The following is a 111,936-nucleotide window of genomic DNA, read 5'->3' on the forward strand; positions in this document are numbered from 1 at the left end:
TACTACTAGACATTAAAACGGAGAGAGAATGAGAATTAATTCATGTATCCATTTGTAACTTCTCGAAAAACAAGTAGTCCCTTGTAAATAAATGAAATAATATAAAGGCAGTCAGTATTGCTGATAACTATAATCTGTTAATCATTATTCAGATAATGTGTCTTCTATAGTTGTAGAGAATAGAGAACAGGTAATGAAAGAAAATAAGATGTTCCTTGTTTGTTTTCTTGAATACCCATGTCAGGTTTCAATCAAACAAGTACTTTGGAGCTCTCGTCTTCCTCGGGATTTTGACAGCAAAACTCATGCAGTGAAACGCACATGTGACCGTGGCCATCACATTTAAGATGGAAAAGTGGAGGAATAAGATCGCTTCTCTAGGATTCATCTGGAAGTCTTCTTACTGTTGAAGTGAGACCCAAGTGTGGGGTTTGGTAGTAGAATAAGCATGTGCAATTGCATTATACAATGTCTAATATCTCTGGTTGATAGTAAAACTATGCTCCAGAGTGATTAAAAGTTACAGATTTTTTCTTGAGAATGTATATTTTATGTTGATTCTATATGATGAAAGATTTATGATCTCTTATATGAATTTAATTTTTTACCGAGGATGCAATATGTGTAGTTGTCTCTCGTTGTTAAGACGGCAATATTTTTGAAGTAGGTCCAATAAACAAGCCTAAAGAACCGAGTTTCATGCATTCAGACTTGGCTAACCGAGGAACATAACAAGCACAAACACACCCGACGTTTGCACACGAATAAGCATGAAACTGGTTACATATGTCCTTCATCTGTATGAAATTTCATACGCAATTTTAATAATGACAAAAAATGTTCATGATTAATACAAAAAGAAACTTTTTGTAGGGACATAAAAGCAAACCACAAAAAAAAAGATTTGAGGATTCGATAAACATAAAATTTGTCGGTTCGTATATGCATATCGTTATAACCAATATACCCCTATAAGTAGTAAAAAAGTGTCTTTGTTTTTTTGTCCCGCTCATAGTATTATCTCATTATCTCAAAAATATTTCAGTATCTCAAAAACTTTATCTCATACTTATGTTTTAGCATTATCTCGTACATCCATCTATTATCTCAGTATGTCATAAATATTTTATTATCTCATAAACATTATTTCATACTTATGTTTAGGGTTATCTCATTTTCTCATAAATTTTTTGTTATCCAATAAACATACCTCGTACTTATGTTTAGCTTCAATTATAGATAAAAAAGCGACATTCTTGTTTAAGCTTAAATTAGGAGATGAAGATTTGTACACAGCAAGTGAATGACCTAATAACGCTACTAAAAGATCTTAAGACCAAGTCTATAGATCAACCACACCACCTTCTGCTTTCTCATGGCTCTGCTCTTCTACCAGCATACAGCGCATGCACAATCGGAGCCAAGGCAGCAGCAGGAACCATGGCCTTCCCTCAAATTTTCAAAAAGAAAAATGATTTTTCAAATATATATATATATATATATATATATATATATATATATATATATATATATATATATATATATATATTGTCATTTTAGCCTATATAAAAATTGTATCTTGATCCCTCTTGAAACTCTGAATCGATAGTTCAGACCCCTAATGACAAATATCCAAGTCTACACTGAAACACATGGAGGAAATTCGTCTGTGGTTCAGCTCTCCCATTAAAGGTTCTAATCCTTATCATCTGCAACTCATTCAAATGAGAAATAGATACGGGTAATGTTAGATACCAACAATGGTGTAACCTGGCTTTGTGTTTTGAATTAATTTTTGCACTTCTCTTGTTAGGAAGATTAAAAAAAAAAAAAAAAAAGTTGTGAAACTTTTGCAATTAAAAGAATTTCACAGTTCAAGCTGCACATTGATGCTCAAATTGGATTTGCATAAATTGTGTTCGTGCCGGCTTAAGAAACTGTAAACTGAGTAGGTGCATGAGAACTGCAAACGTCCCATCTTACTACAGTGGAGAGGGACTGACTTCCAATTTTCAAGCATCGAACAAATTTGATGTTTGCTTCTTTGAGTTGTAATTAAATTTTCTTCGAAGCCAACGAGTCCTAAATCACAAGATTTTTTATGAATCGTTAACTCAATCCATTAACTGTTCTGCTATTCTTTATAGGCCCGCAAGCGCATGGCGACAAAAACTAGGGATTTCCTTTACTTGGAAAAACTTGATGCAATGGGCAGAGCTTAGTCATGTCTTGTGCCCACATAAATTGAATTTGACGTTACCAAGAAAGGAAAAGCCATTTTTTGAATCTCACGTTACCAAGAAAATAAAATAAATAAATTTTTTAAAAAAAAAAACTTATTTTCATATTGATGGTCTACGGTATTTTTCTCGTTTACATAATTGTGCTCTTTAAAAAAATTTAAATTTTACAACTAATGCCGTGTTACCACAATTTTCAGGCTCTGCCCCTAGTTAATCATAGAAGCCCGGCATGGAATTAACTTAAGGTTGCGTTTGAATGACATCCTTAAACATTAAGTCTTTTTTTTTTTACTAGTTTTAAAATTTTTTAAATCTGGTTTTGTTTAGACAACAAAAATGAGCTAATATAGTAAATATATTGACATTATTAAAATATGAGGCTTTCCAAGGGGAAAGGGGACAATGTTTTTGAGGCTCTTCCAAAATGAGTTGTGTCAAAATGCCAAAAATGGTGTTCTAGGACTTTTCAATCCAAAGGAGGTCAAGAATTCTATATTTTGAGGCTTATCTCTTGGTAAAAATCTGTCAAACTCACCTTACCTGATTAAAAAAATTAAAAAAAAGAAAGGGAAAAAGTATTTGTCTTCATTTGGTAAAAAGAAAGACTTTAGCAGGTGTTTAAAATTAAATTCCGAGGGTTCAAGCTCCCACTGAAATTGCAAACCAAGTGACCAAGCTGCCAGCGAGAACGGTTTCGGTGTTCCCACAGCCTTCATACAGGACAACACTTTCAATCCAAGCAGCACAGGGGAAATATGAAAAAATCGAAGGGGGTATAGTAAAACCTTATAATTTTAACGATCACTATAAAAGGAGCACCAGGCACGAAGCCTGGCATCTCAAACTCGCTCTCTCTTCTTCTTGTAGCGGTTGCAATATTTGCTTCTAATCAAGCATGGCATCAGCCGCATCCTTATTGCTTGACCCGACTTCTGCTGTTAGCTCTTTGGAAAAGAGAGTTGCAACTCGCCCACCCACCAAGAAGGCGAGCTCGGGCTCTTGGCTCCTTCACTTGATACCTGCAACATTGCGACCATATGCGGACTTGGCTCGTGTCCACAGGAGTATAGCATTTTGGCTTGTGGCTTGGCCTCAATTGTGGTATTATGTTTTCTCGTCAATTAATTGTGTTAGTTGTGTGTATGTGTGTGTGTGTGTTGCAAGCAGGGGCAGAGGTAAGTGCGGGCTGCATGGGACATATGCCCCATGGAACCTGTTATAAAACCTTGTTTTTAATGATTGGATCTAGGTAGATTTCGATCTAATTATATAAGTAAACCTCATGAGGTCGAGTCACTGCGTTGAAGCTCATTGAAAATTTGTTACCTATATATTTAATGTCCCCTAAGAAAAAAATTCTGGCTCTGCCCCTTGCTGCAACTGAATTTATACTCCACCATGTGGTTGTCTGATTTGAAAAGCTCAAATCCATATGCTTGAGGAAGGAAAAAATACATCGAAGATCGATTTCAATCTGTAGTTATTGTCAGGTTCTTATTTAAAAAATCAAAATTACCCCTCAAAAGAGAGAAAGAAGTTTGTTTAAGGAAAGTCGTTTGTTTCATACTTTCTTTTTTCTCTTTCTCTTCCTTCCAAGGGCATTTCAATTTTTTTAAAAAAAAAACAGCTTTAACTTTTATATTTGTAATTTAATCTCAATTGTGTGATTCCCATCAAAGTTTGGTATTAAGGTAACTCCTTGTTTTACATCTGTAAAGATTAATCTTCACTTGTAATTTTTGTTGGGTTTAGGAAGATGAGTTTATGGTGTGAGTTTGGTGCAGGGGAATTGCTTTGGCTACACCGCCTGGTAGGCTTCCGGATCTGAGCTTGCTGTGGATGCTTGCTTGGGTTTCCTTCTTCGAGAAAGGGTTGGCCTGCACTATCGATGACATATTCGATCGGGATCTTGATGCCAAGGTATAATTCCTTGTCTCTCGTTCCTGTTCATGCAGAATTTGTTACTATCAGAGATTAAAGAAGAGGCAATATTTCATTTCTGTAAGAATTAATTCATGCATCCATTTGTAACGTCTCGAAAATCAAGTCGTCCCTTGTGAATAAATGAAACATTAGGCGGTCTTTTTGCCGATATTTGAGTTCATTTTCTTCATCTAGTAACAGCTTGTGTGACGTTTAATTTTAACGCATATAATATTTGCTGTATCGTGTTTCTTCGAACATCCATTCTAAAGCTCCAAAGTTAACCTTCTCGTATGGCATCACAGGTGCAACGTACAAAATCAAGGCCACTCGCATGTGGACTTATCACTCCCTTCAAGGCAACACTATTTCTTGCCTTTCAAACCTTACTTTACATTGTTGTTCTCTCACTTACAAACACATTTTGGTATCTCTCTCTCTCTCTCTCTCTCTCTCTCTCTCTATATATATATATATATATATATATATATATATATATATCCTCAACTAAAAATTTCTATATTTTCTCCCTGTCTCAAAATGATTTGGGGAAGGTTACTGTAGGATTCATATGCTTTTCTACAGAAAATATGTGGTTTGATTCTCTGGAATAACTTCCCTCTTTTTTGGCAGTTTGGGTGTTGGAACTGCAATACTATTGCTGGTTTTCGCTTACCCATTGATGAAGAGAATTACATATTGGGTATGCTTCGCTTTTAATATACTAATCTTCTTTTGCTCAACTACAGTTGTTGATCATGGTGAACTTAATTGCAGCCATCAGCATTCCTAGGTCTGACGCTCAGTTGTGGAATCTTAATCGGTTGGTCAGCGGTTAAAGGGAGCTTAAGTATTGTTGACATCTTCCCATTATTCATTTCTTGTGTAATGTGGACTATGGTACATGACACTATGTACGCACAACTGGTACGTGAAATTTTCGTACTTTATGTTTACTGCAATCATAAAGTTAACATATTTTTGAAGGTCACATGAATTTGATACAACGGTTGGAAGAGTGTGATAGTGAAAAAAATCACTTTTTCTGAAGGTACTGCATTTGTATGATGATAAGCCTGAGACTGGATCCATTTAGTCAGATCTGGTGAGAAAACATGATCTAAATACAATTAATTAAACTTGCAAATGACATGCAGCTGCACTGACTGAATCGATTAAGAGTTCAAAATCCAACCAATCCCTGTTGGGATTGGTTTGTCACTACAACTTTAGGTTTTAGTAGACTCTGAATTAGATTAGGAAAGAACTAATCAGGTTGTGTCCTGTTAAAAGTGGATCTGAACTGCATTTACTGATTTACATGCATCTGGCGATCCACAAGCCAACATTTTTCCGAAGGCCCAGTAAATTTCTGAACTATAGTAAGATTTTACCGGGGACATGCATGGATGACCATGTTTAACTGTCTCTGTTGGGGCATGTGAGTGCAAAATTTGCGTACTTTTCCCGTTGTGAATCATAATTTGGAGATTTGGTAACTGCGAGCCCAATTGTATCAGGATAAGAAAGACGACGTGAAAGCTGGTGTAAAGTCCGTAGCCTTGATGTTTGGAGAATCAACAAAGAGTTGGATAAGTGGATTTGGAGTTGCCACCATTACTTTCTTCCTCCTCACTGGATACACAGCTGGCTTGGGTACGTGGTCTCTCTCTCTCTCTCTCTCTCTCTCTCTCTCTCTCTCTCACTGTGTGTGTGTTCTTATAAAAGAATCATTGTTCTTCCTGAGCAGGTTGGCCATACTATGCATTTTTGGCAGTTGCAGCTGCGCAACTAGTGTGGCAGATTTGGACCCTTGATATATCAAGACCTGAAAACTGCTTCAAAAGGTCAGTACTGCTGACAACTATAATCTATTAATCATTATTGAGATTATGTGTCTTCTATAGTTGTATAGAATAGAGAACAGGTAATGAAAGAAAATAAGATGTTTCTTGCTTGTTTTCTTGAATACCCATGTCAGGTTTGAATCAAACCAATACTTTGGAGCTTTCGTCTTCCTCGGGATTCTGACCGGAAAACTCGTGCAGTGAAAGACACAAGTGACCGTGGCCATGACTCCTTGTGCCACGTTTATGATGGAAAAGTGGAGGAATAAGATCTCTTCTCTCGGGTTCATCTGAAAGTCTTCTGACCGTTGATGTGGGACCCAAGTGTGGGGTTTAGTAGAATAAGCATGTACTTGCGTTATACAATGTCTAATATCTCTCGTTGATAGTAAAACTATGTGCCAGTGTGATTAGAAGTAACACATTTTTTTTCTTGAGAAAGTATATTTTGTGTTGGCTACGTATGATGATTGGTTTGTGATGTCTTATACGAATGCACTCAGATTTTTTCTTGAGAAAGTATATTTTGTGTTGACTATGTATGATGAATGGTTTATGAGATCTTATATGAATGCACCCTTTTACCGACGAAGCAATATGTGCAGTTGTCTATCGTTGTTAAGACAGGCAATATTTTTGAAGCGGGGTCGATGAACAATCCTAAAGAACTGAGTTTCATGCATTCAATTTTGGCTTCCCTCCTATGTCACGATAAGCTGACATCAAGTGCATAAAGGACCGACTGAAAGTGAGTTTAGCTTGAATGTGGTGTAAAATATATTGGTTCAGAGAAAAATTGTGCAGTAAAACTTGAACTGCGATCTCCCTGACACAATCTCAAGCTAGTCTGTAGTGGAATTTGAATTTTATATTCCCTTTTAAAAAGAGCACATTGCCGATTTGCTCTAGATCAGCTACATCATATGACGTGCTGAAATATGCGAATCTTCTTGCTTTTTCTGTCACAAAGCCCACAGCATCACACGAGACGTTGCTCTTCAATGAAACACATTATGTAGTCATGCGCAACGACTTCGTTCAGTAACAAGTAGATCTTATATCGATATCAATATTCCCTTCGTTCTTGGAGCCTACTTTAGGTGTCATTTTGTACAAGAGAGCAGGTGCTATCAGTATCAATGGCCAAAGGGACTACAGCTTTAAGCTGTGTCATCGCTATCGATCTGTATCCATCTGAAACCGCCGGAGAGAAGCCCATACAACTGGCTTTGCTCCTTTTTCTAATTTTTGTTACTGTTAAATTGATCTTATGTCTTTAAATGGAAAAGGAAAAGAGTAGGACAATTCGTCGTCGTTCACTACAGCCGGATCAATTGTCCGAATCCATTTTAATAGCAGGAGCGTAACAAGCACGTATACACACACGACATTTGCACACAGAAGCTATTCATTTGGACCATCAGAGATCCAACACAGAGAATGGCGGCTCCGCAGGAATACAAGTTGATTCTCAGCGATTCTGTAGAAGGGAAGCCAAAACAGGTTCCCAGCACAAGACTCTTTTTCACCCAGTGCCTGAAAGTCGTGCATAACAATGCATCGCGGCTGCAAACCCAAGCACGTCCAGAAACAGACCTACTTAAGTCGGGTCAACCAACCAACTAGAACTACTGGTAGAACCTGAACACGGACAAATAAGAGTGCCGTCCAGCCGGCCAAGTGTTCAGGACTCGGAATCAATTAGCCGTGAACCTGGTAAATAAAAGCTACGACTAATCCTAGCTTGCCTATCAAAAAACAGAAAACCTCGATTCCTTTGAAGAGATTAGCTAAAGAAGTGTTGCCTTCTTTGTACACACATCAATCCTACTAATTGCACTACAACCTTTTCCCTTGACGAGGCATGCAACCTTGTGGACGAAAGCCACCATTCATCAGAGATAATCCCACGTAATATACAGACGATGCAGAGTTTCCCCTTCAAAACCCAACTATGCATGCAATCGTGCACACGTTTAAGGGATGCACGAAATCAACAAAAACGCGTCACGGTGTTCTGTTTTACGATTTATCTATTTAATGGTGATATACCGGTTCGTTCCGTGCTTGGCCCAGTGATCCTTGAGATCCACTGGCAGAGACAAGTCTTGGCCCTCGGCTGCGAGCTTGTTGAGCAATTTGTTGAAGGCGCTGCCGCTCATCTTTCGGCCGCTCATGCGGGCGTGCCTCTTGTTAGGCATTACGGGCAGCGGGTACATGGATATGGTGGTCGTGCAGCACGCAGACTGCCAGCCTCCATTGCCCCACTTGTAGCACTGCTGGAAGGAGCCAGTGCAGGAGCAGACGGGGATCGGCATTGTTGTGTCATCGAACGTCACTTGGTTCAGTCCCAAGTCTTGATCCTTCCACTCGTGCTTGGTCACTGAGAGCTGCTTGTTGAGATCCTCGCCTGTTGCCTGCCGCCTGGATTTCCTTGCCCTTGGCATTCTGGGGCTACTTACTGTTTTGCTTTCTTTCCGTGGTCGCTTCATACGCCTGGGTTTTACGTTGAGAACCTGGTCTGATACTGCAATTGGAAAGGCGTCGGCAGCCGAGTTATCTCTCGGGTGATAGGCCATGTCTGCATGCAAGTGCTTACTGCCTGGACGCGGATTGGCGCCATGAGTGCTTGAGGGGCAGGGCATGCCATTCTCCCTTGCATACTCGAGAGCCGAAATGGCTGCATCACGTTCCATGATAGCTGCATTCCTCTCAGCAAAGGCAGCATCCCGTTGCATGTAAGCCAGGTCCCTCTCGGCCAGTGCAGACTTCTTCTCGTTCACAGCTGCATCCCTCTGCTGGATTGCAGCATCTCTCTCGGCCATAATGCCCATCAACTTTATAGCTGCGTGATCCTTCATTGACTGTTGTGCTATCCACTGTCAGCCACAAACTAGAATCATCATCAATGATTCCATTGCAATTTGTTTTAGTTTTGCCAAAACATTCTCTCTCTCTCTCTCTCTCTCTCTCTCTCTTCAGGAGCACCACAATGATTACCTGATGAGAAAGCACAGGTTTGAACTGATCTGGTTTGTGCCTTCCATTTTCCCTTTGACCGCCTTCTGCCATTGTCCATTCAACTTTAGCAACAGAGAAGAGATTGAATAGCTGCTCTCATTGCCCAACTGCAACAGACAAAAGAAAGCTTCTTTACCTACAACCCAAATTCGAACTCCAAATTAGGGGATAAAGTTGTCAATTCATTTTTGCTATCTTCGTTAGAAACAAGCCCTCGACAAGGAAAGTGAATTTAAGGAAACAAGAAGGGAGAAAGTGAACCAAATCTGAGCTAATGAAACAAAGAATTCGTTAAGATAATGTTCATATCACCTGGAATAAGTTTCTCATGATCGTTGACATATGATAAATAAAGGATAACCGAATATCCAAGCAAAATTCATCCTTTATCAATCTTATAATAAGATACAAGTAATAGACGACGATAACAATCACTGTGTCACACACTTGGGAACTTATTTAAGACATTGCATACCATGTGTATGTTCTGATTTCTCTGGATGAGAAGTTATTTTCCGAACTGTTTTCCCATAGACTATAATGTGTATATAATGTAAATGTTCTCAAAATGAGAAGTATTTCTGAACTCGTTTACAGTTTAACCCCAAACTTCGCAAAAACATCCTTACCTAGGATTGCATAACATCGATTAGCCAATATACAACAGAAAGGCAAGTAAACATCCACGACAAGTTGATATGTCTTTAATTAAATGGCTCCAGGATAAGAGGTGCAATGGAGATATGAACTAGTTTTCTCGTGCATGATAAAGTATCCAACAAACTAGAAAATCCTGCTAAACCTAGAAGCAAGCACAAACAGTTCCAGAAGAAAAGAACATTTGAGTTGTCCCAATATGAACCATATCCTAACTTCTTTCCAATTTCTATAAAATAATATGATTGTCTTAACCAAATCAACTAGAAGCAGGCACAACTAGTTATAGATAACAAGAATATCTTTGAGCTGAACTAGAATGAAATTGTATCCTAATATTTTTTTCCAAATTTTCGTCAGTCTAGGTAGTTCATAGACAACAACTAGGGCATGCTCTCTCTCTCTCTCTCTCTCTCTCTTGAGAGAGAGAGAGAGAGAGAGAGAGAATGTTGTTAAGGATAACAACAGTTTTAAAGAATGATCTACCATAGAGATACAATGACTGGAAAATAAAGTCCAAATGCCACAAACTAATAAAGCCATAAGGAAAAATTCAAGCCAGAGAATAACCACCTCGGTGAAATTTGATTTCTAGATGACATAGCATGTGCTAACCAGCGGACAAGGATGACTTCTCCACCAGAATTCACAAAAAAATTGAAGCAAAAAGTAGCAACAACCCTTGAGAGCACAATGAATGTTGCAGATTAAAATCGATAACATTAGACATTTACTAATGCACTGGCATATTGTCTCCAACCATCAAAACCTCAAGCAAGCTCATCATGTCAACAACAACCTCCAATCAGTGTCATAGTAATCCCATTTGAAGTGGTGTGCACAAGTCCAGTTACTGGTTTATCCCATATAACTTGGTTCTTCCAGTCATAAGAAGGGAACTTCTGAGTCTAAGACATTACTAACGATTGGAGATTGGTAGTTAAGTAGGTTTTTTCCTCCTAGTGTAAATCAATTTACCCAAACTCACCCAATACATGGGAAAGAAGCATCTTATATTGAAGTTCGACCTGAAAAATTCTCACCATCTTCATCGGGTCCCACCCCAAGGTCTACCACTGCCAAGACAGTACACCACCCACATCTCGTATGAAACCTGTGGGTCTAGATTTTCATTCTTGCCAAAGACAACATGCAAAAATATGCTTCCCCACAGTGAGATTGAACAGCCAGAAAATGAACCACACACACACACACACACACACACATATATATATATATTAATGTATGCTCTTCGAAAGGTTGCATATGATTACATATCTAGGTCGTCTTCTTTAATTACTAGGTACATCACGACTGTAAGAAAAAACTAGACCGTAGGAACTAATGAAATAGTATTGAAAATAACACCATGAAAAGACTAGTAAACTAGTAAACCTCATAGCCCAATGAGCCTCACAAAGCAAGCAACACAAAATTAGAGAACTTGAACTTCCCTATTATATGCTAACCTTACCTTCTGAAGTAATTATTGCTACACTGTGATATAGCAACAGGCACATATAAGATCTTTGTCAAATTGAATTTTCCATAGTAGATAGTAAACAGAAAGTTCAGAAAAAGCGGAAGTTTCATAACCCTTCTATAGTATAAACCAAAAATGCAAATAGAGTATGGATACGACTCAACAATGTGGACAGTGAAGATGCAGAAAGAGAGAAATAGGCAACCATCAAACCATCCTTCATAAGGGATTCAATTGATAGATTAAAAGATGAAAACCAAAGGAAAACATGAGAAAGAACAAGAAAATGAGAAGATTATCAACACAAAAAATATAAACACTTTGAAATGTCTTAAGCAAATTGAGAGTTAAACTTTCACAAAAATCAACAACAAGTGCATTCATTTGAAGCTTTCAAAACATGACAACAACATTTTGTCCATTAACATTGTATTCTTGCTATGTATTTTTAATGCCAATCCTTAGAACTATAAGTTTGCATTCCATATTTAACAGCTCTAAGCTTAACTTAAACTTCACAGCTCACGTATGGAACCTTCCCAATGCACGGCTATTCTACAGTACTCTACTCCTCAATAGCCTTCGAACTTTCCATTCTGTCTTAGAGGCACTTTCACCTGATGCTTTTATCTCCACCCCATCATTGCAGCTACGTTACAATATGGGTGCATATATTCTTCGACAAGCTTTTTTTGCTAATAATTGCTCCAACATGTATGATGAAATATTTCCAAGGCAAACCTAAAAAGAACTGAAAAAAATCCCAGTTTCTATCACATAGAGGAGCTCATACAATCACATTCTTGAGGATAAACGCAGCCAACAAAAAACACAGTACAGATGCTTCTAAATACAAGATAACGACCGGAACAGAGTTTGTCTTTTCCTCACTCTCTCCGCCAATCGAGCTGCCATTACGTAGTCTATTTACCAAATTCTCCACATACACTGTCATCATAACGAGGAACCAAGCATCGTTACCTTTTCCCTACTTCTACTACATTCCGGTGGTCTTTCACCAAATACTCCGCAAAAGCCATCATCCTAACCCCGAAACGAGCATCAGTTACTACAGAAACACCTGATTCTAAACTCTCTACAAGAGCACTCAGCTATTAAAAGTAATTCCAGACGTTTTGTGCAAAAAGACGCACAGAAATCGCAATTACAAGGCAGCTAACAGATTATGCAACACAGAACTCCAGAAAAAGCTCGAGTCCATGGACCATCCTTCACAGCGATAGAAATTTTCTAGTGAACCCTTCAAAGAAAGCTCCAGAGAATGACAAAGAGCGAAAAAAGCGAAAACGACTAAACGATAAGCAGATCGACAGAAAGACAAGAAGATCGAACCTATCCCTAAATTTCTTGTCGGCTACCAAATCGACTAAGAAGATGCTTAGATGCAAGCAATCGTTCCGCTACTGCAGATAACGAAACGCTAAGTCAATAGAAGCAGAAGTGGAAACTTTGGGAAAGCACGTAATGTTTTTCGCTTGGAAAGGGAAATGAATCCAGATTATTCACATCAGTAACAGGGAAAATCAAAGACGAACAGGGACAAAAAAAAATTCAAAATTTCCCTCACCTGGAGAGAAAGCCACGCGATTTTTCTTCCCTCCGGGATCGTCGTCCTCTCTCTTTCTCTTTCCTTTTCTCTCTCTCTCTTACTCCCTCCCCCCATTTATAGTCCGGAGTGTGAAATGAGGCTGGTGACGGACACAGAGTCCACTAAAACGGATTTTTTCAGAAAAAGACTCTCTAATTATGTGAATTGACAATTACATGCCTCTCATCCCTATATTAACGTTTTGGTATCAATTTCCACGTTTTATGTTGCATTGAGCAAGGTTAACAGCTTATAATAGTGAAATGAGTTCAAATAACGATATTTACCTTTTCTTCACTTCATGTCATCCGATTTTTTTTCCCGTTCTAAACATACCAACATAGTTTGATTAAATTAACTTCACCAAGTAAAAGCTGATAACCAATAAAATACAGGATTGAATTTGTTAGTAGCTATAAGATAAGCATTAATGCGTTAATAACTCAAAAAACCTTTGTTCAACCTTTTGTACACTTATTCTTATCTTTCTTTTGTTTTCCAATTTAGTTTAATCTAACCTTACAAACAGGGGTAATAATTTATACATTTCTCGAGAACAGACAGAATAAATTCTTCAAGAGATTTACAAATGTCATGAGGCAAGATTTTGCTCAGGTGGTAAAAATTTCATTTTAAAATTCATTCATGATTTCCATCGAAAAAAATTATTCATTTACGATTTAAATACCTTTAAGGAGCATAGGGTAGTTAATCAAGTTAGGGGTTTGTTTAAAATAGGCCACTAATTCGATTTCAGAATGTGAGGACATTGGATATAGCATATCTATTTGATACTAAATTCAATCCAAATCTAAATATAATTCAAATCAGATGTTATTTCTTAAATTTGAATCTCATCTCAATTCTTAAACGATAGTAACTTTTTTTTATATATATATCCATTTTTCTATAACGATTCAATTGAACATTGAATCCAAATGGTGCTTAGTGACATCCTTATTTTTTGATATTGATTTGCTTCAAATATCTGAGATCTTTCGTTTCTAATATGCACAGTGCAATCGTTCCATTAAATCTTTTATCTCTCACTTGCTCACTCTCTCTCTCTCTCTCTCTTTGATTTAATGTTCTCCCTTTAACTTATCATTAATTGGTTTTTATGTCAAACTAGATACTTAATAACCTCAAGTTGGATACTCAATACCATCGATCTCTTTAGATATAAAAAAATCATTCAAAGACATGCAAAAATACTCCCCAAGGGGTTTGACACAATGGTTGGGGCGGGGAGTTCTCATTTCGAATTTGTTTGACATAAATCCTTTATGCCCCAAACAAGGGGTCACTGATGTGCAAGGTGAAGCATGGCATGGGTGGTATCTTAAAGCACCAAAAGCATGCTTTATATCTTAGGAGAATAAGTGGTTGGTGGGTGTTTCGGCTTTCTTCTGGGCAGTAGAAAACCCTAATGATTTAGAAACACATGAAAACTGGACTTAGCCTTTTTCTAATACATGGTCATTTTTATCAGTTATCAATTGAGCACATCGGTTGAATGTTAAACTCAATCTACCTACTTCGCGCCAATTGCCTGCTTTAGAGTTATTGGATTAAAGATCTTCAATAGGAATACACAAATTACACATGCATTTTGTAATAGTGTAGTCCCAAATGAAAAGGACATGGTATCCTTATATATAAAGATCATGACTTTGGAGATACTAAGATCTAAGATCCCAATATTCCATTTTATGTTGAATCAATCAAAACCCTTGGTGTTTCAAGTTAGCAATTGATGTAGAACTTTCAATTGGCAAAGAACATTTTGATTATATTTTTGTAAATAAACATGCGAATTGTTTGTAAGTCAAAAATAAGTTTGGAGCTGGAACTATATTTGACTTGCGATCCACTCAATATGAACCACTTGCTATGACAGTCTAGACAACATTACTTTTTATCTCACTCACTCACTTTGTGGCTTAATACACTTTTTTTAATATTTACTCAAGGAAAACCACATTCAGCAAAACCCTCAAGGTCATACTCGCATGCATGCCTCTAAACTCTAACTTGTTTTGGGGTCTAGTTAGAAACACTCTTCAATTTTAAAATTAATTAGTAGCGCTTGCCACTGTTTGCAACTCAGAAAAATAACGCATTAGAACGTGACCGTGACTGTTGAATTTGAATTTCAACCCCTTGGATGTGAACCACCTTGCCGCGTGATAGTCAATATATTTGTGAAAAGGGTGAAATATTGTTGCAGCCACTCGCGTCTTTATCAATACTCTTAACCATTAATTTATGTGGATTTACTGACAATATTGTCATTTACCTCATAATAGCCATAAGAAACACACAACAAGGATATTGGAAGCAATATTTTGAAGGGTAGTGGTAAATGAGATGATTCATACCGATAGGGTGATGACTATGAGATTTGAATTTGATTGCTTTCTTTAATTGCCAGAGGGCCAGCCAATTGCACCTTCCTCTTTGGAACTAAACTTTGATGCAAATGTTATATATAATTCAGACTCAAACCGCGGACTTTCATTGCCCTAGGAAAACGTGCCTCCCCAATTTATCAACAGATAAAAAGCCCTAGCAAATTATATTTTTGCGAAATGCAAACTATAACGATAAATAACTAAAAAAGTGTGAATTTTAACTCAAGGTAAAAAGTTCACATCATTTTACTGTTAAAGGTCTTGACTTTAGTTAGATCTCTGTTGCATCAAGCTTCACGCCACATTGAGTTATTGAATTTAATCGCAAAATTTAACCACGGTAACATCGAATTAGTTAAAATCATCAAAATTGAAAGACAAACTCAGTAATTTAACCACAGTAATCACATTAACAAGAAGAATGAACAACAGTAAGAGTGTCTTGATAAACTGGCATTCCTATGATTAGAAAACACATTCGAACATACATTTAAGAAGGTTAAGTCCAAGTTTCATTACGCATTCGGCAAATAAACACACGCACAAACACACACACACATACACATGCAACAGCTCGCCAACGCTTGGCGACGAAACAAAAAGGCTTAATTTCGCGCCCAAACTCTTATGGGACCGCCCAGAACTTGGCTCACCCAGATGCTTGGCTTCCTCCTCTCCTTGACCGAGCCATCCCCACAAGAACAGACCCAGTGGGCGAGCCATTTCAGTGCACCCAATCCTCGCCGGGAAGCACACCCAAAGGACAAAATCACAAGAGAAAGCAGAGAGCGTTAAAAATCGCCGTATTCCATTATGACGCTAAGCGAAAGAGAAGGCCAAATCTCTCAAAGCCCTCGGCCAATGGGGAAACGGATAGATACTTCGAAGGAGGCATATTGGACGGCCGAGATGGAGCCAGGTGTACGGCGTAGGATGTACGAGAGGGAGGGCGCGATCCGTGTGAGGTGAGAACCAGCCAATGAGGAGTCGCCTCCCTCCTCCCCTGCTTCGTACTTAAACCCCCGTCTTCCTGATGCTCGGTGTCAGCGAATCGGAATTTCGGAGTTCGTTGTTCTCTCCGAGTCGTGTTCGTGTCGCTTTTCGGGTTTTTGCTTTCTCCGTTGCAAATGTCTGAGGTCGAAGCTCCGGCGGTTGAGCCCGAGGCCCCGGCGGCCGAGGCTGCGGCTCCTGAGCCTGCTCCTGCTCCTGCTCCGGTGGCGGAACCGGTGGCTGATAAGCCCGTGAAGGAAAAGAAGGCCAGGGCGCCGAGGGAGAAGAAGCCCAGGGAGCCTAAGTCGGCTCCGTCTCATCCTCCTTACTTCCAGGTTTGTGCCTAATATTTGAGGTTGATCAGTTTTTCTGATTGAGATTGTGGCGTAGTGTTTTTTCAGTTGATCTTCTCTCAGCCGGCAAATTTTATGTTATTTTGATGTTTGTTCGTCTTTTTTTTCGGAGGTCGAATGATGTTTATTGTGCTTTTCTCGGTTTTCTTTATAAATGAATGGTGTTTTTTGGGACTTTTTTTTTTCTTGAATTGGCACCGACTTTGCTGAAATTCGATTGGTTTTCTGGGAGATAATGATCCGGCAAGCATCGCTGCTTATCGTGACCAATTTGTTTTTCTTTTGGTGCCATAATTTCGATCCTTTGCGAAGAAATTTCTTTCTTTGACGTGATTTTAGTCACTTTCTTCCATTTGTAGTTGTAAGGATATACAGTATGATGTTGCCTTTTGAATGTTGATCTTCTGTTATTTTTCTTCCCATCTCTGTTTGAAGCTTATCATCTTTAAATTTGTTCTTAAAATTTGGTCTATTTCTAGACCCTGTTTTAGTATTTAAAGAGCGATCGTGGTAGTAATTCTGATCTTTACTGTTTTTGTGTTTTACAGATGATCAAGGAAGCCATCACCGCTCTGCACGAGAAAAGTGGCTCGAGCGCCCACGCGATCGCCAAGTACATGGAGTCGAAGCACAAGGCAGTACTTCCAGAGAACTACAAAAAGAAGCTCGCCCTGCAACTCAAGAACGCAGCGGCCAAGGGCAAGCTCGTGAAGGTCAAGGCCTCCTTCAAGCTGGCCGAGGCTCCCAAGAAGAAGCCAGCCACCGCCCCGGCCAAGAGACTTACGAAGCCAGTCGCCGCCGCTAAGCCCAAGAAGACGACGACCAAGAAGCAGGCTCCCGCGGCGTCGGCTAAGCCGGCTAAGAAACCCCCCGCGAAGAAGGCACCTAAGAAGAAGGCCGCCGCTCCGAAGCCCAAGTCCATCAAGACCGCCAAGTCTCCGGCCCCAAAGAAGGCCAAAAAAGCCGCCTGATCGCCATAGAAAATTATAGATCTTGCATGAGTTGGATAAATTTCGACGACATCCAGAAGTTGTAACCCGGTCTTTTTGGTCTCTTGTTCTTCGACCTTGTAAATTCTCAGGTCCTTTTTTTCTCTCTTCTGTGAAAATTGAATGAGCGGTCTGATCTTTGATGTTATCACCATCCTGCCTGTGTTGTTTCTTCTTCTCTGGGTGGTGGATGCGAACTGCGTTTGTGAAAAGGGCCAAAACCGCTAGCTAACTCTAAAACGGGCCTCATGTTTCGGAGATTCTAACTGGTTTGGCTGTTTCCCGATTTCGTCAGAAAGCGCTCATCTCACATTCCAAGTTGTTTATTTTCCAATCCGGTTGGTCTTTCTATGTCAGCGGTTCAATGGTGGGAGTTGTTATCCTGTCGTTGGATCAAATGACGGGTGCGTCTTAGGGTGGGGGAGGCCGGATTCTGAAACCAGGGGCGAGAGAGGGTTCTATTTTAGCCATGGCTGGCGCTTGTGAAAATTCTGCGGAAGATTTTGGTGGTAAAACGCCTGCCTTATTAAATGTTATCTTCTTTGAACTTTCTAATGTGGAGTATTTTTGTTAGGGTGCGTTATTCCTATCCGCATAGGCAAGTTGGAGGCGGAGGACACAAATCATTTCAGTGCTTTGGCAATATTGAAATTGTTGATATGCTGGGTGGAGACAAATCGTGTCAGTGCTTTGGCAATGGAGCTAATGAAAGAAAGAGAGATATTTTTGGTTGATGAATAGGTTGTGGACAGTGTTGGAGTCAGCAATTTGGCCATCGTTTCAAATTTTAAGGGTATTTGGTACACTTTGGATTTGAGATCCATAGTTGAGATCTCAATTTCATGGGTTCAAGATCAGACAACTCATCATCCTTTCATTCAATCTTCAATCAATGGTTTTTAACTTCAGTTTGTTTAAATTGAGAATCTCTCAAACCACACTATTGTAGGTGGTTGTGGAAAAGAAAATCAAAGGGCATAACAACTGAGATTTGAACTAGTGACCCGCTGCTTAGAATCACCATGTCACTCTCTTTGGTCCTGCTGTGTCATCCTTTATTCAATTGATGAGAGATAGAGATATTTAATGTTGTCCTAGAGAAGGAGTGTTGCGTCTCTTTCTTTCATGGCTTGTTTTTCTTGTAACTATTTCTCTCTCTTCCATTATTACTTGCGTTCTTCACTTTGTAATACTGACGTCAAAACACAAAGCTAGTGTTGGATAAACATTTTAATCTCTTGAATTCATGGCGGGTTTCAAGGAACACGTCTTGTGCCAAATTTGCTCTTGAATTTGAAGCACATTGAACTTCTTCCTTGTACATGCATATGTGTATGCAAGATAGCAGAATATGTTAACACAGCACTGAATTAAGGGCAGATTAACAGATGGTGAAAAAAGAAAATCGAGAACTTTCAAAGCCTGTTCTGAATTGTAACCAATAAAATGATAAACAAGTATTGAACATTGAAAAATAAACAAGAACTTCACAGGACTTCAGAGGCAATGTCATGAAGCAGAGAACTTTGCTTCAAGACCTATGATCATGACTCTGTGACAAAAAGGTTGCGAAGTGTTACGCCTGAAGTGTTGTAGGCATCAGCTGACCTTGAGGCGATGGCCATAAATTGGGAAAGACGCGTTCAGTCTGAGCTCACCTTCTTTTCTATGCTCGATTTGCTCATGACAAACACCCCAAGGAGAATAAGAAAGGCACCAAGAAACCACTGCAGAGATCAATAGCAATCAACATCAATAAATATATATGCATGTTATTAAGAAGATTCACCCCAATAGCTCAATATCAGATGGCACACAGTTGCAAATGAATTAAAATGGGCTACCTGGGAAGATAGTGGCTCCCTGAAAAGAATAAAGCCTGATATACCGGAAGCAAGGAAGTTTGTGGCGAAGTTTGTGACAGTAGCCTGTAGTGATGACAGCAGCTTGAGGCTGTTGACATGGCAGCCCCACATGACCATGTTGCAGGATATGACCAGGCCATACTTTAAGAAGTGCCACCTCCAATGAAGCTGCAGAAAGGAATAGGAGAAAATAGTTGCTTTCAGTTGACATGATAAAAAGCACACCCGGCAACAGTGAAGAATGAATGACTTGTTGCAGATAATGACTTGCTCTAGGATGCACTGGTTCAATCGCTTCAGACCACTGTAGCCACAATCAAGTGGAATTGAAGCAGCTGAATGGATCTTAGTTTCCTCAATTCAGCAGCAAACTCGAATAGTCCACAAAAAGCACCATCTGAGAGGATAACTTACTAAAGGTTGAGGGTTGAGCAGGTCTATCGACGTCCTGCAGATGTTGATTGCTTGGTGTGCAACAGAGGTTCCATAACAGACTCAACCTCTTGTTGATGAATTCGCAAGCGTAAAATGAATTAGTTCGAAAGAGAAAATCTCCCTAGAAGCCATGAATTAGAGAGGAAGACCATGGACTGTGACCAAACGGCAGAAACATATTTTCACAGTAAGGACACTGTCTCCTTTCATCCAGTGGATATATTCAGCGATGCCAGTTTTTATAAACTTGGATCCATGCTTAGAAAATGTTCACAGAAAATAGTGAATTTATATGTCAACAATCTAATCATATTGTTTCGGGCATCGCTTTGGTGGCAGCCAATACTGTTAATCAATATCAGATTACTATTACCTGTCAGATGACTATTACAACGATTCATAAGGCTAAAAATCAGTCAATATGATCGACATGCAGATGAATTCAACAATCCCCACTATGCTAAAATTTGGGCATTTGATACAAGTTCCAGAAATCAGACAATCCATACGTCCAAATCTCGGCTTCCTCCCGCACTTTTACATAATATTAGGCACAATTTTCTGCTGCCCATCCTCTGGAGAAAACCGAAAAAACAAGAAGCTAGGGGAAAATGGCCGATCAGCAGATCAAATTCCTATAATTAGCGTTGAATTTGTACGCATACGCCGCCCTGATTAGTTGGTTTCCTCAAGCACTAGACAAACTAACGAAACATTATAAATAGTAAAACTGAACAAAATCAAAATAAAAAAGCCGGATAAAGGGAGAGAAGGGCGATGTTCTTACCGAGGAAGGGAAAGATTTGGCAGAAACAGCAGCGAGAGCAGCACAGATGCCAGCAAAGACAGCCCACGCGTACCCTCTCCTTTTTCCCTCCATTTCATCTCTGAGGAAGATCCTTGGCTTGCGATCCGCGACTCCCCCGGAAGGAACAACATCAGTACTGTGAGTGGAACAAACGGGTCAAACATTCATCGTCCTGACCCGAAACCGCGTTCCTACTTTTAAGACTGGATCCCATGTCCGATCCAGAAATAACTTGGGATAATGGGACCTATGGGGGATCTAAACCGACCATGGACATATCCTAGTCACCATTTTACGGTTAGCGAGAGATCGAGACAATCATTGACTGGTTCTATTTTATAAAATATTTAGAACATTTTATTGAAATTTCATGTATTTCAAATTACTGCACCAGTATTTTAATAATTACATAAAACTATGAACCGACCGTCTAAGTTGACCGGTTCCGAAGCGGTCGGTCAAACGTGGACTGGGGCCCGGGGAGGGGGAGTGGGTCAGGACCGAGCCCGGCCCAGAAGGTTGTTTTTTGTGAGAGAAAGAAAGCACACACGGGAACAAACACAAAAGCACAAGTAACGAAAGAGATGACTTCTTTGTTCTTTCCCGAACCGATCGCTTCGTAAAACAGAAACAGTGGCGCTTGGGGACGGGGACGCTGTCCAGCGTGGCGATCCGGGTGTTTGGTTGATTGACCAATCAGGGTGGAGAAAAAGGAGGCACACGGATTCTGTGCTTCCTTTGGCCTTTTTCCTTCCTTCCCACCAAGGAGTCTTCGGAAAAGAAGCGCCGCCTCGGCCTCTTTCCCAACCGCCGAGTATAAATAGCATCAAGGACAGACCTGGTTAAACTTTTCTCGACCTTCTCTTTGTGGGTGATTGGTGGTTGGATTCTCCGCTCCCTCTTGTCTCCCTCTCTCTCTATCCTTCTCGCAGGTAGACTCCCCCTCTTTCTGTCTCTCGCCTCCGAAGGTTCTTTGTGTAATTTTTTTCGGTCTCTTGTTGTTTTCTGTGTCTAGCTGACTCAATGGTTCTTTGATTTTGGTCATTGTTTGTTCCTCCTGTAGACTTGTTTTCTTTTTATCTTTCTTCCTATATGAACCTTGCATCTTGAACGCATGATTTTATATTGTACTTGATCTCTCCTGGAATTCGTTCTCTGTTCTTTCGTTGTGCTTGTCTCGGTTGTTTGGTATGCCTTTCCCCTTGAAATGTCTCAAATTGTTTGTTTTTTCTTTTTTAAGTTCTGATTTGTCTTGAAAAGTTTGGAGTTGGTCGGATTTTAACGCTCATCGATGTTTTCGTGAGATTTGGGACGTTTTTGAATCGAGCGGTTTTTTGGGCCTTTTTCCTTGAGTTGAATTGAATCCTTGATTGATTGTGTAGTTCTGGTCGTGATTAGGCTGCGTATCTGGCCTAAGTCAACAAGCATGTTAGCAAGCGGATGGTTTTATTTTTGTGGGGGATTTCTCCAATAAGCGGCTTTTTTTAGGGTTTCACTTTCCTTCATTATATGTTCTTTGTTCATGTTTAATTGTTTTGCGTTGTGGAACCTAATTTAATGTTTCTCTAATGCCTATGCAGGTTTTGTCTTTAAACTGCAATGGCCCGTACGAAGCAGACTGCTCGTAAGTCTACGGGAGGAAAGGCTCCTCGTAAGCAGCTTGCCACAAAGGTCTCTCTCTCTGTCTCTCTCTCTTTCACCCCTCTCCAGCCCCTTCATACTCTCCCTCTTTCTTTCTCTCTCTGCGTCTGTCTATCGGTTCAATGTGTTTGCTTTGGTCCTTACCTGCTCTTTGACGTCTTCTACAGGCTGCCAGGAAGTCTGCCCCGACCACCGGTGGAGTGAAGAAGCCCCACCGTTATCGTCCTGGAACCGTTGCTCTTCGGTATGTGCAGTCTCCACCTTTCTCTGCATTGTAGTGCACTAATTATTCGCATGTCTTGGCGTTTGTTGTGTTCTCCCTTACCTCTATTTTCCTGTTCCAGAGAAATTCGTAAGTACCAGAAGAGTACCGAGCTGCTGATCCGCAAGCTACCTTTCCAGAGGCTTGTTCGTGAGATCGCTCAAGATTTCAAGGCAAGCTGCTGATCTTTTCGTTCCGTATTTTCCTTGTTTGTTTCACAGTGGGGTTGATGTTTTTCTTATTAGAGTATCTAATTTCTTCCGTGCCCTGGCAGACCGACCTTCGTTTCCAAAGCCACGCTGTTCTCGCTCTCCAGGAAGCGGCCGAGGCGTACCTTGTGGGTCTTTTTGAGGACACCAACCTTTGCGCTATCCACGCCAAGCGTGTGACCATCATGCCGAAGGATATCCAGTTGGCTCGCCGCATCCGTGGCGAGAGGGCTTAACCCCCTTCCTTGCCTTTTATCCGTGTAGCGGCCGGAGGTTGTTTGGCGCCTCAAGCGTGGTGGTGGCTCGGTCAACCCGGAAGCTCGTTGATCTGTTTTACTGTCTTGTGTTTTTAGCTTCGTTACTATGAACTTGTTATTCAGAGTTTAGGAATTCTGGAATTCTTTTATGTTCTTCAAATGAACTTGTTAACAGCTTCGATGCACATACCTTATAACTGAATATGTTCACTGTTTGGTGTTGTTCTATTGTCAATTGTTGCGTCTTTTTGTTAAGTATGGTGAATATTCGTTACAACAATCTATCATCCGAGCGTTTCTGCGTTGTGCTGATTTTTGATGGATACAGATCGTCTTGATCGTGTCGTCCTTGACCTTATGTTTCATTGGCTGTCCTAGGCAATTTAACGGTTTGAGCGTGCTCTTTAACGGCTTGACAATGTTCAGATTCGCGCGTTTCTTTCGTTCTGGCCTTGTTTTCGCAAGTGAACTGTCGCGTGTTTTGGATTTTGCTTAGTTATTTACGACTCCGGTTTAATTTTCTTCACTTCTGACGGGCTAACCATTTCCGCGTTGTGGTGTCTTTTGCACGTTGGTCTGGGTGCTATTCCGATCAGAAGCTGTTTCTCTCGTGATCATGGCTGCCGCGGCTGTTATCTAGACTTGTGATCCGATGGTGGTGTGCAATTCATAGTCCTTTGAAACATGTTATCAATGAGTTGAAAGTTCTCTTATTGAGATGGATCTTGTCCTTTTCTCTGAAGTGTGTAGTCTGTGGTGTTGGTTCGTCGCCGGGGTTTAATCTTTGACATTTGTTTCACGCGTTGTAATAATTTTGCTTTTCTGCAACACGTTCGTGATCGTTGTGGCCCCGCAGCGAAGGGTAAGATAATGTAGTATGGGTTTTGTGCGAATGGAGGAAGAAGGTCGTAAGGCCCCTTTGGTTTGATCTTTTTGGGGGGTTTGACGTCTGTCGTCTGGCGATTTATTTCCTTTTGAACTATTTCAATTTTCTTCAAGACGTTGTGCGTAGTTTTGGAATATCGTTGCGAATGTTTGCGTGTCGTCTCCGTAAATTAGGAAATCCGATGCTTGCGGCTTTGAAGGAGGGGTGTGGTTTTGTTCTTGGTTTCTCAATAGGGTTCTACAGCTTCAAGGTTCCATGGAAGTAAATGGTTGTGGAATTTTGTTTGTTCCGCAAGGCTATGAAGGGTCATGAACACAAAAGTTCGTATATTGAATTTCTGGTGGGTCGGAAGAGAATGGTAGCGGGATGTGGTGGTCGAAGTGCCAATCGTTCACAGGCCTTATCCTGCCTGCATTGTAGTCTTAATCTTTTCTCTTCGTTCAATGAAACGCGGAAATGGGAGTATATCAATTTAAATGGACTCTGGACATAAGAATTCGATGATGGATTTCCTTTCGAATATTTACCGCAATAAAATAGTATGCTCGACTATCAATTACAGTGATTATGAGATTTTCGATCGCAAACAATAAACTTGGGTGTGACATGTTTCTTTTGCTACATTACATCGCACGGATTCCTTTGTTACACGCGTGGGGCTCCATTCCCTGTGTCCTATTACCGTAACATCATGGTTTCCTGGACTCTGGATCTTGATCCATGACCCGTAGCTTGCTTGCGTGTCTCATGACATGTTTACCGGTCAGCCCCATATCCCAGCCATTTACCTAACTCCTTTTTTGTTTTGGATATGAACCGCTTGCCTAATTATGCCAGGAATTAGTGGTGCCTTGAATTCCATATTTAACTTTGCCTGCCAAAATATTTTCATTTTCTCAACATGAATCCCGATATGTTTGAACTTTCAACTGTGATTAGTGGGGCGCCTAAATATCTGCAACGAGAAGGACATTGACACACCTCACTTATTTTGCCCTCTGTTTTCAACTGTACAATGATGCCAAAGTTAAAGGTTATGTCAAGCTTGTAGGAGGTCCTTCAATGAGTGAAGAGCTAGTCAAAAAGCCTAGCAATGGAGGTCTGACTGTGGGGTATGTATGTGCTCATAAATTCTTGGTACCAACCAAATCCATCTGTTGCTTTACATTTATCCCCTTCTCTATGCAATGCTGGAATATCTACTTGAAATTGGTGATCTAATGATGAACGCCATTGTTTTTCAAAAGAATTTTTTACTTTGCCAAAGGCTTGTCCCACATTTTTTTCCCAATAAGGAATTTGGTCTTCTGTCGTTCTTGGGGCCCTGAAATTCAGGTTATCCGGAAGCCAATTGGAATATCCAATTTGAACTCATTGCGTTGCAGTCATGAGTTCTTGAATCAAACAGTAGAAGCAGTTGCATATGGAGTACAGGCAATTCAGCTACTTTCAGCTTCTATAGATCACATTGAGCCCTCATTCATGGCTCCTCTTGTTTCTGGATGAGAGGCGCAGCCATTGACTGGACATCTAGGGGTAAAGCACTGTTTCGGTGCAGGCCGCGAGAGTGGTACCAAATCGAGGCAAAATACTAGATATGACTCCAAAACAAAATAACATGGGTCAAGGTCGGTCAGCGAGACGATGGGGGATAAGCTTCATCGTCGGGAGGGAAACAGCTCGAATCACCAGCTAAGGCCCCTAAATGACTGCTCATTGATAAACGATGTAGGAGTGCAGAGACAGCCAGGAGGTGTGCGTAGAACCAGCCACCCTTGAAAGAGTGTGTAATAGCTCACTGATCGAGCTCTCTTGCACAGAAGATGAACGGGGCTAAACTATCTGCCGAAGCTGTGCAACTGCTGCTTTCCAAAATTTCACATTTTTTTCTGAGATTTTTGATACCGTTTTATTCTCTACTGGACTGGATGAATTTCAAAGTTATACACTTACTGTAGTGCATCAACTTATTCTAAAAATTCAATGTTTTTTCAAAAGTTTGCTTTTGATCTTTCCGTGAGAAAGAAAAGGAAACCTTGTAGAGACGCAATGTTTGGACCGAGATGAAGTCGAACCGTGTTGGGGTGAACGCGGTAGGAGCTAATCAGATTTGATCAGGGGGCTGTCTGTGCCTTAATCTTTTTCTCATGCAAACATTATTTCTTGTTATTTCGCTTTCTTGCTTAAATTATAATGAAATATAGCATGTACTGTGACGTTATCTACTTAGATGAAGAAAGCACAGAACTCTGGCCTTATTGAGTTGAAAATAATTTCAAGCTCCAAGAAAAGGACAACAGCCCTGAGGGGCAAAATGTTGCTGGTCGGGTTGATGGGATTTGATATTTCGTTTTCAAACAGTTGTAGGGGTTCATCTTTTCTCCTTAAGTCCAGAAAAGAGCCGAATGTTTGAGAACTTCCTGATATATGTCAATATCAAGTTCCTCTAACGTTGGCCATCTTTTCCTTGAAACATAGGGCATCGGACACTAGCAAAAGGCAGGAGTTAATTGATTGGAACCTCCAAACGGTTGAGAAAAGTGGAGCATTTAGTTTCTTTTCTTCAAATATTCCTACAAAATTTGAGATTGTTGTGGATGTTATCTAGATTATTGTAGAGTAGTAATTCACTGTTTGATCACATACCCGCAGTAATAATATATACCTGGCCATTTGAGGAACTTCAAAGCTCATAATCTTTCTCTACATTGAAGAACCTAAAACATCTTGCTTTTGTTGAGAAACATGAGCAATCCAAGAGTTTATTCGTGAAGTGATGATCATGTTATGACAGACATCATATACAGAATCCAATTTGGAGAACCTGCATTGGAGGGAATGTTTAGCCAGATGCCTGACCAGATTCTGATTCAGATTCACTGTGCAGTATAGTTACCAAATACAGTAAAGATCTGATCTGATTATGTGTGAACGTCGAAATTCAATTATAAGAAACAGACATGTTTCCAATCTGATTACTTAAGGTCTGATTAGGCCCAATTCATCAAAGGCTAGATCTGAAGGATGAATTATGTTGCTGCACCTCCTTTATGGGTGACCCATGGATGCATGGCGTGTGCGTGTGCGCATGCGGGCGAGCATGTAATCTGTTATCCAATTCATGGCAGGCCAGGCATCATTCTCATGGACCAACCAGGTGTGAGCAGGGAAGCATAATGCCAATGATACAAAGGAGATGAATTCCAGTTCACCAAAGCCTCGAGTGTACCAGAGGTCACTATAGAAGGGTTGAAAGATGAGTATGGCCAACCCATGCCAGCAAATTGTCATCCATGAGAAGCTGACTGGAAGATTGTTCATCATGTCTCCCTTTCCCAATTCTTCCCTCATCAACACCCATCTCCCAAAAGCTTCCAAACAAAATTTACCAGCTTTTCATGAATAATAGTCTTCAACACCCACTTTTGGTTAGCACTTGCACCATCTCATTGCACTGTTCCCACATGTATATCTTATACTTGACAAAAGTTTTCAACCCTTTCTCAGCAACCCCACATCTCCTAGGTTTTTTTCCCTTTATTTGTATTATGTTCTCCTCTAGATACAAGGAAAAACAAAATGCAACTTGACTTCATTGAAAATTTGTCATTTAAATTCTGCAGTTAGAACTTATGTGCAGATGTGGGCACAAATAATTTTATGATCTGGAATTTTTAACTGGCTCTCACATGTTTTCCGCTTGACTACATATGTTATTAATCTATATGCAAGTTTGTGAAACTTTTGTGGGTGTTCAATTTAAACACTTATATGATCAAATCTGCACATCAAAAAATGTATGGCCCCAATATAAGAAGATTTATTCCTGTGTTAGAGATTTTTGAAAATGTTAAAGGGTTTATCGAAGGATTAACTGGATGATTAGTTATTGGTTCTTAGTTGGTTTAGGGTAAAAAATCGAATCTATAGAAGAAGGCAGATCAAAATCTGCTAAAACTGAAAGCCCGAGCTCAATGTGGGTGCGAAAGGGGTTGTTGCTGTACAAATATGAATTTTAAGTTTTTGAACTAGCAGTTTGATGAGAAAAGTGCAAGCATGCGACCGCGCACACACACACAGACATACTGGACTTGCAAATCTGCTAGACATTTTCCATAATTTTAAAGTAGTGGCCATTCCTGTTACCATCATGTCGATTTCAAATTGTCGTAATAAAGCAAGGGAGCTGGCTGGTGCAAGCGTGGTCCATGGGCAAAGTAATCTCAACAAAGAGATACTGGGCACAGTCCAATGTCTTGCCTTAGAAATGAATTCAGGCATTTTACAAAGTTTTTATAATGTCTTGAGACATATTATTATTATTATTATATGCTTTTGCCAATTGCCCTACCAACTTTTACACGTATTTTCATCTCCTGCTCATCATGGAATGGATGCTTGGGCCCCCCATTTCCTCTCACGTCTTTCTCATTGTTTGTGAACCTGCATATGATTCAAACCCTAGCTACTCCCCGCAAAAGCAATTATTTCCCTACTCCCGGTTAGTGGCGTCTCTTACACACACAAGCACACACATACACACATAAATGCACATATACACGTACATGCATGCAGAAACAACTCACATACATGTCATTCAAGCTGTTGCACTATAGGATTTTGTATAACAACACACTCACACACTCATATATATATATATATATATACCCCACATCATTGCACATGCAGACTTATGTAACTCAACAGCTTCAGTTTCTAAATAAAAGTTCATGCTTGTATCTAAGATTATGAAGAATAATTTTATCTCCTCTCATTTCCAAGGAGACAATATTTATTTGGTGTGTGTGTGTGTGTTTTTTTGTGAAGGGGAAAAGTACTATTGTGAAGCAACCATACCATTTGATTATAATAATAAACTGTGGTGCATCCATATAGTTCGATAATCATGGTTGTTTGAGAGGAACTTGGTTGACTCAGATAGTCTTTGGTACGTAATCATTCAACAGTTTCGCAGCATCTCTGAATATTCTGGAGCTGATTTTGGGGGCAACTGTGAGTACTTTAAAGCATAAGGCAATCGTGAACTGAAACGAAGTTTTGTTTGAGTGCATGCATCATCAGTCTTTGAAAGCAAATGAAATTGTGCAGTGTACTATGCTATAAAGATGCAATATGCCAATGGAATCCCAACATATTCGAGGAATAGAAGATAGAGGGTTCTCAAATGTTCCAAAGTCTAATCTACATACATACATAGATATTATGTATGTACACGTACATACTTTTATAATAATAGCATTTGGACCAGCACTTGGGTAGACATTTACTCACGGTCTTTTATATTCATCAACGAAACCTTCAGTGACACTCTCGACACTAACGGATCAATTCAAAGAAGCATTAGTAAAACATTTATTGATGTTTTTGTACGTTTTACTGACATTTTTTTAGTGCCAACAGAAACCTGTAAAGTGAGTTGGTGTTGGTGAGTTGTCAACGTCAAAGATTTGAAATCTTTAGGAGGACCCTCACAGGTCTGCTTCTTATTGAAGTCAATCTATCTATCTATCCAGGGCAGAGTTTTTTTATTTTTTATTTTTTGTGACATTAAATATATAGTTAATAAATTCTCAATTGGCTTTGGGGCAGTGACTCGAGTTTCATGGGGCTGCCTCTCATATATAGGTCCACCTTAGTCCCACATATAAATCGGAGCCCTCCACCTAATATCGATAAATGTATCTGCCACTGTTTTTTGTTTTTGTTTTATGAAATTTTTCTATGAAAGCGGTCCAGATGATCAGTGGCCTACAACTTATGACTATCAGACCATGCATTTATCTGCAGAAGAAGCTATGATGCAAATGTTTTGTCCTCGGGCGAATGTATGATATTATGTGGAATATATGTTTCTAAGCACAGTGAGCAGAAAGAAGCCCATAAAAGAGAGAAAATAATTCAGGAGAAACAAGTTGCACTTACATGATGCCCACCTCAATCTTTTTTTATTTGTACACCTTTTCCCTACGTATGCCGGAAGAAACGAATCCGCAATCCCGGAAAAACCTCACGGATCTTTCTTTCAGGTGTGTATAGAGACAGAAAGATAGAGAAATGGATTCTCAGAGGACCATCATGGATCGTCTCCGTTTCTTTTCCGAGGAGAGAGAGAGAGAGAGAGAGAGAGAGAGATGAACGGATCTCCTTGTTCTCGTGGGGGGAGAGAGAAAGAGAGATTCATGTTTCGAATTACGGGAGGGCCCTCATGGATCTTCCCGGTTTCTTTTCCCGAGAGAGGGAACGAGGGGAGGATGGATGTCGGGCCCAGTGGTGTTCATGAGTTTGATGATGCGGTCCGCCGCATCGGCCGACCAAGTCGCCGGCCACGTTGGCCAGGCCTCCAGTTCAACCCACGAGGGCGGGCCCCACACACTTCTCCGGCCCATTCTCCTTTCGGCTCGGCCGCCGAGTATTCGGGGATGGCTCACCAAACGATTCGTATAAGGGTCTAAAAAATTTACCGATTCAGAAAAGATATCGGGTCCCGTTTTGGCGATTTCTTGAATATTTTTGTAAATCAAGTTTGTTGGTGTTTTTAGATGTGGTTTTTTTGATGAAAAGGTGAAGCTAGCTTATCGCGTCTTTTTTATAAAGTTTTTTAATTTTATGTCACGTCCGTTTTGATCATATATTTCCTTGGAAAGTGTCATAGTTTAAGCTAAGTATAAAACGTGGCTGCCTCTCTAACGATCAATTTCTCCGGATCTTAATTAAAAATTATATGAATAGTTTCATGATTTACTGTATCTAATGCATTTGATTATGGGTTGTGAAGAAATGTGGAAGCACTAAGAATATAGTTAACAAAATTTCAATTGCTGACAAGGTAGTGACCCGAGTCTCATGGGGATGTCTTATATAAGTGAACCTACTAATTTAAATTTTCAACTACCAATTCAAGCTTTCATAGAATATGTTTCATGGAACATACTCTTCATAGAGTCCCCACGTATCTATGCCCCTGTAGATACCCCTGTAAAGGAGTATGCATACAACGCACAAAACCAACTTTATTAAATTGTTTGGCGGATTTCGATTCCCTTTTAAGTAGTTTTTTTGTTTGAACAAAAAAAATGCTCAAAATTATATTGAGAGAATTGGTAGTGTTCCACATGAAGAGTACATAACCTTTAAATGGTTTCTATAAGTCTTTTATATATAGCTATTTTGAAGTCCTTTGTCTCATATTATAACTTACTCTTCTTTACCTACATACATGAACACTTACACTAGCTCGTGTTCAAGTTTCAAAGTTGGTTTTGGTACCAACTGCAAAATCGACTTCATGATTTAGAATGTGCTCTATTAGCTACCTTAAGTTTAAAGTTAAAGAAAAGCGGAAATATGACACTTGATATATCACATAATAGAGTGTTTTTGGTTGGGGTATATATATATATAAAAGAAATCTTATGTTAGAAAGTGTTTTTAGTCCGATGTAAAGCACTGAGCGGTTGACTGGTCAAATTTCAAGTTGGCTTAAAGGTTCTAATCTTTTATATATATATATATATATATATATATATAAAATGAAGCAAAATAAATTTCATCAATCAAAAATAAATTGGAGGTTGGGTGGCGGAGGGCTTGTAGGGGTATGAGCCGCAGCTCCTTAGGTGCGACGTCGTTGTCTTGGCTCCCGGTGGGGCCACGGCCGTCCAACGCCCTACATGTCAGCGCTTCAGTCCTACGTGGATTGGCCCCATAGGGCAAAAGTAATGCTGACGTCAGCTGCTTGGAAACCCCCCCTGGCCCGTCTCCCACGCGCAATCAAGAACACCTCTCTCTCTCTCTCTCTCACTCTCTCTCTCTCTTCCTTTATATACTTCTTTTGCATTCCCGTTAACGTCATTAGCTTTCCGTTCAGACAAACTATCTCTTCTTCCACTTTCTCCTTCCTCCTCCTCCATTGTTCTCTAGCTTCTTCAAGGTAAAGTAGGTAAGCAGTAACTCTTCTGTATATCTTTCATTGATAATTTACAGCACGATCACCAATAACTTTTGTAACATGGTTAGGTTTCCTGCCGTAGAATTCACATGATCTTGTTCTATTAGTGGTTTCAGGGCTGCCATCCATGGAGGGACTCATGCTCCTCGACTCTGCCTTGATCATCACTTGAATAAACGTCCTCCTCCTCTTTGAAATTAACAATTGATTGTTTCGAGAATTCCCTTCTTTCGCTTATCTATGTCCTCTTGCTTATGTTCACGCATTACGTGCTTATTCTTTTGGTTGCCTTTGGGCATTTTGTTTGGGAAATGTTAGATACTTTAGTTATTTGCTGACGGGCTGCATACCGAAACGATTTCTATGACCAATCGATTGCTCCAAAATGCCCGATTGCGTTTTAACTTCCTTCCAGAGTAGATGATAACCCAAGTCTTCGGAACTTGTAACATTATTCATTTTATGTTTTAATCTTTTCTTTTTCCTTCAGTTTTTGCTTGGGAATAAGCGCTACCATGTACTTGATCTGAACACTTCAGAAATAGAGCACCAACCTGATTTTGTTCTTCTTCACTTTGTTTCAATCTCTTTCCCTATCTCGCTCTTCAGCATCAGGACTCAGGAGGCTTGATATGATCATCACGGATCCAGAAGTTGTCCTTGTTTGTGACCGAATGTAGGAGGAGGCAGTTTACTCTTCCAACTATATTCTCATGTTTCCAAATCACAACTTTGTTTCTTGGGATTGAAGGAGAGAGGTCAAGGGTTGTCCTCTACTGTCAAAACAAAGGTTATTCCTTTAGCGCCTGTCAAAAGTTTCCTGTTAAAAGCGAAAAGGTCATTCCATTTGTCACTGAAAGCCCAGACCAGATGCCATGAGAGTTAGTGCATGCTTCCGCCCCTTATATTTTGCTGACATGCTTGGAAATGTCAATCTGAACTTCTAATTCCTTCATAGAGAACGAAAAGGAAGAAGCAGCAACATATTCGGTGAGAAGACCTAGACTTCGGCAGTTTTTAAAGCATTATCCAGTTTCGACTGAGTTGTTTGTGTTTCTCGATTGTCTTTATTTCTCATCCTTTAATTTGCTGCGCATGCTGTCTCCTGTGAACGTCACTCTCAGTTTGTCTAGTTCTCGTGAACTGAAATAAAGGCTGCCATTGTTCCTTTTCTCTTCCTTTCCACACTACCTTGATGCCTGCTTCCATCGCCAGAGTCAAGCTCAATCACTGAAACAATAGAATAAATGGAGCATCTGTAAATGATTCCATCCATTTCAGTCCTGAAGACAAAACCATCATTACAAGCCTTCCTTGTGTCCTGTAAGTTGCTGTAGATTGGTAGAACATAAACTGGAACTCTCTGAGCTGTTTGTCTCTTTTACATTCTCTGCAGTGTCTTTAAGAGTTTGAGGACGTCTCCCTTTTCCAGATTAATAATGGTGTCCATCGGTTCGTTTCATCATTCTGAAGAGAATCTATCTGATCAACCGCACCTCAAGTCACCTCAGTTTCTCTCTCTCTCTCTCTCTCTCTCTCTCTCTCTCTCTATCTCTTTTTCTCTATATTTTGTGACAAATACTACTTGTCTGCTGTAATATTTAGCCATCAATGGCTTGCCTACAATTGGATTCTCTCTCTGTCCCTCTCTCTTCCTAATTTATTCAGATAATATTTTCACGTTTTATCGTGGTCATGATCCATAAATTCTTAGTAAATAGATTTGATTGATGGAGGCAACTCTTCAGATCATTTGGAAAACGATTTTATTCAGGAACCAATCGATTATGACATGGTGTTTGATCCTTTCCGTTATCATCAGCTCCGTGATAAATGCAGATAGATATTAAAAACTCTCAATTGAAAGGGCCTGGTTCTTTCTCTTTTTTCATTTTTGATATTAAATTGTTTTTCTCCGTCGTCACTTTTCGGAGGGTGTTAATCCGTCTGATACTTGTTGGTTGCGGTGAGGAACTCTGTGCAAATGATTTTGGTATGATACTATGATGGTTAGGGTTGAATTTGATTGCAGGAGGATGGAGACAACGGAATGTTGCGTTCCACCTGGGTTCAGATTTCACCCTACGGATGAGGAGTTGGTTGGTTATTACCTGAGGAAGAAGGTTGCAGCACAGAAGATAGAACTGGACGTAATAAAAGAGGTTGATCTCTATAGGATAGAGCCATGGGACCTGCAAGGTATCATGCTCTCTCTCTCTCCCTCCCTCTCTATAACATGCCGACGGGAGACATGAGAGTATGCAAAAACAAGTGGATTCACTCTGAGATAAGAGCAGAATAATGGGTGCAACCACGCACGAATCCTTAGAACATCCTTCAAGTAGATTCTTACTTCTTAGAGTCATCATCATCATTAAGTATCAACAGGCAAAAACAAACACACATACAAAGACGCACACACATTAGATGGGCTTCTCTCTCACACATCTTCACACACACACACATCCACATTCAAATCCACAGACACAAGCAGATGTAGTTGGTCGGACCAAGAAAGTTACTTGTTAGGCAGTAACACAGCTTTGCTTCCACTATTCCACATATTTGTAGCAGCTTCTCATTAGTACACCTGTCTGTGACCGTGAAAACAGAAAGATGCAGAACCGGAGACGAGGAACAAGCAGAGTGGTATTTTTTCAGCCACAAAGACAGAAAGTACCCAACGGGAACCAGAACCAACAGAGCGACAATTGCCGGATTTTGGAAAGCCACCGGAAGGGACAAGGCCATCTATGATAAGCTCCGGCTAATCGGGATGCGCAAGACTTTGGTGTTCTACAAGGGCCGGGCTCCCAATGGGCAGAAGACCGACTGGATCATGCATGAGTACAGGCTAGAAACAGATGAAAATGCGCCTCCGCAGGTGATCTCTCTTTCTCTCCTCTCTCCTCTCTCCCTCTGCCTCTCTCACTCTTTCAAGCTCAAAATATTAAACTTTGTTTCAGGAGGAAGGATGGGTAGTTTGCAGAGCATTCAAGAAACGGACCAACTGTCAAACAAGGAGTACTGAACCATGGGATGCGTGCTATTTTTACGAGGACCATGGTGGATTCAACAACGTTTCGGATTCTCTTGACTTTCTCCCAATCCATAGGCCACCGCCAACGTGTAAGCTAGAGCTTGAAGTTCCAAATCCGAACTACAGTCTTGCAGAGGAGTTTCTGCAGCAGCCCCATATAGATAATCCAACGATTCAGTCATTCAGCAGACCAATATTTCCATCCATGGCAGAAAATGAAGGTTCCCCGCAGCTTTGTTATGGAGGAGGAAATCAAGATATGGATAAAGGAAAAGTGACAGACTGGAGAACACTGGACAGGCTAGTAGCCTCACAGTTGAGTCAGGAAGAAAGGTATGATGGTAGAGGTGAAGTATGTGAATTTGGTATACAAGAGAACAAGGAACTAGGGTCGCTTCTTTTGGAGAGCGTGAAGGGGGTACAAGGGCATGAACTTGAACATGGGTTGCTGGATTCAGTTCATGGATGTGATGTTGGCCTCTGTGTGTTTGATAAGTGAGTGTCATCTTCTGCTCGAAGAAGGAGAAAAGATGTTGCAGGCGATGTGTATCAGTTGGTGTGTTAGTGCATAAATGGCTGCTTGGCTTTGGTTTTTGTGTAGGAAAAACGTACTAAGGTTGTATTTGATCAGAGAGTTGGTACGCAAGGAAAATGGAGAGCATGGCTTCGAAGAGATTAGATTGTATGTGCATATGCCCCATGCATGCTTAAACCTGTACGTGTATTTTACATGTGCTTCAACGACATCATAAGCTGGTTTCTGTGGAATTTACTTTCAAGTGAAAACGCTTCAAAATTGCTTATGAAGAAGATGGTGCAGAAGCGAATTTATAAAGCACCAATTACTCGATTTCCTAGTTGCTGCATGGGACCTTGGGTTGTGGTTCTTCTCAGGATTGTAGCAACTCTATGACAGGAGGAACATGTTTGGTCTTCAATTAGATTCAACATCAAAGGTTTAATTTTTTCTGCTATTTCAAAGCTCATGGGAACATATACGAGGAGTTTAGAACCAAGTTAGAGTTATGAAGATGCCAAATGTGTTCCTCTAGTTCATGCACGAGTTCGTGCTTGAACGACATCTAGAGAGAGTGACATTACGCGCCACATTTGGAATAGCAGAAAAAATTAATCATCTGTCTCCTTGCAAACAGGGCTGCTTTTTTATGGTCCCATGAGTTAGCCAATGGAAAACACGTATTATTAAAAAAATGCCTTTAAAACATTAAAAACTGGTGATCATACGAATAGAACGTGAAAAGAACTCGTTTTTTGTAAACGTAATTTTTTCATGTTTTTTGTAGTTTTTAGTCCCACATTTATATTTTCACATTTTTTGCATTTTACTCACACTTTTTACATTATACTCTTAAGATTTTCACCACCTTTCATTTTCTTGCCGAAAGATTAATTGCTTTAAAATTTGCTGAAAGTTTTTCATTTTTTCCCGTGAAAACAACTTTACTATTTTATACCTGCATAAAACCTCGCTAATTAAAACATATGCTCGAACCTTGTAGAAACCAATTGCCTTCCTTCTATTGATTAACCAAAGCATTCTAAAGTACGAGCATGCATCTCTTTAGGTTGAAGATGGATGGCATCATTCTTTTCCATTGTTTGTTCAGGCAAGTGGTGTTATGCATTAGACAGCAGATTGTGCATGCACCTAATGTATACAGATGTGCGTGTGTTTCTTTGTGTGTGTGCGAGCGTGAGAGAGAGAGAGAGAGAGAGAGAGAGAAGGAGAGAGAGAGATGCACACTAGCGTGATTCAGTATTTTCAAGTATTCTGCTCCACGCCTAGAGAGACAAAACTTATTACAGTACAGAAAAACTTTCTTTGTTTCCTCATCAAGCAAGCCTTATAACTTCTCTAAGACTCAAATATATCCTCACATGGGTATCATGCTACAGCATGCCAGTGATCTTTACCAGAATATTTCCTTTCAATTGCCCATGATGCATAAGGTCCTTCAATCTGTTCAGCCAAACGAAAAATACGGTACCATTCATCAGCCATGTGAAATGTGTGTCGTGTTTCTCACCCTCAAGCTTAACGCGCTTTATTGAGTATATAGTTCAGCCGTGCTTGATTACAGATTCACTAGAAAAACAATGCCTTTAAAATGCTACTTGGATCTGATTTGTAGTGTTCATGAATCAAAGAACTGTACTTCTTAGCAGAAAAACCTAGCTGGATAATTTCGTGAGAACATCGATGGTTAAAGAATTACACCCAAATTGTATAAGAACCCTATTTGTGTGCAATGAGTAAAGCTGGTCCTAGAATGAAACTAGATTTCCAAGCTTATTTCCCTTCCACATAAGATCTTCAAATCTTAATGTCGACATGTATATATATATATATATCAATGAAGATAGAGGTTTTGAGTCGTTATCTTACTGAAACCAATATTTTGTGCATCAAAATCATTACGTTAGTTTTATAACTGATTTAGATGTCAATTTCCGTTTTCTTTCAGCTATATTTTATGTATCTCAGATCGACGAGAATACTTTCAGATTCTAGGCCTGCCAAAGCGAAGTCAGCATTGGAGTGCTTTCAATGAGAGTCACACCTTTAATTGCACTTTATCTTTCATGCACTTAATTTGCATTAAAGATTTGGCTTTTTGAAGCCCATTCTTGACTAATCTCACAGTATCACATATTATATTTTGATCAAATTAAACGTAATATACATACAGACATATATATGCTTTCACATATATAAAACTTTCAGAATGAAGGTCAATGGTTCAGTTCCTAATGCATGTTCCTGCCCAACTCCAACTTCCTATCAACAATCAAACAGGGAATAAAACAAGTCCTGTGGAAGACATTGCATTTCAGATCTAATGAACTTGGGAGAAGGGAAAACTTCTTATGGAGAGGCAGGAACAACAAGCGAAATACTTGAGTTCGAACACAACAAAAGTGTTCGGTGTCTGAAATGACTAGAGTACTCCTGACAAGATAAGTTGACAAAAAAAATGAAATATATCTTTGAGGGGCATAACTTAGCTGATCGGATTGGTGAGCCATGATGGTTTGGTCATCTATTTGATCCTTTAGGTGTTATTTTTGTAAACTACAAATACATTATATTATAGTTCATAGGTATCTGCTTCCCACCTAAGTCCCAAAATGTCTCTAAACTACGAAAGTAGTGAAAAGGAAAAACTGTTACGGACCTTTAATCGAATAGCCACTGGTCAACTTATAAGAAATAAAAAGTGATCAAAAGGTTGGGAAAATAAGAAACACAGTCACACAAGCACTAACATGTCTCGCACACGAAGTGGCTTGCGAGGAGCCGGACACTTAAAAAAGTATGTTCGACCCCGAACTCCTCCCACGCTCTAAGAAATCAAGGACATCACAAAGGCAATTATGGGACAAACCCCATCCTACTACATTTGGATATTGTAGTAGCTTAGTGGTTACATGTCCCTGAAGAGGTTGGTACAACAGTTTAGGGTGAGAGCCGATACGTTTCAAGTGTTAGGGGTGTCAACCTTTTGTACCGCAAATGAGAGTTTATAAGTTGAAGGATAGTAGGAGCGGCATCTAAAGCACAAAAAGCATATATATATATATATATATATATATATATATATATATATATATATATATATATATATATATATTTTTGGGCTCTCCCTTGACTGGTGCCCGCTCATCCAAAAATGAGAGCAGTTAGACCCTTCGTAAGCTTGAGTTTTGCTTTTGTTATATAAATATAAAAAGACCCGTTAGGCAAGTTTATTAAAGCATGGATTTCGGATTTTAGACACGAGAGATCCATATAACCTGTTGAACTGTTCTCCTGTCTCGGCTACAAAATGACAGCATTGAAGACTTGATTCAGGGTCTTGTATTTCACGCCTTTTACATCGTGTTTTTGTTATTTTCAATAAAATAAAAAAATGCATCAGCTTTTCATTTTTATTTAATTCTTATTAATTTCCTGCCATTTTCTTGCCTTTTTACAGTAAGAAGAAAAAGACAAACTCTTGGAAACCGATGGGCGACAGGGAACAAACCAAAGCACCAAGGTGGGCAACTATTCCTTAGTGGACCTATATTTTTGGGATAATTTCAAAAAAGTGCATATTAGCCGACTCACTTGCGTCTTCTGGCCTTTTTGTTTTTGCTGCAAATATCATATCTTTTGGAATAAAACTCTTGAGCTTACCTCCCAGCGTACTCCTTTATTAGAAATCTCAGACATGAAAAATATGGCAGGGTTTAGAACTTGATATATATCTTTAACTTGACACCTTTCAAGTTTGTCATTAAAAAAAAATTAAAATAATAAAAAAATTCCTGATATTAATAAACTCTTCTTTGACTGCTTATTCGGAGGAATATACGTATTTCTGAAACAGAGGTTAAGCTGAAACTTCATAACACGCATTGTCGTCTTCTTTAATACTTATTTTTTGGCGCTCGTGGTGTTTAGGAAAGAGTATGCATACGGAATATCTTGTTAATAATCGGCGGCTAACAGAAAAACTGGCCTCCCTCAGATCACGTGCAGCTACTGGGGATTCACGTGCATGAGTGGGCCCCACCCAACTCTACGAGATGGGTGCGGACCCTGAACCGGATAAGAACCGACCCAGACTATTCATTGGATCGGGATTTTGGACCTTGACGAACCCGATTTGAATCCATTCATGCTCGTCGGCTCAGAATATCGGGTCCAAGTCGGTCGGGTCGGGCACAAAGTGCTGGCCTTCCACCCGTTCGGGACCCGACCTATCTGCTTTCTAAGCCTTGATATGGATTTGGACCACCATCATTTATCCGACCCGATTCCGCAATTATCAGTGCCATGCTACTACAGAGACGTTCCTCTCTTATCTCCCTTCCTTTTTTATGACCATTTGTTTGATGTGAAGTGATTCCCGTGACCCTTGCACTGCCTCTCCAGAGTATCAACAAGTGCAGAATTCGAGAAAAGAAGCAAAGCTTTCTCCCACTCTCCTTTTTCGTTAGGAGATTACAAAAAAAAAATACATACATATTAAAAAAAAACCATAGTAATCTATAGAAATCTACCTACAAAATGTTTGTATTAAAGCATGTGTCTAATTTGATTCATGTTGGCGCTATGTTCATGTGTCTTACGGTGGGAGAGCAAGACATCCAAATTAAAGAGTACATGGTTGCTATCGCTTACACCAATACAACTCAAAACCCCGAAAAACCCTCAAAACAAAAAAAGAGAGGGTCTTTAAGCTTTTTTCAAGCTATAAAATTAATATAGCTCACTCACCCAAAAATTAGCCATACTACTTTAGCATCCACCACCTTTATAAAGATGCATTTTATAAGCATATCTGACTCGTAAAGTAACATAGTTAAGTTCTTTGCTTTGGTTCAACTGTAGAAAAGCCAAGAGCGAAGGTATTCGCCTAAAAAGCCGAAGCTTTAAGAGGGCAACTTTAAAGTCAAAGCAAATGTAATAAATGAACCTTGAAGCACTTTTTAGGGTGTTTTTTTAATAATTTTTTGGCTGATCTCTGGATCATAATTTCTTAAAAAAAACATCACTTTTATGTAATTTTACTAATAAGAGTCGCATGAAATTTTCTCCAAAACATTCAAATAAAAGCCGTTGATCACTTAAATCCACGACTGGGATGTCAGAATACAAAATGAATTTCAATCAACCACGTCACCACACAACGGAAGAAGAAAATTAAGAAGAACAAAACCATGTATACATATGATCTTTATTGCATGTGAATCTAAAGAGATATGAGGAGTAATTTACTATCGTTTATTTGGATCTTTGTCGCCGAGTTTCCTCACTGTATGTGCACCCATATTCCCTCGCTAGCCGCGTCTTCCACCACCACAAACAGAAGATAGTACCCTGGCGGCGCCACCGCTGACGACGGCGGCGCCGATACCCATACATCATAGGCAGGACTTGAGCTCGAAGAGGCAGCCAAGGCGACTCTCCCATTCCACTGCAGCACCAACATCCTTTGGTTCATGGAATAAGAGTGTGTGTTGAAGGGAGGCGCCACCATGCTAACAGAGACAGGCACTTCCGACGGGTTCACGCCGGAAACGGAGAATTCCAAGGCGAAGTTCTGTCCGTAGGCGAGAGACGTCTGTGAGGTTGGGGATAGTATTGTTGGCCGCGACGGCGAAAAGCAATAGTCTGGCGAGAAGCGCTCGAGGCTGAGGTCCGTGGGGAAGAGGCTGGTGAAGTTGTATCTAGGGTGTGTGTTGCTGCCTCCGACCAGTACCCGGCCATCCCGCAGTAGCACCGCCGTGGAGTGGTACATTCGGGGGATAGTGGTCGGGTTCTGTAGGTCGAATCGTGAACCGGATGTTCGCCAGGTCCGGTAGATGACCGGAGAAACCACCGGCTTGCGGGCACTCTCCCAGCCGGCAGTTCCCGAAGATGCGCCATTGATTATGAGGACGTCGCCGGTCGGGAGCAGCAGCATGTCGCTCATCACCCTCGGCATCGGCATTGTCTCCATCGACCATTCCGGCGTCCTGTCTGTGACCGTTATCCGGCCGCACGTCGAAAGTGCGTCGACAAATGTACCGTCGTTGTGGGCGCGGAAAAAGGACCTTGCAGGAGCGCCGCCGCATATCAGAACTTCCACCTTGATCATTGCGGGATCGGAATTCATCACCAACGGGAGCATTACTGAAGATCCGGTGCTTGGATAGTTCCGGGATCCGCCCCCCGGCATCACCGGGAATCTCTTCACCACGGCATTTCTCCGGTAGTCGAACATTATGGATTGGTTGTTGGCGAAGACGAAGAGGTTTCCGTCCGGTAGCAAATGAACGAAAGGATAGAGATTGTCTTCCGACATGTAATTGAATGTTTCGTGAAGGAACGGGAAGTAAATCGCTCCAGGATTTGTACTGTCCTTGGGGTAGAATTCATATGTGAATTGCCGGCGACCGCCGATAATGATCTGGCGACCGTCCGGCAAAATGTGATTGGAAGCGTACCACCTCGGAGCAGCGAGGCCGTCGGCAATCTCTTGCCAATCACAATTCCAGTCGTCGCACGACTGGAACACACGGACGTTGCGCCCGCCGGTGGTCCATCCGCCGGTCTGGACGAGCTTGCCATCTGGCAAAGTGGCGCCGGAAGAGCACCAAGTATCAGTTAGAACAGTTAATGGCCGGACAGAGTTGGCGGCGACGTCGTACTCGACGGAGTGGGCCGTGCATTCGGAGGTGGCAGCGGGGTCGCAGTTTGGGAAGGAGATGTTGGAGGGGCCTCCGCTAGTGCGGTCGAAGATGGTAACCCGGTCGTTGTGGAGGAGGATCATATGCATGGCCGAGACGCCGATGCAACGCTGAAGGAGCTCCCATTGACCACCGTCGCGGCCGCCGGAGACGGCAGATTGAGGTGTCAAATTCAACTGGTGTGGGCGGCGATGATGGTGATAGTAGCGATGGGGAGTGAAGGCGGCGGAAGGTGGGAGGAAGAGCAACAGCAGCAGTGGCAGAAGCACAGCTGCTGCAGTTGTTGGTTTCTGTACTTGGTGAAGTCTGCCCATGTTTTTTATCTTGTTGCCTTCCTCTTCCTCTGGATTGGCCATCTGAGAATAATTCCTGGTATTTAAAGGGGGAAGGGATGAGTTTCTCGTGAACATGTCACAGTAGAGTCTCACATTAATTTTTAGTAAGTGATTATTTAGACATCCAATCAACTTTATTAATATTTTACAAAATGTGACGTAAAATATAAATTTAAACAGCTTATATTTTAATAAAAATTTACACATATGATACTTTATAGACAACAAATGGCTCATAAAAATTTCAACATATAATAAATGTAACTCATAATTATGCTATGCATCTCACATCTCTCTGCTGAGAAGCGAGAAGATCTATTATGTCCCTAATGTTCCGGAGCTTCTCTCCTCACTTAGGACAGTCACTTAGGACAGGGGGTGTTTGATTGCCCTTGATCTACTTTAATTTAAGATCCTAAAGAATTGAGATTCGTGGATTTAAGATCAGACATTCCCCATTTGGATTTTTAATCAAACATTTTCTTAATGTAAGAAAGTAGAGTTAGTATGTCTCAATGCAAGAAAGTAATGTGAAAATCTTAAGTAATTAAGATCTTTAGCTTGATGATTCATGGATCTTATTGTGGATCTTTTATCTTATCATCAAAATTATGCCACATTATATCCATAAAATCAGAAGTTATTAAACACACCCTTTTAGTGTCCATATATGAACCTTTTTTTTATATCAACCTTTTCATCTAATTAGCTGGGTACGTACGTAGATACTGCATTTCATACTGTCTCAAAATCTTTCTTCTGTTTTGCTTAATTTATTGTCTCTCTTTAAGAAAAGCTCACGTCAAGTTCAAGGAGGCCGAAAGATGCGCGATAGAAAAAAGTGAAAAAGATATGTCTGGCCCCAACTTGCATATATTACAATTAAGATAAAGTTCTTTCTCTCCCTCTTCTGAAAAGGTAGACGTTCTATGGAAGGTCGAGCTTGCATTACACTTCCTTCACAAATAGAAAAAGTTTGGTAGCCCTCTCTCTCTCTCTCTCTCTCTCTCTCTCTCTCTCTCTCTCTCTCTGGTTTTGGGACAAAGACAAGCTTGGAATTTGGACATATCCTCAGAGCTTTGGAGAACTAATTTGTCCAAAGTGGAAAAGATGCATGTGAATACAGGGTGACACATAGGACGGATGACCACAAATCCTTGGACGCATATTCTTGAGACTTCTTCCCTTCACTCTTAAAAGAAAAAAAAAAGTCTAAAAACTTTTTCCTTTTAGAGGTTGAGAAGTTTTGAATAGACAGACAACATGGGACTGTGCCCTACTTTTTTTGTTCTTTTCTCAATTTGGATTGATCTCTTGTTCTATTATTGTTTCATTAATGATAGTTTGACAAATAAAACAGTTTATAATTGTTTTATGAATCTGCTAAAAAATTGGAGCAAATTGATATAACAGTTTTGAAGGTTTTATATGAATCTGCTCCAATCTTTATGTCATATTCATGAAACGATTACATACTAGTTTGCCAAACGGACTCTTGGTGTTCGACATTGTCCAGAACAACTGGATCTGCTAAAGGGTAGGCCTCAGACCATTTATTTCGTGTTGGGCACCCTCTACAAAAGAAACAAGAACTTCTATGATGATGATGAAGACTGATATACGAAACATACAATTTGTAATCGACTATTTCTTGTCTATAGTTTTTTATGGCGTGATAATCATGGTTGTGGGAAATGGGTGTTGGTCTGTACTTCTGCTAAACTTAGTTGTTTGTTGCTTGTACTTTTCACTAATTTCAGCTTGTAGTTATGGTTGCCATGGATTGTCTATTAACAAATGTGTTTCTGATCGAGCCAGTTTAATGAATAAGTTGGAGTCATTTGTCGCCAATCTTTTAGTGAACCGCTGGTTTTATACCTTTTAAGAAAGGCAAATAAATGCATCGAACTGCCTAATAAGATACGTGCATGTATTAAAGAGCGATATTCGATGGTGTGCCCCCAAGCTTTTATGTCAACATGTTTCTTATGTTAAAACTGTTCTGCCAATTAAGTGATCAAACTATAAAATCATTTTAGTGGATTCCTTGAAGTGCGTAGCTTATTTAAGAAATAGAACCTTTGCAACGTATTGTATCAAGGTGTGGGAGAGGGATATCAAAGTACCAAATATCGAAAAGCTCACAATGCATTAAAATGGCATGGATAAAAAAATCATGATCTTATTTTCAAACGATGATGTGATAGAATGCATCATTTGTAATTAAATCCTTGTACCTACTACATTAGATCAAGTCAAATCATTATATCTTTTAGCCCGGAGCATATATATATGTGAGCTTATGTGTGTGTCTCATTTCTTCTAGCCTCTCATCATTATCATCATCGCCAAGTTATTCATTCTAGAAGATAATGAATTGTTCAGAAACTTGAGGGGTTAGCATAGCTGGTCAGCCTGAGTGACGTGCAGATGATGCATCCTCAGTCTCATCCCTATGATGCTACTTCTTTAGATTACAAATGGTAACATGTGTGACACTCAAGTTTAAAAGGTATATCATAGGATCATGTAGGAAACCAATTAGCAGCCCTGAACCCTGAGAGCCTGAAGAAGGAAGATGGCTTACGCCTCTCACATGCCGCCTGTTATGGGCTGTCATGATCAAGAGCCTCACTATGGTTTGAGGAAGGGGATCCTGGCATCACGAGAGATGCACATCTAGCCATGTGGAGATATATAGCTGGACAAAATGCCCACACATGCATCCCTTTTGATCCCTTTTGATGCTTTTCCGTCAATTTTTTAGGCTACTAAAGAACAAAGGCCATGTAGCTTCCTTCAGCTTCTAGGCAGCCATTTGGTCCCAAGTACCATTGTTTTCAAAAACCGTGGTCCCCAATACTCTGCAAGGTTTCAAACCACAGCCTTGAATATCAGCTTATTCTCCAATATATAATGAAATGATCACACCAAACTTATTTTACATTTTTTACAGTACAATCTTTTCTACATGCTGCAACTTTGCCACATCTTTATAATTAGAGAAAGTGTGAGACTAAAACCATGGTGAAGATCATTTATGGCTCTTGCATGTTGCAGTAAATTCGAGGCACTAAAAGTCTTCTTTCATATTGGGAACGGTTCATGAGCTTATAGTGGAAAATTTCGAGCTTTTTGTGTCGTCTAGGAAACAGATTTCTGCGATATGGAAGTCAAGAGGAAACTCATCCTTTTCAAAAGTTAGTGGCAAACTCACTCATAAGTACAATTTTGGCACACGAAAATTCTTTTTCCCGAGAGAGAGAGAGAGCTAAAAATGAATTCATTCGAACAAAACACATCCAAGAGCAATGGAAGTGATGTCTGCCCTGAGATTGACAAGTAAAACTTGAAAGTCGAACGCCTATCTTCTAAAGAAAACATTATTCCTCGTCATCCAAACATGCCACCAAAAACAACATAGCTCCAAATAAAACGCCATCTCTTGGATTTGTGGATCTCCCGTGGACCAAAGAGGAGGTCACGCGCAAAAGACTGCTCAGACATGAAAGGAGAAGGGTGATTCCATGATGCATGGAAAAGATTTACATCCATAAAATAAGTGAAATGAGTTTTCCTTGGCCTTGTTGCGTAAAACACATCGGCTTGCCAAAGAAAAACCCCAAGATTTTACGTTGACTTGGGTTTAGACCTTATTCTTACTTTCATATTGATGTTTCATGGCAATTGTCTTTATTTACATATCGGTGCTCCTTAAAAGGTTAAAAGTTTATAACTAGTGCCCCTTACCAAGAATTTTCTGGCTCCGCCCCTAAGACAAAGATTGTAGTAATCGGTTAGGATATAGGAAAAATAAAACGTTTCATGAATTTGATTTATTGGGACTCTGTAGTTAATTCTGATTCAGACATTATCTTTTAAAGCTGAACTCTCATCAGAACGGCATAATATCCAACATTTATATGTAATCAGGTTCAATCACTATTGGATCCCAGTGGGATATGGGAGTAAGGTTTGGATTTGTTTATGGAATTGATGCAATCAATAGTCAGATTCGAAATCGGGTGACTTTTCACATAATACCCGTCCATTCACATCCCTAACCAGAGAGATGCTTTCACCAAAGCCCAAACCAGTTGTATTGGTGGTTTTTGTTAAGAGAAGGAAAAGTAAGAACAACTATGAAAAAAGCAGTAACAACAGATGACGAAGCATGAGCAACATATGAAGACAAAGATTTTACATCAGGGATCACTTCCAGAACAGAGCCACAGTACAGAGTAACCAATCCCCTTTGCTATGCAAAAACATACAAACTTGAAGATAACTATGTCAAAATAATAACACCAATGAGCTAGTGCTGTTGAGCCAAAGATAGCTTGATACTTATGTAAGAAGGCAGTTGAATATCATCGTCAAGTTGTATTTTATAGTGCATAGCTGGCCTAACTCAAAAGCAAACAAGAATATTCTTTACGGTTTGTTTTTTTCTCATCTGGGTAGGATCCAAACTAAAGATATCTTAGTTAAGATGGTGTAAAGGTACCCGCTTCAAATGCTTTTTTATAATGACAAAAGATCTTGGTCCACCTGACCAAGGATTTGGATTGAATGCTTTGAAATTAAAAGTAGGCCAACACTTCAATACAGGGACTTGAAAAAAGGAAATGAAAGGAATAAACTTTTACTGCAAAGCTTTCCCTTGAAATATAACCTGCTTCTTGAAGAAAGTAATTCCAATGTTTTCTAAAACCATTAACTCAAGGTTTCTTTTTTTCTATCTGAAAGTATGAGCGAGAGATATGTGGATATTGAACAAATGAATCACAGGCTCATGGGCAAAGAGCCGGATCCGACGCAACTCAATGTAATAATGTTCAGGGCTAGATAGAATATATCTATATTTAAGAATGAAACCAGTGTATCTGGATCCATATTCAAAATGGTGCAAATCCATTTGTCATATGTCAACCTGAACCAAGTATCTGCTGGAAGCACATGCAGCCCACAGTATCTGAACCATTGTAGAAAAGCCTTGGTCACGGGCATGGCCAGCAGAAATAGGCCAAAACAACCAATGCTGTATACAATCTGATACATACACTAAAATACTACAAAAAATGGAGTAAGAAGGAAATTTCTCTTTCTCCTTGTCCTGATTATAAAGCGGGCAATATCAACTTCTAGACTTGAGTCATGTGACGATCTAAAATAGGAATATTAAACATTAAGTAAATGGATCCATGAGGTTGCTGCTTTCAGACTATGTCGTATTAGGGCACATGGAAGACCGCTGTCATGGTTGAGCTTTCTTCCTCTCTTGTAAGGTGAGACCTCCTCACTTTGCCAGATCTTATGTCTTCTTGTGCTTGGAGCCTTTGCATATGAAATAAGATTGATCGACAAGAACGAGCACTACAAGATTAAGGACACTTTAAGTTCAAGTTCCTCGAAGACCTCAGAAATGAATCCTTCTACAAATTATTCTTCTCTAGTGGAAATAGAATCTCGCAGAACATCTGACGTAGAACCAAACAGTATCAAAATATACAGATTATCCTACAAAAAAGGCCTACTTTCTACATCAAACAGCATCTCTTCAGACCAGCAGTAAGCCAAGGGCACCACCATGTCCTAGTAATCGCCTTTCCCCTACTGTATAGATTAATCGTGCTCTAAGAACAAATGAAACAACAGGAGTTGTCTGCATTTCAACTCGAAGAATGGCGCCAGTCAAACCAATCACATGAGTATGCTTATCTGAGTGCCACAATATTTGCCGAATCTAGTATCCTCAACCTTTGGTGCATGTACTTAAGGATGAGGTGTGCACTGTGCACATAGGTACAACTACCAAGAAGACCCAGGATACCTAACGCTCGAGCAGTAGTCAGCACATGGTCTTCTGCATGTTGGCTGTGAATATGACATAATAAAATCCTAAAGCTCGTGATAAAAGAAAAAGATACCCGAGTTGTGATAAAAAAATTACGTCATGCTTAGGCACAAAAATTGAACTATAGTCAACCAATCCTTCGACGAACTATATAGAATCTACAATTGCATGGTTCTACCTTAGAAAAGGAAGATATCGAACCCAGTTTATACAACTAATTTACAGCAGCAGCTCTCCCGTCTACCTATGCATTCAACCTTGCAGAAACAAGCGGCTCGCAAATGTGACTACTGTTGGTGAATGATTAGCTCAAAACGTGAATATGACTGACAACACAACAACAACAACAACCAATCTTGACGAACTATATAGAATCTACAATTGCATGGATCAACCTTAGAAAGGGAAGATATCGAACCCAGTTTATACAATTAATTGACAGCAGCAGCTCTCCTGCCTCCCTATGCATTCAACCTTGCAGAAACAAGCGGCTCGCAAATTCGACTACTGTTGGTGAATGATTAGCTTAAAACATGCATATGAATGATAACACAACGACGACAATAACCAATCTTGAATTCATGGAATATTTGGAATGACAAGGATATGCATGTTCAGATCATTAATTTGACAAAGTTATGCCATTGCTAATGGCAGTATAGCTGCGGCTACATAGTACTCCTCTAAAGTTGTTGGGAAACTATGCAAAAAGATCAATTCCCCAGAATACAGCTGGTTGATTGGTGCGAAGCTTTCGATCCATCCTCTTAATGGTGTCCATGTCTTCAGCAGATATATCAAAATCAAAGACCTCTATGTTCTCCTTCAACCTCTCAAATTTTGAAGTCTTCGGAATAACCACAGTCTTCCGCTGTATGCCCCACCGAAGGGCTAACTGAGCAGGTGTCTTATCGTAATTCTTGGCTAGATCCTGGTCACACATAGTGCATGTAATACGTTAATACTTTGCTACTATCATGAGGGTAAGGCAAAAAAAGGACTTGATGTAGACTACTCTTAGCCTGGCCCTATATCAGATAAAAATCAACTGGGGGGCAAGAAAACCAAGGAGAATAAATTTTAAAAAGTACCAAGTCAATGGAGTCTTCCATGGACAGGATGTTATATCTCAGTTAGAAAACATGCCTGTCCATGGGTTTATCCCATTGCCCATGTGCAGGGTTTCCCGCTTTTCTTCTCAGTGTTTTTTTCTTTATGGAGGAGGAAACAAAACATACCACGAGAACAGGATCTTCTAAGCAAGAAACAGAACCAAACCACTCTGTATTGGCCGCAGCGCCACCAAGAGGAGTATGAGCAGTAACACAGATCCCATGCTTTTGGCAGAATTTCACAAGATCTTCACGCTGAAAGTAGGGGTGTGTCTCTATCTGGTTGACCGAAGGTTTCACTTTTGAATAAGCAAGGCAATCCCTTGTCAAAAAGATATCAAAATTGCTGCACCAAATGTAATTTGACATGGTTATCACTTATACAACCTGAAACTATAAAAACTTAACGATGCCAAATCCTGGCTTTCTAGTTCTCCTTTACGAAGTGAAAGTTAATTTTCTATGAAATTTGAGGCTCTGAAACAGTGAAATAAAGCATCTTTGAGATAGAATGAGTTGATGTGTGCACATTGGTTCACCAGAAGCAGAAATATACATGATCCCTTCAGTTTTTAGCAACAGATGAAGTTAAAATCCTTATCCACCAGTATTTTAAATTAACCAAAATTAGTCAAACCCAACCTCACTTGCTATGCAAAAATTAAACTATGAAGGCTGGAAATTTGCATTTCTTGCAACCCAAGTTAGAGCCCCATAAATTGGACTTCTACCTGATACCAATGCTACGAACCAAACCCATGGAAACCAGTTCTTCCATTGCATGCCAGGTGGTTTCCAATGATATGGTAGTGTCTATCTCAAGCACACCATTGGCATCCAAAGCACTGTCTGTTGTTCCAACCCCTGCATTTCACATAAAAGTACGTAAGGAAAAACTTTAAAAAGGCTTATAAAACTAAGGAAAACCTTAAGCATCCAGGTGAATTTGATGCCAATGTTAGATTCTCCATGCTATTTGGCCAATCTAAGTTAGGCATTATAGATTCACCTTAACTATCAGACAGGTGAAAATCATTAATTCAACATGCATAACATTAACAACATGCAACCTATTTCTTCTCTTTATCACTTTTAATTCTAGTGAACGGCGTAGAGCAAGAAATTCCTGCACCTAATTCCATAGAAAACATTAGAGCATTATTTTCCAGGAATTTTTTTTTAAGCTTGCTTGATAGCACCCACACCACCACGTACCTGTATGTTTTGTGGCAATGGGAAAGTGGACAAGGTATAAATCTAAGTAATCTAGCTTTAGTTTCATTAAGCTGTCTTTGCATGCTTCAAGAACATGCCCATGATCCGAGTTCCAGAGCTGTCATTAGAACCAGTAGAATATTTTGTTACTCATATGATATCAAGCATGAAGAGAAACAATGTACTTAATAAGTTAAACATATAAAGGAAGAAAAGAACAGTCTCCCACCAACCTTAGTGGTTATGAAAAGGTCTTCTCTTTTGACAAGCCCTTGCTGAAAGGCAAATTCAAGTGCCTCGCCAACTTCTGCTTCATTCTTATAGTCAGCTGAAAATTGAAAGTCACAGAGCTGAAATCAAATATCATAATAATAAAGAGAATCCATCAATTTGAAAGTTGTCATCTTTCAAATGAGTTCAAAGCACAGAACAAGGACTGTTCCCATTGAAAGTCTTGTTCCCAATGTTCCCATAAATGCCAAGATTATTTTTATGGACAACCCACTACTTACAGGAAGAAAGAAAAATCTGAAGTTTGCCCAGATCTCACTGTAACTGAAGCACAGATAGAAATATTATTTACAACTGGGACTCGGGAGAGAAGATTTAAACTAAACAAAATATGGACAGTACAAAATTATATGAGGACCTATTGCCATGCAATTTTCTGAGAGAATTTTTCTTTGAAAATACCTCATTAACTTTATAATTTCAGGGAGATGTGATGGAGGTCAGCCAAATCCGTGAATCAGATATGTGGTCAAGCTCATCCACTACTCAAAACTCCTAAAATAATGGCTACTCATAGGAGTTTTCGAATCATCTAGAACAAATGTTTGCATTACCATTTTCCAACTAATTTCTTTTGCAACTAATATTTCCCCAGTTTCCTATGCTGGACCAAACAATTTGCCCCTCCTTTTTCGCCCTTGCCCTTTGTTATTTGTCTTCATATTCTTGTTCTTGTTATTTTACTTTTCTCCCCTTTTCGCCCTTGCTCAGATCTATTGCCCCAGTTCCCTTTCGCATTACCTCTCGGTCGAAGGTCCAGAGGGCTGTTGCCTTAGAGTGGAGGAGGTCCAGAGGGCTGTTGCCTTAGAGTGGAGGAGACTTTTTCCCTTTTTACTTCTTTATTTTTCCATCTAAAATATTTGGACAAGCCCACCCTCTTTGAATGTCCATGGCTTAAGTGGAATCAAGTGCTTTTGGCCGGATAGATGCATAGTGCTTTTCATTACATGTTAACAACTGATGACCTCAATAAAATGAACCACTCGTCTTACATAGCTGCCTCCCAAGAAGAATAAACCAAAGAATGGAAGAGGGGATGATGGTTTAAATTCTGAGCCTCTGGACCATATAGAACAGATTCATATTCCTGTATTCTAGTAAGAACTCAACTTATTGGTTGCATGTCATAGCACCATAGTTAGTAAAACAAATAGGTACCAATCTTTTGGTTGTTCAGGATGATGATCATCATGATTCATGATGACAACGAAAACGACATGCACCACACCGGCAAGACCAAATTTAAAGGAAGCAGGAATGGTAGTCATCAAGAGACTTTCTTGTTTATAAGGATGATACTGTGAGAAACTTATCCTTTCATCAAGATGGCCAACTTAATAGACACGGTTCATGACTTTTGACAACGATAATATTTGAGGTGATGGGCGATGGTAATGATATGTACAGCATGACAAATTAGGAGAAGAACCTCAAAATTCTCCGAAAGGAAAGTCTGTGCAAGCTCGGATTCTTGTCGTATTGATGATAAGGCAAGAACTGAGGAACTCTATCCATCAACCAAGATGACCTTAAAGACCCATCACATAGCTCAGAAAATCATAATCTGATGACTGTGACAGGTAACAATCTTTCAACATGCAGCTTGCGATGATAAAATCAAGAGATAACCCCACATTACTCTTCAATAATCTCACATAAGCTTGAAAATCGTGTATTTAGAGTATTCTGGTGATGATAATGATGGTGAAAAACTATACACAGCCGTGAAAGATGAGCAGTAAAGAAGAACAGCCGTCACTCTGCTTTTGCTGATAACAATAAATAATAATCATAGTGATGATGATGAGATGAGCACCTTCTTACATCAACTGTGAAGAAGACCCATCTCTTTATGCTGAGAATTTGGGTCTAAAGACTGGAGAATCTTTATGTTTACCTGCGCAGTCAAAATGGCGGTAGCCCAACTTGATGGCGTTGACGACGAGGTCCTTCATGGCATTTCCCTCCACACGCCACACTCCCAAACCCATTATGGGCATCTTGAATCCGCTGCTCAGAGTGATCGCCATTTTCTCTGCCAATGTTTCTTCCTTCCCCAAACGCTCGCCCGCTCTCTTTTTGTCTCCACCCACTCCTGTCATATGGAGAACCACACGACTCGGTTGGACCACAAACCGATTCGTCCCGAATTCCATTTTCCATCTTGTCTTGCACATGTCACAAACTCACTATTAATACGCCTTTGAACCCAAGTTATATAGGCACCGCTACTACTCGAGTACAAATATGAAAATACTGATATAGATGCGGTAATTTTTGAAACTATAGGTATAAAGATATGATAAGATACTTATGTGTGCAAAATGACAAAAAAGTTAAAATAAAAATAACATTTAAATAAACAAGTGATATAAATAAAAACATTATATGTTAATGAACAATAACTCTAAAAAGCAAAACAAAAATTGAGTTAGAAAAAATTAAATCAAGTAAAATTAATAGTTTGAATCAACTGGTACCAAAGCATGTCCAAGTAGCTAAACTTACCGGTAGAACAACATAGGGTACATGTACTTTACTGAAGGAACCATAACTTTGATTCAGGTTCGGCTAGATTCAATTAAACCCGTTGTTTCTGCTATCAAACTATGAATAATCGGTATTTGGATTTTGCCCAAATCATGCAACCTTGGCGGGTAATAATTAAACGTATATTAAACATATGACGTCTATAGTTTTTAGTGCAAATGACATGTTGAAGTGTTTTTTTTTATATAATTCAATCACTTATGCATTTTTATATTCTAAAACGGGTTATTTTTAGCTTGACTCGACCTAAATTTTAAATGCTTGCTATTCTTTGTCTTGAAACAAGGCATTCCATATCAAATTAAGGCAATTTGAACGAATGTAATTCAATTCTTACAGAGGAAATTGGTGTTGAAGCCTTGAATTTGTCAACTTCAGTTCATTCAGTCCGTTCACCAGCCCCAAGTAGTTGGATGTCGATAGATTTAAGTTGGTTTCACTTTCATATATTGCTTAGTCATTTCACATTTAACTGTTTTTGAATTGATAAGTGGGTATTGCCATTACATAGCTTGACAATTGACATACTGTTCTTCGGCAAATTGTTTATTATCACGTTAAATTGTGGAATTTCATCAGTGTTTGAAGGAGGTGAAAAGTTCAGTACTGAGGGGTCTTTAATCCAGGCTCGCTTTTTTGTTTTCACTTTTCCCTGTCCATGCGAAGCTTGCCCTCTGGAAATGACAGGAAATGCAGGCATATTCCCTCAAGACGCATATGCTTTCTGAAAAAGAGTGAGCCACTTTTATTGATTGTAATGAAAAGTTTGAATTTGCAACCCTTTCATGAACTATACGTTTTCCTTCCATTTTTCTGAAGCTGCAGCAACCTGTATTCTTCATATGCATGTAGTTCACCAACCAATAGACATCATTACTTAAACTGAAGCTACCACTGGCCAGAAATGTCTTCATCTTTCTTCTGTCTCCCAACTCCAAGCTCAGGCTCGCTGATAAGCACGGAAATGGCGCACAAGCATGTTTTGGAGCTAAGATCCTCGTTTTAAAATGATGAATAGCAGGAAGACGGAATGCCAAAATCAATAAAATTTCTTGAAGTTTTGATAAACTGAGAAACTATAGTATGGCATCGCATCCTGCAAGCTAATAAAGCCATATGGCGATAAAGCTATGCGGAGAGACTGATTCTCCAAAACCTGGCGAATTGGTTGTGCAGAACTTGCGGTCCATCTGCTTATATTCTTAATGGCAAAATCAAGGGCATTCATGTGCTCTCCTTCACTCTCTCAAACCGTGAAATATTGCGAACAAGGACAGCCTTCCTCTGTAAGCGCCACAGGGTGACCAACTCTGCTGTAGAGTCGTAGACTTATTGTATCTGTTGGATAGGTCCTGATTCATCAGGCAATGCATTTGCAACATCAGCAAATATATGCACAAATATGTGAAACCCAAGAAAAAAAAAATAGTGCAGGAACTCCAACTTGGCTCATTGATTTCATGGATCCATGTGAGAAAAGCAAATTAAGTAGCTAAAGTAGAGCTGATACTTGTGAACATTCACATAACCTAATGAACTTTGTTTTCTTATAACTGATGACTGAAAAGACCTTGAGAATATCGTGAGAGAAAGAGAAAGAGAGGACACGAGCAGAAGCAAATACTCTTCTATGTTGTGTATTGATTGGAATACAGCAAGTATATAGAGTACATATGATGGAGGTTACAACACAATATGACAAGATATAAAATCTATCAGATCCACAATTATAGGGGATTGACGTTGCCAATTAGATCCACAATTATAGGCTCGTCAATCATTATCCAAAACCTTCCTTAACAGTCTCCCGCAATCTGAACGGCGGTTCTATGATGTTGAGATTGTTTCTGAAAGTCGTGAATGTTGTTCCTCCAAGAGCCTTTGTCATCCCATCTGCTAGTTGCTCTTTGGTTCGAATGAAGTTCACTTGTATATCTCCCTTATTGATATGATCTCTAACGAAGTGAAAATCAATTTCAACATGTTTGGTACGAGCATGAAAGATTGGATTTGCTGCTAGGTATAAAGCACCTATATTATCGCACCATAGGACTGGTGTATCTTGTGAGGAGATCTTCAATTCCTTGAGAAGAGATTTTAACCATAATATTTCTGCAGCGGCACAGGCTAGAGATTTGTATTCAGCTTCAGTGCTGGATCGAGCTACAGTCCTTTGTTTTCTGGAGGCCCATGAGATGACATTACTTCCTAAGAGAGCAACAAAACCACCAGTCGACTTTCGGTCTTCCGGACTTCCAGCCCAGTCCGCGTCTGCATAGATGCTTAATTGCAATGAAGGCGATTGAGTCAAGCGAAGAACATAATGACTGGTGCCTTTTAAATACCGAAGTATTCTTTTAACCATTGTCCAATGAGCCACTTTGGGAGAGTGCATGAATTGACATGCACGATTTACTGCAAAAGTAATATCAGGTCGTATCAGTATAACATACTGTAATGCACCTATCACACTCCTATACAGTGTGGGATCCGAAAAGGAGGATTCTTCAACAACTGTGACATTTTTGGTAGTCACCATGGGAGACGTTGTGGGTTTGGCATTGTCCATCTTAGCTTTGCGAAGAATGCTATTAATGTAATTTTCTTGGCACAGGTATATCTCCTCGGGTTGTCGCTTGACTTCAATGCCTAGAAAATACGTGAGAGGGCCAAGATCTTTAACCGAAAAGGTGGAACCAAGCTGGGTAATGATACGAGAAATGAGAGCTGGTGCTGATCCGGTAATGATCAAATCATCAACGTAAACAAGCAGATAAAGTTGATGCCCATCACAAGAGTAAATAAATAGGGATGCATCAGATTGAGACACAACAAAACCAAGATCAGTAAGAAAGCAACTCAGGCGATGATACCATGCGCGTGGAGCCTGCTTGAGCCCATAGAGTGCTTTATCTAATTTGCAGACATAATGAGGAAAGGTGCTATCTTGAAATCCCTCAGGTTGAGCCATATAGACATCTTCAGAAAGATACCCATTAAGAAATGCATTGTCAAAATCAAGTTGTCGTAAAGACCAACCAAAGTGGGCAGCAAGAGATAGTAACACTCTGATAGTGGTGGGTTTGACAGTCGGACTAAAAGTTTCTTGATAGTCAATGCCAGCCGTTTGAAGAAAACCCCGAGCGACAAGCGAGCTTTATGTCGTGCAATGGAACCATCAGGGTGACGTTTGATCTTGTAAACCCATTTGGAACTAATGACATGGAGATTCGGCTGTGGGGGTACAAGATGCCAGGTTTTGTTTTTCTGCAATGCTGAGAACTCATTTTGCATAGCATTAAGCCAACACGATGATTGAATAGCTTCTTTAAAATTCCATGGTTCCTCTTGTGCTGTGATGGCTGAAAAAACTTTTGGTTTTGAAGAACCTGTCATAGAACGGGTTAGCATTTGATGAGATCGAGTGGGAGGATCAAGACTGGTGGTGGCAGCAACAATAGCCAAATCGAACGTAGTTGGTGTATCCAGAACAGATGGTGTCTCTGATGTAGGACTTTCAGTCTCATTGAGCGATAGACCGAGGTGTTCACGAGGTGAAGTCGTGGCTGAGGTTGTAGCCATAGGAAGAGGTAACACAGTATAGGTGGAGGCTGGCGTGGACTGTGTTGGATCACACATTGGATCAACTGGACTAGAAGGAGAGCCGTCGGTCATATTTGGCAGCCAACGAGAAACAAGTTCTGTGAAATCCGCAGAACAGTCATATCCATCTGTTTGAGTTTCATCAAAGACAACATGTCGAGATATAAGAATGCGATGATGTCTCTTGTCATAGCATAAATATCCTTTATGATGACTAGCATAACCCAAGAAAATGCATGAAGTAGTCTTGGGCTGAAATTTGGAATCATTCATAGGCGTCAATAGTAGATAGCATGTGACTCCAAAAACCTTCAAATGTGCATATTCTGGATCCTTGTGAAACAACATATAAAAGGGCGATTTGCGCTGCAACTTCAAAGTTGGTAAACGATTGATAATATAAATGGTAGTGCGAAAAGCGTAAACCCAGAAACTATATGATAATCCAGCATCATAAAGCATACTTAATCCTGTTTCGACGGTATGACGATTTTTTTGTTCAACAATTCCATTTTGTTCCGGAGTGTAAGGGCAAGAAAATTGATGCATAATTCCATGTTCATCACAGAATGCAGCTAAGACAGAGTTCACGAATTCTTTGCCATTGTCAGAATGAATGGAGCATATATGTGCATTTAACTGCTTTTCAATCAAGATCTTAAAATTCTTGAAACAATGAACAACTTCAGACTTAGCTTTCAGAGGAAACAACCATGAAAATCTAGAATAATCATCAACAATGAGTAGAAAGAACCTGAATCCCTCTCGAGAGGTGATCGGGGCAGGTCCCCATACATCCATGTGAAGCATTTCAAGAGGCCGTGAGGCTTGAAAATCAGAAGTTGGAAAAGGTTGCTTATGTGCCTTTCCCAAAAGACAAGACTGACATACTCCTTTTGGAATAGGAGAATTTATTGATACGAATCTACTGGAATTTAAAAAACCGACGATCTTCTTGTTGGCATGACCAAGACGCCGATGCCATAGTTCGAATGGTGCTGAAATTTTATTGACGCCTGCTGGAAACCAACAACTAAACGCTGCTCCCTTGGTTGAAGATGACTCCAAGTTTGACTTCATCGCCTTAATGGGATAGAGCCCATTACGCATCTTTGGTCCTTGAAGTAGAACCTTGCCCGACTGTCGATCATTAATAACAAAATCATGTGGTGAGAATTGAAAAATACAATCATTTTCAGATGTAAATTTTCCCACTGATAAAAGATTGTGAGCCATTTTGGGCACATGCAGGGCATTGTTAAGATGAAACGAAGACCCTGAAGTATTAACTAATAAATTCCCTATATGCTTAATAGAGAGACTTGAACCATTACCAATCATGATATTGTCCGATCCATCATATGTCGTCTTGTTGTGCATCATCTCATCATTGTTGACAATATGATTGGTTGCTCCTGAGTCGGGATACCAATATTCACCAGTGGATTCTTGTAGACTCATAGCAGAGAATGCACGCGGAATATCATAACATGTCCTTGCCGAGTGACCTTTCCGTCCATAATATTGACATGTGATGATGGTGCGAGGATGACTTCCATTTCCTGTATTGTTGTTGGAGTCTCCGTTTTGTGGTGGTTGAGTTTGAATATGTGGTCGATTTCCTCTTCCTTGGAATCGACCTCCTTGCCGACCTCTGAAGCCACCTCGTCCTCTTCCGCACCCTTGAAAAGTGTTGAAAGCAATCTGGTTTTCAACCTGTGGCAATGCTTGGATAGATTTGTGAGGATCGACCCTAGCTGATTTGAACATATTAAGTCTCTTCTCTTGGGTGAGCAGAAGATCAAACAATTCAGAAAACGTAATTGAGGCATTTGACGAATTAGCACTAATGAGAGTTACAAAACTTTCATATTCAATAGGCAAACCATTCATTGTGATCTGTACAAGATCGCCATCTGTTGTATCTAATCCGGCCGCGGATAGTGTATCAGCAAGAAATTTGATTCGCTCCAAGTAAGTTTGCATATCCATATTGCCTTTTTGAATGAAATGTAATTCCTTTCGCAGCAGCATTATTCTCAAAGGTGATTGAGAACTAAACGACTTTTTCAGCGTATTCCATGCCTCAAACGCTGATTTACTAGTCACGATTTGTCTGAGAACTGGTTCGGAGACGGTGGCCTTGATCCAACTTAGTGCTAATCGATCAGACCTCTTTCAAACAGTGAACTCCGGATTTACTTTACTCTTGCCATCCTTCACGATGGTTTCTGAAGGAGCGGGGAAAGTCCCATCTATGAACTGTATAAGTTCTTGAGACTCCATGACCGATTCCAACTGGGAGCTCCATAGTAAATAATTGTCTCGGTTAAGCTTAACAGAGACAAGAGCAGCGATAGCATTCCATTGAGTTGCCATAAGACTTCTAGAGAGAGAAGATGATGGTTACACAAGGAAAAAACAGAGGACGTTACCCTGTTAGTAGCTGAAAAATCAGCAACTTCTCGCTGGACTGACGCCTCAATCAGCAGATCCGATCCACAGCAGAGTCGCGCCTAAGATGAACTGACGCCTCAGCCTGGATCACTTGTATAGTTGCTGGAACAGGGGATTCCATCAAGAGTAACAGTGTGTACTCAAAAATCCGTAGCGCGTTAATGCCAAACCCAAAAAATCTGAAACTTGGAGGGAAGAAAGCCAAGAAAGAGACGATTCCGATGGATCCTTGCTCGACCCCAACCGTCGCCGGAGCTGATAACGCCGGCGACCTGAAGTTGAGGCGGAACTCTGTTTAAACTCTAGAATAGAGGATTCCGTCAGAACAAAGGCGGCCGGAAAAACGTTGATTCCGGTCGACGCCGTCGTCCGTTCCGGTTGAGCACCGGTCCGATGGAAGCGTAACTTCCAGACGAGGCTTCCTGTGCTACCTCAGATCGATTGAACGTCTGTGGAGATAGCGCCTGATTTTTGAAGCGGAAGACGGTGGTGGATCGGTCTGCCTCTTTCACTGAAGAAGATGAAAAAAACTTAGTTCTTCACCACCAAGTCACACCGTGTGACTTGTGTGTGAAAAACAAAGACACCAAGATATTTAGACAGGAAAGGGGAGACGGCAAACAGAAACACAGCAAGTGCAACTTGCTGGGTTGTAGACAGACGATAACAGAGATCCACGCTCTGATACCATGAAAAGACCTTGAGAATATCGTGAGAGAAAGAGAAAGAGAGGACACGAGCAGAAGCAAATACTATAAGCTCTTATATGTTGTGTATTGATTGGAATACAACAAATATATAGAGTACATATGATGGGAGGTTACAATACAATATGGCAAGATATAAAATCTATCAGATCCACAATTATAGGGGATTGACGTTGCCAATTAGATCCACAATTATAGGCTCGTCAATCATTATCCAAAACCTTCCTTAACAATGACAATTGACAAACGAATTATGAGCTACAGAGATGAAAAGACTAGCTTTCCATTCTTATATTCTTGAACTGCGAAATATTTTAAGGCCTTCTGTTTTTGTCACTGTCCCTGGCTGGTCACTAGTGCAGCCCTCTGACTAACAACCACAGACTAAGGAATCGCAGATCTATGTTCAAAAGTAAATGTACTCCTAGAATTAGACCAAAGCACTAAATCTATGTAGTGCAATGCAGTTAAAAAACGTTGTAGTACATTCATTGCCATGGACTCAAACACATTGGACGCTTTTACTTGGCTCGGACCTTGTTTTATTCATCAACAAAATAAGTAAATTAAATTACTCACCCCGTGTTGGCACTGGACCATCAAGAGGAGTGTGGGCGATGACGCAGGTCCCATGCTTTTAGCAGAACCTCACATAACCATCACGCTGAAGGCAAGACCACATGAATCTCCATCTCGTTCCCTGTTCACTCAGTGAAGATCCCAACTTCTGAAGCACGGCAGTCCTTCGTCAAGAAGATGCCTGAACTCTAAACTGCTTCATTAGTTACTGAACATGACTCATGAAGCCTGATATGTCACGTTCTGCATAACACGTGACCCTTTTTTTCATTAGCTCTGCGCTATGTCACACGGGTGCGGATGCGATATGGGTGAGGATACAGGGATACGAGTGCGAATACGGTAATTTTTAATTTTTTTGGATATGTGGACACGGCTACATTAAATATTATAAAAAATGTTAAGATTAAAAAAAAACATTAAATTAATAGTTCACTCTCACAATCTTGTTAGAAAATGTGTTTTATCACAAAAGTACTTAATAGTTCACTCTTACAATCTTGTTAGAAAATGTGTTTTATCACAAAACCATTAAATTAATGACTTTTATTTTTTGCCGTGTCCGCGTGTCGACACAGATACGTGGGCTATTTTGCCGTGTCTGTGTGACATAGGCTCTTCGGTTAATAACAGGGGAATCCCTTTAATTTTCTGTTTGGCTGTGCGCCTACTAAGACATGCTTCGTGGAACTTCAACAAAGTATGGGCCAATTAGATTTAATTCAGTAGCAGATGAAAATTTACCTGGTTTCAGCTGCCACTGGACTAAGGCTGCCAAATTTTCAGTCTGTAGATTCAATTGATTTATTTCAGCTTCCTGCATATTGGATACAATTTGTGGGAGGAAAAACAGAACGCTCTTGCGTTCTAAGATGTGTGGCGCTCAGAAACTGATATCATTTAGATGGGGTTGCTGAAATATTGAAACACGATTAGTAGACTTTGCATGCAATCCAACCTTGCAGTTGTGCTTTCCAGTATTTGATATAATCTAATTGCAAGGAGCTGCCACTCAACAAAAAGAAGAATTTTTAGTCTTGAAATGTATAGAATTACAAGCTGTTGAGCTTTCAAGCTTCAAAAATCCGTTCGTGTGTCGTTAATAAGACAATCTAAGAGCAGACTCTTACGAATTCATACATGTGGACCGTATTGGTAGGTGTTAGGAAAAAACGAAAGTTGCTTGCGAACATAGTCGTTACAAATGTAGTTCACCCCAAAGTTGAGTTTCTTTGATAACCTTTTAGCAACGGTAGGAATTAAACCGAAGGACGCTAGCTCTACCATTGCATGCCAAGTGGTTTCCAATGATATGGAAGTGTCTATCTAAAGCACCAAAATCTGCATCTATAACACTGCCTGGTGTTCCCACCCTTACATCTCATGAATATAAAAGAGAAAGCTGAATCTGGACCTATGAACCAATCTAGGACCGTAAGCAAAGAGAGGCACACACCTACAGGATCCCTGCTTACGCTGGTTGAGATGAGAACATGAATGTCAAAAACTTGCCTGTACGTTTGGTAGCTGTATAGTAAAGTGAACAAGGTATACAATCCAAGTAATCTAGTGTGAGTTTCTTCAAGCAGCCCTTACACGCCGCAAGAACATGTCCATTATCTGAATGCCAAAGATGTGATTTAAGACAAACAAGGAACTCGTAGCTTGAATGATCATAGTCAATTAAGCAAGAAGAAAAGCAACTATTTTTAAGTTTTAACAGGAAAGACGGACAGGAATTTTGGTGTTCCTTTCCTTTCCGTGGTTTATCATGGAAATGCATAGAATGTTACAGAAGGCTATGTCTCTTCTGTGCGTTCCCTCATATCGAAGCTAGTACAGGTTATGAAAAGGACTTCCTGTTCACAAGTCCTTGCTGAAAGGATGATTGAAGTGCCCCCGCAACGACGGCCTCATTCTTATACAATTCAAATGAAAGCCAGTCATCGAGTTACAGATCATGTTCCGAAAAGATGATTCTATAGATGAAGCCTCAACCTTCTTTTCTTTTTTTTTCTAGCTAGTCATGCTATCAGAATGCATATAGTCTAACAGGCTCAAGTCTTGAGGTTTCTCAAACACGAAAACATCTGAAATTACTAAGCGGTCGACACCTTCCATGACAATAATCATGGGTTCCTCTCACAGAAAAGGAACAGTTACATAAGAGACCCAGCACCAACTTGACAATCAAAAGAGAAAAGGGAAAAAGTTAATACGTCAAACGCATCTATGATGATTAACACTTGTAACTACTCGTGATGAACCACTAGGAAGGTCGCCGTTAATAGTTACATAGGGTTAGTAGTGAGACGGATCGTTGAGAACATTTCCACGTCTTCTACAACAAGTTCCTTTTTTAGTGTTCAACGCACAAGACAAAAGAAGTTCAAAGGAAGATGGATTAGCAGCGACTCGACATGATGGAGGCCAGCTGATTTCCCATATTTTCATTCCATAAAATGGTCCTCCTCTGACACCAAAAATGATGATATTATGGCCTCCTTTTATTGATTACAGCAGTCAAAACTCAAAAGTTCATGTCTCATGTTCTAATTTTCAAAGTTTTCAAATCTGGGACTCATGAATCCAACCACGCCAGTAGTATTCGGAGGGAAAGAGAGAATGGCGATCACTCTGAGCAGCCCATTAAGTGGTTCTATGTTATGGACAATTAGAATGAACATCTAGCATCTCTGTACCTGCACTATCGATATGATGGTAACCCAGTTTCATGCCATTAATAAGGATGAGGTCCTCCACGGCCTTCCCCTCCACGCGTCACACTCACTCCAAGACGATTATGTGCATCGTCAATCCACTGCCCGGAGTGATCGCGATTCTCTCTCCCCCCGTCACAACAAAGAGGCCATTGCTGCGACGGCCTCTTCGCTTCTCCCATACTCTGTCATAGAAAATCATAATGAAACGCTTTTTCAGGTCCGCAAAAAACAGAAATAATGAATGAAAAGCAAGCACCGGACTAAACAAGGATTAAAAAAAAAGGAAAATTTTTTCGATAAGCGACTAATAAGCGGGAAACGGAAAACCATCGGCAATAGTTCAAGCGGCGTTTTGGGGTGCCTTCTGCCCCACGGTTTAGTTTGACTCGTACAGAACTATGTTCTGTATCACGAAAAGAGTGTACCTGCAAGTTAAGTTAAACCAAGTTAAGATCTTCTCACAGCTCTAAACTTTAGAGGTAAGGAGGTTTTCACTCTCGCGCTGATAGTGGAATTAATCCTTCCACTCACAAAAAAAAAAAAACCAACCACCGGTCATAAAAGTAACGACCAAATTTTCTACTGCCATCTCTTAATTGATTTTCGATAACAATGTTTATAGTCTTCTCCTTTTAATTTAGTCATGAATTTTAATGGGTAGTCCAATGAGTTTGATTACATTATCACATGGTATCAATTTTTGAGAGCAAATGTCTTGGATTTTGACGATAGTCATTAGTTACATGTCGTTGGTCCAACTATATCAAACCGGGCTTCCACTCTTTTACATTTTTCTACCACGAAGGTGAACCTCAACTACTGAACGCGTTACAAACACTAGGAAAAGCTCCCTCAACAAGACTCTCATGCCATATGGCGGGTTTGAGTTGATGGAATGTTACTTTAAGAGACTCCATTGATGATAGGAAAGACCTTCAGGTTTGGATAGCTATGGGGATTGTTCCTGACAAGTCCCCCCATTTATTGACAGGTCAAGTTTGTCTACAAGTTGTCTTCGTAACTTCTAGTAGTAGAAAGCTGGTCGCCTTTCTGTTTATAGACTCTAAAGGATTGCGTCTTGACCAGACAGTACAGTGGTGGGAGGACATCAATGACCTACCTGAAGACACCATTCTCTGGCAGCGCTTGCGCTTGATAGTTGGCGGTTTGGACATGATTCATTAGAAGATATTGCTGATTTCTAACAACAAGCCTCGACTTAAAAGACTTCGGGTCAGGTTTGAAGAGTGTCGACCATTTCAGAGATGGCAAAGCATATATGGCAACTTCTTTCACAAAGTGCAAATTCTGCAACAACAACCTGCTCATGATATTTTGTCTCTTGTAACCCAAGCTATGTAAATTTGGTTCTTTCAGCTTTTAGTTTCATCTTGGTTTGTTTCTTTTCTGGGCTCGTCCTAGCTCCTAAGTTAGATTGATGGCCAATTTTTGTTGTATATATATTTTTTGCTATTGCAATAAAAGATTAGGGGGCCTTTCCCCTGCAGGGTTGTTGCGAAAACACTATGAAAAGCTCGATTAGCAACGCATTAGTGCCGTAGCCTACCACACAAAAGAAAGGCCATAACCTCCTCTTATGCTCCCCAACATTTACAGAGCTTATGTTGGGACCTTTTTGGTAGGTTTAGGAAAGTAGTGCAATGGATCATGACAATAACCGCAGGCTTCATAGTACATATCCTCCCTTTGAGTAGACTGCTTACCAGCCAGTTGCATTATATGCCAAAGTGCTTCTTGACACCCATCATATTTCCCTTTTATAGCTTGATACATCATTTGGGAAATAGGAAGCCCGTTGGAATTTCAAACCAGAAAATGATACCATTAAAGGCAAGTTGTGTTTTATTTGCTAAATTAAACTTTGGTAGATTGTGTTTCTTTAGATAGTATGAGGAAAACCCTTCTTCCCTCTATCTCCCCACATTAGTTACATGTTTGGCTGGTCCCCAGCTTGCAAAGTCTCTCTTATCTTGCTAGCTAGGAAGTATACTCAGCTATGGCTTTGCAGCAGCAGGGTTTCAAACCTGTTATGTTCAATCAACCAGGTGAAGATATTTCACCATTCAAACATGCCTGTCACAAAATGTCAATTGATCGTAGACTGGTATCTTGAGGGATGGGAGAAGGAAGGGTGGAGGCTTCGGCTCTAAGCCCTGACATAAGTTTCGTGCTTGCCCGGATCAACTTTGGTGAAAGACAAACTATACTCTTATGCACCATCGAAACATGCCCTCAACAGACACCAAGTAAGCGCCTTCATGCTAACAAGAACATTTTTTTTTTTTTGTGGGAGTCAATGGTATAACTGTATTTGGATGCCAATGAATATGTGCAAACATCTACATGAGCTGCTGAAATGAAAAAGATGAAAGTGGAAAAATGATAGGAATTCTACATTGCCTAAATGCAAATAAGAGCTTTAGTAATGCAATTTCTACATTGTTGAAAACGGTATACCAACAAAACCATTTTCACTGTAATATATGCTACATACCAATTAGATCAATGAAGATCTTTGAATGCAAAAACCTCGTAGACACAATTTTTTGTATGACAAACTTTTCTTAACTACCTTTATAGATTGAAGTTTTTAAAAGCTTCAATTAAAGCATATTGTTCAACTTTGAAAAACAACGTTCACAACAACTAGCTAAAAGGCATCTTTTGTTTAATAGTTATCAAACACCCCAGAGATCAGATTTATTTGATGTGGGTACAACTACTTGTTGATTACATACTATTCACTATCGATACATTTTAACATTCATAAAATTTGTTAAAGGCGTAAAGAAAAGGAAGTAACCTATAGTACACCTATAGCATTACCATTTGAACAATATATGTCTACATATTTAAGGAATGAGTAAAATTTGTCTTGGACTGAATGTCTATTTTTTTCTTTTTAAATTAAAAGGAAAACTAGGCAAGAGAGGCACCAAAAAAAAAAGAAAAGTGTATACGCGTGTACAAAATAACGTCTGAGCGCAAGCGCGAGGTACAGAGTTCAAATCGTGTCTCTGGAGATTACTCCAATCGAGTCACGCCCAGGCACTCATACTCATTGCTCGGATCGGCAACAACGCGCGCACTCTACAACGCTCTTCCCTTGGCTGCGGCTTTCGCTTCTGACCGAATTTCTCGCCGCGCAGGTTTTGTTCTTCCAATCGCACGGTCATCTTCCAACAAGAACAAGTTTCTTTGATTTCTCTTATCATTCTCGTTGAATTCCTGTTTTCTGCATTCTTTCTACACTTGGGTGGTCTATTTTCCGCGATTTTTTTTTTGTTTTTCGGCGGTCGGGATCGTTTGGTTTCTAGGGTTTTTGAGGTGGGTCTCAACAATCTTTCGTATTATCTCTCTATTTCTTGGGATTTGTATAGATTTATTATGCAAGTAGCCCTAGAACGAGATGGGTGTTGGTCTTTCTGGTGTAGATTTTCGATTTGGGGAGGGTTTCGGATGATTTAGTACGTGCGGTTGGAGGTGAGAGAGGAATCTCCCTCATTGGCGGGTCGGAAGACCGAAGCAACACCATTGAAGAGCTAGGAGAGTAGATGGTTTGAGCATGGATGGGGTTAGAATGAGAGGGTTTGGCAGTACCAAGAGGAAGGTGGAGGTGGTCGGGTTGAACGATGATTCAGAGGACGATAACGAGCCTATAGGATCGATTTTCAATCTGAAGAAGAAGAAGAGGAGAAAGAAGAAAAGAAAGGAGCTTATTGACTCGAAGAAGGTGGAGGCAACTTTTGAAGCGAGGGCGGGGGCTGCGGTGAATGAGGACGCAAACGATAGCGACGACGATGAGGGGCTAACGTTGGCTAGCTTTAGAAAGAAGTTGAAGGATCCGAAGGGGAGCAAAGCCGGTGGGAAGGATCTGGTAGAACGTCCTGGTCTGGCGAAGGGTTCTTTGCATGGGGGTCGTACTGGCGTGATTCAGTCGTGCAGTTCGTCGAAATCTATGGAGGAAGATGACGATGGTGGTGTTCAGGATGATGATGATGATGTCGGGCTTGATCAGGTTTTGATTGGAAGCTTGAAGGTTTCCCATCCTGGCGTGGGTGAGGAATCCCAAACCACATTACCTCAAACATCTGAAGAAGGAAGCTTGAGGGGTGAGGAAGGATTAAGTCAATCTGCTGAAGAAAGCATCGAAGGATCGGCTCGCATGTCAGCCAAGCGGACACGGACTTCTTCCAGGCACCGGCAGAATTTAGAGGCACCTAAGTCGACCAACAGGCCAGATGGATCTCCGGAAGACTTATTGTCTGAGTTTGTCAAGGCTCAGAGATCGCGCCCCCCTGCTATGAGGAAGGAGGAAAAGCGAACTGTATTACCTGGTCAAAACTGGGATCAAGCTACTGAAAGAATCCGGGATGGTTCATCTGATTCACTAGTTACTAAGAGACATCCTGTCCAGAAGACACACGGTGAATCTTCTACTCTTGGTGGTGTCTCACCACAGCTTTGTGATGGCTTATCGGGATTGACAAAGGAAGGATCCTACAAGCCAAATTCTAGTAACATCATGGATGATTTGTCTTCTGCCCAAGCAGTGGAATCCATCGATGCACCTACAGTTGAGTACACGGATGAAATTCATGAAGATGGAAACGGACAGCTCAATGGAAACTCAAAGAGTGAGGGGGATTCTTCACATAAGCAAGTGCGGTCCTCTCCTACATTAGGTGCTATTCACGAAAGCATCAATTCAGATAAACCATTTGACACTAAAAATGCAATTGAGGTATCTGCTGCTTCAAGTGGAAAATTGAACCGATCATATGCCTCAAGAGAAGCAAACATGAAGCCCGATGGGTATTCACATAATGAGGCTTCTGAAGACTTGCTATCATCTGTTTTCAGAAGGTCCAGGTCCGGTACGAAACAAAGGAGGGTGGTTAAATCATCAAGTGCTGGTGCCTTCACCAACCAAGTTTCAGACTGTTCATGCCCTAAATTATCATCGGTGTCAAATTACCTTGATGGGGGCAACAGTCTGGAGTTGAGCCAACCTCCTCATGAACTGATGGAGAATTTGTCTTCGACCCAAGAGACTGACAACATGCCAAGCCTACCTTTTGAAAGTACCGTGAAAGGGGTAGTATCAAACGTTGTCTCAAAGGCCACTCAGTTTGTAAATGAGTTGGTCACAATATCTCAAGCTGATAATGACAAAAATTCTGCATCTGTCACTGAGGAAAGGCACTGCAGTGCAGTAACTACTCAGCAAATTGATGAAGTTCTGGATGACAAAGATGATATAGTTGTTATGTCTAAAGATTCTGACCACATAGCTGATTCTCTTCTGCCTTCAAAGCCTGTCAATACTCCCTGTGTTGCATCTGTTGAGTGCAGAAGAAAACTACCTTGTCCCTCATCTAGTCCAGTTTCAAATGGTATTATGAAGTGTTCAACTTTAACACAAACCATCTCCTTGACTGAAATTCAGAATCCACCTGAAGAAACTATCAGGTCTGATAGTAGGAGACATGGCCTTTCAGGTGATGTTGTAGATGAAAAATACTGTTCTGAATCAGGTAACCAAGCGATCCAGAAAGTGTCTGGAACCGTTTGTTCGGAAGAAATATGTTCAGACCGTGCAGGAAAGGGGCTTCCCAAAATGGCTAAGAAGGTATCAACATCACAAAGGGTTACTCGAAAGGTTAGAAAACCCAGATATGGAGATATGACCTATGAAGGAGATAGCGATTGGGATTCTTCAGCATATCAGCGAGGGAATTCTGACAGTACTCTGGTTATGGAAGACGATGTTTTTGTGAAGACAAAAACCAAAGCTGATCTGCTGTCAACTCTGTTATTAGAAGCTCATAATGGAGGTGCAGCAGCGGTTGCAGCTGGATTAAAAGCAAAATCTCTGGTTCCAATTGAGAAAATAAAATTCAAGGAGGTCTTAAAGCGTAGAGGTGGTCTCCATGAGTATCTTGAGTGCAGGTCAGTTATTCTTTTCACAAAGATACACAAAGATTGCATTTTCATTTTGAGAATCTCTGTGACTGCCTTTTTCTTCTACTAGTGAAATCATTAATCTTTTTTGTTGGGTAAAGAACTTTTGTTTATACTTCATAGAATTATTTTTAATTTAGTCTCTTGTGGATCTGCAGTATTGGGAATTCATTAAATCTTTCAAATTCCCAGAATGATTATCCACATATTCTGGCAGCTGGGTGCTTGATTGAGGCCAGAAATTATGTAACCTAGAATTTCCAGGACTTAACTTTTTTTGTTTGCTACATATATTGTACAAAGTTGATGCCTAGATAGATGGATGGATGCTTTGCAAGTCCTAAACGTGATTTGGTTATTGCATGCAGTTGGTTGTGTTAATATGTTCACTGCAGTTGTGACTTGAAATTGCTTAGGGTTGGGGAAAAGGTTTCACTACCTGATGCATTTTCTTTATTAGATGTGATAGGAAATGACAACAATTTCGTAATATAATTTGTTTGAAAATCTTAACATGTTAAACTTCTCAACTTAAATTTAGTTTCAAATTATATTATCAATGATGTGCTTGTGATTTGTGAATCCATGTTCTTGAACAGAAGTTTGTCTTGATCCATAGACAATCACCTCAGATATATACATCCAAAGAGAAGAACAAAAATTGTTCAGAAAAGCTAGATTTTTCCTTTTTGGTATTCAGTTTATCTAAGCGGCTTCATCTTCCCTGTAGTCATTCACAGTTTACTTGTTTGTTTCTGTACCATAATGTGCATGGTTGATGAAATGAATATAGCCTCAGGATGTTGTTATAGACGAGTGCTCTTCATGCCTCAAAGATTCATAACCTTTTTGAATACAACAAACTTGCAATCATTGTGACATTGCAAATAAGATAATTAACCTCAGAATGTGGTTATAGATAGAGTGTGTTCATTCCTTAAGGATTCATAACTTTTTTGAATGCAACAACTTTGTAATCCTAGGAACATTAAGATAATTAACCTCCACCTGTGCTATGGATACAGCATTGTTCATGTCCCATTGATTCATAACCTTGTTGAATGCAACAATTTTGCAATCCTAGTGACATGGCAAATAAGATAATTACCATTGGTTTCAAAATCATCATAAATTTTTTAACAGTTCTCAGTATTCTGCACAAGCAGGTCAGTAGATGTAGTGAAATGCATCTTGTGAAACCCTGCTGTCATTTGTGTCTCTAGCACATTTTCTTTTTATTTTTCAATCTGACAAATTGGTATACAGTGTATTGACTGTCATTTATGCATAACAAGCTGAATCAAATGAATTGCTGTTGGTGGATCATTTCATTTTGGAACTCTAGATACCAAGCAGCTGAGGTCGTTAGGAGTACATTAACTGTTGGTGGGTCTAGTCATTAACAAGCTGAAGAAGTAGAATGGCTGACTGAGTTCTTCATCTGGATTGATTTTTGAAAAAGCTTTATATTTGGGATCTTGCTCTACTGCTGATGTGCTGAATGCTTGACCTTTAAACAAATTATGTGTGTGGACTTGAAGTTTCGATTTTGTTTCTGTTTAAATTTCCTGATACATGATCAACCTGTTTCTGAAAACAATTAATTTGTTTGTTTCTTAACTTATATTTTACTCCATTAGGAAATTGAGGATCCACAAATTTTGTATGAATAGCTTACATGAAAAGGCTGGTCATATACATTGATTTGCACCTACGAATTCAGAATAATTAAATAAAAGATTAGCATTCAAAGCTTGAAATGATTACAGTCTATTTTTTAGATCATAATCATGTGCTTGTTGTCATATAAACAGTTGTTTATTTTCCTGCTGCAGGAATATGATCTTGAGTCTCTGGAGTAAAGATGTATGCCGTATTCTGCCTTTATCAGACTGTGGAGTAACATCCGATCCTCTTTATGATGAACTACCACGGGCTTCCCTTATTCGAGATATATATGCTTTTTTAGATAGCTATGTAAGTTTCTTTTGAGTGATTAATGTTTTATGAAAAGCGTTTACTTGATTCAAAGGGCAGTAGTGGCAATGTGTTTACATTCTGTGCTGCATGCACACCAAAAACACAAAGAAAGAGGTGTTTTTTGTATATTTGTGTGTGTGTGTGTATTTTTTTTTTTTGGGTGTGGGTGTCTTGCAGGAGGAACGTAGGAGGGGTATAGCTCAGCTGCACTAAGTGAGGGGCCACGTGTTTTTGGGCTTTTCCACAATATCAAATCATTCCATGTTTCATCTTTGTTTATGTTTTCAGTTTTAAATGCCTAATTTCTTTATTTAACTTTTTGCTTAAATTGCACCAATGAGCTGTGTTTTGACATATTGTTTACAGGGTTACATAAACACTGGCATTGCTTCTGTAAAAGAAATTGCTAAACCAGATTGTATGCCTCAACTCAAACTTTCAAAAAGGAGTGATCTGACAGAAAATTCTGGAGGTAGAGCCATCGATACTGAGGAAGAAGTTGCATTTATTCTTGGCCAGGCTAAGCATTTTGAGAATGTAGCCAATGTAAAGTATGACACACAAATGAAAGATGGCAAGTGCATAACTGTGGGTGATGTGGAAGCTGCAGACAGCCACAAACTCCAAGTGGCTGATATAGAGTTGGAGTCATCCACTTCGAAGGAGATGGAAGAAGATAAAGCGGGACAGGTGGCAATGGATAAGTGTATATTAGGTTCAAGTGCACCATGTACTCCGGAGGTGCCTACGCATGAACAGATTGTGATGGCTAAAGACTGTGCAGTTTTGGGATTTACTTCTGGTGAGATATGCAAACTTGAAATGGATGAAAAAGAAAATGGTTTTAGTGGTTATGTGTCACCTAGGCGGACAAAAGTATCTCCTATTGATTCTGTAAGCATTGTTGATCAAAATGGAGAAGCAGATACACTTAATCCAGAGCAAGCAAAAACTTCTGATGGAACCATTTGTGATATGGATGGACATCAACGAGTTATTGTTATAGGAGCTGGGCCTGCTGGTCTGACTGCGGCTCGCCATTTGCAACGGCAAGGCTTTATGGTCAATGTTCTTGAGGCTCGGCATAGAATCGGTGGGCGAGTTCATACTGATCGATCATCACTGTCTGTTCCTGTGGATCTTGGAGCCAGCATTATAACTGGTGTAGAGGCAGATGTAGCTACTGGGCGACGACCTGACCCATCTTCACTGCTTTGTACCCAGCTTGACCTTGAATTGACAGTTCTTAATAGCGAATGCCCTCTCTATGATATTGTAACAGGTGTGAAGGTTCCATCTGCATTGGATGAATCTCTTGAAGCTGAATACAACAGCCTTTTAGATGATATGGAAGTTCTTGTTTCACAAAATGGAGAAGCAGCACTGAAGCTGTCGCTTGAAGATGGACTGGAACATTCTCTTAGGAGTCATCGTGTTGCTCGTCCGACAGGTGATGAAATTGGGTTGCACCATCTTAAAATCAGTGATGACTTAGAGAATTCTAAAATCTCCAGAAATATTCAAGCAGATGGTAGCAAAATGGCAGCTGCTTTTGAAACCACTGGAATGGAAACATATAAGCAGGATGAAGATCCATTGGATCCTCTAGAGAGAAGGGTGATGAACTGGCATTTTGCCCATCTGGAGTATGGATGTGCGGCATCACTTGACAAAGTTTCTCTTCCTTATTGGAATCAGGATGATGTTTATGGGGGATTTGGTGGGGCTCATTGCATGATTAGAGGAGGCTACAGCACCATTATGGAGTCTCTAGCAAAAGGACTAAATGTCCACCTTAATCATGTCGTTTCGGAGGTCAAGTATAGAGTAGTAGACTCTAAAGGAAGTGAAGCTAGGAGAAATGAGGTCAAAGTTCTCACTGAGAATGGTAATGAGTTTGTAGGCGATGCAGTTCTGGTTACTGTTCCTCTTGGTTGCTTAAAAGCAAATGCAATCAAGTTCTCTCCATCACTTCCGGAGTGGAAACAATTTTCAATCCAGCGTCTTGGGTTTGGAGTGCTGAATAAGGTTATATTGGAGTTTCCTGCTGTGTTTTGGGATGATTCTGTGGATTACTTTGGTGCTACTGCAGAGAAGACAGATAGTAGAGGACAATGTTTCATGTTTTGGAATGTCAGGAAAACAGTTGGTGCTCCAGTTCTGATAGCACTAGTTGTTGGTAAGGCTGCTATCGATGGCCAGAATGAAACTGCAGCTTTTCATGTGAAACATGCCATCTTGGTGCTCCGCAAGCTCTTTGGTGAGGCTGCAGTGCCTGATCCAGTTGCATCAGTGGTCACAAATTGGGGTCAGGATCCATTCAGCCAAGGGACTTACTCGTATGTTGCCATTGGGGCATCTGGGGAAGACTATGACATCTTAGCCAGGCCTGTTGAAAATTGCTTATTTTTTGCTGGAGAAGCTACATGCAAAGAGCACCCTGACACTGTTGGTGGTGCAATGCTGAGCGGTCTTCGAGAAGCAGTAAGGATTATCGATATTCTCAGGAACTCTCATGATTACGCTGCTGAAGTGGAGAAAATGGAGGCAGCACAGAGACAGTTAGATACTGAAAGGAATGAAGTGAGGGACATGATGAAGCGACTTGCTTCTAGTGAACTCTCTGCTCCTCAAATTAAGATATTGGATGGGGAACAGAAGCTACTGACAAAGGAATCCTTGTTGAAAGACATGTTTTTGACTGCAAAAAGTACTGCTGGACGCCTTTATTTGGCTAAGCAATTGTTGCAACTTCCTGTAAAGGCTCTGAAAGCATTTGCAGGAACAAAAGAAGGACTTAGTACCTTGAATTCATGGATTCTGGTAATACAAATTGTTATTTGTATGCTGGTGCTTGTGTTCAATATTAGCTTGGTGGTGATGTGATTTTTCTGCTACATGATGCAGGATTCTATGGGCAAGGACGCAACCCAACTCCTGCGTCATTGTGTACGCTTGCTTCTGCTTGTCTCCACTGATTTACTGGCTGTCCGTTTGTCTGGTATTTTCTCTCTTTGTTTGGTCTTTTTCTTTAGCTCACAGTTTAGCCTATGTAGATTCTATTGGTGCTGTGGTAGTTATGTTTGTCTTGGAATGATATTTACATGGACATGTAAGTAGATGCAATTGTGTATTCTTTAGTAAAAAGGTCACATTCTGGGATCGGTTTTCCAAGTCTCCTCCCCTTCATACGATCAAAGGATGGGGATGATGTGTATGAAAAGGAAAAATAAGAAGGGTGACAAAGGATAAGGTAAAGATGAGAGATAAAGGAAGGGGTGGAAAAGCCAGTCCTGTTCTGGGACTGGTTGAATCCATTGCCTTTATTTACTTGCACATGTTTGTGTTGAAAACTTTATTGAAATTGAAAATACCACGTTTCTTTGTATCACTTAAGATCAAGAGGAAAGAACTGACCAAAATGATAAGATTACATTTATTTATTATTTCAGGTTGTTTCTTGCATTATGAAGATCATCTTCATGGTTAGCTAGTAGGTTTTGCTTTGCTTTCATACTGGTCATGTCTGGTAATGGGTAACAAATTGCTTGTTGTTTGGTAAACTCGTGCAATGGTGCCTAAACTGACACTTGGGCTTGATAAGGGTGTCTTATTATTTAGTGATAAGTCTTGGTTGCTGTTTGGATCCATGTCATGCCAAGAATCTCTTTGTTGCTCTTCTTGTCTTTGCTGTTCTCTTTTGTGCTGTGGAGGGGGAGGGTCTTGCTTTTTTGGTGTGCTGGAGGAAGTTTCATGGGCGTGGTTCCTAAACATTCCTACATGTTATTGTTCCCATCCTTTAGCATCCCAAAAGGGAGAAGAAAACTGGTTTAGACACCCAAGAGTAACTGAAAGTGCGTTCCCCTATGCCAATCTGTACTTCCTCCACATTTTTTTGTTGTTTGTTTCAGCTGACATTCAAAAAGAAAGACATATCCTTGGCTCCTTGCACCTCGGCATCTTCATGGATGTTATGCTGGAAGAATGAGCCTAAAAAAGTAGGAACTACTAATTTATGTGGCATTGGTTTTATCTGTTTGAGAAATATGCTATATCACATAATGGTTGGTATTATATCTTCCTCGAAGAGTACAGCATGGTTGGAGCCTTGATTAGTTGATAAATGTATGTTTCAGAGACAGAAGGTTCTTCTCTTTTGATATGCATGCTACTGGTCTGCCTTCTACAGAAACTGTTGAGGCTAATCTCCCTCTCTCTCTCTTGCTTTCCAGGTATTGGGAAAACTGTAAAGGAGAAGGTTGTCTTACACAGTAGCCGTGATATTCGAGCTGTTGCTGGTCAGCTAGTTAATATGTGGATTGAAGTATTTCGAAGGGAAAAATCTGCTCATGGATGGCCCAAGTTTTCAAAGCAAACCAGTGCTTCAGATCAACCTAAGAACAAGGATTTGATAACAAAGAAGTCAATGGTGAAGGCTAAAACCGATGCCCCTGAGATGCAGGGAAATCTGGTTGTTCCTTCATCTACTGGGAGTTATTCACCTGCACATGGGAGCAAGAAAGTGGAAAGCAAACTTGTTAAGTTAGAATCAAGGGCTGAAAATTCTTCCACAAATATGGACAGCAGGGATTTGCAAGACCATGATGCTGTAATGTCAGAAGAAGAAGCTGCAGCCTTTGCTGCAGCTGAAGCAGCTCGGGCTGCTGCCCTTGCAGCTGCAGAGGTTTGTTTTGCTACAGATTTAGTCTGAAACATTGAGAATTAAATGTTGCAAACCCTACTAAAACTGGTATAACTAATTTATGCAGGCATATGCATCATCAGAAGCAAGCATGCCACGTGAGCTTCCAAAAATACCTTCATTCCATAAATTTGCCAGGCGTGAGCAATATGCACAAAGAGATGAGTTAGATCCTAATAGGAAGTGGTGGGCTGGAAGTGATGTAGGTAAACAAGATTTTACAGCAGAAATTGATTCTAGGAATTGCAAGGTTAGAAATTGGTCTGTTGACTTCTCTGCTACTTGTGGTAATCTTGAGGGGTCAAGAATGTCCACAGAAAATGCACAGCTAGGCTTTTCAAATGATGTTCATTTGAATTTTCGAGAGCATTCTGGAGAAAGTGGAGGGGTGGATAGCAGGTTGGCTAGGGCTTGGGTTCATTCAAATCGTAGTACTGGAGGGATGGACCGTCATGCAATTGACAGGTGGCAATCGCAGTCACTAGGGTCTGATATGGATTTGTACCTTTCACATGAACCTGTGATAGATGAAGGGTATCTAAGTAAGGAACTCATGAATACAAGGCCTCGTAGTGAGGTGGAAAACAGCTCTGCCTCTCAAGCAGAAGAAAGTAAAGGATTGGAAAATCAGCAAAAAGGTGCAGAGAAAATCAAGCAAGGACTTGTAGATTATATTGCTTCTTTGCTTATGCCATTGTATAAAGCAAGAAAGATTGATAAAGAGGGGTACAAGTCAATTTTGAAGAAGAGCGTGACTAAGGTGAGTTTCTTATCAATATGTGGCGTTATTTGGACAATTTTTACCATTTGAACCATCTCGATCTTGCATGCATTGAGAAGCTTTTATTTCTGTTTTGTTGCCTTTATTTATGTTTGCTAGTTGGTTTATATGTGATACTCGATAGATCTCTCCCTCTCCCTTTCGCTCTCTCTCTGAGTAAGAATTTGATAGGAACCTGTATCCAATAACACCAAATAGAAAATTAGTCTTACATTTGATTGCATCATTCATTCTTGAGGGATAGAACCAATGGATCAATGCTGGATATACACTGTGAAATAAGCAGGAGTCAAGAGGTATTTGGAAAGGTGCTACCGCACCTTAGCACGTTGCTGCACCACAAAACAGACTTACTGTATAACAAATTTCTTCATTCTTTTTCCGTGTCTTATATTGTGCACGTTGCCATTTATAGCTCTAGGAGTGGAGGAAATTTTTTACTATTTGCTAAAGTATTTTTTGTTGGTATGGGACAGGTTGCTCACAATTATTCTGTTTCTAGACATTATTTACATTCAGCCATAAGTATTTGGAAGTCTTTCCAGTATGGATGCATGCACAGTTCCTCAACTCTTATATATTGTCATTCAGGTCTATCATAGACCAAGGTGTTTGTATACTATTTTATAATTGTGAAAGGTGGTTTGGTGCTCTTCAGGTTATGGAGCAATCAACTGAAGCAGAGAAACTGTTGACTGTTTCTGAGTTTCTCGAGTTCAGGAGAAAGAATAAGGTTGGTTTTATTTATAATCTACTCAGCAGACTAGGGAAGACATTATTTGTTTTTTTGTTATATATTTTTCACTGATGTTGCAATGTTGATGAATATGATCAGTAATTTGAGAAATATGAACAAGGTTTTGGTGTCTCTATTCTAAAATGATTTCAAAATGGATTGCAGATTCGTGCATTTGTGGATAAACTGATTGAGAGACATATGGCACTTGTTCCACGTCCTAAAACTTGAATTTTCCAGAGAGCAATTTGAGTTGCACATCCTTCTCTCTGAAGCAGCTGCAGTGCCGTCCATCCTGGTGGATGAATTGGCAACAGAGTTCCAAATTGCAAGATGCACTTATTGTGAAGTCCTTTTCTGATCTCTATGTATTGAAAGGAGCAGCATGGAGAATTTGCAATTGGATCCTCCCATTCAATGGATCACATGCCAGGGAACCAAGTTTTTCAGTTGTAGATTTGCATTCTACACCAGTGATCATGTATCAGTTTCTTTGAAGGAGTATCAAGTGCAATTCAGAAGTGGTATAAGATACTGGATTATTGTGCAACAACCATCTCATCTCCTCTCTGCGCACTCTTGCCAATCCTTGAAATTTGTTGCTTGAAGAGTAGTATGGATATGGCTTGGCGTGAGGTCTGATGTTGGCCGTGATCACTCGGCCGCTTTTTTGTCTTGACTGGTTGAAGCAAGGTTGAAGTTGGCCTCTGCATCATTTGGCAGTAATTCAGCAGACGAGTTGGTCCTTTGCTTTCCCATTGATTACTTGACTTAGGCAACACATTGACCTCTTCTTTGTACAGCTCCATATTATTTCTGATCTGAAGGTTTTGTAAAATTTCTTCAATTTATAACAAAATGGCATCTTTATCTTCCTTTGAAGAGGAGGATAGCTGAAAGATGTTGGGCAGTTTGATATACAGGCAATATTTCCTGTAACTTGATTCTACTTGTGCTGGTAAAATGCAAGCCAAGTTGGAATCTTGTCTTTTTTCCCTCTCTTCTGCTGATGAGCTCAACATGCTCTTTGGCAGCCCTTTATTTGGTGGACAGTTCATTTTCAAGAGTCAAGACATTGTCTAAAGAGACCTGCCATCTTAATCTCCTCTATAGTAGTAGTCGAAGGGCAGGGACTTAGTTTTTCAATTGAAAAAGACGTTTCAGCTGATGCTGGCAGGAAATGAAATATGGCAAAGTTATTTTTTTGTAACTTAGCTCTCTCACTCTCTCCTTCATTTATTTTGTTGAGATTATTGGTGAGACAATATGCCATTGGCGTAAACATCCCTTTGTTTAGTACGCAACTATCCTCAACAGGTTTTACTGAAAGAAAGGACCCGTGCTGTTCACCTGTTGAAGCAGCGAGCTATACGGTTGGAGGTGATAAAAGTCCTCAACTGAACAAACATTTCAGCTAAAGCGGGCAATAGAAGTTGTTCCTCCTCCTCCTCTCTCTCTCCCTCTCTCTCTCTCTCTCTCAGACACACACACACACACAGACACAGACACACACACCACTATATCATGATGTTTCTCTTACCTGAGACTGATTAAAAACAACCTTCATCAGCGTGCAGGGAGAGTTTCCACAGGGTAAGAGCTTATGGCAAATCTTGAAGTCGATCATCAATCGTGATTTCCAAGGGTAGGCTTGGTTGTCTTTGCAGTATATGCCTTTATGGAGGCAGGATTCTGCGCTATGGGACTTCTGCAGAGGTGGTCTTGTGGCTATTTGGCAGATTCGACAGTCTATGGGATCTTTGGGTGCAGATTTGACAGGAAGTTTTTTGTTGCTCTACTTAACACAAGCATCCCGCTTGCAGCACATTTAAAATTTGTCACTGTGCATTAACCAACTTTGTGTCCTTCATTTATAGGGATTGCTTTACCTGAATTTGGGACATCTCATCTCCTGTCATGAGGATGGAGGAATCTATATGGTAAGCAATTCTGTCGAAGGAGTTGGGAAGTTGGCATTTCGAGTTCCTAAATTCTGCATGCATCTCTTAGTTGGGGGGCATTTAGGCAACCTTTTAGCAATTGGAATTGAAAACTCTCCCTCTAAAGCTAGTAGACTTGACCTGTTCCATATTTGTAAATTCCTCTATATACTTCTCCCTAACACCCGTTGAAAGAGGAGCTTGTTCCGACCTCCTCTTGACTCAATCTTGAAGATTGCGTTGCCCGTTTTCATAAAAATATGTTTAAGTTGTGCAGCTGCCCAGTTAGATTGCAGGCTACAGTTTCAGAAGGAAGGAAAATATAATATTAAGTTAACAGGAAGAGGGTAGATGAGGAGTGAAAACCACCGACTATTTTGGACGTGTCCAGCTTGCTGATTTGAGCTTTGCCATTACCATGTTTTGTTGGTTTCTCTTGTTGCTATGAAACTGTGTTCGGCTTCCCCCTGCTCTGCTAGAAAAGCTTCTCTGTTTCATAGAACGCTGGGAGAAGAATTAAGGATCCAATCTTTTGTTGCTGTACTTTCTACATTTTCCTTTTCAAAGAAAATTTGTAACCTGAATTTCACAAGTTTTTTTTTTTTTTCCCTCCTAGGAAGGGAGCTTCTACCATATGAAACATACACGTCCACAAACTCACACGTACATATATTCGTGTCTGTTAGAGAGGGAGAGATAGAGGTCGATTCTTAATTTGTATGGTGTAAAGCGTGTCTGTCTTAATTTAATGAAGTCTTAAATTCCTTGTTCTTGAAGTAATCGCATCTTTGCTATTTTCTATCGTGCTAAGAATGAAATATTCAAATGTATGATTTTCCGCGAGGTATGGATTTTAGGGGGCGGGGAACAGTAGTGTTCTATTGGGTTAGATTCATGGAATTGTTTCAATCTTTTAAAAACATATTATTGTTTTAGATTTTATATTTTTATTAAAGTTCATATGTTACCAAATAAAATGAAAGTGGTAGAGTGTGAAGTTCAACGATGGAAGACGCTGACAACTGCAGGAAAAGGTTTGGAATCGCACCACTCAAATACAACCAGAATCCTATTCACCTCCGGTCCGGCCCTTTTGCCTCCCAAGCTAAGCTGGGTCGGATAAGGAATCGGGTTTCCGCGTTTTGCAGACCCGAACCTGCATTCTGGACTGTTCCCGATTGATGATGAGAGTGGGAAATCATTCTGTTTCCACAAAACTCTAGTTCTGGTTGGTGCGGTTGGTTCGGACAGAGCCATCTTGACTCGGACCATTCTGCACCCAGCAAACCGTGTCGAGCACTGTTCAAGACTTTTCAGTGGACGAGGATGGGAGCTGGTTCTGTTTGGCCCACTTTTTCTTTTGAGTTGTAACTTGGGAAGGAGAGAGGGAGTGGGCCGCCCATGGCTTGTGCCTGAAAAGGTCAGAAGAGAAGTGAGCCGCCTGGGGCTTCGGCCCTTGTTCTGACAAACCGCTCCACCGGTTTCTTATGTGCGTTCGTGGGTTTTGTAGCCACTAGCGGTGCCTTTTCTTGGAACCGCACCAGCAGCCTTCCTCTTTTCCTGTTTACTTAATCTTTATACAAAATATTTCATATTATATTCATGTTATTTTAACTTTTTCTCGACACGAATCATGTGAAAAAAAAAATCAATTTGTAATAATAATTAGAAATTGTAGAGAGTGTTTGGCTGATAGAGACAGAATGTAGTTTTGTTTTTAGAATGACATCTAAAGCGCGTTAGAATGACGGTTAAAATTAGACCATATTTTTTAAAAGGCCTAAATAAGTTGAACCTTCTAAACTTTTTTTATAGCAAACGTAGTTTTGCTCTTATAAAGAATAATTTATCTTAAAGTTACATTTTCTTGAAGGTGTCATCAACACGATTCGAAAGTTATGAGGATGCCTTCGGTGTTATGTTCGCCAAATGCCTATCAAAGCTGCATATATAAGATTTGAAATCTGCAGGCTGTCAAATATTACTGCGACAAAAGATTGGAAAACTGTCGCTAAAAATACTGTGCAACAAAAGCACTATAAAAAATTTAGGATATAGATCAAGTTTTTAGTGCATTTAACCATGGTTTTTTTAATATCTAATTATTGGAGAACTCCAGTCAGAGAAGACTGATTTCAATTTTCTATGAACTTATATTATCCGTTTTAATGATGAAGGAATCTAGAAAGAGTGTGGTGAAACGAAATTGTGGACATATTAGTCACTTATGTGAAAGAACGAAACATTTAGGGCCTTCCACGCACATATGACGTCAACGGCGTCCTTTACGTAATTTAATACAAATAAAAGGTTCACGGGTATTGCTTACCCTATAAAAGGCAAAAAAGGGGTGGGCGAGAAGAGAACACAGAAAAGGGAAACCAGACGGACATCTCTGCCCAAAGAGGGGAAGGAGAGGGAAGCGAAGAGGAAGACGAGATCTAGAAGATCTAATTCGTGTTTCTGCCCTTCGTCTCTCCGCTAGTCCCTTCTCAGATCCGCAATCTCAAGGGGGGAGCGAAAATGTCGAGCTTCAGCGGAGACGAGACCGCCCCGTTCTTTGGCTTCCTCGGCGCCGCGGCCGCTCTCGTCTTCTCCTGTAAGTTTCCGGTCTATCAATCCGTCATTGGTTTTTTGATCACCGTGGATGCCGTTGTTTCTGGTCCATGATGTGATGATTCCGTGTTGTGGATTTGGATCAGGCATGGGAGCCGCGTATGGAACGGCGAAGAGCGGCGTCGGCGTGGCCTCGATGGGCGTGATGCGGCCGGAGCTCGTCATGAAATCGATCGTGCCCGTCGTCATGGCTGGAGTGCTCGGTATCTACGGTTTGATTATAGCAGTGATTATCAGCACCGGGATCAACCCTAAGGCTAAATCATACTACCTTTTCGACGGCTACGCTCACCTATCTTCTGGTCTGGCTTGTGGCCTGGCCGGTCTTTCTGCTGGGATGGCCATCGGCATAGTCGGTGATGCTGGCGTCAGGTGCTTGCTGCTGATCCTTCTCTTCTTTCGTTCATCATTTATTTATTGTTTCGGTCTGATAGGAGGTTTAGGCCTCGGATCCATTTATTGGCACCGTTTTTGTATAGTTTTCTATGGTATTTGGAACCTTTTTTTTTATGGGACTGGATGTGATCTGATTTGTTATTCATGGCGTTCCTTTTCTACTTTCCTTCGATATTGATCTGGTAATGATTGACGGTAGGGTTTTGTAAATGAAATTAACGATTTTTTGGGTTCCATTGGTTAATGACTTCAAGGTTGACGACTCAAACTGAGAATATAAATTCTTGGCTTATAGAAAGTGTGATATTTCTGTTTCTCTACTGCTTTGTGCTTGTTTTAACATAAAATTATTTCCCTTGACAGCCAAATATAGATATACTTTCGTCAGCATTGAAATATGTGGCTTTTATTTTCGGTTGTTCTTTCATTTGATCAAGCTGTCACATTTTACCCAATTGTTGGCCCCTCTCTCTCTCTCTCTCTCACACACACACACACACACATGCACGTGCACATGCACACACACACACACACGCACAGAGAAACATACACAAAGATATCAGTGCAACCAGGTATCATGGATATGTTATATTCTGTCATATAATGTGAACATTGTACAAACGACCTTCGGTTGAAGATGCAACTTCATTCTGTTGTTCTTCTAATATTGGGTGCTATACAAACATGACAAGGTTGCAAGTTAAAAATATTAAAGCCAAAATTGATGGTACAAAATTGATATAAATGCTAGACATGGCAGTGTTAAGGAGAATACTGTTAAGTGTAAAATCCTGAACACCTGTTTCTTGTTGAAAAAACTTATTTGTAGACAAAGATCCAAAAATACGTGTTTCATGTGTTATGGTCCAACATGAAACATATCATGATTCTTTGTGTACCCTGTCAGACATATAGTCATGCCCATTTTCTTAAATCCTACCCCTTTCATGGTCATGTTTTTTAGGTTTCTGTTTCTTTTATAACTTTCCCTTGCTTGATTACTTTTTGAAATACTTTAGTAATTCACTGTAGTTTCTTCTTTGATGTCTGAATGTGTGAGCTTGCATGTGTGCTTCATTGCCGATATGTGCTTCGTTTTCATTGTAGTGAGAATCTAATTTTTATGAGCATAGATGACAATCATACAGACATACATGTATCATTTCAACAAGAGTATTTGACATTGCATTGATTTCAAGCATGTGAATTAATCGTTTGGATCCTTTATTTTCTGGTACATTCTATTTTTCGTAGATATTGGTCATTGTTTGATTAGAACAGTCTTATTTAATCGGACTCTTGAAGGAGTGAAATAAGTAGTTACTGCATTCTGTCCTTTTGCAGTTTTATTTACCAAGCGTCTTCTATGATGATTTTTTACTGCACCTTTTTACAATCAGGATATAAATAAACCATGTTCCTTTACAAATCCATGAACATGCTATGAACTAGTTTGGCAATTGGCGTCACCTCCCCTAACTATTTTAGTTTGGCAATTGTCTGAAAGTACTGTTTTAATTGCAACTGTATGTGGTGCCCCATATTTTCTCCCTTTCTCTCTCTCTCTTTATCTGACACACATGTAATTTACTGCATACATTTTTCCTCATTGACACTTCCATTCCGTTGCTTTTATTTGACTTTTATGTTTAGCTTCTATGTACTTCTGGAATGTGTTCATGCAATGCTGATAAGAATTCACTGACCATTGAAATTATGTTGCAGGGCTAATGCACAGCAGCCAAAGCTGTTCGTTGGGATGATTCTCATTCTTATTTTTGCTGAAGCTCTGGCCTTGTATGGTCTCATTGTGGGCATCATCTTGTCATCTCGTGCTGGCCAATCCAGGGCAGACTAAGCATATTCAAAGATAAGCATTTTGGTTTGACTGTTCTTCATGAATCATCATTTGGTCTGAGATCAGAGACCTGTTATCCACTGTACTATCTCTAGTTTTGAATTTTTCATGTTGGAACTAGACTATTTTTTCTAGTTATAGTCTCTACGTTGTTTATTAGGGCACTAAAGGTTTTGGTTGAAATAAAGCTTGTATTGCCAACCTGCTGAATTGTAGCGGATCTTTTTTTGGTGAAGGAACAAGGTTTAACACGCTGTGAAAGCAGATTGTAATCATGTTTTTAGTTTTTACTTTGTGCTCTCTGTATCTTCTTACTAGAAAGAGCCACGAGATAGACATATTTGAATGCCATTTATGTTTGTGAGGTATAATTAAACGTAGAGAAAAGAAGCTGGAGTTCCTATGCATGTCTTTTTTGAAGGAGGTTCATGCAGTAAGTTTATCAAGGGATCTATTGGTGATTTTGTAGAAGATCTAAAATTAATCAGTTAAATGAAGACTTTTCCTATCTTCTTATGAGTAATTAGTGAATACAGGTTTTATCTATTTTTTCCTTGTTAAATATAATTAATATAGTCACTGGGCAGGAGGGGCTCGCTGAGAAAAGTTTGGAGTGACCGAACAACTACCATGGATCGTGCTTTATAAATAGCTTGTTGGATTGCATTTCTAACTAGATAGTTCAGTATCATTTGGATAATGTGATAATATGGGCTGCTCCTGTCCTTGGTTTAGCGTGTGGTAGACAAAAAGCTTGTCATATAGGGGTGGATTTGTCGACAGTTCAGTATCACTTGGATAATGTGATAATATGTGCTGCTCCTGCCCTTGGTTTAGCGTGTGGTAGACAAAAAGCTTGTCGTGTAGGGATGAATCTGTCTAATAAATCTGAAATGGAACGGTTGCAGTTCAGATAATAAAGTCTTTAACTTTTTGTAAATTGAAAGACCACTAGGACTGCCGAGTTGCCAGTTGGTGGACAATCGTTTATATGCTGACCCTCTTTATGCGCACTGGCAAGCCTGCCCAGCGTCATCCGTTGTCCCTACCTCCTAGTGAGCAACAGCTAGGTGAATTTAGTTTATTATTATTATCATATTATGATATTCGAATGCAGTTTTATAATTCTGAATGTGTTTTTGTCTTCAGATTTTTTTGTTCTTTGAATAGGTTTGCGAAAGGTTTTATTATTCAATTTAGAATGCAATTTTGTCTTGTAGGCTTTTTCTCTGTTTTGTTGCTCTAATTTTACGAAGGTGCTTAGTGTGGAAGCCCTTCGAGGAATATTAACGTAACTGGAATTGCTAATTAGTGTCAGTGTTACGAGTGTTGGCTATTTGTCAAGTTGCATATTTTTTCCTTGATAGTTTTGTTTGGAGAGCTGTATGTCATTTGCCTCTAGTAGGAATATCCATTTTAGTTCAGTTTTTTGTTGGACTTGGGGAAAATTCGGTCAGTTTATCTTTCTGAAGTGACTGCCTTTTGACAGATGCGTCAAAGAGGTGATTGGAAAAATAGTTAGCTTGGGAAGTAGATTGTTCAATTTTCATCGACTAGTCCCTTTTGTTGGGTGGAGAACCCTGGTTATGCCTTCTACTAATTCTACCTGGACACCATGAGAAAGAAACATCTCCATTTGATTTTGTGACAGCTCCTTGCTAGGGATTCAAGGAATTTTTTGAGTTCTAATTATGGGAGGGAGGTATGATACATTTACTAGTACGGCCAGCTCCCCCACTCCATTTTCAAATGAAAAGGGACTAGCACTCGTAACTACTGTTGCAAAGATGATGGGTAGGTTTTAGCGTTGAACGGACGTAACTAGAGCCTACTTGAGGTTGGTCTGAGGTGGGATTAGCAGCACCTGTGTCAGTGCCATCAAATGCTCGTTTCAAGTCAATCTATGTTGCTGTACCTTTATGTGACTTTTCAGTCTCCTATTGGTTAGTCGGACTCTCCGGAAGAACTTGTGTTCTTTTGGTTCTTCTAACTTTACTGGCACGTGGTGGAGCTCTCCGTGTTATTTTCTTGATAGGTTATGTTGCTAGATGTACAACGTGTAACTTAACGGCTCCTTCGTTAGGTTTTGCCATCAATGACAGAAGTCTGGACCGGAGACACCAGACTGTTATATCGTTAGTAACCTCCCGCTCTCGGTCTCACTCTTTGTGAGTGATCTTGACTTGAATCCTTGATTAAGATGACAACCATATCTGTGATTCGAAGGTGGCGATGGCTTAAGCTTTGAAAATTTTTTACTCAAGGACAATAGTTTTGAGCTGATAGTTAGTATGATAAATACCAAGATTGATTAGACTAATTAAATGTTCCTTCTGAATTTTTAAGCGTTGATCCCTTTGTTGGAGCACGATGGTTATATGATTGTGAAAATGTGGTTGTCGTGATTTCTTTTGTCTGTCCCCACTCCCAAAAGATTAATGTGCTGTATGGGTTTAAATTTAACTTGATGAATGTATGTCTTTTACTTAATCAATGATTGCGTGTGCGTGTGTAGGAGAATTCTATCCTACTGTGTGCCAAATGTGGTGGGATGTCTTAACATTTAAAACCATCGCTAAAAAGCACCATGGAGAGTTGCTAAAAACATCATGACATGAACCATTGCCGATCCTCATGTGACAGCTGTTTTGTAGTGACACATTTTTTACTTTGAGCCATCCATTAACATTTCGCACCGGCAGCACAAAACTCCTCTAATTAGTTGGATGAGAATAAATGTTTGGGCTTTGTTGTTGTGAGAAGTGATTGATTTTTCAAGATATTAAGATATTTGTATCTAGTTTAAAGTTGTTTAGTGTAAAACTTATTTTCTACAAAAGTACAGCTATATATATATATATATATGAATGAGCACTAGCACATCTTCCATAGCTGGCTGATTGAACGCTGATATTGAGTCTATTTCATCAGAAAGTGATTTCTCAATTCATCCGGAAAGCTAAGTTTTTATAGAAAAGTGACAACTAGGTATTTACGATGTTCAATGGGAGAAGGATTCTTTCTCTCACGCAAATAAAAGGTAAAACGGATAACATTGCCAAGTATGAATGCTTGCATGATTGAGCTGGCGTATCTGCTAAGGAAAGCTATTTGTAATCTGTACGCCAAGAAAATGTATTAGTTATGGAATTATGAATTGAAGATGCAATGCAAGGCTTCAATAATGGAGATGACTGTTGCAATGTTAAGGCAGTTTCATGTGGACAAGGTCTCAAAGGCCCAACCAGTGGGAAACCAAGGCAAGGCAGAGTCCCGTTACGACCAACCTCCGCCACCACCAGCCTCCAACTATTATTTATGCTTATTGATATCTGTTCTTTCTTTGAGGACAAGATAGTATGAAGATTTTCGTATTTACAAATGCATTTTGTACTAATAAACAACAGTTATCTTTTTGCATTGGCTAAAGATTACCTGTGGTTACGAGTTTCTTTAACTAGTTTGATGATGAAGATATTACATACATGACATACTTTCACTATATATATATATATATTAACCACAGTTAATCTTTAGCCAATGCAAAAAGATGGCTGTTAATTATTTATAGCCAAACACTTGAATGTTAGACAGATAATAAATAAGTTCAGCCCTTAATCTTTTTTAGACAGATAACGTTAGACAGCTTGCTTAATAAAAATATGTTATATAAGTACTTGTAAGACATGACCATATGGGAAAAATTTATCAATTAAGAAGTCAATATATCATTTTATTATCAATTAGCTGAGCTGGGTCGTCGGTTTAGTTTGGTCTTCCTATCCACTTGTTATTTGAAATTGATATTTTTCTCTTGCTCCTTCTAGGAATGTTTAAGAAAAAACAAGAATGTCAACGGATCATATTCCAATAAGATATACCTTTACCTCTTTCTATTTTTGAGGATATTCCAATATTTGGATTTCGAATTGGGATTAAAGCAAAGTCGTATCTGAATCCGAATCTAAAATTTGATTTTATAATTGGAATCCGATTTTAATTCATTTTTTACATTCATAGAATTCAAGTCCAAATTATTAAGTGAAACAGAATTTGACGAATTCTCATGTAAGAGCATTAGATGATATTTATTTAAAATTAAATTTGATCTGAAACTAAATTCAAATCCAAATCCAATCACATATTTATATGTATTTGTATTTGAATTCGATTGAATGTCATCTGAATCGATGATTTTCTAATCAGATATTAATTTTTTTTTCACATCAAATTCTTTTAGATCTGATTTAAATCGGATATAATGATATCTCTATTAAATAACATGGCCGGATGAATGTTGACCACCGCGCCTTACCATTACGTTACCATGAAAAAGATTAATGTGAAGAGTAGGACGATTAGGGCTGTTCCCACCTACCACTTGCGTTAGATCTGTTTCCAAATATCTTTCGTTATAACTCTGTCAAGAGCTAATCCTGTGATCAGTAAATGATGGTACCAGGTACCTTGCCAAAAGGAAGAACATATCGGAGGAAACGTCGAGGTCCAAGATATTCTTTCTTTTGGAGGGATGCTTCTGGTGTTAAGGGATTCGCACGTCTCCTCCTCCCTTTTCCGCCAAGTACATAAAATATCGTGTAAAGGCCGGCATTTGAGACATTGCGTCGTGATCAAGCGGTGACAGTTCGTTTAGGAGAGACTTGCTCTCTTCATTTTCCTCCTTCCTTTTCTTTTTCCTCTTTTTGTAAGTTGATAATTAATAGAAACAAGGCCTCTGAGGGTTCATTTGGCCATTCTATGAACGGCAACAAAGAAATTTCATGAAAGACATAGATATATTCATGAAATAATATGTTACTGTTCCTGTAGCCCAATGGCCCCTCATTGTTCATCATCCCCGGTTTATGTTGACAGATGTCTTTCTCCAACGGAACACTGTTTCATTACTATGGCCAAAAAATTAGGGAAGATTTATGAAACACCTTAACAAGTGTTTCATGCCTCAACTTTAAGGCAAACTGTTCTATTTGCCAAACATGCTCCAATTTGATCAAATCTGATTTCCAATATATTTAGGTTGTCCAAATATAAACCATGTACATTGCTAGGCAGAAATCACATTCATGTCCATTCAAAACAGGTTGCTTTCAATGTTGGCATCATACGCGCCACAAGCAAAGATTATTCTCTTCAATCATCAACTTCTTTGGATACATGCAAGGGCAGATCCAGAAATTTTTCAGGGGAGGGGCTGAATTATAATTTCAAAATTTTGATGGGAGCTGAAATATCATTTTCCAAACCTTTTATATACACAATTTTTTTAAAAAAAATTATATGTAATTTTTTTTTAAGAAAATTGAGGAGTATAATGAGTGGTTGGAACTAGGAGGGAATCCAGGCCCAGGTCCAACCATATGGGCCGCTAACACTGGAAATGGATCGGTCTCCTTAAATTGACTCGGCCTGCTGCAGAATTCATTTGAAGGTTTTTTCAGTCTCCAGACTGGCTTCTACTGTCCTCTAGCCAAAAAGTTCTGGCTCCAAGACATCACGGTTAAGCTAAATTGATAAATCATAAGGTGTCACGTTTATTTTTTTAAAAATTAAAGATACTAATTGTCATACATATTTTAAAAAGTTAATTTTATATATGGCATTATTAGTTGATCACATATCTTGTAATAGATTTACTCAATCCGCTTATCTCATATAAAAAATTGCACCCAATTAACTTTATGATGATCATAGCCACTCTATTTGCACCCTCAGCCCCCTTTTATCATTTTTATGCATTCAACTAATAGACATGAAGTAAAAATTGCTTGAGAGAAAGAAAATCATTGTAGAAAAAACAAAAATGGTGTTTCATCAATGAATCTGGAAAAAAAAGTGTTATCGTTAAGAGCAGAAAATTAATCATTGAAGAGCCCCACACGTCCCCCATTAAGGAGGTTTGGTGCAGGTGGCTGGTAGGTAGCTAGTCATTGGTTCGAACGTCATTGACATCAATCACCTTTGTTAATGAGTGGAATAGAATGCACTAGGTGGCACACAATGAGGGTTCTGCGCTGAGCATTGATGCGACCTTAGGGGGAAGAGGGTAGACCTTATCTGCCTCTCAATCGGGTGGTGCCGTGGTGGGTGAGCGGTGCTATGCATCGATGCAACCTTGGGAGTAGTGATGAAGTCAGAATTTTTTGGTTATGGGGCACTCTTATGGAAATTCTAGGAGCACAACATATATAAACAAGTAAATAATTGTAAGAAATCTATGTAAAACTAAATAAAAAATTTGTTGCTGACCTGGGGGACCCCCTTAATCGAGCGGTTGCGGTTGGTTCCCTCCCGCTCACCCAACAAGAAATGAGCATATATGCATTTGGAATCCCGATTCTGAGGCAGTTAGATGCCATCTATATAGAAGGGGTGGAGCCTTTTTAGATATATATATATATATATATATATATATAAATTTGAAGATAAGGTTGGTTTTTGGAATAACATAAAAACTTAATTCATATAAAATTGACATGCTAATGATTATAAATGAAATCTTTTTGAGGAGACAAATCCTCACTACCGGACAGAGATAAGAAGACAGAAATATTCAAATTATTTCCCCTTGTTTTACTCGTCCGAATGACAAGGTCTATATCCATGAGCGACGAAATATGCACTTGAGAATGGATTGTTTACCTTTTGGAATCTAAATAACCAACAATGAATGGAAATAGTCGATTTGATATGCTAATAATGTATAAAAAAAGACAAACCAGTTGTAAAAGATTTTCCCCCTGCATTTGTGGAGCACATAATTGAGGTTCCAGTTTATAAATAAGTTAGGACAAGGAACCGACCAAGGACCAGAGCACCCAATGGGTCTGAACTAAAGTGGCAGGTTTAGGACTCGATGTAGGGTCTTCATCTTAATGCTCTTTGCAGTTCCCCTCGCGCCACTGCTCTCCAGATATGGTAATAAATTCAATTTTTATAAAGAATAATTAGATAAAATCAAAGTATTTAGCATTGGGCAGTGGAGAAAGATAGACCAAGTGCCAGGTGATTCATGGAGAAACACTCATTTATAGCCAAAATGGCTGTGTATCAATGCCATATTGAGTCAACATTTTCTTATTCACAAGTTCAGTTGCTACCAAGTTGAGTGACTTCATGTTTTCTGCCCGAGAATCTTGCTTATCAATTTATAGCCACAAATATCGTGATATTTTCCAGAATATCGCGACATTAACAAGAGAAAATAAATAAAAACGGGAAAATGTAGGGACGTATTGAAAAAAAAAAAGTTAAAACGAATTTATGACGATTTCAATGCGATTTTTTCGTGATTTTTCTATTTCATTCTCTGTTTTTACTTTCTTTCAAATTTTTTTTCATTGTTTTATTTCCTAGTGCTTTAGGCATTTAACATAACCTCCTAACAGCAATACAATACTTATTATTTTGTCATTTCTTGTACTTTTACCTAACATTTTGATTTTTTATTTAAAAAAAACTCCAAGATATTCCTAAAAAACAACTTTGCTGATAAATACCCGAGAAAAACCTTGACGTTAAAAACCTGAGAACTATATTCATGGCTATGTGCTTGGTTAGTGACATGACAAGTGAAACAAAAATTTACTTGTTAAAAATAATTAGTTCAGAAAAAGAAAAACATATTATATATATATATATATATATAACTGCTCACTGTGATCTGTATTTCAATATGATTTGAAGCATATTTTGATCAAAAGGGTGCAATGGGCCATCGTATCTTGAGGAAAGATTATTGGAGATCCATTTTATGTGACAAAGTGGGATCAAGTATATCTTAAAGACTGTTTCATTATAAACATAGATTATGTTCTCTTGTCATCATCTCCCTTTTTCCTTTTTAATTAAAAGAGCAGTTTATAATGGCCCTAACAGCAGAATCCTTACCTAACCAATTTTATAACGACATATAAGAACTCAATTCAAATAGTTTACTTTACATAGGCTCCACAACTTGCCTTGGTGGGTCAGCCACGGGCATTCAAGTTGAAAGGTGCCAAGAAAGTTCGGTATCCAGAAATGCACGTCGCTTCCCATAAAGCTGAAGCTGTGGTGAAACTTTTCTCAGTGGCGGAAAACGAGATGTGGACCGAAACGGTTGAACATGCATGAACAGATCGATATTTTGCACAAAAAACTCAAAATGTTCGTCCTCATGTGGGGAAAAAAGAAGGGGGAAATCTTATTTCTGAACACAAATTACTAAAGAAATCTTGTGGTTTCCTCACTTGCAAGGAAAAAGATATTCCTAACTGCAATAAGCTGACAATCTTTGTCTTTTTCCACGAAGCCTTCTGGAGTCCCTGCACTTTGATTTGTATCTTTAATGTACTTTTCTTCTTCCGATTAAGCTCAAAGGAGAAGGATATAGACCTGAATTAACAACATTCAATGAAGAGAGCCGGTTCAAGTTTATCTGTTTACCTGAACTTGACACACACAAATCCCAGTTTATCCTGTTTTTTGAGTAAAATTAGCATCCAAACAGTGGGAAATACAAAGTAGCAGGACGACTAATGCAGCCAGATAGCTAAAAGTTTAAGACATGTCACTAAAAGTCTTTAGCCACAAGAGCAGTAGCAACAGTTTGTAATCAATCTTTTTAGTGACTGATAACAATTTTTAGCTATCCAACAACATCTTGCAGACATTCTTTTACAATGTTCACTTAAATTCCCAAGTTGGCATTTCTGGGCAATGAAGAGGTTCAACTTTGGCAGCCAGCAGTTTTCTTTTCCTTTTCTGATCTGATGAACCCAAAAACCCTAAATCCCCATTTTACCTGCAAAATTTCGGCGTGACCGACCCGGAGATCGTGGGTGGGCCAATGAAAGCAAGACAGGTCCATGCAAATTGGCTCAATCAGAGTGAAGCACATGAAGAAGCTGCAGCCAAGCTGAACCAAGCTCATGTGATCACAAAATCCACCCACTCAATTATGGCAGAATTGGAGGTAGAAGACAATGAATGAATGAATGAATAATTTGGATACCCAAATAATTCAGAGACACAAGGAGGATAAGGCCACTGTGGCAAAGGCACTTGGGAATCCAATCAATGATCAGAGACAGGCCATGACAAGCTCCACTGCCATCATATGGCAATGTGGGTGATTCTCAGTGGGTGTGCTCCTCCCACTTGCCTCCCTTTGTACCAAACAAAACATGCCAATAACATTAGTTTTGCTGGCTCTGGTGGCCCATCATCAGGTTACTATGTTCATGTCCAGGCCTGCAAGGTTGATGCCAATGCACTAAAAGTTTCAGAACTTGCCTATCTTATCTCATACATCTTTAAAAAATGGGACCAGAGATGAACCAATCTGCTGCTTCATCCTCATCCATCTTTGTTTGATTTGTGTTCTTTGCACGCGCACCTGCACATACAAACACACACACAACATTCACTTTTCACTTTTTAGCCCTTATATGAAGGGGTTGGGTTTGAAAATTTTGCTACCCATGTGAGAGTTTGAAGTTTGTAGGGTTTCTTTTTCTTTTTTCTTTCTTTCTTTCTTTTTTTTTTTGGCCCCCTTTGAGTTTGAGAGAGAGAGAAGCTTGGATATCACTATACTAATCTCTTACTTGTCAGATTGTGGTTGCTTTTCACTTAATTCAAACCAGAAATTTTCGTTGGCCTTTTATTATATGTTAACAAATTTCCATGCAAGATTGATAACAGATTTTGTTTTATACTTAACCAATTTTCACCATCATATATTGGGAAGACATACCCCAAAGAGGCCACATCTCTTCCCCTGATTCCTAAGGTCCATGGCGTCTAGGTAGAGACTCAAATACCTGTCAGGCATCCACCATATGCAGTTTAAAAGAGTAGCACCCACGGGAATCAAACTAACGACCAAACTTTCACCTTTTGCATTCCAGTTCGACCAGCTACGCTCGAAATGAATATGGCATTGCACATGCATTTAACAAGATGGAAAGACAACCTGTCACATCTCTTTAATTTAATGAACTTCTATACCTCTCTCTCTCACACATAAACACATATATATATATATATATAGACATAGTCACTGAACTTGATCAGGAGACAACTTCCTGGGGAGATGTAAAGATCCGTTTTCTTTTAGAAAAAATGTGGGTCCATAAAGCGACCAGACCCATATCCTGTCAAGCGCAACCCTGATTCTCGTGTCGGCCTTGGGACATGCATCACTTAGTTTCATAACGCGTATCAAAATATCAGAAACAGTTGAAGACTGTGCCCTCCATAATCTGGAGAAGGAAGATGAACACTGGATGGGGGAGAGTAGACAGTATGGTACTGTTTGGGGGGTGAAAGAAGACCTTCAATATGCAAAAGATTTCAGAAACGACAGACGGAAACTGTATGATGCAGGCGTCAGTAGGAAGTGTTGATCCATCAACTGGTATATTCCTTCTTTTATTTATATATATATATATATATATATATATATATAAGATCATGTTAATGCACATCGGCAAGCTTGTTCATTTAGGTATCAAAGCTAATCTTGCAATTTTATTTAGAACCAATGATGTTCTGCAGATGTATGAATCTTACATCATCAACAAAATTTATGACATTTCAAATAATTTTTCACAACTAAAGATTCAAGAAAGCAGCTTCATTGTTTTCCTTGTGTTGAAGTCGAGCAGAAGACGACACTTTGCAAATTTTCTTGCACTTGGGTTGTTGAATTTCCACCAACTCACAAATTTAAATTTTCACAAGGTAGAGAAGGTGACTGAACTCGTTCAAAACTATAGTACTGCCGAGAAGTTGCTGTTAGCCAAGAGCAAGCATTCGATAAAAAGAACGTTATATTCTTGAGAACAACTTGTTGAAGTTCATTATGCTTCTGTTTCATAAAACAATATTATCATGAACGTTATTAATATACTTAACAACTCCATACTTTTATGGATAACAAAAAACATAATGTTCTTTCTACCAAACAAAATTCATGTTGGGTCATATTTCTAACTTTTGGTGGCAGGCAAAGCGTATCAAACGGTGGACCGAACGCACCTACTCATTCTACTACTTAATCGGCGGCGGTCGCATCTACGCAAACACAAGCTACGTAATATGGTACTGCCATCTTGGATTTAGCCATCAACATATATATATGATATAATGAAGTCTTTCTTGTGCGTTCTATTTTCTAGTGGGAACCGATGATGTTAGGTAACAAATGGCGTATTTGCGACCGGACTTACGCATTCTGATTGTGATACTATAATTAAAAATTAAAATAAAAAACAAAAAAATGCCATCAAGTTGCGGCGAGCAACTTTAGTTGTTAATTATTTTTCTTTTATTTGGCAAAAAAAAAAGAAGAAAGAAATCAGAGAATAAAGAGAGAGAGAGAGAGCAGGTGATATGAAGATTCTACAATGGTATGAAAATTTCCCGACAAGAAGACGGATTAGTAATCCCTTCGGTTCTACCATCCACACCGTGAGGTCAAATTGGGGGACTGGAAAACGGGTCCAGGTCAACATGGGTCTTGGTGATCCGGATCCAAGTGCGACAGAAGGGCCCCTCTTTGGAAACCAAAGTCCGGCCAAGATTTGAAAATTTTCCATCGTATTAGGGAAGAATGACCCATGTAAGTTGCAATACCCTAATAAGACTTTTCAAAATCTTAGCGGTTTTCAATTGTCACAATCTTTATTGCGATCTCATCTATACATTTAATGTAAAGTTTACATTATGGTCTTCGGCCTAAAGAATATTATGCAAGTATTCCATTAATATATTGGGTCAGATTCATGAAACACTTTTGGTTCATGAATCTGCTTCAAAATTCGAAACAAATTCATAGAATACCCTTATAATGTTATTGTTGACTAATAGCCCCTAAGACATTTAAGATACTAGTAGTCTTTTTAATGTTTTTATAATTCTCGTGTTCTCTTTTTCAAAGTTTTTTTCCACTTTAATAAGGACATTTTAGTCATTACACATCCTTCAGTGCATGTTTGATAGCGGTGATTTGAAGAAAACTCTGGATCTGGGCAGGGTCAAATTTGACGCGTAACAACTGAGGCCGCATTCTCAAGAATGTGATCGTGTCGTGTCAGTTCCAAATAGAAATGTAACGTTTCCTTTTGACAAAATAAGTCCATATTGATCAGCCGGAGCGGTCAATTCCATACATTTTTATGTTGTTAGCAAAGTCTATGAGGAGAGAAATTTTTGTTCTTTGGTGCTCATCGAGGCTCCAAAAAGTCGGGGTGGGCGCTTCGTCTTGTATTGATTGTCTTAAAAAGGAACAAGGGGATTCAAAGACTTTGTTTCCTGCTATCATTTGTCTTTTCAGTACAAAACAAAGCTGGTTGTGAAAAAAAGAGAGAGAGAGAAAGTTAACATTCACCAGCAATGTTAAATGACTTTGTTTCCTGCTACCCTTTTCCTAGGGTAGCAATCCTGATCCTCGTATGAAAAGACCTGAATTTTTTTATTTTTAAATGACATTAAATTTTGACTTTTTTTTTTCCTTCGAGTTTTAATAGATTAATGAATATTAAACTCAATAAGGTTAGGTGCATCTTGTTTTGGATCTGGACCCGATAAATATCTGCAATTTTTGTCAAAGAGACAAGGAACAGCCGACAATATCCGATTTGATTTTCAAAATAACGGCTTAAATGGAGTAAAAGCAATTCTTTAATGCAAGCAATGACGTCATCCTTATCTGAACTGGATCCAAAGAGAATCCATATGGGCCATCTTTGGCCAATTGGATCGCCGTAAACTGTGAGGTGGCCGAAGAACCATAAAAGATAGTGGTGGGTCCCGCTGGGTCTTTCTTTCCTTTGTTCGGATCTGATCCTAACAAAGCCGCATCCGGATTTGAATCTTGATTAAAGAAGTTTGAATCCGAATCAGCTGACAGGGGAATCTGGATCCATCATTCGGTCGTCTCGTCGATCTTTTGGCATGTGAAAGATGCAAGCGGGTCGGATAGAGATGAGGAGAAATCGAGGTCCCAATCGGATCGTTTAGATATTTGGATCTCCCCCCGAAGTTCCTACCCCATAGCTTTGGATATTTCCACTAATTCGAAGCCTCCCATTGATGTCTGGGGTCAAGAAGTCAATGTTAAGTTGTCCCAGAGGAGTTGCGTGTCCAAGAGCTCCAACTATCCAAACATGTGGATCTCATTGCATTATAAATGGTTCCTGGATCAAGAAACCTTGAACCGGTTCCAAATCATGGTCCAGGCCCAGCTAACGTTTTTTTGACCCGGACCCGGATCTCTCACAGTTTTTCCATTTGAACCATGGCTCCCCTCCCAAAAGGAAGGGAAAATGAACCTTATATGGTCCAGACCCGGTTCAACCCAAAAGGAAGGGAATATTGGATAAAACATCGAGAATAATGGATCCGGAAGAGAACGTAAGCAAGCAAGTGGATTGGATATGATTCATATGAACCACAAAGTCATTGTCCAAAAAAATTGGCATTCGAGGGACTTGAGTATAACCACTCAGCCAATATAGTTACACATTGCATCGACAAAATTTAGTTAGAAAAAATATACAAACAGTATTTTTTGTGAATCGATACTTTTTATTTTCATAAATCACATTTTGCTGCTAAAGAGCAGGTTGAGATGTATTAGATCAGGGGCTCAAGCCCAAGAAGGGTACTATATACAATAAATCCAATGCATGGATGAATTGATATATAAATAAAATAATTATGTGGACCCATGTGGGCAACCGCCACCCCGACCTGGGCCCGTGATCGCAATTATGAAAGTGATCATGCATGACTTTAACTTGTGCTCTAATTTGAATTCAAATTAATTTGCTAGAGTTATCCCAATAAAATATTATAAACGTGAAGTTCATTTCCAAAAGCACAACAATAAATCAACTGCAAATTATGACTTTATAAAACGGAGGAATGGGCACATGAAAACCATCGTGAATTTGTAATAAACTTGAATCACAATTGAAACATGCCCAATCAATGCTTATAAAAGTCAATCTTGGTTACCTTCTTAAGCTGTACAAGACATTTCACTCTCTCAATTACACAATCTTAAGCCACACTTACTAGCACATTCTAAAAATTATATATATATATAACTTATATATATATAAAACTTACTAATAAAAAAGAAACAGAAACGAGAAAATTTTTGAGATGGGACAAGATTATATACATGGGTTTACTACAACGATCAGTATAGACTGCTGCGCCGGATTCGGATCACGGGACCCAAAGGGAATCCGAAATCCATCTCCACCGAATTCAGAGTCTCAGACCGTTGGCCCTTTACGCGCTGAGCGCCTCGCGTGGCCCCCTCCTCTCGCCCACGGCAAAGATCCAACGGTCGACGAGACCTCCAACGCGGCGCTACCGGACAACGCGGGCCGTCCGTTCCCCAGTCTCCTCTGCCCCCGGCTGCGGGCCCCACGACCCGACTCCATCCCCCCACTTATGGAGGAACGCCGAGACTCTTACCCCTCAAGGGTGTGGGACCCAGCACTCCTAAAAACCCAAATTACCACCTCAGTCCTCAAAAATTAGCTTGTATTTGGTCTTCATCATCATAATAAATGATATTTGTTGCCTTTCAATGTCGGTTTTATTAAAGCAAATGACGACAAAGCCCATTCTTTTTCACCTAATATTAACTTTCCGTCCCTAATCGAGAGAGACAATTTTGCCCTTGGATCTTACTGCTAGTCTATTGGGGGAGGAGATCCTGTAACGAAGAATGCACTTGATGAACAACAACAAGTGGCGTATCCCGGTACAAGGTCATGCTCTCTTACACATTCCCCATGAATTGATTTGGGGCATTATGGACAATTGAGAAGCTGACAGCATAGTGGGTTGGTTCGAGTTATCAGCAACACATGACATGTGGGTGTGTGCACCCGAATGTGGGCAGGCCAAGCTGACGGTTCTTCACATGCAAAAAACTATAGGCAATTCGAGATACTCGCTATATATATATATATATATATATATAGGCAAGATGGTTAGAGATGTAAGAAAAAATTATGAAAATGTCACGTGTATAAGCTAAAAATTGAAGATGAAAATATCAAATATCAAAATGAAAGGTAAAAATCACATGCAAGAGAGTAATTGCTTTTGAAAGAGCTTGTGTTTAAATTGCCAATTAAGTTTAGTAAAAAGCAGAGGGAGGAGTGCATGTGCATCACTTAACCGACATGAAGTGGGTAACGCTGAGCCGTTTCCTTCATTATGTCCGCTCATGTTGGGGAAAGAAAAAGGCTTCTAATGAGGTAAGCTCCAATCCTTTTTGAAGGAAGCACATGAAACTGCCGCAGTTTCATCTCTGAATCCACTTCTATCTAAAAACATCATAACTCTTTTGAGTTTCCAAGTCCAAGATATTCACATAAAGTTAGCAAATTGAAGGTAAATTCATGTAGAATCCTAGTAAAAGGTCTGCAACTCAACTATAAGGTGCTCGTTTAGAGAGCACTATTAAAGGGGTGTTTGATTTGTTGGCAATCTCGAAGTATCCATCCCTTCATTGTCAGTCAAACGCGGCCCCTTTCTAGGCCGTTCGAGTTTGTTGGTCCCGTTTTCTTATATAGATTTTGTTTTTTTGGGGATAAGTTAACCCAAATGATCTTATCTAACGGCAATTTTTTTTTTTCCATTTTAGTTTAGCGATTGGGTAGGTGAGGGTGCCGTACGGTTGGTGAACACCAAGGCTTCGGCTCGATGGGACCCAGTTGGACCGTCTCGAATGCGTTCCGAGGTGCTAAGTTTCTATTGGATCTGATATTATCAAAATCCAAATCCATTGATAAATTCATTTTAAAAACGCACCACCAACCCCCCCCTCCCCATCATTTGTTGTGTTTCGGTCAAAGACGCAAAAGGGCAGAGAGGGACGCGGAGTGAGATAAGCTTCCCTGGGGCATTTTAGGAAAACGAGTAAATTTTTAACGTAGTGCCAGACGTAATGAGGGGCAGGGCCCCGCCCAGACCGTCACGGGCAGCTTTCTTAGACCGCTAACGGTCAAGCGCGAGGCGTCGCCAGAGCGCGCCGAGGGCGTCGTCGCGGGGGGCGTCAGGGATCGACGGTTCGAGATTTTCGCGACGCGGCAAATCGACGCTGCTCGTTCGGTTCCTTGGGCTAAGAGCAGCGAGAGAAAGGACGGTTTGGCAAAATGCGCGCGAACAAGGTGACGTCTGATTGCACCGAAAAATCAAGTTCCCGTCATGGTGAGGCCAGGTGCTAATCAAGTTTTGTTCACATTTTTTTTTATTGTTGATGAAAAAAAGAGAGGTGGAAGTAGGGTTAAGGAGCTTGTTTTTGAAGCTGAACAGGTGGTCGAGGAGGGAGCGTTTTCGTGTAGTGATCGGGAAATGAACTGAGGGCAAGGTTAAATTTAGGATGATGAGAGGGGCTAGGGCGGGAAATGAGAGGAGTGGAGGGACGCGGGGTTGGGCCTATATAAGGAGATCGGCGCCCTCATGCAACCCTCGCCTGCCGTGAGCTTCCTTCACGAGTTACCGACCTCCTTGACGCCGTGAGTTTCGCCTTCTCCTCCCAACGGCCTCATTGCCGATTGCATCCCTCCCCTCGCCCTAAACACCGTTAGGTTTCCGTCTCTGTCCCTCTCTCCTTCCCCCCCTTCTCTCTCGATCTCTTTCTTGCCATTTTTCTGACTCCGGATTGATCTGTGAATCGTTTTCCGTTGTCTTCAGCCTTTTCTTCCGTCCGCTTGCTGTCTCTGGTTTCGGCGTCGCTTCGATCTCCGATCGGCTAGGGTTTCGACGGAGGGACCCGGCGCTCGTGCTCCTGTTCTTCGTCTTTAAACTTCCTGTTTGAGTCCGCGCTCCAGTCCTTCTTCTGACGCGCAGGTGTGGGGATTAGCGGGCGTGTCCGAGGCGGTCTAGGTTTCCTCTTTTTCTCTCCGTCTCCGCCTGCTTCTTTTGGGGGGGTAGCCGGGGCTCCGGCCTCGGCGGTTTCTAAAGCCCCCGTTTGTCTCAAGACCTGATTATAGACCGGAAGTAGTTGGGAAGAGATGCCGGCCCTGGCTTGCGTAGATGCTGCAGCACCCCTGCCTCCTGGCTACGCCTTCGCTGGGGAAAGCGCTCTTCCCACTGCTCTGCCGGAGAGTTTCGACCTCTCCGGCGTTGTCATCGATGACGATGACTCGACCGCCGTGAAAGTTACGGCGGCGATGGCGACGTCCCCGTGGTCTCCTGATCTTTCCGCATCCTTGTACAAGATCAACGGATGGGGCGCCCCCTACTTCTCCGTGAACGCCGCAGGAAACATCTCCGTCAGGCCGCACGGCGTTGCGACGATGCCGCACGCCGAGATCGATCTCATGAAGGTCGTCAGGAAGGTCACCGAGCCGAAGTCCCTCGGCGGGCTCGGACTGCAGCTGCCGCTTATCGTCCGACTGCCCGACGTGCTCAGGGACCGCCTCGAGTCGCTTCACTCGGCCTTCGAATCCGCGATCCACTCTCAGGGGTACGAGTCCCACTACCAGGGCGTCTACCCTGTCAAGTGCAACCAGGACCACTACATCGTCGAAGACATCGTCGAGTACGGCCGCCCTTTCCGGTTCGGCCTCGAGGCCGGGTCGAAGCCGGAGCTCCTCCTCGCAATGAGCGCGTTGTGCAAGGGAAACCCTGAATCGTTCCTCGTTTGCAATGGTTACAAGGATCAGGAGTACATCTCGCTCGCTTTGATGGCTAGAAGGCTCGGTCTCAACACGGTGATCGTCCTTGAGCAGGAGGAGGAACTGGATCTGGTGATTGAAGTAAGTCGAAGGATCGGCGTCAGGCCGGTGATTGGGCTGCGTGCTAAGCTCCGGACCAAGCACTCTGGCCATTTCGGGTCGACCTCCGGCGAGAAAGGCAAGTTTGGATTGACGACACTTCAGATCATTTCGGTGGTCCGGAGGCTCGAGAGGGCTGATATGCTCGACTGTCTCCAGCTGCTCCATTTCCACATCGGTTCGCAGATCCCATCCGTTGATCTCCTGAGCGACGGCGTTGGCGAGGCTGCTCAGATATACTGCGAGCTTGTTCGTCTTGGTGCCGGAATGAGGGTGCTGGACATCGGTGGCGGGCTTGGGATCGATTATGACGGGTCACGCTCGAAGATGTCGGACATGTCAGTCGGATACAACCTCGAGGAGTATGCGGCCACTGTGGTTCAGGCCGTCCGTTACGCCTGCGACAGGAAGTTCGTCAAGCATCCGGTCCTCTGCAGCGAGAGCGGGCGGGCGCTTGTCTCTCACCATTCTGTTCTCGTATTCGAGGCCGCCCCTTCTCTGCCTGTCCTGGACGGAGCGACGCCGGGGCAGCATGATTTGAGGTTCCTCATGGAAGGTCTCTCTGATGAGGCACGCTCTGACTACCGGAACCTGACAGCCGCGGCCGTTCGCGGCGACTATGACACTTGCCTGGCCTACACGGAGCAGATGAAACAGAGGTGCATCGAGGAATTCAAGGAGGGATCTCTCGGTCTCGAGCACCTCGCGGCCGTCGACGGACTTTGCGAGCTGGTTGCGAAGGTGGTGGCTCACGGTAATCCAGCAGCCGGTAGTGACTCGCCGACGATAAGGTCCTACCACGTGAATCTGTCCATCTTCAAGTCTCTGCCGGACCTCTGGGCCATCGAGCAACTGTTCCCGATCGTGCCCATCCACCGTCACTGCGATCGGCCGACTGTCAACGGTGTGCTGTCGGACTTAACGTGCGACAGCGACGGGAAGGTGGACAAGTTCATTGGAGGAGGGAGGACCCTGCCGTTGCACGAGTGCAGGAGGGGGGAGGCATACTATTTGGGGATGTTCCTGGGCGGTGCCTACCAGGAGGCGCTCGGGGGGCTGCACAACCTGTTCGGCAGCCCGAACGTGGTGCGCGTGGTGCAGAGCGACGGCCCTCACTGCTTCGCCATCACGGGCACGGTGCCCGGACAGTCGTGTGCGGACGTCCTCCGGGTGATGCAGCACGAGCCCGCCCTTATGTTCGAGGCGCTCAGGGTTCGGATCGAGGAGTGCTTCCACGGAGCTTCCGCAGCGGAGGAGGAGGAGGAAGAGAGTGTGGCCCACAGCCTTGCGTGTTCCTTCGACTCCACCCCATACCTCGTCGCCGCTGTAGGCGACGACGAATGGGTCCACTGCTGCGCTTGACTCCTCGAGCTGAAATTGCAACAGCAGCAGCAACAACAGCAAACAAGAAGAACTCTCTTCGTTTTCCTTGCCCTTTTTACCATCTGGTGGTCAATAAAGAAGGCGATAAAAGCAATCGGTGCGTCTTCGTAAACCCTGAGTCCTTTGTCCCTGGTCGTCGTCATCGTCGTCGTCGTCGTCGTCATCATCGTCTTCTTCTTAGATGAAGAAAATTTTTATGTCAGTGAATTTGTAATTGGTTCAGTCTGTTTCTTCGTGTAGATGATGGAAGGCGATGTAAAAGCGCCTCCTTTTTTTTCTTGCCTCCGTTGGAGAATTAGTACATGAAAAAAAAAACTCAGTTGTCCTTCTGTAACCTCGTGGGCAGTTTATGGCTTTCAGTTGATGGTGTATGCCTTGTCGAATGAACCCTACTGGTCCTTACGTCATTGAATATTCTACTCTGCGGTATTCGGACGTCGGAATCAATTTGGAATAACCCAGCACTCTTGTTGACCGATGCAACCGAAAAAAAAAATTAGGTGGGTGGGGTGGTGACCTGTTTAGTCATAATTTTTTTTTGTCTTCCTTTTCTGATTCTCTAGCTAGGAAATGGCCTTGGGTAACCAGCCCCCGGCTGTCGTTTTCCGAGATTGAAAGTGTGGGCTTATCTTTGACCTTATCATTAGCCGGCCGATTAGTCTATTTATTAATTGCAGACCTTGATCCTTTCTATTTCTTGCTAATGATCCCATCTTTAAGAAAAAAGGAATGGAGAAACCGAAAAATAGTAATCGTGGTTCTTGTTTCACAACAAATACCAACCAATTTCCAGGCCACCCGTCGCACGCAGACAAACACACGCACACACCGATCGAGCTAACCCTTATTCAGACGGTCGTACAAGCATGCAACTCCTCTGCATTTCCTGTTACGGATGCATGTGCTTTGTTTCAGAAGAGCTTTGCGAGCTACGCTTTTTTTTTTCCGTATCTTTTCTGCGCCGAAATTAACTTTTCACCAGATGGTGCTAAGAAGTAGTTTCTTCTTTTTGTATGTATGTGCTTTGATACTCTCTCTCTCTCTCTCTCTCTTCCTCTTTTCAGGAGAGGTCACATGTGCACAGGCGCTACCGGTGCAGGGGACTACGCGCTTAGGTCGAGAGAGAAGGAGGAACGTGGGGTGCCGGGGGGACACATGGCTCTGTGAGACGTGGGTGGTGGAATGGACAGTATGGTCCCCTATTCATATTGCCCGCGTCATCACCTAAGCTTTTTAATGGCGATAATGGTGGTGGTGAAGTTGACGATGATGGCAGGTGGTTGAAGTGGAAGAATGGAGCTAGGTGTTCCTGCAGACGTCAAAACAAAGACAATCTGCTCCCTATGGCAATCAGTCTTTGTCCGGCTCTTATGCGTGACGTATGACGTCCAAGTGTCACACCCTGCGAATCGCAAGGCTTGGAGACCAACAAAGTAGGTCATCTTCTTTCCTTCTTCCTCCATCTCATCATCATCATCATCAGCATGTACATCACTGTCATCCTCACTTTTCTTCCGAGATTGCCATCCGCTTCTTTTTGTTCTGATATTTCTCTCTCTAGACTTCACTTTATTGGCTACCACAGCTGCTCGATCTCTTGTTGGACCATGTCCATCACCTCCACAGGAAATGGATTCTCCCTGATCTGAACCATCGTTTGCATAATGAATAGAACATGTCAATCTGTCAATTCTTTATTACCGAGTTGATTTATGTGCTATCAAGTTCATTTTAGAGATGGATGGTCACTGCTGTAAGTATTCACCATGCATTTCACTGCTCTTCGCCGTTTCTGTTGGGAGTGATCGGACGATACCAACAGATGCTGTGATGGTAGATGAACTTAAAATTTGTTAGAATCTGCTCACTGATAGGTACGGCGAAAAGGTCACGATAAGGGCCCAAGAACTTGCTTTATGAAATAAAGACATGTTGGGCCACGATCTAAACGCGGAGATCGAGTTTTGCATAATATAACTGTTGAGGTTTCTGAGAAAGTACGCAGAGGGCGTCCCCATGGGCCTAGCGGACGGGTAATCAAATATAATTGCTCTGTCGGCAAGGCCAAAAAGACCTTCAATTCGTTTTGAGAACTACCATTGACAATTTGATAATTTCGATCGATTGATTGACTCATAATCTGTCCTGTCACAAGTAACTTGCAAAAAAAAAAATGTTGATCATAACTAGCAGGTAACATTCATTAAGCGGGCCACGTAAGTTAGGTCAAACAGTTCATGAATTCAAAAGTGCTTTTGTTTTCAAGTCAAACCGGGAGCCTAACACCTTTCTTTTTTCTTCTGGGTACTTTGCTTTCCTCATGCATAACGTGTTCTTCACGACCATCACTGTCCCAAGGTGAAAAATGTTACTCTTCCCGAAAGGCACGGGTTTGAATTTTGGGTTCATGTCAAAGCCTCCCACATCCCCATCACAACAGACTATATAGTATTGAATGTGAATTTCTGACACCCCAAGAAAGAAGAGAAAAAAAAACTCGAGAAGAGAATGAAGTAGGTATTACACAGAATATGCTGCTTCCTCATGTTAGGGTTTTGGCAATTCTGTGTGCTTTCACGCAAAATGGTCGTCTCTCCAAGTGACAGACAATAAAGAAAGGCCCCAGCTTCTTTTCAAAAGCTCATATAAGAAAATTGGCTTTGGGCAGGTCAGACAGCAACAACGGCTTGCTTAGATCAGCCTCTAAATAAAAATATATAAGCCAAGATAGAGTATAAGCTTTTCTGGGTTGTGTACGGTGATGTACACTTTCAGCTTTTAGTGTTTGTTTTTATTTTTCTGTTCTACAAGTCTTAACTCCTTAAGGACAAAGGCGTAGGGAAAGTTGTATAAACGGCAGTTTTGGTTAGACCCACACACTTTCACTGCGTTGCGATTGGAGGGGGATGTATTGAAACAGATTTGGTTGGAGAGTAGCTTAACTTCCCTCCAGGTTCGCATAGTATGGGCGCTGCGGCCACGGAAACGGTCACTGCCCCTTTTCGTGAACGCCACTTCAACACAATGGCTTCAACTACTGCTCTCAATGCATATAAATCTTGGTATCCTTGCAAATTCATTGGAAGAATAGGAAAGAAAGTTTTTAAACCATATAATGGCTTTTTCACCATTTTCTTTCATCAATTGAAGAGTTTTTTTTTTTTTTTTTCCCGTTTACCTTTATGATTTGTTAAGATGGTTGAACCTCCTAAATGTGTTTAACTACCTTCAGTATTTTAGGGTAAGCAGGAGAGAAAACCCCATCGCTTGAGAGGCCGAAACCTCCCTCCTCCCTCTTCTCCCTTTGGTCCAAATCTGTTTCAAGACTGAATGAACTAGTGGTTATGCTCGAGAGTAGTGCCTGCCACAATCAAACTACCTTCAGTATTAGATAGGAACTATTGTAGTTAGATTGAGCATTTGGTGAGAACACTTTGTTCACTTATAAATGTGTAGCACCGAGTTGTATAATGGTTGAGAACCACCATTCGTTTCCTGGTAGAGCATTGACACCATTGGTTGCAAGATGGAACGAATGACAGGAAGGATCATATCAATCCGAATTTCATTGCTCATAGCTTTGAAACGATACGTTTTCTTTGTGAAATTAACAAAACTCAAGCTGGACCCCCATCCTGTTGTATAAAATTTTTATACATCAGACAAATGTACAGACTCATAGAAGTTTTTTTTTAAAAAATACATCCTGTTGTATAAAATTTTTCCAAGTAGTCTCTGATCACATAATAAACCCCCATCCCTTGTTTATTGCAATGCAACCACAGTGGAGTTTCCCAAACTAAATCCATGACACATTTCTTGCAGATGCTTGTATGCTCAATGCTAGTCTTGTCTAGTTTGGAATAGTGTTCTATAAACGTGCCTCCAAATCTCCCAGAGAACCCGATGTTCTTTTATATCTAAGGGTTGGTTTCACTTTGGATGCAGTACCATAAGAAATGACAAGGCCATCTAACCTGGTCTGACCCAATTTTCAAGGATGCAGTACATGAGTAGGAAAGCCAAATCTCTGACGCAGCAGAGTTCATCTTCGTCTTAGGACGAGCAATGCCACTGGAATTTTAGATGAATCGGACCTGCCAATTGCTAGTCAGTAGAGAATGAATCGTACTTTCGCTACTTTTTGAAAGAGAGGGTCAGCTTGTTGTTTATCAAAGTTGTCTTCCTTTTAATTTGTCTGGTTAGTAGCATGATGGAAAACCAAGTATTCTCAGCAATATTTAATATTTATTGCAAGTGAGAATGATGTTGTACAATAGCATCAATTAATCGTCAAATTTGTTAGGTGGGATGCCTTAAAAGGGCCGAAGCCCCTCTCCTCATGGAAGCCCCTCTCCTCATGATCCAAAACTGCTTGGAGACCTAGGTTGTAAGTTGAATACTCGTCAACCAGATTGTCGTACATTCACTGTTTGCAGTCCAAAAAAATACTTAACTTTTTCCTTCATCACAAGAATTTTCTGTATTTATAGAACTTTGGGAAGAAGATTTATGACATGTATATCTGGATTTGATGTCTCTTCGTTCATGTGATGCAGATGTAGTAATAATATGTGGACATCGAGTAACACGATGGACAAAACTCTCATGCCAAATCCTCTCCATTTTTACCTGCATTTAGCACTACACAATTGGTCTTTCTTATGGGAAATTTAGAGGACGTTTGATTGCCATTCCTGAAAGAGACTGTAAGTGGATGTTTCGTGTCTGATGTTGCGAGAACAGCATCATAAACCACTTCGGATTCGGTGTTCTCCATGGAGCGAACGGACACAACCCGTCTTATATTTGACTGCCATTCTACGCTAGAGTGAACATTCTGTTCTTGGTGTTCCAGGAACGGAGTCACAGGTGCTTCAGATCTGCAATTCTATGTGGAACAAATAGACAGAGACCGCCATTCAGTTGTCAAAATGGGTGCTCTTCGCGGCTGGTCTTTCTTGCTAGTTATACATTGAAATAGCATGATCTTGAAAATGTGCTTATGGGGCTTCAAGTTTGAACGCTATTTCTGTATGATTAGCTTCATGAAAAAGAGAAAATAATCTAAACTGTCAAGTTTTAATTTAGAGAATTCAGAATCCATCAGGTAGCGATCCTTCTCTTCTTTTTGTGTTCTTCAGTTGAGCTTGGTTTAGGCAGACCCTTCCTGGTCAGAAGAGCAATCTGTTTTAAGATGAGTTGATGGGTACTTCAGAGATGCTTAATACGAGCACAAGAGAGAAAGAGAAGGATATCTATGTTGGAAACGAAAACAACAACGTTTTGCATTAGCCAGACATGGTTTAGACATGGTTTAAGAAGAAATAATCCAACTCTATATGTGTTTCCTGTTGGTAAAAGTTTAGTCTCCTATTAAAGATTGTGAGAGATCTTCAAGAGGTTATAAAGGAGGGTAATTAATAATATGATTGTCCTGTTTCTTAGTCTTTTTGAGGTTGGAGCCGAAACTGGTAGGGGGCGGGTTGAGATCTGCCAAACCAATGACCCGAGCCCAAGAGTGAGTCAGGTTGTTACAGTGGTATCAGAGCCGGTTTAACACTCGGACCTAGGATCCTACACATGAGGACGCAAGCCCGAGCCCAGGAGTGGGTCGGGTTGTTACATAGTAGACTTCGTCAATTTCTGACCTCTTACAGTACAAATACTCGATGCACTGCATTGAGTGACCGTAATTAAACGGAGCTCATATATATATATAGCTTTTTTTGCCGAAAGAAAAGAATTGGGAGGTGTTTGGATGATCCAGATATTAAGTGTCCCTTTCGTGAATGAAGATGTATTTTGCAAATGAGTTTCCCGTTCTTAAGAAGGTTCAGTATATAATGCCTCAAAAGTTTAGTTTCATATTGAAAATTGTGAGAGATCTTCAAGGGAGGTCATTAATAATATGTTTGTCTTGGTTCCTAGTTTTTTTGAAGCTGAAGTTGAAACTACTAAGGGGCGGGTTGGGATCCACCAAACTAAGGGCCCAAGCTTAAGAGTAGGTCGGGTTGTTACACAGTAGGCTTTGTCAAGTTTTGGCCTCTTACAGTACAAATACTCGATGCATTGCATTGAGTGACTGTAATTAAACGGAGCAAATATATATATATATATATATATATATATATATATATATATATATATATAGCTTTTTTTGCCGAAAGAAAAGAATTAGGAGGTGTTTGGATGATCCAGATATTAAGTGTCCCTTTAGTGAATGAAGATGTATTTTGAAATTTATTTTTTCTAGATTATCTGAATCGGATATTAGAATTGAGTTGGAATATTATGCTGAACTCTTCATTTCCATGTGAATTCCGCACTTTCTGTTGCCTTCTTCCCTTGAGAGATCTTAGATTTTTCATACATTTTATATCATTAATCATATTTTTTAGTTAGCTCCTCCGGATTAGTCATGAAATTAAATCAGTTGAGAAATGTTTTTAAATGAAGTAATTTTGGAATGATGCAATTTTAGAACGGTTGAACTCATTAACCATTGTTAACTTAGTGCTCAAGGTTTGAACAAATTACGAAACACTACTCAACCTTTGTGAAATGACAAATATCTGCTTAGTTAACAAAAAGATTCACAATCCACCGCCCCTATGACTGTTCTTGACAGAAATCGCTGGGAGGACAAGCAAGTGTATCTAAGCCGAAAGAGAATCAGTGCATGAGCAAATGTGTCCACTTCGATCCATCTATTAAGATTTGGCAATAGAATATGAACCCAATCCATCCATCCACATGGACAAACCCAAAGCTGTTGTGGACATTGATCATATTATGCGTTTGAGTGAATGATCAAATAATTGTAAAAGTGTAAATCCTCCTTTTCTCTCTCTCTCTCTCTCCAACAAATCTTTTAAAACATGTGACAACTTGTCGTTGATTTTTGGTTTAATCCCAACCTGAATTCAAGATGAAGGATAAAATTAGACCTGAAAAAAGAGACCCAAAGCCTCTTTCATTTTCTATACATTTTGGTTCTTAAACTGAGTTAGCACTAGGAATTTTTGTGAGGGAGGCCGAATTAAAGTTTTAAATTTTGACATGGCCTGAATGTTATTTCTTACAATTTCTATATAAAATAAGTGAGATTTTCTAAAATTTAGATGTAAAATTTTTAATTTTCTTTTTTTTCACGCGAGGCCAAGGCCACTTCAGGTCTTACCCTTAGCTCCGACCCTGCGTCTGCATCAACAATAACAATGCACCTGTCTACTAGGAACTAAATTCCACGATGAAGCACAACACTCATGGAAATCAAAATAGCAAACATGCCTTTAGCTCGACCTCATTCCTAATTGGTGTGGTGTTTTACAGATATCAATTTTCACCGTAAATGATATAATTGTCTTTTAAATAATAGTTAACGATTTCGTTAACCACTGCTCAGAGCCGCTCATTGATGAATTATTTTCTAAGCCTAGGCAATTGCTTGTAATTTTGTAAACATTAGGCTGCTATTTGTGAATAAATGAAATGTGGAGCGTATTGTTGTAAATTTGTCTACGAAATGTTTAGATTAAATGAGGATTTTTTTAAAAAAAAAAAGTCAGCGCATTTTTAATGCATGAAAACGAATTTTGGTCTGAAGAAACATCATGCCAGCAAAGGCCCCTCGGAAAAGTTGCGTTTTCTGCCCACGGCAGCGATGGATGACTGCTGTTTCAAGGAAATTTAAAAAAATACAAAGATTTGGAGTTAAATTTGATGCAACGTTTTGGTTATTATTTTTAATCTTATTATGAAAAACAAAGCCTCCTGCCTTACTCAACAAACTATCTCTCTTTCTTTCTTGAATCAAGATTTATTTCCATGTGGAATAACACTTATCTCTTTAGAGACGTATGATTAAAATGAAACAATACTTGACACAAAGAAATCAAAAAACTAAAATGATTCTGAAAAATGAAAAAGGTATAATAACAATTTTTGTATTTCTTAATAAAAAACAACCATAAAGTTTTAAAATTGTGTAGTTACATGGATCATCGGAGCAGGCTGTTTGTTATCGTGAGAGTAACACCCCAGCCAACCACAAACAACGATAAAATTAGAAACTTCTGAATTAGGATGTGCATTTTGCATCTTTTTGGACAGGCGGTTTTCTAATTATAATTAGTAAAATAAATGTAAGGACGAATTTTAAGAAAAATATG

At 40.2% G+C, this 111,936-nt stretch overlaps 11 protein-coding genes across 19 annotated transcripts; 7 read left to right on the plus strand and 4 right to left on the minus strand.

Moving 5' to 3' along the window:
* Positions 1–3,138: 3,138 nt before the first annotated feature.
* Positions 3,139–6,217, plus strand: LOC116247474 (4-hydroxybenzoate geranyltransferase 2-like). The gene is made up of 5 exons (XM_031619652.1): positions 3,139–3,344; positions 4,028–4,163; positions 5,687–5,822; positions 5,917–6,013; positions 6,148–6,217. Exons 1-5 carry the CDS (start codon positions 3,139–3,141, stop codon positions 6,215–6,217), a joined length of 645 nt encoding a protein of 214 aa, XP_031475512.1.
* Positions 6,218–7,757: 1,540 nt separating this feature from the next.
* LOC116249137 (barley B recombinant-like protein D) lies at positions 7,758–12,869 on the minus strand. 4 transcript variants are annotated; one of them, XM_031622298.2, is made up of 4 exons: positions 12,763–12,828; positions 12,528–12,598; positions 9,014–9,141; positions 7,758–8,906 (listed from the first exon to the last, which is right to left on the minus strand). In XM_031622298.2, the coding sequence occupies exon 4, from the start codon at positions 8,872–8,874 to the stop codon at positions 8,047–8,049; it is 828 nt and encodes a 275-aa protein (XP_031478158.1). In that variant the 5' UTR covers positions 8,875–8,906; positions 9,014–9,141; positions 12,528–12,598; positions 12,763–12,828; the 3' UTR covers positions 7,758–8,046. The 4 variants fall into 4 exon arrangements, with proteins under 4 accessions (XP_031478158.1, XP_031478157.1, XP_031478156.1 ...); XM_031622297.2 differs by having other exon boundaries at positions 7,758–8,892; positions 12,763–12,826; XM_031622296.2 differs by lacking the exon at positions 12,528–12,598 and having other exon boundaries at positions 7,758–8,892; positions 12,763–12,869.
* Positions 12,870–16,221: 3,352 nt separating this feature from the next.
* On the plus strand, positions 16,222–17,677 carry LOC116248460 (histone H1-like). Its single transcript, XM_031621256.2, has 2 exons — positions 16,222–16,522; positions 17,089–17,677. The coding sequence occupies exons 1-2, from the start codon at positions 16,325–16,327 to the stop codon at positions 17,509–17,511; spliced, it is 621 nt and encodes a 206-aa protein (XP_031477116.1). The 5' UTR covers positions 16,222–16,324; the 3' UTR covers positions 17,512–17,677.
* A 1,244-nt stretch (positions 17,678–18,921) lies between these two features.
* LOC116248461 (uncharacterized) lies at positions 18,922–20,848 on the minus strand. Its single transcript, XM_031621257.2, has 3 exons — positions 20,617–20,848; positions 19,374–19,562; positions 18,922–19,256 (listed from the first exon to the last, which is right to left on the minus strand). Exons 1-3 carry the CDS (start codon positions 20,707–20,709, stop codon positions 19,173–19,175), a joined length of 366 nt encoding a protein of 121 aa, XP_031477117.1. The 5' UTR covers positions 20,710–20,848; the 3' UTR covers positions 18,922–19,172.
* Positions 20,849–21,412: 564 nt separating this feature from the next.
* Positions 21,413–23,241, plus strand: LOC116248318 (histone H3.3). Of its 2 annotated transcripts, none has more exons than XM_031621049.2 (5): positions 21,413–21,569; positions 22,218–22,308; positions 22,446–22,522; positions 22,623–22,713; positions 22,815–23,241. In XM_031621049.2, the coding sequence occupies exons 2-5, from the start codon at positions 22,237–22,239 to the stop codon at positions 22,983–22,985; spliced, it is 411 nt and encodes a 136-aa protein (XP_031476909.1). In that variant the 5' UTR covers positions 21,413–21,569; positions 22,218–22,236; the 3' UTR covers positions 22,986–23,241. The 2 variants fall into 2 exon arrangements, with proteins under 2 accessions (XP_031476909.1, XP_031476910.1); XM_031621050.2 differs by lacking the exon at positions 21,413–21,569 and adding an exon at positions 21,690–21,825.
* An 8,533-nt stretch (positions 23,242–31,774) lies between these two features.
* LOC116248584 (NAC domain-containing protein 105-like) lies at positions 31,775–35,734 on the plus strand. Of its 4 annotated transcripts, none has more exons than XM_031621461.2 (4): positions 31,775–31,852; positions 33,894–34,060; positions 34,474–34,745; positions 34,828–35,734. In XM_031621461.2, the coding sequence occupies exons 2-4, from the start codon at positions 33,898–33,900 to the stop codon at positions 35,398–35,400; spliced, it is 1,008 nt and encodes a 335-aa protein (XP_031477321.1). In that variant the 5' UTR covers positions 31,775–31,852; positions 33,894–33,897; the 3' UTR covers positions 35,401–35,734. The 4 variants fall into 4 exon arrangements, with proteins under 4 accessions (XP_031477321.1, XP_031477322.1, XP_031477323.1 ...); XM_031621462.2 differs by having other exon boundaries at positions 31,785–31,843; XM_031621463.2 differs by lacking the exon at positions 31,775–31,852 and adding an exon at positions 31,937–32,039.
* Positions 35,735–40,517: 4,783 nt separating this feature from the next.
* Positions 40,518–42,509, minus strand: LOC116247123 (aldehyde oxidase GLOX-like). The gene has a single exon (XM_031619096.2). It carries the CDS (start codon positions 42,497–42,499, stop codon positions 40,724–40,726), a length of 1,776 nt encoding a protein of 591 aa, XP_031474956.2. The 5' UTR covers positions 42,500–42,509; the 3' UTR covers positions 40,518–40,723.
* Positions 42,510–48,879: 6,370 nt separating this feature from the next.
* Positions 48,880–53,040, minus strand: LOC116246849 (NADP-dependent D-sorbitol-6-phosphate dehydrogenase-like). Its single transcript, XM_031618741.1, has 6 exons — positions 52,851–53,040; positions 50,896–50,990; positions 50,663–50,780; positions 50,179–50,311; positions 49,574–49,793; positions 48,880–49,266 (listed from the first exon to the last, which is right to left on the minus strand). The coding sequence occupies exons 1-6, from the start codon at positions 52,981–52,983 to the stop codon at positions 49,036–49,038; spliced, it is 930 nt and encodes a 309-aa protein (XP_031474601.1). The 5' UTR covers positions 52,984–53,040; the 3' UTR covers positions 48,880–49,035.
* Positions 53,041–66,602: 13,562 nt separating this feature from the next.
* LOC116247336 (lysine-specific histone demethylase 1 homolog 3) lies at positions 66,603–78,966 on the plus strand. The gene is made up of 8 exons (XM_031619470.2): positions 66,603–69,545; positions 71,393–71,534; positions 71,904–74,360; positions 74,445–74,538; positions 75,770–76,221; positions 76,307–76,999; positions 77,679–77,753; positions 77,922–78,966. The coding sequence occupies exons 1-8, from the start codon at positions 67,159–67,161 to the stop codon at positions 77,985–77,987; spliced, it is 6,366 nt and encodes a 2,121-aa protein (XP_031475330.1). The 5' UTR covers positions 66,603–67,158; the 3' UTR covers positions 77,988–78,966.
* A 3,079-nt stretch (positions 78,967–82,045) lies between these two features.
* Positions 82,046–84,856, plus strand: LOC116247337 (V-type proton ATPase 16 kDa proteolipid subunit). The gene is made up of 3 exons (XM_031619471.2): positions 82,046–82,295; positions 82,399–82,684; positions 84,434–84,856. The coding sequence occupies exons 1-3, from the start codon at positions 82,220–82,222 to the stop codon at positions 84,564–84,566; spliced, it is 495 nt and encodes a 164-aa protein (XP_031475331.1). The 5' UTR covers positions 82,046–82,219; the 3' UTR covers positions 84,567–84,856.
* A 16,186-nt stretch (positions 84,857–101,042) lies between these two features.
* LOC116247036 (arginine decarboxylase) lies at positions 101,043–105,496 on the plus strand. 2 transcript variants are annotated; one of them, XM_031618983.2, is made up of 2 exons: positions 101,043–101,188; positions 101,295–104,133. In XM_031618983.2, exon 2 carries the CDS (start codon positions 101,615–101,617, stop codon positions 103,739–103,741), a length of 2,127 nt encoding a protein of 708 aa, XP_031474843.1. In that variant the 5' UTR covers positions 101,043–101,188; positions 101,295–101,614; the 3' UTR covers positions 103,742–104,133. The 2 variants fall into 2 exon arrangements, 1 of the variants encoding a protein (XP_031474843.1); XR_004170784.2 differs by adding an exon at positions 104,827–105,496 and having other exon boundaries at positions 101,054–103,859.
* The last annotated feature ends 6,440 nt before the right edge of the window (positions 105,497–111,936 follow it).

Source organism: Nymphaea colorata, chromosome 2 (genome assembly GCF_008831285.2).
Source record: "Nymphaea colorata isolate Beijing-Zhang1983 chromosome 2, ASM883128v2, whole genome shotgun sequence".
Lineage (NCBI taxonomy): Eukaryota > Viridiplantae > Streptophyta > Magnoliopsida > Nymphaeales > Nymphaeaceae > Nymphaea > Nymphaea colorata.

Excerpts from the sequence above, each read along its gene's own strand:
- LOC116247474 (XM_031619652.1), top strand. The coding sequence starts at position 3,139 with ATGGCATCAGCCGCATCCTTATTGCTTGACCCGACTTCTGCTGTTAGC. Across the intron at positions 3,345-4,027 it reads GTGGCTTGGCCTCAATTGTG|GGGAATTGCTTTGGCTACAC; the intron begins GTATTATGTTTT and ends AGTTTGGTGCAG. Across the intron at positions 5,823-5,916 it reads TGGATACACAGCTGGCTTGG|GTTGGCCATACTATGCATTT; the intron begins GTACGTGGTCTC and ends CTTCCTGAGCAG.
- LOC116249137 (XM_031622296.2), bottom strand. The coding sequence starts at position 9,085 with ATGGCAGAAGGCGGTCAAAGGGAAAATGGAAGGCACAAACCAGATCAG. Across the intron at positions 8,893-9,013 it reads AACCTGTGCTTTCTCATCAG|TGGATAGCACAACAGTCAAT; the intron begins GTAATCATTGTG and ends TGTGGCTGACAG.
- LOC116248460 (XM_031621256.2), top strand. The coding sequence starts at position 16,325 with ATGTCTGAGGTCGAAGCTCCGGCGGTTGAGCCCGAGGCCCCGGCGGCC. Across the intron at positions 16,523-17,088 it reads CTCATCCTCCTTACTTCCAG|ATGATCAAGGAAGCCATCAC; the intron begins GTTTGTGCCTAA and ends TGTGTTTTACAG.
- LOC116248461 (XM_031621257.2), bottom strand. The coding sequence starts at position 20,709 with ATGGAGGGAAAAAGGAGAGGGTACGCGTGGGCTGTCTTTGCTGGCATC. Across the intron at positions 19,563-20,616 it reads CCAAATCTTTCCCTTCCTCG|CTTCATTGGAGGTGGCACTT; the intron begins GTAAGAACATCG and ends TCCTTTCTGCAG. Across the intron at positions 19,257-19,373 it reads GGGAGCCACTATCTTCCCAG|TGGTTTCTTGGTGCCTTTCT; the intron begins GTAGCCCATTTT and ends TGATCTCTGCAG.
- LOC116248318 (XM_031621049.2), top strand. The coding sequence starts at position 22,237 with ATGGCCCGTACGAAGCAGACTGCTCGTAAGTCTACGGGAGGAAAGGCT. Across the intron at positions 22,309-22,445 it reads GTAAGCAGCTTGCCACAAAG|GCTGCCAGGAAGTCTGCCCC; the intron begins GTCTCTCTCTCT and ends CGTCTTCTACAG. Across the intron at positions 22,523-22,622 it reads CCTGGAACCGTTGCTCTTCG|AGAAATTCGTAAGTACCAGA; the intron begins GTATGTGCAGTC and ends TTCCTGTTCCAG.
- LOC116248584 (XM_031621461.2), top strand. The coding sequence starts at position 33,898 with ATGGAGACAACGGAATGTTGCGTTCCACCTGGGTTCAGATTTCACCCT. Across the intron at positions 34,061-34,473 it reads AGAGCCATGGGACCTGCAAG|AAAGATGCAGAACCGGAGAC; the intron begins GTATCATGCTCT and ends CCGTGAAAACAG. Across the intron at positions 34,746-34,827 it reads ATGAAAATGCGCCTCCGCAG|GAGGAAGGATGGGTAGTTTG; the intron begins GTGATCTCTCTT and ends ACTTTGTTTCAG.
- LOC116247123 (XM_031619096.2), bottom strand. The coding sequence starts at position 42,499 with ATGGCCAATCCAGAGGAAGAGGAAGGCAACAAGATAAAAAACATGGGC.
- LOC116246849 (XM_031618741.1), bottom strand. The coding sequence starts at position 52,983 with ATGGCGATCACTCTGAGCAGCGGATTCAAGATGCCCATAATGGGTTTG. Across the intron at positions 50,781-50,895 it reads ACCTTTTCATAACCACTAAG|CTCTGGAACTCGGATCATGG; the intron begins GTTGGTGGGAGA and ends TTCTAATGACAG. Across the intron at positions 49,794-50,178 it reads GTTCGTAGCATTGGTATCAG|CAATTTTGATATCTTTTTGA; the intron begins GTAGAAGTCCAA and ends CATTTGGTGCAG.
- LOC116247336 (XM_031619470.2), top strand. The coding sequence starts at position 67,159 with ATGGATGGGGTTAGAATGAGAGGGTTTGGCAGTACCAAGAGGAAGGTG. Across the intron at positions 69,546-71,392 it reads CATGAGTATCTTGAGTGCAG|GAATATGATCTTGAGTCTCT; the intron begins GTCAGTTATTCT and ends TTCCTGCTGCAG. Across the intron at positions 76,222-76,306 it reads CTGCCCTTGCAGCTGCAGAG|GCATATGCATCATCAGAAGC; the intron begins GTTTGTTTTGCT and ends TAATTTATGCAG.
- LOC116247337 (XM_031619471.2), top strand. The coding sequence starts at position 82,220 with ATGTCGAGCTTCAGCGGAGACGAGACCGCCCCGTTCTTTGGCTTCCTC. Across the intron at positions 82,296-82,398 it reads GGCCGCTCTCGTCTTCTCCT|GCATGGGAGCCGCGTATGGA; the intron begins GTAAGTTTCCGG and ends GATTTGGATCAG. Across the intron at positions 82,685-84,433 it reads GTCGGTGATGCTGGCGTCAG|GGCTAATGCACAGCAGCCAA; the intron begins GTGCTTGCTGCT and ends ATTATGTTGCAG.
- LOC116247036 (XM_031618983.2), top strand. The coding sequence starts at position 101,615 with ATGCCGGCCCTGGCTTGCGTAGATGCTGCAGCACCCCTGCCTCCTGGC.